General features: G+C 35.7%; 2 protein-coding genes across 3 annotated transcripts in view; both read right to left on the bottom strand.

Annotated features, from left to right (window-relative positions):
- The window catches only part of LOC126825388 (protein PIF), a 25010-nt gene extending 24855 nt beyond the window's left edge, over positions 1–155 (bottom strand). Inside the window, exon 1 of the mRNA XM_050555020.2 lies at positions 1–155. This exon is cut by the window's left edge and continues 11 nt beyond it. The gene's annotated coding sequence lies outside the window, so the exon portion shown is untranslated.
- Positions 156–23542: 23387 nt separating this feature from the next.
- LOC126825373 (mucin-2) lies at positions 23543–139585 on the bottom strand. 2 transcript variants are annotated; one of them, XM_050554970.2, is made up of 16 exons: positions 135646–139585; positions 130238–130422; positions 129101–129269; positions 116028–116239; positions 100425–100621; positions 91563–91708; positions 85324–85406; positions 84855–84936; positions 84553–84655; positions 83084–83123; positions 77547–77680; positions 76632–76670; positions 66091–66150; positions 52071–52102; positions 51288–51421; positions 23543–31149 (listed from the first exon to the last, which is right to left on the bottom strand). In XM_050554970.2, the coding sequence occupies exons 1-16, from the start codon at positions 139181–139183 to the stop codon at positions 30622–30624; spliced, it is 5682 nt and encodes a 1893-aa protein (XP_050410927.1). In that variant the 5' UTR covers positions 139184–139585; the 3' UTR covers positions 23543–30621. The 2 variants fall into 2 exon arrangements, with proteins under 2 accessions (XP_050410927.1, XP_050410928.1); XM_050554971.2 differs by lacking the exon at positions 76632–76670.
- Positions 139586–144179: the final 4594 nt, after the last annotated feature.

Here is a 144179-nt window from a genome sequence, read left to right as displayed (position 1 = left end):
GATGGTCTCTTCGGTGTATGCATTATGACACACTATCATTATTCACATGGTGGTTTTTATGGTTGTTAACGGTAAAAAAAAACAACAAACAAAACCTGTAAAGTAAGCCACTATGAAATATGAAATAAGTAATAGAAAATCAATACTATCAGAGATTAAACGTAAACGAAACTCTTAAAGAACACCCATTGAAAAACATTTGTTACTAAGACAGGTTAATAATCATGTGTACAAAGCCAGGTTAATAAAAGGAATTTTTTACACAATGCATTTCGTGTTTTAGCAACATCCGTTGTTGTAATGCTTTTCTCAAATCTTTATTAAAAAGCTCCCCGCTTAGATTCCTTAGACACGAAAACAAATTTAAAACTGGTAATATATTTATTTAAATTTGATGTGTTACTCTCTTTCTGAATATAATATAACAATCATTAGCACATATGTGGATGATATTACAGGTATGTCTTTTCTGTGATGTAATAGTTATTATAAGTGCAAACTTTTTATAATATTTATCTTAAATCCTAACTTTGTGTGATCTGTTTTCTACAATAGGAGAAATATTACAAGTAGTGGTCATTTGAATTCTAAACAGACTCTTGTAAAGTAATCACATACGGTGTTTGATTTCGTGTCTGGAATATAAATACAATTTAAATAGGATGATTTTCTTTCAGTAAATTTTCTATCAGCAGACAGTGAAACTACATAATGAATTTTGTTTTGAAATGGTGGAAAATACATTTCACCACTTTTCGATGATTTTCTAATTGTGTAATTGTTGCTAAAAAAAACCTGTCAGGACATAAACGTGCATATACATCTCTAAATTAAATAAACAAATGACTCTGGTAGCAATTGTGTTTCTATGAACTAGTGGTTTTTACTGTCACATTGTAATTTGGTCATATATTGTGGTCACCCAAGTCTGACAATCTCTACACATGATTACAATTATTTTCAATAATCTGTTGAGCCAAAAGGGGAGATAATTAAAGCTTTATTTTCATTCATCAAGTATCAGACTAGCAATTATTTGCTCATTGACGTCAATGTTAAATGGCTGTAACATCACAGGCGGTAGCTTTTTGCTCAATATTCCATTGGTTCCAATCTTTATAGGCACAATGGGGACCACATTTGGCAATCTCCACATCATAATTTTGAAGGGGGTTGACCGTTTAGATATTTTGCTACAGGGATTTGATGTCGACTGGGGTTAAGATCTCACTTCAGACACAATGATTGCTCTACAGAAAGACACTTTAAGCCCCCTATCCCTCTGCTTTAATTTCTTTAGTATTACCCAAAACTGCTATGAAATTGCAAACTTGATCCCTTTTCTCCAATTCTAGACCAAAAAATCAACCCAAAAATGCAGGTTAGAGTAGAAAAATTAAGGGGAAAATTGTCTATCAATAACTCGCACTACATGAAATAATTTAAATAAAATGAAATGGGGTTTAGCGTCCTACAGTTCTGCTTCGAACTGGGCTAATGAAGACGGTACATGAAATATTGGGAAATAATTACTAGTCTTAGTCCAACTGTGAATAAAATTACATTTCCGAGTCTCCAGACAAGACTAGTGTTATCCGAAACAAATTCAAACATGCATTCCGCTTATCCTGCTTCGATAATGTCTTTGCTTATTTCTAATGAATTGACCCCAACAAATATCAGATTTTGTGTGTTTTGTATAAATATTGGAGGACTTTTAATACTGAATAATGATATTTGATGAAGAATTTTTTATGGAAATTAGATAACATTTTACATATAACTTTTGACCTCGATAAAATGCTAACCCCTAGGGGATAGAGGTAGTGTCCTATTGGAGCTTATGTTAAAAATAGGAAAACTTCCATGAGCTGAGATTAGGGAAACACTAGAATGACTCTAGTGTTGGATTCACTTCACTTGAGTAATTAAAAGCCAAGATAATGTTACAAATTTGGTTGAGCTCAAAAATTAAGTTTTAACAAAATTATGGAAAATGACCAACAGTTTCAATTTTTGAATTTAATATATTTTCCAAAGTGTTACCTTTTTTCTAACCTGAACATCAAATAAAGTGGTTCAGGTTAACTCTTTTACTGACACAAATTCTGACACTAACGCTAACTTTCTGTTCTGACCTCACCCATTGTTCCAATAGTGTTCATTATAAACACAAATATAAATCTGCTTGTTGTGTAATACAAGTGTATTTTCTAAATAATTCAATGTGAATTAATAAATCAATGTGAATTAACAACCCAGTCTGAGTTTTGATGAGTACCAAAATCGAACACATTCAAGATCTGTTGATCCTTAACATATTTGTTAAGTTTCAATTGAATCCTTAACGCATGTTTTAAGTTTCATCTGAATCTGAAAAAATTGTTGACTCTGGAGTGTTCACGAACCTCGCACATATTTCACATTTTGCGTAAAAGGCCGATGAATACCAAAGTCAACTCATGAGCCAAGATCTTTTGACCCTTAACATATTTTAAGTGTCATCTAAATTGGACAAAAGCTGCGGCCTCTAGTGCCAAGCACCTTTCGTAGGATTGTGGCGGACTACACTGAAACGTTTGTCAAAATGCTATTTTTTCATAAGAAACATGTACCGGTAAATCTCTGATTATACACCCCTTGCCACATTACTAATCGGCTTTGTCAAATAAGTCAAACAATAATAAATGTAAATAATACGTCCAATTATATTAATTCTATTTGTTCATTTAATCAGAAATAAACATTTTTTTAAACCAATAACGAATAAGGATAATTTGAATAAAATAGTTGATCCAGTGTAATAAATACACAGTTTTGCCAAACTGACATCACTTTCCGTGACAGTGAAAGCGTTAAATTGTCTTGATATAATCTACCTTTAGAACCTTTATGTTACGTCTTTCAAATTTTTACTTTTAATCTAAATCAGCACTTTTTTGTCCCCCGCCTTTCGAAGAAAGCAGGGGACTATTAAAATGGGTTCGTCCGTCTGTCTGTCTGTCTGTCTGTCCGTCCGTCTGTCTGTCCGTCACACTTTTTGGGACACAATAACTCTCCTTCTAATTGACCTAGAATAATCAAACTTGGTGTAGGTATTGGGTCAATGCCTTGATAGAGTGCAAATATGAGCATTTTCTGCTTATGGTAAGTAGAGATAAGCAATTTGATTGGTTAATGCTTTGGGACACGATAACTTTAGTTCTAATTATAAATTAAGCGAGAGTGATGAAACTTGGTGTATAGTTTCATTACATCAATACCTTGACTAAGTTCGATGATGAGAATTGTCTGCTTAGGCTAAGGAGCAATAAGCATTTTGATTGGTCAAGACTTTGGACCATAACAACTCTGCTTCTAATTGAGGTAGAATGTTTCAACTTGATGTAGATGTTCGTCTTGACTGAGTTCAATGATTAACATATTGAGCTAAAGCTAAGCAGAGATAAGCAATTTCCTTAGTCGATGCTTTGGGACAAGATAACTTTGATTCTATCTGATAGAGAGTGATGAAACTTAGAGTATAGTTGATAATCAGTTTGATTGCTCTATACTTTTGAAAAAAAAAAGATGTGCGATTAATAATATGTGCCATCTATTTATTTGGGGATTTCGGCGGGGGACATCAGCCTCACTGTTGGCTTGTTTAAACCGATGAGTCTTAATACTTATTTTATAATTTGATATGAACTTGTTTCTGGGAATAAAATATGAAATAATAATGTAAATAATGATGACGTTTCATAGTAAAAGGTGAATTTGTTCTTCAAGGGGTCGCGATCAGATGCTAGTTTTTTAAATGGGGTCGCAACCAACAAATGGTTGGGAACCACATTTCTAGTGGGTCCACAACCTTGGTATTACATGCTTTTGCACTATTTGTGTAATAGGGAGCGGTCATTTTGATGGGAAGTTTCGGTCCAATTCAACCGTAATTATGATGTAACGGCAGTCAAGAAAATATTCAAATTCATACGTAATAAAAAAAATAGGTGCACCTCGTTAGTTTTCATATTTAATTCCTGTACGGTATTCAAATATATGTCAGTAATATTCCTACAAAATTACATGTTGTCGTAATACCATAGAATGAAAGCGTGCCAACAACTGTAGACCCATATACATTTGTTCAAATTATTCACCTCCAAAATTACCGTATTTTTCGGGGTATAAGTCGATACTTTTTTCAGCAGAAGTCCGGCATTCGTATTATACTCCGTTTTGAATTCTATACGGATGGAGGTAAAAATAAAAGACATCCCGAAAATTTTTTGGCAGTAGTGACTGTCGCTCCATGATACCGAGCCAGTGACATCATCTGCTAAATAATAGCACTCGCACGCGCTATCGTGTAAAACAATTAACTACTTACATGTACACTATTCCAATTGAAATATTTGTCGACATTTCTCAGCTTGTTTATTTCTTTTTTTTAAACATAAACGCCATTCAAAATATTATCATCAACCTGAGAATATGCCATCAAAATAGAATCTTTTAATATAACAGTGATATATTTGAAAGGTTTTCAAGAATCTAATAGGATTCTTCATCTCACTAATGTAAACAATGCGGGTAGACTAATCACCGGAATACATTTACAATTATCGGAATTCATTTACAATCACCGGAATTCAGTTCGAAAATCCCCGATTCCTCCCACAAAACTAATTTATTTTAAATGTATAATACATTATAATATAACGAGTGACTAGTTTAATCTCTCCACAGACCCGATGAAGGCACTGTAAGTGTATTTATTTGAAAGACTACCGGAATTCATTTCAAATATATGCATCATAATGATCATGATAACATAGGACACGTCGAATTACCCAGTAGGCCTAACTCAAAAATAACACAAAATAACAATTTGCGTCGAATTACCATATAACTTCAAAATAACACCCAATAACTACTAAAATGTTGAATATGTGGAAACACAAAATAACAATTTAGTTGAATTTAAGAAACCTCGCTGCTTTGTGCCCAAATCGGAGGTTCACGGAAGATAACTTGTGTATGTGATTTTTGTTGACAAGAAACTAATGTAGGCCTACACTTTTGTTGCAATTCGTTGTAATGTATTGTAATTAGAGATTGATTAATAGTTTATTAAAACAGTAATTATATGCATGAAACATATTTTGGTATATATATATAAACAATTTAATATTATAGCTATATTTATTTATTTATAATTGCAAATTGTGTCGATTGTCACTTTCAGTCATCTACATCTTAACTTGTTTTGAAATAATACTCTTCAAAAAAAGTAGGGGATATTCAGAAACACTACAAAACTGCGGAAATGCACTGCTGTTTTTATTAGAGGTAACCAGTGTATGTTAATAACAGGCCAATTGCCTACACATGAACATAAACAGTTCATATGGGTGGCTTATCTGACGGCCCCATTTCACCCGCAAAGAGATACACTGTCAAAAGTGAAAATGGACGTTTTTGATTTTTGTCTTAATAATGAGTATGCTCCACCAATCCTTAGACATTCAGCAATTCGTCGTGGCATGCTCCTAATCAACCGTCCAATCCAATCACGATTTGGGGCAATCTGACCTACTCCTCTTGCAGTGCCACGGCCAATTATTGCAGTGTTGTCAATTGACGTTGACATCGACGAACACGTCTCCCGATCAAATTAAACGTAACACACTAAAACAAAGATACTCCTTGAAGTGTCAAATTTGACAATGAACCCCTCTCAAGTGTATGGCGCTATTGCGTGTCGCACATGCAGCTCAGTGGTTCTGTTGGGGCGATAAGTTCTTCATCTGTGAACATACTCTCAAAGCATGTCAAGTGTCTATGACTATTTACTATAGACTTATACTATAGACAATAGTATAATGAGATAATCCATCTATAAACATTACATAATCAAGACCCAAAGTGTAGTCACCTTAGTAACTGAATGAATGGATGTCACTTAAATACTACCCCTTAACAGCTATAAAATATTATTAAGTTTAATATATACAGTAAAACTTGCTCCGGCGTGCACTCCTAATCAGCGAACACTTGCTTCAACGAGCACCAAAAAATCCCCCCGAGCGATTTTAAAGTAATTTAACCTCTACTAAACACGCACCTGTTCAACGCGTGCAACGGGCATCACGATTAATTCCCCCCGTAAAAACTCTACTGTTTCAACGGGCACTCATCTAACGCGGTCAGCGGTCACTATTTTACTAATAAATTCAACAAAACATCGCCCATTCAACGGCCATTGTTGAATGATAGCATCTTGTCGTTCTTTCTTTTTAACACTCCCGCTATAATCCCGTGAGTAGTAGTTAATTAACTGGACCCCCACTGATCAGAAATGTAAAAATAACAATCAACCCGGGATTATCTGTTTATTAATCTTTTGTTTTATTAAACGACTAACCTGGTCATTGTATTCACGCTTAACGACACATTATTTGATACTGATTGAATAAAATGAAAGTACCGAGTTTTGTCACTTTCATCTAGTATCTCTTTTCCATTGCCACTTTTTTTTTTATTAAACAGACCTTTTAGCGCCCCCTATAATATTACATACAGAGTTACATCCCCTGTAAATCAGTGATAAAATCAGCGATGTTTTTTTGTTCATGTGTTTTTTTTGATAAAATAAAATTAATTCATCGATTTTCTTCATAAAAATGGATAAATATTATCGAATGCATTACAATGGTAGACAGTAGTATCGAAGGTTGCTACAAAATGACAAGTTTACAGAAGTTATGTTCGAGATTTGAATAAAGAATTTTCGTTCGGCGCAAGATTCAGCGACGGTCAAATTTATTGATGCAAGTATTGGTGTTCGCTCCCAATGCACCCAAGCGTAATTAATTTATGTCAGCACAAAAAGCACCGAGATTTTATTAAGTGGTCGCGTAATCGCTAAAATAGTTGGGGTGGAAAATACTCAAATTCACGGCATTTTGGGGGCCAGAGATCCAGTATTACTAAACAAACATGTATACGCGACTACTTTGAATTCACAACTAGATGTATTGTTATTGTTATACTACATGAATAAAAATATATATGCAATCTATATATCTTTATTTTTTGTGGTAGGGGTTGGGGCAATATTAGATACCTCTAGTCAAAGAGCACTTCCATTAAGCAAGCATTTTTAAATTTCCCTTGGGTGCTTGCTTAATACAAGTTCTACTGTATATATATAATTACTATTTATTGTTTATTGTTACCAAGTAACGTCTAGTATATTAGAGGAAGATTGTAGAGAGAAGGCGAGTTGACCACAGGCAGGCAGCAGGACAGACTGAAGGACAGGTCTCTGATAAGTTATTTCTTAGATGCTGTTCCTTATTAAGTTATCGGAAATCATTGAAAATCACTGGGCTTCTTTGTCTCACGACCTTAAACACTGTGTATAAATCTGAAGTCAACCAGATATTAACTTTAGCCTCTAGAGCGTCCACAAGATATTTCAAAGTGATCAAGGGCCATAACTCTGGCAATAATTATCGGATATTGTTGAAAATCAACAGGCCTCTTTGTCCCATGACCTTAAACACTATGCATAAATTTAAAGTCAATTGGATATTAACTTTAGCCTCTAGAGCGTCCACAAGATTTTTCAAAGTGATCAAGGGCCATAAATCTGGCAGTAATTATCGGAAATCACTGAAAATCAATAGGCTTCGTCGTCTCATGACCTTAAACAGTATGTATAAATCGGATATTAACTTTAGCCTGTAGAGCATCCACAAGCAATTGTGGACGCTGGACCAACTGACGGACCGATGGACAGACCGTCGGACGGACAGGGGCGAGAACAATATATGACCACATTTCGATGTGGGCGTATAAAAAACGATTTTTTGTACAATCAGGGCCATAATCCAGAAAGTTACTGTCTGAAATGCGCAAATATCATTTAAGTTTCATCAAAATCGGGTCCATAACCTTTGTATTACATACTTATACACAATTTGCGTACAAAGAGCAGCCATTTTGTCGGGCACTTTCATTTCGATTTTCCCGAAATTCCAATTCAACCTTCATTATGGTGGAATGGTGATATATCTAAATGGTTTTTAAAATCGAAAAAATAATTGTGACCTCTTGAGAATCCACAAGCTAAAAATGCGATTTTTCGACCAATCAGGGGCCATAATCCAGGAAGTTATGTTCGGATATGTGTGATTATCAAAAGGAACCAAGATCTTTATGATAAAAACATATATTTAAAGTTTCATCCAAATCGGATAAAAACTGTGGCCTCTAGAGGGTCCACAACCTTGATATACCATATCTTTACTCTATTTGCATACAAGGGACGGCCTTATGTCTGTCAGTTTTTGTCCGATTTTCACGAAATTCGAACTCAACCATCATTAGGGTGTAACGGTGAAATACTAAAACATTTTGTTAAATCGGATAAAAAGTGTGACCTCTAGAGGAACCACAAGCTAAAAACGCGATTTTTGGTGCAATCAGGGGACATAATTCAGGAGGTTACGATCCGATATGCACAAGCTGAAAACATGATTTTTCGTACAATCATGGAGTCATAATCCACGAAGTTATGGTCCGATACATGCCAAGATCTTTGGGAGATAGATCTATATTTCAAGTTTCGTCAAAATCGAATAAAAATTGTGACCTGTAGAGTGTCCACTAACAAATTGTGGATGGACGGACGGACAGGGGCAACGACAATATATGTCCACATGAAAATGTGGGCATATAATAAGCAAGGTGTCACGGCAAAATTAATTTTATCATTCACAACAAAACACAACTAAATCTCTTTAATTCAATAACGACTTTTTGTAAGTCAAACATTTTCAAGTTAACTACAAATCTATCTACATGTATCTATATAAATAAAATCAAAGATGTCTGCGTGTATGTATGTATGTTCGCCCAGCATGCATTTTCACCGCTCATGACCAGCATAACCCTGTGAATGTTTTAGGCCATCCTCCCCCATTGTAAGGTATCTGTCCATTGAATCTGGGTCCTGGGGGAATTCGGGCCGTGGGCTAATTGGGTCCTGTGAGAATTTGTTCCGTGGGCGAAGCGGGGTATCAGTATACCAATAAACATCAAGTCGGTGTATTTATACATAATATATAAAGTCGCTATTAAAGAATGGAGAAGTAGTTATATCCATACATACTCTGTGTTGTGTCTTGTTTTGAATTTAAGAATTAGTGTAATCGTTATTTGAAAATATCAATATAATAATAGAGCTTTTCCATGTGGTATACTGATGTGTTTATCACACCAGCAGATACCAATAATTGTTCAAGAACAGGCCAATTTGACAGACGGGGTACTCTATTAACCATTAGGCTAATAAGGCCGGTAAAAAAATTTCAACCCCCAAATCTGGCTGAGGGTTGACTAAATTTTCTAAAGATACTGTAGAAGACACCAGCAAATCTTGGAATCTGACACAACTCCATCAACAGTGATATCACAATTAGTGCTTAAGATGCGTATTTATAATATTCGCAAAATCATATATTTGTGTTGCGTTTTTTCATTTTGTTTGCAAAATTAGGTCTTTCTTTAGTAAGCAGCCTTAGGCCTATGGTACCCTTAATCTGGCCCTGCCTATACTATCCAGACAAATTCAGCCTAAACAATCAAGTAATATACTCAGCCAAATTAAAAACTTGACACTCAGGATTTTGGGACTAGATTTTTAATATTTGGTTAAGGCAACTATTTTAGTGTTATGTTGTGCACAGACGACCTTGACATCAGCAGAAAGCAAGAATACGTCTCGCCGAAAGTCCTTGACATTGATAACGTTCGTGATGTCACAGTACCCCTCAAACTGAAATTCACAGACTTGGAGAACAATTGGAATAAAGTGTTTAGTAACGGTTGTGGCCTCCTCTAGCGTCTCGTACTGCCACACAACGTCTTCTCATGGATCTCAGAACATTAGTAAACACTACCCGAGGAAGACGTCGCCACTGCTCAGCAAGAGCAATTTGAAGGTCCTGCAACGTCAGTGGTGGATTCATTTGCTGACGACCCAGTTCGTCCCAGATGTGTTCAATAGGAATAAGGTCGGGGCTAAGCGACGGCCAATCCAGGACTTGGACACCAGCATTTCTTAAAAAATTCTGGGTAGCAATTGCTGTATGGGGTCGAGCATTGTCTTGTTGAAACGTTAGTCCAGGCCCATGTCTCTGCATAAACGGAAGAACAGGTTGCAAAATCTGATCTCTGTACTGGACAGCATTTAAGTTCCCTTGGACAACAAGAAGAGGAGAACGTCCATGTGCACAAAAAGAACCCCAAACCATGACGCTGCCACCACCAAATCGGTCAACTTTTCCGATGCATACTGACGCATACATCGGCAAATCTCAAAGTGAATCGAGATTCGTCACTAAAGACAACTGAATTCCACTGTCTTTCAGTAAATCTTATGTGTCTTGTGGCCCACACAAGTCGGTTACGGCGATGAAGAGGTGTCAATATTGGTCCATTATAGGACCTCCGAGCTCGAAGACCAGCAGCCTGCAAGCGATTTCGAACAGTTTGTGCAGTTACCCTTCCACCAAACATCTTTCTACTTGTGGAGGTTGCAGTGACAAATCTGTTTCTAAGATGACGTAATCGTATTGCTTGATCTTCCTGGAGTGACGTCACACGTGGCGCTCCTGCCCTTGGGCGGTCGGCAATAGTACCAGTTTGAAGCACTCTCATTCTAAGATTAATTATTGTCTGGTGTGATCAATTAAAGGCTCTTGCAACAGTGACCACAGACTGACCAGCATAGAGTCTACCTATAGCACGTAGACGTTCTACATTTGAAAGGCGCAGCATTTTCTACCAAAGATGAAAATAACAATTTTAATTTGTTTTTCCAGTTCAAGTTACGTGTGCGTGTTCAGTTTAAGCAAACTTGCATCGATTGACCTCACGAGTTTGTGTTTGCACGTGTTTTTCAGGTTTTTCATCTTTATATGCTCAAAAGTCACGTGAACCACATGACTTTACAATTTTATGAAATTAAAGGCTTCTTACTACTTACTATCGTTAGAAACACTTTAAAATTTATTTGAGATACCAGAAAAATTTTTTTGTTGAAATTCATCAGTGTCAAGTTTTTAATTTGGCTGAGTATATGTTCGTATGGAAAAGTTGAATATAGTTTAGATTAGAATAATATATATATATATCCAAAATTATTAGCACAACCGAAAAGCTGCACTACTTTGTTTCATGGTAAATGATGAAAAGATAAAAAAAAAAGGTATGCCGACACAAACTGATTTCAACACTGGTTTAATAACATTTTAAAGTACTTTTCGTCCGTCTTGGGACTATTCATAAATAATTTCATTGTATAAAGATGGACAGTATAGTATATTTATACATATTTACATAGAAACACTGTGGTTTTAATTGGCTATAGTTACCATTGTCTATGATTACATAGTATATCGTTAACTAATAGAAAACATGTACACACCTGTGTTAGTCTGTGGTATATGGGTTCAATTCATGAACAATGAGTGGAAGATAATCATGGGATAGATTTAAGAGAATTAATGAAGCTAATGGTCAATTGTTGAACCTATTTTTTAATAAAATGGTTTTCCATCAATTTCCTTTTCGTGGTGTCATCGACTTTTATTTTATAAAAAGGGAAAATTTGGAATTTTACTTGTAGGTGTTGTGCACATTGACAGATATGTCTATTTACAAATAAGGGCCCATTTTCAATATTACAATCCCGTCGATGGTTGCGTACTCTATCCCGTAGAGGCGTGGACGTCTCCCGTATGTAAAAATTTAGACACCCATTGCAAGTCAAGACATATATGAGATTTTTGTGTCACAATTCATATTGTCGTTGACAATAAATGTAGACATAGGAAAATAATATTTGTTATTTGGCGTAATATGGTCGCAACATTTACATCGAAGATCCAGGCATTTAGATACATAAAAGCCGATCCTTGTGATAGAATATGATAGATGAATTGAATTTGGCTTTGGTTAGGAGGCGTTTGAGATTAGGTGGCTGTCTTTGTGATTTAATGAATTGAACATTATCAAATTTCATTCTGAGGTTGTTGTTTGATGCCAGGATTGCCCTGCTCTCAGTACATTGTTTTAAAGTTGGGATGTTGAGGGTTATGAGTAGCGACAAAGGTAATGATATTATCCGAACTGTCTTTTGCTTTAGTAGCCCTCAGTGTTTGGATATCAATTGCCAAAGCCTTATTTATCCCAACTTCTATTACCTCGAAATGAAATGAAATGAAATGGGGTTTAGCGTCCTACTGTTCTGCTCCTATGCTGGGCTAATGAAGACAGGCATACACCATACAGTGTGCTATGAGGGAAATTTTGCCCGGGCTGCGGCACTATCGCCTACTCTTATATCGAATTCCAACTGCCAAGGGATCTTTTACGTGCATTCCAATGTATACACGGGACCTCGGTTTTTCGTCTCATCCGAAGGACTAGACAGCTGTCCTTGTCAGGCCCTCCGTCCTGCATCACTGACATGGGGGAACAATGCCGGAAAATCTATTACCTAATCTGACAACCCGGAGGTCTTCATCTATCACAATGGTGCATATTTTTCTAGCTAAAGAAAAAGGTATGGCGTGGGCGACATGATTTATATGAAAGACAGTTTTTGGTTTCTGTTGCTTTAGAATACATATCCATTACAAGGAGTTCTCCCCTTTGTTTCACCGGAACGTCTAAGAATGCGATTTGCAGATCGTTCGTTTCAATTGTGAATTTGATATTTAGATCTAAATCATTCATTATTTTTTGCCAATCTGCAATGTTGCCAATTTGTTCATTCCAAATACAGAATATATAGTCTAGGAATCGTTTCAACTGATTTTCTAAATATAATCTGTAATCCATGCCATGTTCAATTTCTACAATTGAGTATAGTTTTTCCTCAAGGAATCCCATTGTTAAATTACTTCATTGTGGTGCCGCCTTGGTACCCATCGCTATACCAAGAATCTGTTTGTAATTGGTTTCGCCAAATGTAAAAGTGTTGTTAGTCAGGATGATTCGTATAGCTTTGAGGATGAAGTTGTTTGAAATTCTCTCATGACTGCATTAAGGATGTTTATCCAACCAATATTCTATGGCCTGAAAGCATAGGTCATGGGAAATGTTGCCATACATATTACAAACATCCATGGTTACGAAATCTATTAACAAAATCTATGTCATCCCGAATAACAGATTTTACATTTGGCACGTTCGGCTTAGGTAAGATATCAATAAGATTTGGTAGTCTATTGGTAGGGCAGCACGAAACGGCACTTATTGGTCTGAATGGCAGATCACCTGGCTGAAAAAACACTGATGAATTCGGCATTTTGGTGTTTAATAGACTCCTTGATAATCTTGGATTTATGGATTTTTGATATATCGTTTCAGGCTCTGCTTTTGGGAGTTTCACTCCATAAAGACATGTTTTAAAGATATGTTGCTGAAATTCAACAGGCGTTTTTGTTTCACTAATTTAAATGATGCATATGAATTTCATACAGTTCGAATGATAACTTTTGGTGGTCGAGCATTTACAGGGTTCAACAAAGAGAAACAAGGACCATAACTCTAGATGTAATTAACGGAAATTGTGGAAATTCAATGGGATTCTTTGATTTACTAATATTAATAATGCATATAAATGCCATACAGATCGGGTGATCACTTTTGTCGTTAGAGCGTTCACAGGGTCCAACAAGAGAGACGGCAATATACGACCACATTTCTATGTGGGCGTAAAAAAAGTACGCTCTGTTTAATTTCTAGATAAGCCAAGTGTTTTGAAAAGATATCGCGGAATTTTTGATAGGTAGGTTATTCTGTGCAAATAGCTTTTAAGTTCAACAAGAAGTGGAGAGATATGGGTATAATTTCAAAGGACTGTATCACAGTTCAGTAGAATAAAAAATTCGCACATGCAAATTAAATATATTTCCAATGAGTTCAGACTCATATCAGATGCATAAAAATGACAGCGTGAAAATTTAATAGAAACTAAAGTAAATTTTAAACTGTAATAACTTACAATTAAAGATGCATTATGTAAGAGTTAAATCAGCATATTGCAGGTCTTTCTTTTGGCCTCAAATGTTATATAAACAAGTCAACAGGAGGCTGGTGTCCCCCGCCAAAATCCCAAAATAAATGCTGTAGAGGCTAAAGTTAACATCCAATTGACTTTAAATTTATATTCGCAGTCTTTGAGGTCATGAGACGAAGAAGCCTCTTGATTTTCAATGATTTTCGATAATTACTGCCAAAGTTATGGCCCATGATCACTTTAAAAAATCTTGTGACACTCTAAAGGCTTAAGTTGACTTTAGATTGATACACAGAGTTTAAGGAATTGAGACGAACAAGTATATTAATTTTCAATGAATTTGAAATCCAGCTAAATCCATATTAAATGTTTCGTACACTAAACGTTAGCATGGGGCAGAACTTTATAAAAGCCAAACAAATTCTAATGATTTTCGTATATTATAAATGTTTCATTACCGAAAAAAGTTAAAATATGCGACAACTCTTGTTGTCTGCCCGGACGATTTAGCTGCTGTTGGCGTATGTTTTGTTGCCTGGCAACCTATCTTTAACTATTATAGTGAGAACTACCAGCTCTTTATCTAACCTCCCATAATGTATTTTTAAGCTATTACAGTAAAAACATGACAATCTCATATCCGATGGAGCAATCGCGTTTATGCATTTTTTTCAAAATATCGGATAGTTTTTAGCTTACTTTTAGTTTACAGATCATTGTCAGGATAGTTCCAAAAGTTTCTGAAACATACATTGAGCAGTTTGAGCAGCTTGAAAGAAAAAAGAAGATTAGAAGAGCATTTTCAGTAATTTAGCGATTTTTCAACTTTTTTCAGAGATTGAGGCCATTTTTTGACCTTTTATATCATAATGAGACTTTTAAATTTGGATTCACACCTTAGACCACCGATCAGACTCTGAGTAACAGAAGTTTAAGAAAAGAAATAAGAGTAGTTTTCGAGATAAAAGCATCTGTATAGACTCCAAAAAGAAAATACTATATTTTGAGCGGCCCATAATCTATTGCCTAACCTTCGAATTTGTATCATTTGAATTTCATTACATCATCCATTTATTGGGCTATCCAATGACACTTTAGTTGTTTTGATTTGGTGAAATCTGCCGTAGTAATCACTTTTTTCGGAAAAGCACCATTTTTTTTACTTTTTAGTTTGTTTTTTTTCATAATATTGGATATTTTTTCGACTACTTCCGTTTTTTGTTTTTATCATTGTCGGGTCAGTTTTAGCAAGTTTTTTAGATATTTAACTTTTGGTACCAGAAGTTTCAGAAACATCCATTGAGCTATTTTCAAAGACAGAAAAAATAGAAGAGCATTTTCAGTAATTTAAAGATGGGTTTCTGCATACAAACTGGGTGATTTAATGGTATATATGGACTAAAAACATATTCAAACTAATTAATTTGTCATAATTTTGCTTCAAATCCTTCTCAAACATTGTAATTGCGAAGGAATGTCCTGCTATGAAAATTCGATCAGACCAGGTCATGTTTACGTCACGTGACTTAACTCTCTTGGAAGTCAGAGTAGAATTCATTGCATACATAAGACGATGTTGTCTTTAATCGCTTACTATTTATTACATTAATATCAAATCCTAATTAAATTCTCGGATTATCCACTACCCACGTCTGTTTCCATCATTTTTATCTCAGAAAGTGTTGTACGTCTAACTCTTCATAAAGTTTATCAACTTGTACATCAAGCACTCAATGTTCGCGTGTGACCTTTGACATCACGCATGCAGAAATTCCTAATCGTCGGGCTTTTGATTAGGGGAACCCCTACATTTTTGTCCTGTATGCGCTCCATGAGTGTTATTCGGGGAATCCAGTATTTTTCTAGTAAGATTGGATGTCTCTACTTTCCATATATACCCAAATCACCATACTTTTATTGGAAATAACCACCCGATAAATACTTTTCTGGGAACCCATCTTTAAAGATTTTATAAATTTTGAAGTTTGAGGCCCTTTATGGACGGACCACTTATGTCATTTCAATGTTTTTATTTTTGGATTCACACCCTAGACCACCGATAGGACTATGAGTAAGAAAAGTTTAAAAAAAATCGTATTTGTCATTTTCGAGAAAAGTGCATCTCAAAAGGCTCCAAAACGGAAAATACTAAATTTTCGGAGTACCATGATTTATTTCCTAACCATCGAAATCGTATTATTTAGATGCCATGTGAAAGTCCATTAATAGGACTATCCAATGAAAGTTTGGTTAATTTGGTCCGCTAATATCTGAAGGAGAAATCCAGTTTTTTGCATGAGCGCCAGTTTTTTAACATTTTTTTTTCAATTCTTTGATTACTTCCGGTATGGGGATCATTGTCGGGATAGTTTTAACAACCGATTTTTAGCACCTGAATCGTAACATGCCTCTATAATGATATATTACAATATCTGATCAGATAAAATCTCCCTGAGGTATCGTATGTTCAAAGGTACAAAATATCGAAAATTAAATTTTAATGACTCAATACATATTATACATCGATTGAATTGTAATTAGGTTAGCTATCTGAATATATAACCCTTTTTTGCAAATCTGTAAAAATAAACAAATAATAGCCCTTTTCAAAATTTAACTGTTTTCGATTTTCAGTCCCATTTTTGCCCAATTCCTGTGATATGGCCGTTTCAATTTTCGAACAATAAAAGTTATGGACAAATGTTCGAAATTGAAAAATGTGAGACAGCCATTGAAAATATGTAAAGAATTGACGAAACCACAGCCGATTCTTAATTTCTGGCCACCGTACAAAATTCAGCCACTTCCGGTCTCCGCAGAAATTTCAAATATAGTTTAAGGAGTAACCACCACATGGTTTCTCAACAGAACATTAGGTCCCAGATCGGTATCTATTACAGGCACTGATAACCAGCGGCTGCCAGGCAGGATATGCCTGCATTTTGCAAGAGATGGATAGAGAACAAGCTAAAAACAAATGTAATTTTTTGTACAATCAGGGGCAATAATCCAGAAAGTTATGGCCTGAAATGTGCAAATATCAAAAGGGACAGAGATCTTTGAGATATAAAGATATGTTTTAAGTTTCATCAAAATCGGATAAAAAATGTGACCTCTAGAGGGTCCACAACCATCGTATTACACACTTTTACACAATTTGCGTACGAAGAGCGGCCATTTTGTCAGGCAGCTTCATTTCGATTTTTCCGAAATACAAATTCAACCTTCACTATGGTGGAATGGTGATGTATTTAAAATGGTTTTTAAAATCGGAAAAAAATTGTCAAAAGGAACCAAGATCTTAGTGTGTAATGGTGATATATTCACACTTTTTTTTTAAATCGGATAAAAATTGTGACCTCTACAGGGACTACAAGCTAAAAACGTGATTTTGTGTTCAATAAAGGGCCATAATTCAAGAAGTTACAATCTGATATGCGCGAATATCAAAAGGAACCAATATCTTTTGGTTATAAACATGTATTTCAAGTTTTATCGAAATCGGATCAAAATGTAACGGTTTTCGATTTTCAAAAGGAACCAATATCTTTTGGTTATAAACATGTATTTCAAGTTTTATCGAAATCGGATCAAAATGTAACGGTTTTCGATTTTCCGTCCCATTTTTGCCCAATTTCTGTGATATGGCCGTTTCAATTTTCGAACGATGAAAGTTATGGACGAATGTTCGAAATTGAAAAATGTGAGACATCCATTGTCTCAGAAAAGATTTAGGGTTTCCAAAAAGGAACCAATATCTTTGGGTTATAAACATGTATTTCAAGTTTTATCGAAATCGGATCAAAATGTAACGGTTTTCGATTTTCCGTCCCATTTTTGCCCAATTTCTGTGATATGGCCGTTTCAATTTTCGAAAGATGAAAGTTATGGACGAATGTTCGAAATTGAAAAATGTGAGACATCCATTGTCTCAGAAAAGATTTAGGGTTTCCAAAAAGGAACCAATATCTTTGGGTTATAAACATGTATTTCAAGTTTTATCGAAATCGGATCAAAATGTAACGGTTTTCGATTTTCCGTCCCATTTTTGCCCAATTTCTGTGATATGGCTGTTTCAATTTTCGAATGATAAAAGTTATGGACGAATGTTCGAAATTGAAAAATGTGAGACATCCATTGTCTCAGAAAAGATTTAGGGTTTCCAAAGATGTTATTTGTTTGAAAATATGTAAAGAAATGACGAAACTACAGCCGATTCTTAATTTCTGGCCACCGTACAAAATTCAGCCACTTCCGGTCTCCGCAGAAATTTCAAATATAGTTTAAGGAGTAACCAAATGTAATTTTTGTACAATCAGGGCCAATAATCCAGAAAGTTATGGCCTGAAATGTGCAAATATCAAAAGGGACAGAGATCTTTGGGATATAAAGATATGTTTTAAGTCTCATCAAAATCGGATAAAAATTGTGATCTCTAGAGGGTCCACAACCATCGTATTAACACACTTTTACACAATTTGCGTACAAATAGCGGCCATTTTGTCAGGCAGTTTCATTTCGATTTGTCCGAAATTCGAATTCAACCTTCATTACGGTGGAATGGTGAAATATTTAAACGGTTTTTAAAATCGGAAAAAAAATTGTGACCTCTAGAGACTCCGCAAGCTAAAAATGCGATTTTTCGAACAATCAAGCTAAAAATGGTGATGTATTTAAAACGGTTTTTAAAATCGGAAAAAAATTGTGACCTCTAAAGAATCCGCAAGCTAAAAATGCGATTTTTTTGAACAATCAGGGGCCATAATCCAGAAAGTTAAGTTCAGGTATCCACGATTATCAAAAGGAACCAAGATCTTAGTGTGTAATGGTGATATATTCACACTTTTTTTTAAATCGGATAAAAATTGTGACCTCTACAGGGACTACAAGCTAAAAACGTGATTTTGTGTTCAATCAAGGGCCATAATTCAAGAAGTTACAATCTGATATGCGCGAATATCAAAAGGAACCAATATCTTTGGGTTATAAACATGTATTTCAAGTTTTATCGAAATCAGATCAAAATTGTGACATCTAGCGGGTCTAGAACATTGATTTACCAGATGTTTACACTATTTGCGTACGAGGGGCGGCCATTTTGTCCGGCAGTTTTGGCCTTAACAATTTTCAGACTTTATTTTCGAAGATTGAGGCCCCTTTATGGACCCTTTATATCATATTGAGGTATTTAAATTTGGATTCACACCCTCGACCACCAATAGGAGTAACAGAAGTTTAAGAAATGAATTAAGTGTAGTTTTCAAGATAAAAAGCGTCTGTATAGGCTCCCAAAAGGAAAATACCAGATTTTGAGCGTCCCATAATCTTGTCACCACGGTCTGTCAAGACCCTATAATTACCTTTCTATGGTTGAATTAATTATGGGTTATCTTAACATTGATATGACATCTTAGAGCATAGTCCTCTTAACTAGTAGTCTAATAAGAATGAGACTGAATGGAATAATGTGTCCTAATGGTAATATTTTAATACATGTATATAATTAATATTATAAGCCCTTTTTTCTATGTCTATAATCTTCTTTGTATTCTTTAATATTTTAGTCTGTGTCTAAATTGTTGTGTTATGGTAATAGTAATATAGGTATCTAGGGGTTACATCTTCATAGATATATAAATATGGAGATGGCCCCATGAAGAAGGCAAGTTAGGGAAGAGATACAGTTAACAGGCTACATTTAACAGGCTACAGTTGTGCATAATTCTGTATACCTATAATATAGTTCTGAATATTATCTGTTATAAATTGTTATTACTGTATCTACATAAAGTTCTACGACTACTGAATAAAGTGTTTATGATTTATGAATAAGAAGAGACCTCTAAGATGAATTGACAACAGTACTAAGAACCAAGCTGGTTACAATCTATTGCCTAACCATCGAATTGATATCATTTGGATGTCAATAGATCATCCATTATTCAGGCTATCCAATGACACTTTAGTTGTTTTGATTCGGTGAAATCTGACGCAGTAATCACTTTTTTACGTTTTTTTTTTCAAAATATCGGTTAATTTTTCAACTACTTCCGTTTTTTGGATCATTATCGGGATAATTTTAGCAAGTTGTTTGGATACTTAACTTTCTGTACCAGAAGTTTCAGAAACATCCATTGAGCTGTTTTAAAAAAAAAAAGAAAAATAGAAGAACAATTTTTCAACCATTTTCAAAGATTGAAGCCCTTTTTGGACCACTTATATTGTTTCAATGTTTTTATTTTTGAATTCACACTCTAGACCACCGATAGGACTGTGAGTAAGAAAAGTTTAAGAGAATTGTAGGTGTCGTTTTCGTGAAAAATGGGTTCCCAAAAGGCTCCAAAACGGACTACAATACGAATCAAGTTTGGGAACTTAACCCTTAACCCCCCACAAATTTATGATGAGGATATTACCAAATGTGGTCCCCATTGTGCTTATAAAGATTGGAACCAACGGAATGTTGAGCATAAAGCTAAAGCTTGTGATGTTACAGCCATTTAACATTGAAGTCAATGGGCAAATAATTACTAGTCTGGGTTCATTTGAAGACTAAAGGGAGATAATCAACCTTAAATATTTCAAATAACTTAATTACAAAATATCTCTAAACTTAATTAAAATATACGTAGGCCTACCCCAAACATCTGCAGGTTTTAAGTTGATTGATCCTATCGCTGAAGATGTATTTCCACCAATAATTATCCACCATATCTGTCGTTGTCTATTGGCTGCATGTGTTTATCACTGGCAGGAATTGTAGGTGTGATTTATACCAAATAGTTATATAATACCTTGTCTTGCCCAGTTAAAGGACAATATTGGTGTCAGTCATTATCACATATGTGATAGAACTGGTTAAACACGTTCCAAATATAATTTCAACACAGATATCATTGCTATGATAGATGCGTTATGAAGCTTTCAAGAACGGGAATTGACGAATGCAAAAGGAAAACACGAGTTATCCTTCTATATAACTGACTGAAGTGACGAGTGATAAGAGATGCACAGGCGAATTTCTGCTCACTAATAATTTCTTAGAAGACCAAAAGTTCAAAAACGTAATTGAATGTCACTAGATAAGGGAGAACGAGTAAAAAATAGAAATAGTCTGTACATTCCTCTGTTTTTATTCATTCTATACTTAATGGTAATGCTAATGCCCTAGCTATTGGTAAGCATGAAGATGTTAATCGCAGAGACGACACATGGCTTACAGGCAGTTTGTGCTGTGACACAATGGTACAGGGAATACCCTCCTGTTGTGTCCTGAAGATATGGAGATTGTTTCTGGACAGAAATCGACAGTATACTGGTTTTAATCCAAGAAGAATATTATGAAAAATAAATAAATTCTTACATTAAAACCTGGTTCTCTTTCTTGGCTATTTCTGAAGTTGGTTCAGGCTCGGTTTTGGCAATGGTCCCAGCAATCTTTCAGGGGTCAGTCTCACCCAGTGGTCTTTTCCTTCATGCTTTGCCCTTATTCTCCGGTCTGAAGGGCGGGGGGGTATGTTTAGTGCCTGTTTCCACCTTGGGTGATATTGCAGACAAGTGTTTCCTAAGAAACTTTCCAGAGAAGCCACATAGTAGGCTTAGTCCAGTATGGGTAGGAGGTGTGAGATCAATAATTAGTTGGCCTATTCGATTTCATTTCCTTAAATAAAGACACATTGTCTTTTGCAGGGTAGAGTCCAAGGTAAAATTTCATCCAAAGGAGTTGCTCTGGGTAATATGGCGAACAATACAGTCTGGTCCGCATTGCCATCGGTACCGTGATCTGCAGAGGCTAAGGTTTGTAGATTTGACTGGCATCTGGGCCCAGGGGCATTCAACATATATAGCAAGGATAACATGAAGTCATAATGCTTGGCCCCTTTCATTGGTGCAAAAGCCCAATTTGATGTTCTCCTAAGAGTATTTTCTGTGGCACCTGTAAAATTGAAACTGTGAAAGTGTTATTGTTTTTGGGGCTTAATTATTGTACGACATGCTTAACAGTCCTTAGAATAACAAGTAAAAGCCCTGTTTTTGGTTATTGCTGGGATCTTTGCAAACTGAAGTGAAAACAGCCTCATCCTGTCACAATTTACCGGTAGATGCAGGTTACTTATATAAACATTAGCTCAAATGATCTATTTAACTGACTAGATTAAAAGAAAGTCAACATTAACGGAATAAAAATTGAAAATTAAAAATTGCAAAGGCTGATTCAGAGACCATGGATAGAGGGTGCACACGGGCGACAAAGTGGGACGTTGCGAGCACGAAGATCAGGTAGCCTCACCCAGAACATTTTGAAAACTAAAATGCGTCCCCTGGATCCAGATAGGGTGTGTGTGCTTGGTGTGCCCCCCACTAGGTAAGCCCTTGAAATGCAATAGAATAGAAACAATGTTTTGCTTCTTTTATAAATACATTATAAACAATGTTTTTAAAAAATCATATGTTTTCCCTTTGCAAATTATAAGTTTATAAGAATAGGTTGAATTTGCTTTTCAGTGATAACATATTTTTTTTTTGCAAATTGCCTGTAGAAAACAGCTTTGCCTCGTTGCCAATTCTTCACGACTCTCTATTATTTGTTCAGCTTCTGCTTCAATTCTCCCCCCCTAATCTGCTCTGTTCCCAAATTCACATAATCTGAACTGTCTCCAATATCCTGCTTGCTTGCACTTCTTACCCGAATCAATAGGCATGATGATCTACTAATAATTACACGCATGACTTAAATATTACTATGACCCCGACTTGTCAATCCGATCGACAGAAAAAATCAATACTTGTCAATGTGGAACTCGAGCCTCCAGATGATTGACACCAGCGTGATATAGGTTATATATCTGTAAACAATACAACTAGATTATCCGCGGACGGACTGTCTAGAATGTCATTCACTAATCAACTTGAATTAAATGTGTGGTAATCTAAGTCATTTTAATACAGATCTATATTTCGTTTCGTTTTTTTTTACTTTCGATGGCCTCCATGAAGATCTGATCAGTTGTAGTGGGAGGTTGAGACAGGGCTCATACAAACGGCTTTTGACCCTATGACGGATACCCACAGTTCTGTGCATCGCATGCCAAGAACTCACTGCAACAGACTCTTTCATCAGCTAGCCCCTTACATCAACAAGAATGCGGATTATACAACAACTCTTCCAGATCCTAGTGTAGTAAAGACAAGTAAATACGGATCTTATAAGTAACACTTTTCCCTTGACTGATCAGGGACCATCTCACACCGGCAGAAGTAAGTATAGTAAACAACAGTTTCGGACATGTGCAAGTGCCCAGGAGCAAACACACACTGGGAGTCAATCCAAACTGTCACACCGGTAAATGCAAACTAGTGCAGTAGTGGCTATCACCCACAGGTCTCATTTTACACCAGTAAAAGAACATTTAAATGATCGGATCATGTCAGTTTTGAAACAACAGTTAACACTATCTCTTTCTCTGCTTAAGTAGTAAATGTATTTTATTACATATTAAGTAATAATAATTTAGTTATGAAAAATATATGTGTGGCATTAATAAGAAGCAATATCACATTCAAATATACATGATACAAATATTAACCTATAATAAGTATATATATTGTTTAAGTATACCTTAAGGGCAAGGTAAAGTGACAAATATTGTCACAACACCTGAAATGGGGGGTCCTCAAAATTCATTCACAAGACATTTAGTACCTTTCTGTGTCGAATTACCGCTCAAAGGAAGTGTTGCTCGCATCAATGAGTTCATGCATGACTTATTTTTTTAATATTATCAAATCCCGTAAATGACACTTCAATTGTATTTTGATATAAATTAATCGTATTCCGATGTTGTTTAGATTAAAAAATTAAAAATTTGTATTTAAAATTAACACTTTGCTCATTGATATTAGCATAAGGTCAGGTACATACCAGATATTCGGACACGAAATGCTACCTACGAAACATTGTTTACATTTATACAACGGCAAAATGTGTTATTACTAAAGGGAATACGACATAATTGTATGTATGGTGATGTAAATGAAACCTTTGCATAACTATACAATGTTCCGTTAAGCGTTGTCAGTTTAACGATTATTCGCATCACTCTAAAGATATGAAGGGTCATTTTCAAGATTGAAAAAGAAAATTGGCGAATTCCAAACTCGTGGTAGCAAGACGTGGAAATCTCACAGTACAAGAAAATAGATCAGAGTATAAATAGAAAGATAATAGCTGTCCCCAAGTTTTATCGTTTTGTCTGTAGGTGTAACCGCGATTGGGCAAGAAAGTGATAAAACTGAAATTTTTGTTTACGTGATAACATGCGAATGTACGAATTAAAGGGGTATTGACAGTGAAATAGTGTATTGTGAGTAATAGTAATAGAGTTCATTTTGGACGTTGGTATCTAAAGGCCACTATTCTGTGTTGGGAAATAATATTGTCAGCCTTGTTGGTGTTGAGACTACTACGCAACAAGATGGTGTCACTTTACCTTGCCCTTAAATATCTCATTTTTGATAATCTAGATAATTAATTTTTTTGATTTTTATTATTCAAAAATGGCAAATTTTTTTTAAGACAACACCGGATACCAATTATCAGAGTAAATCCATATTAGAAATATTGTAATGGTTTGTCATGTATTCTAGAATTAAATGGGATATTGAAATGGACATTGTAAGCCCATAGGCACTCTTACTGATATTTACAAACAAACAAAACCATATAAGATATAGACACTCTTATGTAATTGACATTTAATAACAAAACCATATATAGACACACTTATGTAATTGACATTTAATAACAAACCTAAATCAGATATACTGGTAGATATTCTTATTTAATTGACATTTAATACAAACCGATATCAGATATAGACACTCTTAGACATTGGAATTTAATAACAAATAAGGATTTAACAAGAAATAATTATTAGTTATACTTGTCCACTATATTAGTAATAGGGAGCCACGGTGGCTCGCTAACCTGGAGGTTGCAGGACGTGAAAGTTCATGATTTTTTGGCGTGGTTTCCCCTTGTCAGTGGTGCAGGACTGAGGGCCTGACAAGAACAGCTGTCTAGTCGTTTGGATGGGACCAAACCCCCCCCCCCAAAAAAAAACGAGGTCCCATGTACACAATGATGTACACGTAAAAGATCCCTTGGCAGTTGGAATTTGATATAGAGTAGGCCATAGCACCGTTGTCCGGGCAAAATTTCCCTCATAGCACACTGTATGGCGTATGCCCGTCTTCATTAGCCCAGTCATAGCAGAACAGTAGGACGTTAACCCCATTTCATTTCTATATTAGTAATAAAGATTTAATTTGGTATCATCACATTAACACTGTCTTAGTCATAGAAATTTATTAAATCAATATCAGACATTCTAGCAGTAATCATCAATAGTCTTCTTTGTCTCGTGACTTTAAACACTGCATTTAAATTTAGAGTCCATAATATCTTATAATGTGATCAAGGGCCATAACATTAGCTGAAATTATCAGAAAATGCAGGAAATTAATAGGCCTTTCTATCTCATGACCATAATTTTAGCAACTGGCTGAGTGTAAACAAGATTTTTCCAGTTGATCAAGGGTGATAACACAGTACTTATTGGAAATTGTTGAATATCTATGGACATACATGTATACAATGTGCATCAATTTAAAGTCATTCTGGTGATACCCAATCTGATTAAAATACAGATCTATATTTCGTTTTGTTTTTTTATACTATCGAAGGCCTACACTACATGTGTAGTGTGCTTCGCACGCCAAGAACTCGCCGAAGCAGATCGTTTCATTGGCTAATCCCTCACTTCAACCAGAGCGCCAGTAATATAACAACTCTTCCAGATCCTAGTGTAGTAAAACAAAATTTGGAACTATAAAAAATGAAACGAAATAGGATCTGGGTGATATACCTGTAGGCTCTAGAGCACCCACAATTCCGCACGAACGGGTGACGACAATATACAATTACATTTCGTAACAAAATTTAAGGCAACAAAAAATACATCCACAGTCGTCCAAGCAGTCCATAAGGCAAAATCTTTAGATCTTATAATATTGCTGAAATTCAATATTCTTTTTAAACCAGCGGCTGCCAGGCAGGATACGCCCACATTTTGCAAGAGATGGATACAGAACAAGCTAAAAAGAACCAGGATTTTTTGTACAATCAGGGGTCCACAACCTTCGTATTGCATACTTTTACACAATTTGTGTACAAAGAGCGGCCATTTTGTCGGGCAGTTTCATTTCGATTTGTCCGAAATTCGAATTCAACCTTCATTACGGTGGAATGGTGAAATATTTAAACGGTTTATAAAATCGGAAAAAAAATTGTGACCTCTAGAGACTCCGCAAGCTAAAAATGCGATTTTTCGAACAATCAAGCTAAAAACATAATTCTGAAAGTCACTATCCGATATGCACGAATAATGAAAGGAATAATGATCTTTGGGTTATAAACTTACATTTCAAGGTTCATCAAAATCAGAAGAAAATTGAGCCCTCTAGAGGGTCCACAACCTTGATATACCAAATTTTTACGCCATTTGCGAACGAGGGCCGGCCATGTTGTCTGTCAGGTTTGGTCCGATTTTCACGAAATTCAAACGCCATCATCCTTAGGGTGTAATGGTGATATACTAAAACGTTTTTTTAAATCGGATAAAGATAGGTTGCCAGGCAACGAAACATACGCCCACAGCAGCTAAATCGTCCGGGCAGTCAACAAGAGTTGTCGCATATTTTTACTTTTTTCGGTAATGAAACATTTATAATACACTAAAATCTGATTAAGAGCAACAACTCAGAAAACCATTAGAATTTGTTTGGTTTTTATAAAGTTCTGCCCAATGCTAACGTTTTGTATACAAAACTTTTAATACTGTATCATGGATTTAGCTGTTCCAAGTCATAAAAATTCATTGAAAATCAATATACTTGTTCGTCTCAAGATCTTAAACTCTGTGTATCAATCTGAAGTCAATCGGATATTAACTTTGGCCTCTAGAGCGTCCACAAGATTTTTCAAAGTGATCAAGGGCCATAACTTTGGCAGTAATTATCAGAAATCTTTGAAAATCAATAGGATTATTCGTCTCATGACCTTAAACACTGTGTATAAATTTATAGTCAATCAGATATTAACTTTGGCCTCTAGAGCGTCCACAAAATTTTTTGAAGTGAACAAGGGCCATAACTCTGGCAGTAATTATCGGAAATCGCCGAAAATCAATAGGCTTCTTCGTCTCATGACCTTAAACACTGTGGATAAATTTAAAGTCAATCGGATATTAACTTTGGCCTCTAGAGTGTCCACAAGATTTTTTGAAGTGATCAAGGGCCATAACTCTGGCAGTAATTATCGGAAATCGCCGAAAATCAATAGGCTTCTTCGTCTCATGACCTTAAACACTGTGCATAAATTTAAAGTCAATCGGATATTAACTTTGGCCTCTAGAGCGTCCACAAGATTTTTTGAAGTGATCAAGGGGCATAACTCTGGCAGTAATTATCGGAAATCGCTGAAAATCAATAGGCTTCTTCGTCTCATGGCCTTAAACACTGTATATAAATTTAAAGTCAATCGGATATTAACTTTAGCCTCTAGAGCTTGTGGACGCCGGACCGACGGACGGACGGGGGCGACGACAATATACGACCACATTTCAATGTGGGCGTATAAAAATTATGACCTCTACAGGGTCCATAAGCTAAAAACGTGATTTTTCGTACAATCAGGGGCCATAATTCAGAAAGTTATGGTCCGATATGCGCGAATATCGGAAGGAATCAAGATCTTTGGGTTATAAACTGACATTTCAAGTTTCATCAAAATCAGAAGAAAATTGTGGCCTCTAGAGGGTCCACAACCTTGATATACCATATTTTTACGGTATTTGAGAATGAAGGGCGGCCATTTTGTCTGTCAGTTTTAGGCCGATTTTCACTAAATTCTAACTCGGTCGTCCTTAGGGTGTAACGGTGATATAATAATACGTTTTTTTAAATCGGATAAAAATTATGATCTCTATAGGGTCCACAAGCTAAAAACGCAATTTTTTGTACAAACAGGGGCCATAATTCAGGAAGTTCGAACTCAGTCGTCCTTATGGGTGTAACGGTGATATAATAATACGATTTTTTAAATCGGATAAAAATTATGACCTCTATAGGGTCCACAAACTAAAAACGTGATTTTTCGTACCATCAGGGGCCATAATTCAGGAAGTTCGAACTCAGTTGTCCTTAGGGTGTAACGGTGATATAATAATACGATTTTTTAAATCGGATAAAAATTGTGACCTCTATTATAGGGTCCACAACCTTGATATACCCTATTTTTACGCTATTTGAGAACAAACGGCGGCCATTTTGTCTGTCAGTTTTGGGCCGATTTTCACGAAATTCGAACTCCGCCGTCCTTAGGGTTTATCGGTGATATAATAATACGTTTTTTAAATCGGATAAAAATTATGATCTCTATAGGGTCCACAAGTTAAAAATGCGATTTTTCGTACAATCAGGGGCCATAATTCATGAAATTTCAGTCCGATATGCGTGAATATCGAAAGGGACCGATATCTTTGGTTTATAAACTTACATTTCAAGTTTCAACAAAATCGGATAAAAATTGTGACCTCTATAGGGTCCACAACCTTGATATACCATATTTTTACGCTATTTGAGAATGAAGGGCAGCCATTTTGTCTGTCAGTTTTGGGCCGATTTTCACGAAATTCGAACTCAGTTGTCCTTAGGGTGTAATGGTGATATAATAATACAGTTTTTTAAATCAGATAAAAAATATTACCTCTATAGGGTCCACAAGCTAAAAACGCGATTTTTTGTACAATCAGGGGCCATAATTCAGGAAGTTACGTTCCGATATGCATGAATATCGAAAGGAACCAAGATCTTTGGGTTATAAGCATACATTTCAAGTTTAAACCAAATCATATAAAAATTGTGACCTGTACAGTGTTCACAAGCTAAAACGTGATTTTTAGTACAATCAGGGGCCATAATCCATGAAGTTACAGTCCGATACATACCAATATCGAAAGGAACCAAGATCTTTGGGTAATAAACCTATATTTCAAGTTTCATTGAAATCGGATAAAAATTGTGACCTGTAGACTGTTCACAAACAATTGTGGACAGACGTCCGGACAGGGGTGACGACAATATACGTCCACATGAAAATGTGGGCGTAAAAAAACCAATAGGATTCTTCATATCATGACCATAGCCCTATGTATACGTTTAAAGTCAATCAGATAATAACTTTAGCTTGTAGGATGTCCACAAGCAATTTATGACTACATTTATGACTACATTTATTAGCCAGAACAAGTCTGAACATTCTATCTGAATTAGAAGTATTATCCCAAAAAGTGAGACAGACAAACAGACAAACCCATTTTAACATTCAGTTTTTTTTTTTTTTTTGTATTTTAGAAGAGAGCCGAAAAAAGCTCCCCTTAATGAACAAATTGCTCCCCTAAAAAAGCTCTCCCAGTTTCGATAAGAAGAGTGATTTTGAAATTAAGGAGAGTGATATGATATTAAGGACAGTGATTATTTGTATGTATGGGAAATAGTTCTAAAGATCAATAACTGCGTGTAAGGGTTCATTCCCTTAAACATCGTCTGCTAAATAATAGTACTTGTGTGGTCAAGTCAAACCTTTGCTATTGTCTAAAACTACTTACGGTATTCCAATAGACTTACTTGTCGACATTTCTAAATATATATAGCTTGTATAAATTTTGTTTAAAAACATAACCCCTATTCAAAATAAAATCATAAACACTGGAAAATTCCATCAAAATATAATCTATTTCTTCCAGAATTATTCTCATTGGAAATTTTCATGTGCCATCTCTCTTAATTTCTTATGTCTCGCAAGAGTTCTACTTTACATTTCATAGGCGCCATCCATCAGAATTTTATTACCATGTGTGATCACATTATACACTAATCCAGTGATTCTCAACCAGTGTGCCACGAGATCTTCCTAAGCATGCCGCGAAATTTAAATGGCACACTAAAGAAATGCGAAAAATCACATAATTTAAATTGCGTATTCACTGGTGTTTTTCTTTATTTAGTTTTAGTCATTCTATGTGTCTATGACTAGTTTCTGTCTATGGTTGTATGCCGTCTGACTTACCATGTTTTTATTTTGTAAAATTCAAATTTTTTTCATGTATATTTATTTCATGTGTTCCAGGGTGTGCCGTTGGCAAAAAAAGGTTGAGAACCACTGCACTAATCAAATACACCAAAAGAAATGTTCACAATGACAGCATGGCGACGATCGAAATGTGAATCTTTCACTCTTTTAAAAAAAATACATATGTCCAAGATTTACAAATAAGGAGAGCGATTTTCAATTTTAAGGCAAGGGAGATAAACCTCTACTCATCAGGTTATCTTTCTGTATCGATTAATATAATAATTTTAAAGGGAACATTAACAAATGATAATAATTATAAACACTTTAGCATTGAAGTATACCATTATACATTTATATCACCGTTGGATACATTATTCCATTTTTTACTGTCTGTATGTTTTGATAAATGATTTAATTCATCTCGTATACTGTCTATTAACAGGCTTGGAGACACACCTGGCTGAATGCTCTTTTTAATAACATCCATTTCATCCTCCCCGTGCCATGCTTGATGTGGCCGGTGTTTAAATTTACCTGCATGTCCGTTACCATGGTTACTGGTTAACATTTCCATTTCAATATTATTTTCATCAGTAAAACTGTTCACATTTCCGTACGAAGTCAAGTGTGTTGTTGGAATATCTTCAAAGTTTTGTATTCCAGGATACGAATAACTTTCATTGGGCATGGCAGACCCTCTGTGAGAGATTCCATTTTGCTTAGTACCATTATTGTCTAAACCTTTTGTTTTGATGACAATAGGCTTGGCTGGTTCAGTTGTATAATAATTATCACGTAAACCAGTTTGTAAATTCTCACTAAAGGTAGATGTATTCAGTTTCTCCTGTCTTGGTGTCCTGTCCTTGATAACCTTTGATATAATTTCAAATGAAAAATAATTAAAATCAAATTCATTCTATTTATGCATTAGACAAGTGATTGTCATGCAAGATACACCCACATTTTGCAATTTTTTGTACAATTGGGCCATAATCCAGGATGTTAGGTCTGACATTTGTCAACAAGAGCATCGCTAACGCTGCAATATTCGTTCACATTCCTGCTTTCATTGAAAAGGTACTTTTTAAAATGATGAGAATGAAATATGAAATGGCAAAGAAGGCTAGGCATTTGTTTTGCCAAATTTCCCGACAAAATTTTAACAAAAAAGTGGGTTTGACACTGCACCAGGGGGTCGGGGCATGCAACAAAATAAATAGTTGCTGTCTTTACGGTATAAGGAATAAATATGCAAAGGTCCAAGATGATCAATTCAGAATTGCAGCCTGTAAACGATAAATACAACCAGCGGCTGCCAGGCAGGATACGGCCACATTTTTCAAGAGATGGATAGAGAACAAGCTAAACAAAAAGTGATTTTTCGTAACATCAAGGTTCCCAATTCAAGAAGGTACGATCAGATATGTGTGAATATCGACAGGAACCAAGATCTTTGCGTTATAAACAGGCATTTCAAGTTTCATTAAAATCGGATCAAAATTGTGACCTCTAGAGGGTACACAACCTTGATATACCAGATGTTTACACTATTTGCATTGAGGGGCGGCCATTTTGTCTCGCAATTTTCGTCCAATTTTCACGTAATTTGAACTCAACCATCATTGCAGTGTAACGGTGATATATTTAAACGTTTTTGTAAATCAGATAATAATTGTGACCTCTTGCGGGACCACATTTTGTCTGGCAGTTTTGGTTCGATATTCATGAAATTCGAACTCAACCAACCCCCCCCCCCCAAAAAAAAAATTTACATAGTAAACCCTAACTACTATTTATTTACAACAATTATTAGGATTAGTTAAGATTCTATCTGTATAAAACCTGTACATATCCCAATATGGTTTACATTGCTAAAATAAAATAAAACCAAGTACGAACAATCCAAACCATAAGACAGAATTCGAAGTCCTAAAAAACGTTATAGGCAAATTAGTGTATTCAAGCAAAATAGTGTAATCATCAAATGGACTGCTCCTCGTGTAGAAAATACACGACAAACAGTGGTAACAGGTGTCCGGAAGAGTAAGCTTACCCTGCCTGGCGCCACACCCGCCATAGCTGCATCCAAACTATTAGGCGAAATGTCGGTAAAATAGCGTGATTGGCCAATGAACTATCGGTATGCAAAATGCACGCGATGAACTGTGTTAACGATGTAGTAGACATTATCAGGGAGATAGTAATAGTATACGTGTCAATTAAATATATCTAGAATAATAGCCGAGAGAGACACGTTATATTTACCAATCAAATCAATATGACGGCCATAAAACTTTTTAAAGGTTTTAATAAGTTTAGTGCGCAAGTATCCTTGTAGTTGAAGCTTAGATGACAAATGCCTCGATCTACTTAAAAAATCAGAATAAAAGGAACAAGCTCTCGCGTAACGAATTAGCTGAGACACAAACACTCCATAAGCTGGTGATATTGGAATGTTACTACTAATAAATGGAAAGTTAACAATCAGAAAGTCAAAGTTATCACGTTTATCGTACAATTTAACACTCAGTTTATGGCAATTGTCAAAATCGAGACGCAGATCCAAGTAGGAAGCGTAATTGTCACTGTCAGTGATGCTTTTAATTTCGAGCTCATCAGGATATATGAATTTACAATTATTAAGTGATAAAACGTCATCGATATAACGATAAGTGAAATTAAAAAGTCTGACTGATCGTTTATTAGTTTTTACGAGCGTCTGTATGTAATCGGCTTCGTACAAATAGAGAAACAGATCAGCAAGCAAAGGTGCACAGTTGGTGCCCTTGGGGATGCCAACCACTTGCTGATATATTTCCCCTCCAAATTCAACAAAGATGTTATCAATTAAAAAATCCAACATCTGAATTATCTTGATGGACGTGAATTTGTTTTTGGAATCACTGTGATTCTTAACGAAATATGTGGAATTGTAATTTACAACGAAATATTGATATCTAGCAGTACCTGATTTAGACGAAAAGACACTGTGAATAATGTCTTTCAACCGGGCTTTTAATTTACTATGGGGAATTTTAGTGTACAAAGTAGAAAAGTCAAACGTTTGAATAGACGAGACTGAAGCAAGGGATCTAGATTGCAAACCATCAAGTAATTCTTTGGAATTTTTCAATATCCACATTTGATTTATACCACTACGAGAGTATATTTTTTCACAGTATTTTTGAATACCCTCTTTAACAGCCGTTAGTATAGATGTCAATACTTTTGAAAGTGGTTTTGTGGAACAACGGGATGAACCTGCCATAAAACGTTGCTTGTAGGGATTTTTATGTAGTTTAGGTATCCAATATAACAAGGGCAAATCTGTATAGGTATCTCCACACGGAGTACTAAATGAAGTCAGTACAGATTTGTGATTGGATATAATTTCATCCTTACTAAGAGTAGATCGTTTATATGTAGCACTGTCGATTGGTTTCCCGAAATTAAGTTCTTTGAACAGACAGTCAAAATAATGTCGTTTACATATAAACACTATGTTATTGGACGCCTTATCAGCCGGAACAATGACATACTTGTCATGCAAGGCATTGAGATTTTCAACAATGCTAACATCATTGAAAATAGACTTAGGCCTAGTGTCAACTGACAAACGTTGCATGTATATTCTTCGTTTAAGTAAACGACTGATAGACTTAGTCCAATCAGAGAGTGTATCCGAGATAACATCTTCCCTCTTGGCCCATTTTCTAGCGTAGTCCTCTACGGCATCCATAATAAGTTTGAAATTTTGATTCCATGAAAATGGTTGCGGTTCCCAGTATTTGGGTCCTTTGGACAAAATTTCACGAAGCTTATTATTCTGGACTATGTTCAAATCACCAGTGACCACATGTCCAGCTGGTGGGTAAAGGAAGGACGACGTAGAGCAAGAACATGGTAGAGGGTTATTATATAAGTCTTTTGCATTGATGTCAGATAATGCGTTTCTATAATTAAATATTTTGGATGCAATGGGTTTAGTATAAGTATAAGAAATCCTAGGAACAGTAACAGTTTTGAAGTAAGGAGGGATGTGTGCTGTGACTTGCTTATGGTGTAATATTTGGCTTAACCCGATAGCATCAATGCCTTTATTAGCAAATTTCAGTTTTAGAAATGAACTGTTGGTGGTGTGCGACGCATCAGGCTCAGTCGCAATGTCCAAACGATGGTGGGCAATGTCAAGAACAATGGATACAACCCTGTATTCAGTGGATGCAGGATCAGTACAATTTGAATCCAGACATTCAGATTTAAGTAATTTCAAAATAGTAAGTGGAATAGAATATAATTTAGTACGGATATGGTGTGGCCCTAATGGTTCTTGAATAATTTCCAAAAGGGCATCCAGTGATATAGTGCTGAGCTTCGGGGGTGTGTAGAGACGATGTCCATGACAGCGTTTTCGACGACGAAACTTTGGGAATAACGTCATGACATTAACATCGCTACACGCAGGGCTCGATAAATTCCCAATACTAGCTACATTGTCATTGCATCCATAAGGGGTGGCAGTACCTAATGTTCGTATCCAATATTCCTCTCGGTCTCTGCGAAAGGGAGTACTCAAAGTAGGGCTGTTAGTATGGTGGTAAATTTTCTCTAATATGGACAGAGAATCATCCTTGAAACATGACATGTGAAGTGAAAAGTTACTGTGTTCCATAAATTTGTGTCTAGTTAATTTTTTTCTGCCATTATCAGAGTGAATCGCATGTAGGTACCCAAAAACATTATCGCCTAAACCAAATATTTATCGCCCGCTCAGCCAGCCACGTAACCATAATACTTTGCATGCGGTATCTTGGTAGACAGCAAACGAGTTGTGTAGACAACATGGTCACATGGTGTTTGTTTATAATATTTTTTAGGGGTTTTAAAATAGGGTTAGGGTTAGGGGTTAGGATTGCGGACCCCCCCAATATATATTTCACGGCTACGCCTCTGGGTGTAACGGTGACATATTCAAATATTTTTTTTTTAAATCAAATAATAAGGCTGCGGTTAATTAATTGTCAGTTTCTCATGACCTGAGTTTGTGAAATATACACAATAATTGTGAAATTATTGAGATGAAATTTAATTGTTTTAGCTTAATGCTGTTTCTATTTCAGCAATAACTAATGTCAGTTACTTGGTCGTTGAAAAACCAATGGTAACCATGTGTCCGCGATTTATTCACATTTATTAAATATTTTTTTAGATTGAAATATCGATTGCACAATAGACGGGCATCGGAATACTTGATCATAATACATGTAATATGTCTAAATTATTAGTAATACGCTTCTAAGTTAACGGTTCGTTAATTCATTCATTCTTGGCATTTCATTTCTTTATCCGTCCTTACTTTGACAGGTTACAAAATGACCTGTACCAAACTGGTTGATGATTTGTTCTGACATAAATAATTAAAAACATACCCTTGGATTTTTAAATACAAAATAAGTTAGATTATTTAACATGGCAGTTAAAGAATTTACTACACGTGGTCGTTTCTCTAGCCGTGAAGGAAGATAGTACCAATGCTATAGCAATAGCCTGCGTGTTTACGCTTCAACTTTGAACCCATCATCGGCACATGGCATCATGATAATATAAATACTTTTATTATTTTGTCTATCTTAATCAAACTGTTTACATTTATTTGTATCTTTGTGTCCTCTTGAGACTGTTTATATAGTGTTGTTAATAAAATACGGTGAAAGGCGTGAAGCCATTTTGTCCGGCAGTTTTGGTCCAATTTTCACAAAATTCAAACTCAACCATCATTAGGGTGTAACGGTGGTATCATAAAAAGTTTTTTTAAATTGGATAAAAATTGTTAACTCTAGCGGGACCACAAGCTTAAAACCCAATTTTCATACGATCAAGGGCCATAATTCAGGAAGTTATGATCCGAATATCGAAAGGAACCAAGACCTTTGTGATATACGCATAAAATTTAAGGTTGCATCAAAATCAGAAAAAAATTGTGGCCTCTAGAGGGTCTACAACCTTGATATACCACATATTTACACCATTTGCGTTATACGAGGGGCTGCCATTTTTGTACGTCAGTTTTGGTTCGATTGTCACGAAATTTGAACTCAACCATCATTACGGTGTAACGATGATATATTCATACGTTTTTTTAAATCGGATAATAATTGTGACCTCTAGAGGGACCACAAGCTATATATGCGATTTTTCGTCCAGTCAAGGGCCACGATCCGATATGCGCAAATATCAAGATCTTTGGGTTATAAACATATATTTCAAGTTTCATAAAAATCGGATCAAAATTGTGAGCTCTAGAGGGTCCACAACCTTGATATACAATATTTTTACATTGTTTGAGTTCAAGGGGCGGCCATTTTGTCTGGTAGTTTTGGTCCGATTTTCACGAAATTCGAACTCGACCATCATTAAGGTGTAACGGTGATATATAAAAACGTTTTTTAAATCTGAATAAAATTGTGACCTCCATAGGGTCGTGCACCAACATCAATAGTTGCCGTCCTTCGGATATAAGTATACCAAGTTCCAAGATAATCCATACAGAATTGTGGCCTTTGGGTGCTACAGGCAAAAATTGGGTGTGGCTCTGCCCCTGGGGATCGGGGCATTCACTAAAATCAATAGTTGACGCCCTTAGACTATAAGTAGATCCATTCAGAATTGCGGCCTGTAAACGATAAACACAAAAATTGGGCGTGGCTCTTCCCCTGGGGGTCGGGACATGCAGTTGTCGTCTTTAGGGTATAAGGAATACATATTCCAAGTTCAATTACGACCCATTAAGAATCGTGGCCTGCAGGCATCACACAGAGACGCAAAGAAAAAATGGGTGTGGCTCTGCCCCTGGGGGTTGGGCAATCACTTAAAAACAATAGGGGTCATCCTTAGGGTATAAGGAATAGGTATGCAAAGTTTCAAAAGGATCTGTTAAGAATTACGGCCTGTAGGCGAAACACAAGACACACAAACATTGAGCATGGCCCTAGCCCAGAGGTTCGGGCATGCACCAAAATTAATAATAGAGGTCAGCCTTAGGGTATCAGGAGTAAGTATAAAAAAGTTTTCAAGAGGATCGATTAAGAATTGCGGGCTGTAAGTGACACACAGACACTCAAAAACAAAATGGGCGTGGTTCTGCCCCTGGGGGTTGGGCATTCACCGCAAACAAGTATGGAAGGTTTCAAGGTGATAGGTTAAGAAATGCAGTCTGTAGATGACACACAAATAAATACAAGAAATGGGCGTGGCTCTGCCACTGGGGGTCGGGCATGCACCAAAAACAATAGGGGTCATCTTTAGGGTATAAGGAATTCATATGAAAATTTTTCAAGACGACGATTAAGAATTGTGGCCTGTAGGCGACACACAAAAAGACCAGTGGCTGCCAGGCAGGATATGCCCACATTTTTGAGAGAAGGATAGAGAGCAAGCTAAAAAGAAAGTGATTTTTCCTATAATCAAGGGCCATAATTCAGGAAATTACAATTCGATATGCACAAATATCGAAACGAACCGAGATCTTTGGGTTATAAACTTACATTTCATGTTTCAAGAAAATCAGATAAAAATTGTGACCTCTATAAGGGTCCACAACCTTGATATACCATATTTTTTTGCTATTTGAGAACGAGGGGCGGCCATTTTGTCAGTCAGTTTTGGGACGATTTTCACAAAATTCGAACGCAGCTGTCCTTAGGGTGTAACGGTGATATACTAAAACGTTTTTTTAAATCGGATAAAAATTATGACCTCTATAAGGTCCACAAGCTAAAAATGCGATTTTTCCTACAATCAAGGGCCATAATTCAGGAAATTACAATTCGATATGCGCAAATATCGAAAGGATCCGAGATCTTTGGGTTATAAACTTACATTTCAAATTTCAACAAAATCGGATAAAAATTGTGACCTCTATAGGGTCCACAAGCTAAAAACGTGGTCTTTCGTACAAACAGGGGCCATAATCCACGAAGTTTCGATCCGATACATGCCAATATCGAAAGCAGCCGAAATCATTTGGAGATAAACCTATATTTCAAGTTTCGTCAAAATCGGATAAGAATTGTGACCTGTAGAGTGTCCACAAACAAATTGTGGACGGACGTCCGGAAGGACAGGGGCGACGACAATATACGTCCACATGAACGTAAGCATACAATGTTCATCATCGAACTCCTTCAAGGCATTCACCTAATGAAAGCTTGAAAGTTGGAACATTCTACATCAATTAGAGTTATTGTGTTCCAATGTCTCGACCAATCAAATTGCTCTGCTTAGCCTGAGAAGAAAATGCTCATTATTGAACTTAGTCAAGGTATTGATGTAATGAAACTATACACCAAGTTTCATCAATCTCACTTAATTAGAACTAAAGTTATCATGTTCCAAAGCATCAACCAATCAAATTGCTTATCTCTGCTTACCCTCAGTAGAAAATGCTCATCTACGAAATCCATCAAGGCATCGACCTAATAAACACCTACACCAAGTTTGAACATTCTAGCTCAATTAGAAGGAGAGTTATTGTGTTCCAAAGTCTCGGCCAATCAAATTGCTTATCGCTCCGCTTACCCCAAGCAAAAAATTCTCATTATTGAACTTAGTAAATGTATTGATGTAATGAAACTATACACCAAGTTTCATCACTCCTACTTAATTAGAACTAAAGTTATCGTGTCCCAAAGCATCAACCAATCAAATTGCTTATCTCTGCTTACCCTAAGCAGAAAATGCTCATGTTTGAACTCCATCAAGGCATTAGCCTAATAAACACCTACACCAAGTTTGAACATTCTAGCTCAATTAGAAGGAGAGTTATTGTGTTCCAAAGTCTCGGCCAATCAAATTGATTATAGCTCTGCTTACCCAGAGCAAAAAATGCTCATTATCAAACTTAGTCAAGATATTGATGTAATGAAACTATACACCGAGTTTCATCACTCTCACTTAATTAGAACTAAAGTTATCGTGTCCCAAAGCATCAACCAATCAAATTGCTTGTCTCTGCTTACCCTAAGCAGACAATGCTCATCTTCGAACTCCATCAAGGCATTGACCTAATAAACACCTACACCAAGTTTGAACAATCTAACTCAATTAGAAAGAGAGTTATTGTGTCCCAAAAAGTGTGACGGACAGACAGACGAACCCTTTTTAATAGTCCACGGCTAGAAGCTGGGGGACAAAAATGGGCATGGCTCTGCCCCTGGGGGTTGGGGATGCACCCCAATTGATATGGATGTTCCTTAGGGTACAAAGAATAAGTATGCAAAGTTTCGAGATGATGCGTTAAGAAATGTGGCCTGTAGACGACAAACAAGAATAAGTATGCAAAGTTTCGAGATGATGCGTTAAGAAATGTGGCCTGTAGACGACAAACAAACAAATACAAGAAATGGGCGTGGCTCGGCCCCTGGGGATCGGGCATGCACCAAAAACAATAGGGGTCATCCTTAGGGTATAAGGAATAAGTATGTAAAGATTCAAGATGATCACTTAAGAATTGTGGCCTGTAGGCGAACACAGACAAACAAAAAGAAAATGGGCGTGGCTCTGCCCCTGGGGGTTGGGTATGCACTCCGCCCCTGGGGATCGGGCATGCACCAAAAACAATAGCGATCATCCTTAGGGTATAAGGAATAAGTATGTAAAGATTCAAGATGATCACTTAAGAATTGTGGCCTGTAGGCGAACACAGACACAGAAAAAGAAAATGGGCTTGGCTCTGCCCCTGGGGGTTGGGTATGCACTCCAAACGATAGGGATGTTCCTTAGGGTACAAAGAATAAATATGCAAAGTTTCAAAATGATATGTTAAGAAATGCGGTCTGTAGACGACAAACAGACAAAAACAAAATTAGAAATGAGGTAATTTCACTTGTACGTCAAGCGAAAGATGATTTTAAATCAAAAATCACTAATAAAATAAATAATCACAAATTCACATCAAATCAGTGGTGGAAATTAGTAAAATCAGTTGTGAAAATGGAAAAAGTAAACAGTAATAATCAAACCCCAATTAACATCAATGGCAAAATTTATTATCATCCACTTGATAAGGCGACGGTATTAAATTCATACTTTACATCTGTTTCAAAATTAGATACCTCACATGAATTACCTCCCTTTGATGCACGCTCTGACATCACAATGAATGATTTTATCGTAACTGAACAAGACGTCAAAGATCAATTAAAAATACTCGACTCTTCAAAGCCACCAGGACCAGATGAAATCAGCCCAATAATTCTAAAAAACATATCTCCTGCCATAGTAATTCCATTAACTCGTCTATTTAACCTGTGCCTTATAACTAAACAACTTCCAGACATATGGAAAACTTCACATGTCATAGCCGCCTTTAAAGGGAAGGGTGATCCACAATTACCAGAAAATTATCGCCCCATTTCCTTAACGTGCACAATTTGTAAGATTTTTGAAAAAATTATCCTAAAACACATGTACAACTTTATTAAAAAATATGATTTATTATCTAAACATCAGTCAGGATTTCAAAAAAAATGATTCAACAATAAACCAACTTCTTGAGATATATAATATAATCATAAGTAATCTAGATAAAGGGAAAGAGCTTAGCTTTGTATTCTGTGATATTTCTAAAGCGTTTGACAAAGTCTGGCACATGGGAATTATATATAAGCTGCGACAGTATGGTGTTAATCTAAACCTATGTGATTGGATATACAATTATTTAACAAATCGTAAACAATGTGTTGTCCTTGAAGGTTTTCAATCACCTTATTTGTCAGTTGAATCCGGGGTTCCCCAGGGATCAATACTCGGTCCGTTTCTATTCTTAATATACATAAATGATATCTCAGACAATCTAGATAACAATGTACGATTATTTGCTGACGATACGTCCTTATTTGCAATTATTAATGGTAACCCTTTAGAATCTGCCAATTCAATCAATAGTGATCGGAGGCTAATATTAACGTGGGCAAATAAATGGCAAATAAAATTTAACCCAAATAAAACTAAAAACTTAATATTCACACGTAAAAAAACTAATCATCCTAATCTTATGTTTGAAAACAAAATTATTGATAAAGTTTCCTCACACTGCCACCTGGGACTAACATTTCATCTAAACGGAACATGGTCAGAACATATTTCTAAAATTCACAAAAAAGCTTGCAATAGACTCAACATAATACGCCAATTAAAATTTAAATTAAACAGATCTACGTTATGTACGATATTTACGTCATTTATACGTCCTCTTTTGGAGTATGGGGATTGTATATGGGATAATTGTAGTATTAAAGATTCGGAATTACTTGAGAATATCCAACTAGAAGCAGGGAGAATCATAACTGGTCTGCGCCGAAATTCCCACAGAAAACATGTATATGACGAATTAGGGTGGGAACCACTGTTCAAACGCCGTCAAAAGCATAAACTCGTCTATTTTTATAAAATCCTTAATTGCTATAGTCCCCAGTATCTATCCGATATTCTAATGGAAATACAACCCGAAACAAATTATTACAATCTTAGAAACCATAAATTGAAAATACCACAATGTAAAACGTCTTCTTATATAAAAAGTTTTTTCCCAAACACAATAAAACTATGGAATAGTCTTCCTACGCATGTGCAGTTATCACCGTCTCTCAATACTTTTAAGTCTAGTCTCCTGAGTCAGTATCCTATACATAAAAAACCTAGTTACTTTCATTATGGAAACCGTAAGGAAAATATCATTCACTGTCAGTTAAGAAATAAATCTAGTAATCTCAATAATCATCTTTTCCACCACTACCTATCTGAATCAAAAAAATGTCCAAAATGCAATTCTTCGGATGAAGATAATTTCCACTTTTTCTTCTCTTGTCCATCTTATTCAGGTATTCACAGAAACTATTAATCTAGATCTAATTTTAAATGGCTCTACAAATCTTTCGAACACCTCCAATATCTTGATTTTTGAAGCAGTCCATTATTTTATTAAAAGTACTCAAAGGTTTTGATTCGCTTTTACATAATATTGTTGTATAATATCAAAAAATTGCATCGTATATATCATTTCCACATGAAACTGTATATATGTTCGGTTTTACAATTTATTATATTTAATTTTATTTTTATGTATATGTCATATTTATCGTTTATTATTTTCTGTATCCCTGGGAAAGAACTTATATAGGCTTTGCCTGTTGTTCAATCCTTTTCAAACGAATAAAATATTGTTTAACCTAAACAAAAAATGGGTGTGGCTCTGCTCCAGGGGGCGGGAATGCACCAAAAACAATAGGGATCATCCTTAGGGTATAAGGAAATAGTATACTAAGTTTGAAGAAAATCGAGTAAGAATTGCGCACTGTAGGCGACCCACAGACACACACACAGACAGGGGCGACAGCATTATAAGGCCACATTATGAATGTGGACATATAAAAATACAGATTTTAATCATGTATACCTACAGAATGTCTCCAAAACATTGATATTAAATCAGTGTTCTAAACCGAACTAAATATATCGTAAAAGAGGATGCCTGAGCAGTGGATTCACATAAAAACTGCTCTTTCTCCTTTTTTTTTTCTTTTTTTTTTTATATATTGGCGAACTCGTTTTTCGATATTGGCGAACACGTTTTTCGATATTTGAACTTGAATCTCAAAAATACAGATTTTAATCACGTATATATACAGAATGTCTCCAAAACTACATTTGATTAATTCAGTTTTTATGTGAATCCACTGCTCAGGTATCTTTAGTTCATTTTACAAAACTGATTTAATCAAATGTGTTTTGGAGACATTCAGTAGATATACATGATTTGAGATTCAAGTTTGAATATCGAACAAGCCAACAGTGAGGCTGATGTCCCCCGCCAAAATACCAAAATAAATAGATGACACATTAATTTATCGCACATTTATTTTTTTTAAAGTATCAAGCAATCAAACTGATTATCAACTATACACTTAAGTTTCATCACTCTCTATCAAAGTTATCTTGTCCTAAAGCATCAACCAACAAGGCATTGACCTAATCAACACATACACCAAGTTTGAACATTCTAGCTCAATTAGGAAGAGAGTTATCGTGCCCCAAAGTATCAACCAATCAAATTGCTTATCTCTGCTTACCCTAAGCGGAAAATGCTCATCTAATCAAATTGCTTATCTCTGCTTACCCTAAGCGGAAAATGCTCATCTTCGAACTCCATCAAGGCATTGACCTAATCAACACATACACCAAGTTTGAACATTCTAGCTCAATTAGGAAGAGAGTTATCGTGCCCCAAAGTATCAACCAATCAAATTGCTTATCTCTGCTTACCCTAAGCGGAAAATGCTCATCTTCGAACTCCATCAAGGCATTGACCTAATAAACACATACACCAAGTTTGAACATTCTAGCTCAATTAAAAGTTATCGTGTCCCAAAGCATCAACCAATCAAATTGCTTATCTCTGCTTACCCTAAGCGGAAAATGCTCATCTTCGAACTCCATCAAGGCATTGACCTAATCAACACATACACCAAGTTTGAACATTCTAGCCCAATTAGGAAGAGAGTTATCGTGTCCCAAAGCATCAACCAATCAAATTGCTTATCTCTGCTTACCCTAAGCGGAAAATGCTCATCTTCGAACTCCATCAAGGCATTGACCTAATAAACACATACACCAAGTTTGAACATTCTAGCTCAATTAGGAAGAGAGTTATTGTGTCCCAAAAAGTGTGACGGACAGACAGACGGACAGACAGACAGACAGACAGACGGACAGACAGACAGACAGACGGACGAACCCATTTTAATAGTCCCCTGCTTTCTTCGAAAGGCGGGGGACAAAAACGAGATTCACCAATATCGAAAATTGAGCTAGTTGTTTTTTGTTATTCGCCAATATCGAAAAACGAAGATAGAGCTAACTTCACACTGCCAACTAAATCGTCTATAAAAAAAAATTGCCCAAGGCAGATTGCGGCGGATTTTTTTTCTTGAGGTACTATGTACATACTTTCTTACAAAAGAGCAAAAATCATTTGTTTCAGATTTTTTTCCCCCAGGTCGGATTGTCTCCTACCAGCCTACTACACATAACTTTTAAATTGTGTATTCAAAGACCATTAAACTGATATTAGCAGAGATATTTGGCTCTGAGTTTATATAATACAGTAAACTTCGCATAAGTCGGATCTAAATGGACTGACCAATTTTATCTGAGTTACGCGAAGATCCAAGTTAGCCAAAGACCTAGTTCAGCTCTGAACATAGGTCTCATTGTCACCCTGTACCATGGGTACCATGTCGGTCGTATATGCCGGTCAGGACCTAGGGCAATGGAAAATGACCATAACTAGAGCTGACCCAACGGTAATTTTGCATGCCGGAAAGAGAGCCTTTTTTTTTTTCAAAACTCAATTTTCAAACATGGCTACGATCGACCTCCACTATGTAACTATACAATTGTACGGCCAGTACAGAATAATCCACACGTATATAAGCCATACAATCTTGTGACTGGTGTTATAGAGTTGTATACAGTCGTCAACAGATTATACGGAGTATTGTGTTGATAATGATGAGTGTCTGGTAGTAGAACAATTAAAAGTTAATTGTTAAGTGGGAATCTAATCAATGGCGTGAAGCGGTCCATTGTTAATCATTCACATATTGTTCACGTGTCATAAGAATTTTCTACAACAAAGCTGTTTACTGCCATTACGGTCACACACGATGTAAACAAGGTTATTACAATCTTCGAACCAGCGGCTGCCAGGCAGGATACGCCCACATTTTCGAGAGATGGATAGAGAACAAGCTAAAAAGAAAGCGATTTTTTGTACAATCAGGGGCCTTAATTCACTAAGTTACGGTCCGATATGTGCGAATATACAAAGAAACCGAGATATTTGGGTTATAAACTTACATTTCAAGTTTCAACAAAATCGGATAAAAATTGTGACCTCTATAGGGTCCACAATCTTGATATATAGATCGAGCGCCTGCTTCAGTTAATCATACTAAGAGAGGGAAATGTTAAAATATGAATATACACTACAAAAATACAAATGACAGCAATTTTACACTAACCGGAAGTGTCGCCAGTGATGATTACTTAATAGGCCCCATTGAAGAAAATAAACTGTTCTTCTCTCCCACCATGTGAAAAGGTTCTACTACAGCATTTACTGAGGTCTCAGTACATCTCTATGCTCTGGATAAATGCACTTGAACTAGATCCGACAATGGGGCGATGTCCTACTAATTATGGTTGGAAGGACAACGGTAACGGTTACTTTATTCCACATTGGTTTGATGGTGAAAGTCTACCACAGAAGGTGAATACCGATGATGAGAAGATAGCTGAAACAGTAGACGAGGGTACAGAAATTAGAGAAGATGATGCTGAAAATTTCGCAGATCATGATGCAGTTAATTTTATTGAAGGAGAGTATGATGCAGACACCGATATTGAAGAAGATCTCAATGTTGATGATATCCTTTTTGAGGACGTGAACAATCCGACGATGCTTGGTCTGATGATTGTGAGAGCAAAGATGTTGGTGAAGATGATGATGAAGATGATATTTAAACGAGGTTTAAATTATGTATGACTGTGATCGTAACTATTGATGTCCATGTTACCAGGAAAAGATTGGTCGTACATGGAATATATAGAAGACCATGGTATATATAGAAGAGTAACACTTTGGTTTAGATAATATAGCTACCCTGCCATTTATGCCCTGCCATCGTAATTTTGCAGTAGGAGATGCTTTAACATTTTGTGAATTTATAGCCTTATCAGGTACCCAATTTCATGAGGATGGAGCCTATTACGTAATCATCACTGGCGACACTGCCGGTCAGTGTAAAATTGCTGTCATTTGTATTTTTGTAGTGTATATACATATTTTAACATTGTGTAAAAAATCAGCCTTCCCTCTCAATGTATGATTATATATGAGGGTGGGGCCTATTACGTAATCATCACTGGCGACACTTCCGGTCAGTGTAAAATTGCTGTCATTTGTATTTTTGTAGTGTATATACATACTTAAACATTGTGTAAAAAAATCAGCCATCCCTCTCAATGTATTATATCTGAGGATGGGGCCTATTACGTAATCATCACTGGCGACACTTCCAGTCAGTGTAAAATTGCTGTCATTTGTATTTTTGTAGTGTATATTCATATTTTAACATTGTGTAAAAAAATCAGCCATCCCTCTCAATGTATGATTATATCTGATGCCTCATACCTGATGCCATGTTGTGGTATTTAACTGTCACTGTCGCCACTTCCGGTCAGTGTGAAATTGCTGGCAATGATGTAGGAATGTTTGGAACCGTCGAATGAATCATATTCAAAAAGTTTTAGCCATCCCTCACTTAGTATGAATAAATGAATTTTGGACAGCACTTGACCTCTGCTGTCCAAGGTCACTGTCAACAAAAAGTTGCTGTCAATGGTGTTTTTCGACTCAGTATTATCTATATATTAAATATTATCAAAATTGTCCATCCCTACCAAAGTATGATTAAAAGTGAAAATGGGCTCCCTTTAGGCCCACACACCACCTAAATGGGCAGGTTAATTCCCGGCAGCAATCCAGATGTTTGACTAGTAGGCATTGACAAACAATTATGCCCTATCAGACAATTTCCCTCTCTTAGTATGATTAACTGAAGCAGGCGCCCGGTCTAATACCATATTTTTACGCTATTTGAGAACGAACGGCGGCCATTTTGTCTGTCAATTTTGGGCCGATTTTCACGAAATTCAAACTCAGCTGTCCTTAGGGTGTAACAGTGATATAATGCTACGTTTTTTTAAATCAGATAAAAAATTTTCGTACAATCAGGGGCCATAATTCAGGAAGTTATGGTCCGATATGCGCGAATATCGAAAGGATCCGAGATCTTTGGGTTTTAAACTTACATTTTAAGTTTCAACAAAATCGGATTAAAATTGTGACCTCTATAGGGTCCACAACCTTGATATACCATATTTTTACATTATTTGAGAACGAAGGGCGTCCATTTTGTCTGTCAGTTTTGGGCCGATTTTCATGAAATTCGTACTCAGGTGTCCTTAGGGTGTAACGGTGATATAATAATAGGTTTTTTTAAATTGAATAAAAATTATGACCTCTAAAGGGTCCACAAGCTAAAAACGTGATTTTTCGTACAATCAGGGGCCATAATTCAGGAAGTTACTGTCCGATGTCCGCAAATATAAAAAAAAACCCGAGATATTTGGGGTATACATAAATTTCAAGCTTCAACAAAATCGGATAAAAATTGTGACCTCTATAGGGTCCACAAGCTAAAAACGTGATTTTTCGTACAAACAGGGGCCATAATCCATGAAGTTTCGATCCGATACATGCCAATATCGAAAGCAGCCGAGATCTTTTGGGGATAAACCTATATTTCAAGTTTCGGCGAAATCGGATAAGAATTGTGACCTGTAGAGAGTCCACAAACAATTGTGGACGTCCGGACTGACAGGGGCGACGGCATAATACGTCCACATGAAAATGTGGGCGTATAAAAACGTAATTTTTCGTACAAACAGGGGCCATAATTCATGAAGTTTCAATCCGATACATGCCAATATCGAAAGCAGCCGAGATCTTTTGGAGATAAACCTATATTTCAAGTTTCATCAAAATCGGATAAGAATTGTGACTTGTAGAGTGTCCACAAACAAATTGTGGATGGACGGACGGACAGGGGCGACGGCATAATACGTCCACATGAAAATGTGGGCGTATAAAAATTGTGACCTCTCTAGGGTCCACAACCTTGATGTACCATATTTTTAAGCTATTTGAGAACGAACGGCGGCCATTTTGTCTGTCAATTTTGGGCCGATTTTCACGAAATTTGAACTCAACATTCCTTAGGGTGTAACGGTGAAATAATAATACGTTTTTTTCTAATCGGATAAAAATTATGACCTCTATAGGATCCACAAGCTAAAAACGCGATTTTTCGTACAATCAGGGGCCATAATTCAGGAAGTTACAGTCTGATATGCGCAAATATCGAAAGGAACCAAGATCTTTGGGTTATAAACTTACATTTCAAGTTTCAACAAAATCGGATAAAAATTGTGACCTCTATAGGGTCAACAACCTTGATATACCATATTTTTACGCTATTTGGGAACGAACGGCGGCCATTATGTCTGTCAATTTTGGGCCGATTTTCCCGAAATTCGAACTCAACCTTCCTTAGGGTGTAACGGTGAAATAATAATAAGTTTTTTTAAATCGGATAAAAATTATGACCTCTATAGGGTCCACAAGCTAAAAACGCGATTATTCGTACAATCAGAGGCCATAATTCAGGAAGTTACGGTCCGATATGCGCAAATATCGAAAGGAATCCAGATCTTTGGGTTATAAACTTACATTTCAATTTTCAACAAAATTGGATAACCAGCGGCTACCAGGCAGGATACGCCCACATTTTCGAGAGATTGATTGAGAAGAAGATAACAAGAAAGTGATTTTTCCTACTATCAAGGGCCATAATTCAGGAAATTAAAATTCAATATGCGCGAATATCGAAAGGAACTGAGATCTTTTTGTTATAAACTTACATTTCAAGTTTCAACAAAATCAGATAAAAATTGTGACCTCTATAGGTTCCACAACCTTGATATACCATATTTTTACGCTATTTGAGAACGAACGGCGGACATTTTGTCTGTCAATTTTGGGCTGATTTTCACGAAATTCGAAGTCAGTCGTCCTTAGGGTGTAACGGTGATATAATAATACGGTTTTTAAAATCAGATAAAAATTATGACTTCTATAGGGTCCACAAGCTAAAAACGTGATTTTTCGTACAATCAGGGGCCATAATTCAGGAAGTTATGGTCCGATATGCGTGAATATCGAAAGGAAATGAAATCTTTGGGTTAAAAACTTATATTTCAAGTTTCAACAAAATCGGATAAAAATTGTGACCTCTATAGGGTCCACAACCTTGATATACCATATTCTTACGCTATTTGAGAACGAATGGCGGCCATTTTGTCTGTCAATTTTGGGTCGATTTTCACGGAATTCAAATTCACTCGTCCTTAGGGTGTAACGGTGATATAATAATACGGGTTTTTAAATCGGATAAAAATTATGACTTCTATAGGGTCCACAAGCTAAAAACGTGATTTTTCGTACAATCAGGGGCCATAATTCAGGAAGTTATGGTCCGATATGCGCGAATATCGAAAGAAACCGAGATCTTTGGGTTATAAACTTACATTCCAAGTTTCAAAAAAATCGGCTAAAAATTGTGAACTCTATCGGGTCCACAAGCTAAAAACATGATTTTTCGTACAATCAGGGGCCATAATCCATGAAGTTTTGATCCGATACATGCCAATATCGAAAGCTGCCGAGATCTTTTGGGGATAAACTTATATTTCAGGTTTCGTCAAGTATAAAAATGAACTATTGTTATTCAATTGACCTTGATGGAAACACTGGGTCAATATAAATGACTTTGGAATGGCTGAATTGCTGTCAAAAAATGATGTGTCACTACGCCGTAATGTTCAGTAAAAGTGAAATCTACAGCAAAGAATTATATTTATCTATTTGTGCATGTAAGAAGGGATTGAGTGATAAATAAAATCTCCTACTCGTCTTTTTTGATATCAAAAAATATCAACACTCATTGATAAAGTAAAAAAAAACTCGGCAGAGAATGTTCTTTTGTTACTTTATCAACTTGTGTTGAGATTTTTTGATATCAAAAAAGACTGGTAGGAGATTCTCTATATGTATCTTCATTTCAAAGTTATTGTATTACAACTCAAAATTATCCAGGTCAGTGTGTTTTCTATAGAGCATGTGCCATGGTAATTACGTGTGAGCTACTGAAATGTTTTTTCTACTGGCAATTCAGCTATTTCCTTATTTAAGTAGCCAAAACGGAATATTTAATTAATAAATAATTATCATAAGCCTTACTAATAGTCCAATATAATACATTTTTTTGTGTACCCCATGCAGACAAAGTGGTATAGACACGTGAATTCACAATACCCTACCATGAATAAAAAACATGAAATATGAATTTATCGGGTTATCAAAAATGACCTGCAGTGAAAATTTTGAAGTGGTACCCTGCCCTGTATGTTCAGGAACCGTCCTATTGAATCCTTATCGAAATAAAATCGGTTCCCAGTCAATTTTATTGGGCAACTTTTTACTGTTAAACAGTCGTGCATCAGTCTCTGTAAACGTCTGAACAATGTAAAGGAACATTTTAGGGAGAAAATATGATCTTGCTTATCTCGCTAGAGTTGGTATGTGCAACACAACATGCTGTTAAAAATCTGTCCCCTTCTGCTAAACATTGTAGTCTAGATGTGGCTTGGCCATATAAGACGAAACGAAATTTAGGTAAGCTGGGGTGGGGAAAAATTAAAATCGTTGAAAAACTGAGAAACTTCAGTCAATTACAATCAAATTTTTTCAAAAATTCCAATTTCGTTTCGTCTTATATGGCCGAGTTGCGCAAATTTGTGCGCTGCCCTGTATATGGATTTCAATGGCTTCAGCTAGGCCGTATTTTTAACAGCATGTTGTGAACATACTGCCGATCTGACTTAGGTGAAGGAAGAAAGCCAGAATTAGATTAAATGCACCAAACATTTTGATCCGAGTTAAGCAAAGATCCTACTTAGGAAATCCGACTTAGGCACAGAAATTTAATAAGAAAACCATGCAGGATCAAAGGGTCCAAACGATTTTCCGAGTTGAGCGAAGATCCGACTTATGCGAGGTTTACTGTACATCATAACATTAATTTCAAGAAAAACTACTAAAACAAAACAACCAACCAAAACCAGCAAATTTTAGATACTGAAAAATTTGTAAAAATATTCATGTCATATCTGAAATAAGAGGCCTGTGACAATGTGTCTTGTTTAGCCAGAGATGGTCACATATACACAATGTACTTTACATTAGACTAACATTCAAAGTATACATACCTGTGACTGGGGAAGTGAAATACGGGTAATGTCATCACCAGCTCTATAAGGACTCCATGTCTCAATGCCATTATTTGGAAAATTTTCATAACTTGTAAAGGCATGATTCAAATACATAGGAGTATGTTTTTTCTCTGTTGAAAAAGAAAACAAAAACATATATTTTAGTCAAAAAATGAACCAAATTGATTAAACATCTTGTCAACAGAACAACTATAGGTCATTTTGGAAGTAACTGTTTTCGTAAATCTTTTTTTGATGATTTTGTAATGAGCATGTCTGCCAGGTTTGGCATGTGGGGCTGAAACCATAACCACTAGGGTGTTTCACTTTTCACTTTTTTTAGAATTTCTAAGGTTTCTACCTGTCACCGAAGTCCACTTGGGGTCAAACTTACATCGTAATATTTTCAGAATTTTCTTGCCAAAAATGGCTGCCGGCGGCCATTTTTGGCAAGAAAATTCTGAAAATATTACGGTGTAAGTTTGACCCCGAGTGGACTTTGGTGACGGGTAGAAACCTTAGAAATTCCAAAAAAAGTGAAAAGTGAAACACCCTAATAACCACATTGATGACAAAACAGAAGATCTGTAAAGTGCCTTTATTGAGTAATATTTAGTGCATGTGTAAAGTCTTTCTTTAGCTGACCAAACCTGCTTGGTGCCATTCTAATATATTATTATGTACCAGTTTTCAAAATTATATGAGATTTGTAAAACCATAAAAAGACTCATTAATATTGTATTTATTTGAAAGGACGAGAAAATCTCTCTATATACTTGCCTTCTACAACATTTTCTGGGATGGGCTTTTTACTGAAAATATCAACAATATCAATGTAAGATAGTCATGCGTAGAAATACGCCCACACAGCAGCTATGTCTCGAAAAAAACAATAGCCACAGACAGATGTTGAGTAAATTTGATAAAGATCGCCTTCCAAAAATTGAATCTCTATCGTGTTCACAAGCTTTTACAGAAGGTTGCAGAATACTGAATATTAAAAGGCTTAATTTTGAAAGAGATGGATGAGGAACTGGGAAAATCAACAGGGCTCATCCTGTCATTGTCCCAGTGCTTCACATCGAATTAGAAAAAACAGCGACTGCCAGGCAGGATACGCCCACATTTTGCAAGAGATGGATAGAGAACAAGCTAAAAACAAACAGGATTTTTTGTACAATCAGGGGCAATAATCCTGAAAGTTATGATCTGAAATGCACAAATATCAAAAGGGACTGAGATTTTTGGGATCTAAAGATATGTTTTAAGTTTCATCAAAATCGGGTCCACAACCTTCGCATTGCATACTTTTACACATTTTGTGTACAAAGAGCGGACATTTTGCAGGGCAGTTTCATTTCGATTATCCCAAAATTCGAATTCAACATTCATTTAAATCATTATGGTGGAATGGTGATATATTTAAACGTTTTTTAAAATCCGAAATCAATCAAAATTACGGTGAAACGGTGATATATTCAAACATTTTTTTAAATTGGATAATAATTGTGACCTCTAGAGGGATCACAAGCCAAAATCATGATTTTTCGTACAATCAGGGGCCATAATTCAGGAAGTTACGGTCCGATATGAGCGAATATCGAAAGGAACCAAGATCTTGGGGTTACAAACTTATATTTCAAGTTTTATCAAAATCAGAAGAACATTGTAACCTCTAGAGGATCCATAATATTCATATATAGTCTGGAGGCTCAGCGCGGGGGGTCCATCAAATGGGCACAAAACCAGACCCAACTTTTCTAGAGTAAAATTTTGCGTAGAATACGATGCCGAGTGGGGCGTTTTTGAGTTATTTGGGGTCAAAGGTCAAATGGGTTCATTTGCACTGAAAGTGAATGCGCGGTCATTCTTGTATCATGAAAATAAGCTGAAAATGATCGAAAGTAATCACACTTTCAATAAAAATGTAAACTTGCTAAAAAACAATTAAATAGTTCCATGGCTGGACTCCAGTCTGCAGGCCGCGTTACAAAGCCTGCCAAAATTTTCCCCGCAAACATTTACCAATACGACATATATATCCTGTGAACTACTATGTATTACGAAATTCGAATTCAACCATCCTTAGGGTGTAACTGTGATATATTCAAATGGTTTAGAAATCGGATAAAAATTATAACCTTTATTAGGGTCCACAAAATAAAAACGCGATTTTCCGTACAATCAGGAGCCATAATTCAGGAAGTTAGGGTCCGATATGTGTGAATATCGAAAAGAACCGAGATCTTTGGTTATAAACTTACATTTCAAGTTTCATCAAAATCAGAAGAAAATTGTGACCTCTAGAGAGTCCACAACCTTGATATATCATATTTTTACGCTATTTGAATACGAGGGGCGGCCATTTTGTCTGTCAGTTTTGGTTCGATTTTTACGAAATTCACAGTCAACCATCCTTAGGAGGTAACGGTGATATATTTGAACGTTTTTTTAAATCGGATAAAAATTATGACCTCTATATGGTCCACACGCTAAAAACACGATTTTTTCGTAAATCAGGGGCCATAATTCAGCAAGTTACAGTCTGATATGTGCGAATATCGAAAGGAACCTAGATCTTTGGCTTATAAACCTACATTTCAAGTTTCAACAAAATCGGATAAAAATTGTGACCTCTATAGGGTCCACAAGCTAAAAACGAGATTTTTAGTACATGCCAATATCGAAAGGAACCAAGATCTTAGGGAGATAAACCTATATTTTAAGTTTCATTGAAATCGGATATGAATAATGACCTCTAGAGTGTCCACAAACAATTGTGGACGGAGGGACAGGGGCGACGGCAATATATGTCCACATGAAAATGTGGGCGTATAAAAATCAGAGTTTTGATTCGCACCAAAATCGAACTCGTTCCAATTCTATTCATTCTTAACCAAAATACTGAAAGATAGGTTGCCAGGTAATTAAACATACACCCACAGCAGGTTAATCGTCCAGGCACTCAACAAAAGTTGTCGCATATTTTTACTTTTTTCGGTAATCAAACATTCATAAAACACTAAAGTCTGATTAAGAGTAACAACTCATTAAGTAATCATCAGATAATCATAAATTTAAAATCAATTGGATATTAACTTTAGCCTCTCGAGCGTCCACAAGCAATTGTGGATGCCGGACTTCATACATATTTCACATTTTACATAAAAAAGCAGGGACTGTAACTCTAGCATGAAAGGTCTAATGCGTACCAAATCCTAACTCATCCAAAAACTTTTGATCCTGAACACATATTTAAAGTTTCATCAGAATCAGACAAAAATACTCATCTCTGGAGGGTCCACAAATTTGGTACATATTTCACATTTTGCATAAAAGATCTTTTGATCTTTTATATATCATCCAAATCGGACAAAAATTGTGGCCTCTAGAGGGTCCACAACATGGGTTCCACGTTGGCCGTATATGCCAGTCGGTACCGTGGGCTATGGAAAATGACCATAACTTGGTCTGAACCATTGGTCATTTTGCATGCCGGAAAAATAGCCTTTTTTTTTCAAAACCCAATTTTCAAACATGGCCACGATCGACCTCCACTATTTCACTAAAATTGTACGGCCAGTACAGAATATAGAAGCCACATAATCTCATGATTGGTGTTATAGAGTTGTATATGTAGTCGTCAACAGATTATACTGAGTATTGTGTTGATAATTAATGATGAGTGTCTGGTAGTAGAACAATCAAAGTTAATTGATATGTAGGAATCTTATCAATGGCATGAAGCTGTCCATTCTTAGTCAATCACATTTTGTCCACGTGTCATAAGAATTTTCTAGAACAAAGCCGTTTATCCAGTGATGGGATTTCGCCTGTATATTCCGGACATGTCCGACGCTATTTTCCGAACGTCCAAAATTGTCTGACCAGGAATATGGCCAATTGGACATCAAGATATGGTGAATAATATTCAAAATTCTAAAATTAACATATTCTACTGAGTGTATAACTACCACTCAACCCGATTATCGTTCATAATAGGCTGGATTAAATGGGCTAAAATCAAATGTTAAAGTGCTGTCAATTAATGGTGCCAAGATTTTCAACATTGTCAAAAATCTACAGCGCATGGATCTCAGCATGTATGACAAAATTATCATTCAGGCTGGAGGGAATGACGTATCAGAGCTACGGTCCTTATCTGATATTACATATGACCTGAAAAGAACAGTGGACATTATTAGAAAGAAAAGGCCAAATGCACATATTTTCATCTGTGAGGCTACACCAAGACATGACCAGGCAGGACAAAATATCGATCATAACATTCAATTTTATAACAATGTCCTTCGTGAGTTTTGTGTTCAAAAGGCAGTAAATCTAATTCGAGTGTTTGATTCAATAAAATCTGACTACAGACATATTTGGAAAGACAATATTCACTTGTCTGACAGAGGTACATCTGCACTACTACATATTTATGAAGAATATGTAGACATTATCAAGGAAAGACTAGACATTAACAATAGTTTCATTAAACCCTGTTTCTTCTGTGGTATTTCGGGTCATACAAAAGACACGTGTAAAATTGGTACCAAGGTTACATGTTACCGGTGTAATATTGAGGGTCATAAAGCGAATTATTGTAAAGCATTTCATAGGCAATATTGTACAGATAGGTACTAGGATAAAGGCAATGTTTTTGAAGCCGGAAAATCTACGTATGATTCTGATTTAATTGATTATAATAATTTTATGCAATATATGACCAACACCACTAATATTTTTGATTATTCTATTGAACCATTGATTGATAACTTCCACTGTTTCACTAATGTAACTCTTTCAAGTAATAGCACAACTAATGATACTGAAACGTCCTTCGATAATCCTGTTGCTACTGATAATAATAGTCTGATTTTTGAAGATCATAAAAGTAATGATCCAACGATGCATAAAGGCGACCTCAGCAGTCAGTTTATTGACTCTGATGTAACCCTCGATTCATTACAATCCATCAATTATCCCTCTGTTTCCACTTTATTTTCAACCAAACGTAAAGGTTTTAAAATAGGTCATTTAAATATAAATAGACTTTTCGGTAAAATTGATGAAGTAAGGGATTTAATTTTGCAAGATAATGAAAATTTTAATGTCATGGGCTTTTCTGAAACGTTTTTACATTCTGAAATTGACGATAAATTTATTAATATCTTTGGTTATGATCTGATCAGAAAAGATCGACTGAGCAAAAGTGGCGGAGGCCTTATCTTATATGTAAATTCAGATCTAAAATATTCAAGAAAACTTGATTATGAACATCAAAATATCGAATCCATTTGGATTGAACTCCATCCAGAATATGAAAAATCATTTTTATTATGTCTTGTATATAGACCACCTTCTTCGTGTACAGGTTGGTTTGATGATTTTGAAACTAGTTTAAATTCCATAAATACTGGTCAATCTATTTATGTAATAGGAGATTTTAATATAGATTATTCAACTACTGTTCCAAAACGATGGGAAAACATAATCAATATGCAGGGATTACATCAATTAATTACTGCCCCTACACGCTGTTTTAAAAATTCTTCTACTGTCATTGACCATCTATATACAAACACACCGGATAATATTGTTGAAATTAAAGTTCCTCAATATGGTATTAGTGACCATTTTCCGATTATTTTTATCATTGGAAACTGCAAGAGAAAAATCACAAAACACAACCACTTGGAAATTCTATACAGAAATTACAAAAACTTTGATGATTCTAATTTTATTAATGATCTTGCTAAAATTCCATTTGAACTAGTCGAGTCAATTGATGACCCAAATTCTGCCCTTGATACTTGGTATAACCTTTTTATAGGTGTTTTAGACTGCCATGCTCCGCAAAAGCGAAAAAGAGTAAAAAGATACTATCAACCGAAGTGGTTTAATGAGGAAATAAATAAAGCCCGAAAGTTCAGGGACTTCTTTAAAGCCTCCAAGAGGTGTGACGACTATAGAATATGGAGAAATAAAACCAAAAATCTCATTAATAAAGCCAAAAAAAACTTTATCAAGGACTCTATCGAAAATGAAGAGCAATCTAAAAACATATGGAGATATTTTAGTGACATACAGAATAAACCCAATAATTGCCCTTATCCCAATAGTATTATATATGGAAAAACAACAGTTAATGATCTAAATGCTATTGCTAATGTGATGAATGATTACTTCACTAATTTAACTGATGACATTAAGCCCCCCTATACACCACTTTCTCAAGAGTGCAAACGAAAGATATCAGATTACGTAAATGATAAGATTCCCCCAAATAACAACTTTTCTATTAATTGTATTACTACCACAGAGGTATTAAAACATTTATTGAGTTTAAATAGTAACAAAGCCATTGGGTGTGATGGTATTGGACCCAAAATTTTAAAATTGTCTGCGTATACAATTTGTAGCAGTTTGACATATATCATTAATCTTTGTATTTCTCAAAACATGTTCCCCAGTGCCCTTAAACTGGCTAAAATTATTCCTATACATAAGAAGGGAGCTAAAGATGATCCGAACAATTATAGGCCAATCTCAATTCTCCCCACAATTTCAAAAATATTCGAAAGGCACTTGAGCACTCAAATTCAAACTTATTTGGAAACCTTCAATGTTCTTTATGCTTACCAATCTGGATTTAGATCAAATCATTCATGTGCTACTGCACTGATCCGAATGACAGATAATTGGCTTGATGCTATCAATAATGGTACGATGAGTGGTATAGTGTATCTTGATTTTAGCAAAGCATTTGATCTCATTGATCATAAGCTTATTATTGAAAAACTACATCTTTATCGATTTGATAATAATTCACAAATTTTGATTGAATCATATCTTGACTCACGGAAGCAAAAAGTATGTTTAGGATCAATTACCTCCTCAATTACTACAGTCAAATGCGGGGTTCCACAAGGTTCGATCCTGGGTCCTCTCCTATTCCTAATTTTTATAAATGATCTCCCACTCAATATTGAATCAAGTCAGATAGATTTGTTTGCTGATGACAGTACCCTGCATTGTTCACACAAAGATATTTTATCCATCGCCAAAAATCTCCAAAATGATCTCTATTTGGTTGCTAAATGGTGTGAAAACAATGGGATGGTAATCAATCCTTTGAAAACAAAATCAATGCTGATTTCAACAAAACACAAAAGAAATCAGAAAAACCTAACTTTATCACTCCATGGTGAGAAAATTGAGACAGTTACTACCGCAAAATTACTTGGAATTCAAATTGACCAAGACCTTAATTGGGAAGCACAGATAGCAGATATGTCTAAAAAACTTTCATCAAAAATATTTCTCCTAAATAAGATAAAAGATCATTTACCTTACGAGACAAGAATTTTGTTTTATAACAGTTACATACTACCAATATTTGATTATTGCTCTATTATTTGGGGAAATGCTACCAAAAGTAGATTAGACATTCTTTTAAAATTACAAAAGAGGGCAGCAAGAGCTATTCTTGATGCACCGATTGAAACTCCGTCCACCTCTTTATTTACTAAACTCGGTTGGCTTACCCTTACACAGAGGATTCTTTACAATAAAATTGTCTTATCATTCAAAATTATTACATTTAATACTCCACTTTATCTAAATTTCCATTTTATTGAAAAATCTCTTGTTTCCAAAACGGATATCTTGCTCCGTTCACAGACCAGTAAATCTCTTTTTCTTCAAAAATGCAAAACGGAATCCATGAAACGTACTTTTCATTATTCTGCATGTCTTTTATGGAACAATCTGCCTTTTGATATAAAGATGTGTAAAAATGTTGAAAATTTTAAGATTAAACTGAAAACTCATTTATTTTGCACACTGAAGGAACCATAATATTCAACTGATGACATACTTATTATTTTTAACTTGCAACTGCATTCTATTTTATTTTGTGTGTAATTATAGTGTTCTTCCTATATTCTACTTGTATAATGTATGTTTTGTAGTTTGGGAGTGACTTATCAAACTTCCCACTTTAAAATGCTATTGCATTTCTAATGATTTTAAATTTATCCTGATATTACATGTATATATGTCTTTGTAGTTTAGGAGGGACCTATGGAAGATTAGTTTTTTTTTTGCAAACTAAATACGTTGCCTCATTAAATAAAGTTTTTATTATTATTATTATTATTATTGATTAGGTAATAAAGTGATCAACGTATTTATCGTGTTATACCGTCTATACACCTACCAGATTATCGTTAATAATAGGCTGGATTGATTAGGTAATTAAAAGATCAACGTATTTATCGTGTTATACCGTCTATACACCTACCTTGATTAACTGCTTAATCTGCCATGAATGACTGACTTAATCTTTTATTGGACAATTTATCAATCTAATCTTACAGAAGTCATTGCTTTACCCTTGTCGGACTATTCATCAATACAATAAGAGTGATTATAATTTTAACCTACGTGTTTACCTCGTGGTTTCTACATTCACTTGTCGGAAATTTTAATCACAGCATGTACCAACCAAAAGCATGTATAAACTAGTCTTAGATGTCACATATCGTAAGAGTATATAACACCCCAAATCAATGGACACATGGATAGAGAATAAGCTAAAAACAAAAGCAATTTTTCGTACAATCAGTCGCCATTATCCAGAAAGTTATGGTCTGAAATACGCAAATATCGAGAGGGACAGAGATCTTTGGAATATAAAAATATATTTTAAGTTAAATCAAAATCGGAGAAAAATTGTGACCTCTAGAGAGAGAGAGAGAAACGGGGTTTAACGTCCACTCGACACAAACAAGGTCATTTCGGGACTAACATATGGTTTAATTTTATTTCAATAATTCCCTTGCGCGTAGGGGTCTTTAGCAGTGGGAGGAAACTGGAAGACCCGGAGAAAACCCACGAGGTTGGACAGGTGACCCTACTCCTTGTCACGTACAACCAGGGATTCGAAACCACGCCAGTTGACTCAATGACAGGTCGTATGATACAGCACGCACGTGCTAACCATTTGGCCATCCAACCCCCCCTGACCTCTAGAGGGTCCATAACCTTTGTATTACATACTTTTATACACAATTTGCGTACAAGGAGTGGCCATTTTGTAGGGCAGTTTCGTTTCGATTTTGCCAAAATTAACCTTCCTTATGGTGGAATGGTGATATATTTAAATGATTTTTAAAATCTAGAGAAACCATAAACTAAAAAACACGATTTTTCGTACAATCAAGGGCCGTAATCCAGGTAGTTATGGTCTGATATATGTGACCGGCCACATCTAAATGAGTCGGAATCCGCGAGAATCAATAATGAGATAAAGACAAAATAAGTGAAAATATTGATTTTGAACGGAATTGGGATTTTCACAAAAATGAGTCTATAAATATACTATCTATCGACACAGAAGATCAAAATAGCAATAAAACATTTTAAAACACCTGTATTTTAACGTTTTGTAAGAGTAGCGTATTCTTAAATCTGTCCTATTTCTTAAAATTCTCAACGAAATTAGTTATTTGTCTTCGCTGGCAGCCGGACGACCGGTCATTCCTCTTGCATAACAATTGGCATCGTTGTAAAGCGGAGCATCTCTAGTTTATAAATATGATCAAAATATTGTCGATGAATTGATTTTGAACGGATACAATCAAGTTTTAAAACCCTCCAATAATATAAATAAACACCGCCTGTTGCCATGCTATCCACACAACTCCTTTGTTTATTGGCCCAGACACCACGTGCAAGACATTATCCATAAATAGTTGGTTTTGGCGATAATGTTTTTGGGTACTTACATGCGATTCACTCTGGTAAGTGGCAGAAAAAAAAAATTCTGATCGTAGAGATTGCCGTTGAGTGTTAATCGAAACCACGTGGCTGATGATGTAAATTAATCGACAAGCGGGTGTGTCATTGAGTAATACTATTACTAATCAACTGTCACAGGTCAATGATAAAGCCGTCGACAACTCATTATTTACTCCGAATAATTAATCCAAGTGGTGATTATTTGATATCTCATAATATCATCTTTAAAAAAATAATCTATAGGCCTTAAATGGAAATAAACAAAATGGCCAATAATTTTTCTTTTCGAAGAGAATTTTATTGATAGCTGAATTCTGTTTACCGTCGCTTCTTCATACGGTATGCAAAGTAAGGAATGCATCTGGGATATTATTGTTTAAAATTTTCTTATCACAATGGGTCGAAAAAATGAGAACGACCAACAAGCCGAAATGCGACGATTCTCAGTCTGCCATTGAGTATCCTCTGAATAATGTTGATATTTACATCAAAGTCAAAATGCACGAAAGTGTACGTAAGCATTTCTTGACTATGAAATTGACATTTCTATAGGGACTCATATTTTGATAACGTCACGGTACCTGAAAATAATAATAGACCTATCGTACACGCAAAATCTTATTTTAATTCACGTGTTAAATGAACATGCGTACAGCTGTGGCGGCTTCTTTGATGATTATCCAATCAACAATCTTAATCTCCTGACCACTAGCTGGCACTAAGGAGTTAATCTCACTAAAGTTATATTATACACAAATGAGTATTAATGTATAGATTGTTCTTCAGTATAACACTATCATGTGAATATTATGCCGTATGTGTTGTGGATGTTTCGTTACGAAAGGAGTGCATTTATTACGATTTTCGTCGTCAGCACCCTTGAAATCCTAAATAAAAAACATAATAAACGACAAAATATAGCAAATAAATTGCGGAAATAGTCGGATCAAATTTTTACTACGATTTTCGGCTTCAGCACCCCTGAAAACCCATGGAAAGATATATTCAACGACAAAACAGCAGATAAATGGCCTGGTTGCTATGGGATTTTGTTTTGGAACATACCAAATCTTTGACTTGCTTTTTCTCAAAACTTACTTTTGTGAGTTGGGTAGCTTCTAATGGACACAGCTTCTAATGGACACAGCTCAGTCAATTTTTGCCCAATTCAAACAAACTATACATCAAATTGAAGGTACAGAGTTGGAGATTGTGAAAATAACAATAACTCAATTTTCAAAATTTCCTCATTTCCTCAGTATGCTGTGGGGGGGGGGGGGGGGGGGGTCACATATGCAAATAGGAAACGGAACCAAGATCTTTGGGACATAAACATATATACTTTCCCAGAAAAGTATTTATCAGGTTTTATTTCCAATAAAAGTATGGCAATTTTGGTATATATGGAAAGTAGAAACATCCAATCTTACTAGAACCAGCGGCTGCCAGGCAGATACGCCCACATTTTGCGAGAGATGGATAGAGAACAAGTTTTATAAAAGAGATTTTTCGTATAATCAAGGGACATAATTCAGGAAGTTACAATCTGATATGCGTGAATATCGACAGAAAACTTTGGATTATAAACATATATTTCAAGTTTCATCAAAATCGGATCAAAATTGTGGCCTCTAGAGTGCAACGCTACTGAAAAAATAGTATTGCGATATCTCATGAAATTGTTAAAATAAATTACCACGATATCATGGATTATCGCCTTGAGTAAATTATTGCGATAATTGTGCTTCAAAAATTTGTGATAATTATCATGTAAAATTGACATAACTTGTGATGTATAAACGGATTAATGTATCTAGTGTATCTGTTTGCTATTTAGTAATGTATCGGTATGTGAGTTGCATTGATACAGTGAGAAGTATATCATGTAGTCCAGGCATTTTAACTCAATTTCGCACCATTTTGGACAGTTTCTGCAATAGAAATACCGACCACATTTTATGGTCGGTCTAGACATATATTATCATCAAAAAAAAGTCCCAGTCCGAAATCCATGCCCAAATGAGTCAAATTGGCAAAAATCCAAAATGGCCGCCGGTTTTGACTGGAAAATGCCAGTTTTTATCCACTTACCATAATATGATTGAGTTTGGTATCAAAATAAATCCTTTTGAGGTAGCTAGATCCATTCCCATAGACATTTTGGTGATTAGTTATACCCCAGAGTCAATATTGGGAAATAATTCCAGATGGGGCGACAACAATATAAGTCCACATGAAAATGTGGGCGTATAAAAATTCTACAGGTTTTCTGGTGTGTTGTAGTGGTGATTTCTTTCATGGACATAGTTTTTTTTTTTTTTTTTTTTTAATCTTAAGACCTATAGGCCAGATATACACATTGAAATGCATCTAACATGTGTGATATGTGCTTCTGCTTTCATTTGCTTCAAATGTATAGAAAATAATTGCTATGTGAACAAATGAGAACATATTACGTATTGTTGTGGTCGTGATTTTGACATGTTCACTTTTGTGCGTTGGTCGTGGTTTTGACTTAATAGAAAGAAGTACAAAATTATCTTTCTTAGTTCATTACTTCCACAGTAAAATGAAAATGTTTTTTCCATCTTTATTATAATTTGTATATTTATGAATATAGAATAAATTAGCTGATGAATTCATAAGTATTTGAAATAGACTCAAAACACGAAAGAAAATATTAACCTTACACATGTTGGCTGTATTGTTTCCCGTAAACGACTTACAAAGCATTATCCACATCATTAATCTGTTGAACCCTGGAGGAAATTGTGCCCCTTTTATAAAACAAATTACTTTGTGTTGTTTAGCATAAATGCAAAATAGAAAGTGCTTACCATACTCATATTATATATTCAATAAATATCTTTAATAATCATCCCATTCCATTTCCAAAACTTATCAAAGAAACAAAAATAATGTCCAATGCCTTATCTGTAAACACACTAACGAATCAATGAAGGACATGTGTAACAACAGTTCTTATACATGATATTTAGTATGATTTGGTTGTTGAGGCGACGACTAGTCTGCAAATTGTAAATATGCACCTTTACATGCACCTTTTATTTGCCACAATTTTAACAACACAAAGATTATAATGTGTTACTGTATTTTAAAATTCACTCTTTCCAGTCACAAGTATGTAATCTATTACAATGTAAGACGAGAAAGGTCAGATCTTAAAAATGGTTTGAATTACAGTGATTTGTAGCTTACATGAAGGTGATTAGTATCAAACTAATTAATTTGTCATAATTTTGCTTCAAATCCTTCTCAAACATTGTAATTGCGAAGGAATGCCCTGCTATAAAAATTCGATCAAACCAGGTCATGTTTACGTCACGTGACTTACCTCTCTTGGAAGTCAGAGGAGAAATCATTGCATACATAAGACGATGTTGTCTTTAATCGCTTACTATTTATTACAAATATCGAATCCTAATTAAATTCTCGGATTATCCACTACCCGCATCTTTTTCCATCATTTTTATCTCAGAAACGCTTCATAAAGTTTATCAACTTGTACATCAAGCGCTGAATGTTCGCATGTGACCTTTGACATCACCAGTGCAGAAATTCCTAATCGTCAGGCTGTCGATTAGGGGAACCCTTACATTTTTGTCCTGTATACGCTCCATGGGTGTTTTTTGGGGAATCCAAAAACTGTGTGCCATGAAATTTCACGATGAGAAAATCCCTCGATATGCCGCATGCGCTGTTCAACTTATAATTTCTCGGCAGATACTTAACGTACCAAAATATAAATAACACCATTAAAAGGCTAATTCCATGCTGATTCATAATATATAAATCATTACAATTTTAAGTAGAGACATCTGTTTACAAATTAGTGTTTTGTAATGCGAGTCCTGATTTTTGACGCCATCGATGAAAATTAGCTATTATGACGTCACAGCATTCATAGCCCTAAATACTGGTGATTAGATCTCAAATGATGCCAAAGGTTTAACGTATTTCCCCCAGACATTCTAAGTTCGTTTGAACACACTATAAATGTTGCCACATCCTTGTCATGTGTGTTTTTCAAATCAAAGAGTAAAGGAAATATTATCCAGGTGACTTTTTTATGTACATAATCAATGTATTTTTTTCAACGGACTGGGTAATCAATGATAAACCACCACTTTGTTACTATGGCGATGTTTCTTGTTGCGTGCGGTTAACTGTATCATTCGCCGAGTTCGGAGCAAAACTGAAGGACGTTATAAATATTGTGGATGCTTTCTTCATGGTGGTGTATGGGAGCAGACTATATCAAGCCGTAGCCTACACGTGTATAATTATGATAAATACTAAATTATTATTCAGTGAACTATAGCCTACTTGGACACATGAGGCGGCCTAATGTCAGTCAGTGACAGTCAACCCAATGCGTCAAAAACTGACATCTGTTGTCGAAATTGGAAAAGATCTTGTTTGTATCTATTGGCACTTGTTGAAATCTGATTTTTCTCCATTTTTCGAGTATTTTGAACAGATTTTATGTGAATTATGATCTAAAATTTAAATATCAGGAATTTCGAACTCAGCCATCATTAGGGTGTAATGGTGATATATTCAAATGTTTTTTAAATCTGATAAAAATTGTGACCTCTAGAGTGTCCACAAGCTAAAAATGTGATTTTTCATACAATCAGGGGCCATAATCCAATATGGTCCAATACATACCAATATCAAAAGTGACCTGCTGTATACTGTCCACAAACAAACTGTGGACGGACTGACGGACAGGGGCGACGGAATAATACGCCCACTTGAAAATGTACTCGTATAAATATTGTGTCTAAAAACAAATGTGAACAGATGGACTGAGACAACGGCATATAAAAATATTATCAATTCTTTAAACTTTAGGTTCATAACAAGTGTTCTGCTTAATCTGAATATATCGCTCAAAGGTATTTATTCAAAACTAAGATAATAGTTAGGTCCTAGCCTACGTAATCTAAACATGAAATATGTACTCTACCTTCTAGGCCTGGTTTGTGGTTTAAAGTTTTTATCATCTTGGAGAGGGTTCACTTTATTTCTAAAGAAATAAATATACATTTTAACATGAATTACACGTAAGAAATAAACTTATTTGATAGAAATAACAAATTACATATACAAACAAAACAAATTTAACAAATCTTAATTACTACATGAGCTATAACAACCCAAAAATATCTCAATTAATAATTAGGAGATAAACACTTACTGTTTCGCATTTAGAGGGGTGTTATTGTCCAATCGACATGTCCTGAGATCATTAGGACCCAAGACGCGTTAGCGTCGCAGGTTTTAATGTAAAATCTCAGGACATGTCTATTGCACAATAACACCCCTCTAAATGCGAAACAGGAAGTGTTTATCGACATTGTAACATGCTATTTTAGGATTTTAAAAGAAATTACTAAAACAGAGGGTGTTATTATCTAATAGACAGTGTCTAATTGACCAATCAAAATGCAAGATTCACCCTTAAGCATGTTACCATTAACTAGAATATGTAACATATTAGCTTTTTTGTAAATTATCTTGAGAAATATTTTAAACATATTTTGCATTTTATAATACCCAATGCAGGAAACAGTAATAAATCATGAAACAATTAAAGTTAGTGATGCAAAACATAATAACTCTCTGTGTGTGCTTTTTCTTCAAATCATTTTACTGAAAACTGTGCTCTAATTATCCAGTCCAACAAGAAAACAAATTTAATGTTATGGACATGACAAAACCCCCGCAAACATTTGGAAACTACCATATAAATGCAAAAGTTTATTTTCTTTGATTAGAATCTCTTCTTTGCAGTGTCATTCAGTACATTGGACATGGATTTTTCGTCTTAATTTAACACCAACTAGTACCGTGACAACATAAGTGACAACTGAGCTTAAACATCCTGATGGTTCTTCACAGCTAACTCAGATGTGACAAAAGTTAAAGGCAAACTAAAATTTGCTAGCAAGACATAAAATTGTGTTATGAAAATTAATGTGGCTAGCTAGCACTTTCAGTCCCATCAGAACATTAAAAGGCCTTTAATACACTTTCTCCTTTAATTATTACGTATTATATACATTCAAAAAGAGAGAGATTCATTCGTTTTAAAACTCATTAATTTTAGTTTTGCATGCAATTGTTAAAATTAAACTGATATTACTTTTAAGTCATGCAAAGACATGTTACATTATAGAGCGGGAGCCCACGGGGTTAACCTAGCTGAAAAGTGTACCAATTTTCTCTATATGATATCAATGCATGTATATCAGGTATTATCAGAATGTAAGTCTGCCTAGTTTCTGGTGGTGGGTGTGGTATTCCATGCCCAAAATGCAATGCCCCCCAACTAGGCTAGATTAGCTCAAAAGTGTACCACATGAAAATCGTACAGCAGTGTACCGTACATCTTCAGGTATTACAAAAACACTGACAGACATTTCTAGTGGTGGGGTACCCCCGACAGAGCTATGTAATTGCCAGACATTTGTAGTGGTGGAGTATCCCTGACAAGAGTTATCTAATTTCCAGACCACAACTAGGCTAGATTAGCTGAAATTTGTACCACCTAAATGTTAAATACAAACTCAATTGTCTGATCGTACAATATATCTTTTTATTGGCGCCATGTTACAAACACAAAAGTATGCATGCTCAACTAGGCAAGTAATAAAAATAAGGATTGGAAACGTACAAAATAAAGAGTAACAAACGGTAAGTACACGAAACTAAAACAATAAACAAATACAATCATTAACATTAATTATACTTTCTCTTTTCTTTCTTTCTGTTTTAGGTAAGTAAAAGTTCTTATAAGTTATAGTTCAATAAACAGTTTTAAAGGTAAGTTTGTGGGTATTAGAAGATACTGGAAAATGGTACCAGATGAAGAAGATCCAAAAAAATAAATAAAAAATTATTAAACACTTGAGTGCCTTTTTTTTTTATTCTCTACACATCTCACTGCACTCTCACCATTAATTATAAATTAAACTTTAAACTAAACACTTCACATATTTTTAATTGGTTTTTTTTTTGTTTTTTTTAATTATGGAATTTGGTTTAGTGTTCCATGTCGCAAGACACTTAAAATATCACTGCCAGATGCCCCCTTTTTAGTCACATACAATTAGCTAACCGCAATTCACTAGGACACTATTTCACAGATTTTACTTGTTTTAATGATAAAGATTCCTTAATGGCACTAATATCTAATCGTAAACGTTTATCATCTACCATTTTGGTAGAACACACCGCCTCAACTACACTTTTATTGTCAACTACAGCCTCCACCGGAATATTTAACGGAAAGTCTGTTGATCCTAGCAATTCCTCAATAAGATGTTTAAGATAATCTGCATCTTCCAGAGCTTCTTGTAGATTCAATGTTTCTGCAGCTATAGTAGATCGTACGACTCGTTTTATTTTTTTTGCTTGCCAATTTAAGGGGCAACACTGATTAACAGAGACTAATCGAATCAAATGAGCTTCTACACTTCCTACACCACTGCAAATGTTATCTAAAGAAGCATCTGAAAACACTAGTGGTGTCCAGGTATGAGGATCACCAAGATTTGGATATTTTATAACAGAAGTTATTTCCTTTAATTTAAAAATACACTTATTTGCCCTCTTAAGGTCATCAATAGTACCATTACGTAACTTAGTACTCAACTCAATCATATCGAATGCCAAGTCTGGACGCGAACCCTGAACGGCCCAATTAATTTTACCCACTTGTGTACGAAGTAAAGTCAATTCTTCTTCGTTCAGATTCTTGTCTTTACCAGCATCTTTTGAAGTAGAAGTAGGCAATTTAACAGTGTTTAATTCGTCCATGTACGCTGTTTGATCTAACATTATATAGTTCGTTGTTTTTACCTGTTCCAAATTGAATCCTACGTAACTGAACGCAGTCTCTTCTAGTTTGCCGGCTAAAAACCTGTTTCGGAGAGGATTCATAATTAAATCATCAAATTTAATATTTCCTGCATGCAAGAAATCGTCCACATGGCATGCAATCAATCCAACTAGCTTGTTATGCTTTTTATAATAAAATAAAGCTGGATCTAAAGAAGATTGTTTACAACCTAGCTTTAATAATTCTTCACGTACACTTTGGTAAAATTGCCTTACAGCATCATTTAAGCCATATAAACAATGCTTTCCATAATTTTCCACAAGATAAACCCGCTTCACGAGGTGGAGATAAGAACACATCTCTTTCTAATGTCTTATCTTGCAAAAAGGCTGATTTAATGTCGGTTGTTCTAACCTTCCACTTTAAGCTAGCTGAAAGAGCTAAGAATGTTCACAGTGTACTTTTACCAATAGTAGGCAAGTCACTTTGAATATATTGCTACTCTTCAGGGGCGGATTGGGCAATCGGGCGACCGCCCAAAGGGCTGGTCGAACAAAAAATGAAAAAAATAATTTTGTCACATGATATTAGGGGGTATTGGACCGGCCATGGAGCGATAATGATCATGTTGTATCTGGCCGGTGGCTTTAACAGGCCGCTAGCCATCACTGGAGTCTGGAATGGGCTGGTATAATAGACTTTCCTGCAATGGGGATTCCGAATTTCATCCGAAAATTTAATCAGATTCACCCGACACTGTTGTGATGTCGTGGTAGCAACATTTTGCGTCCAAGATCAAATTTTATTTTTATTTTTATTTCCGTCCGCCGCTCCTGACAAAAATGTTGAGGTGAAAAGCAACTCTCATAATTAAATTTGTGTGGCCTTATACTCGAATATTCATTATCTGAACTAATGCTATGTTCATTACTCAATATGTAGTGTGTCAAATGTTCAAGTTCGGAGTCAAGGTAAAATAATTTACCTGGAACAACAAATCCAAAATTCAAAAAGCAGCTTTCTTGAATGTCACTTTCGTCACTCTGTACCAATGTGTCTCGTGGCCTTCCATCACAGGAGGAATCAACTAGTGCTCCCGGCAACAAAAATGGAAATTTTTCAATGAAAATATTCCTACTTATTCAATAGTCCTAACTGGGCCGCTCTGACACGGGAGTCCGGGCCGGTTCCCGGCCCAAATCCACCCCTGCTCCTCTTCGAACCCTCGAGACGTGCTTTAACCTTATCACTCTTTTTATTGACGACCCATCTAGTTGAAATTCTGTCTTGTCCAATGTCATTAACAATTTCATAAGTTTTAAAATGTTCCAACTTTTGTAATTCATCTAATTTCGCTTGCACACAATCATAATTTCCATGTTCACTTGAAGGTACAAATACAGCTAGTATTTCAACTTCTTGTCTTTTCCAGAAAATATTTTCTAAATCAACACTTTTTTTAATATCATTTGCAGACTGAACATTGTACCAATGTTTATAAGTACCAGTTGCTTTTCCAGCTTTACTTAAAATTGTGACTGTTTCCCAATCGTCTTGCTCAGATTCGCGAACTTGTATTTTATCATATTTCTTCAATTTGATTTCCTGATCAGCATTGCAAGATATATTTGGATCAGCAGAAACTGCATTTTCTGTTACGTAATCAGTTGGTTTTACTACTGGCAATCCAATGGTTTCATTTAACGGAATATTTTTCGTTACATCAAGGTGAGTATTTCTTATTTCAGATGAACCAGTGTCTGATTGACAATCTTTGATCAGACAATTGGTAGAAACCCTTACATACACGTCACCATGATGCACAAAAACAACCCTGCCGTCCTGAAATATAACTTTAGCAGGACCAAGCCATTTGTTGTGTCCTTCTCTTTTATAGAATACGATATCTCCCATCGAAAAACAGTCATCGGTGGCACGAATTTGGTGCCTTAATACTCGGCGAAGTCTTTCATCAGATTCACAACGGATAAATGCCTGCCTGGCTGAATGTAAAGCGTTTAAATGTTTTAAAAGAACATCACTCGAAATGGTACCTTCGATATATGGTATTTTGCCAGTCACAATATTCGTCAAATTAGGGTTTTGACCAAGAATGATTTGAAAGCTGCTAAAACCATTCCACATTTGTAGCAAATTTTTCGCCATTTTGGCCCAAGCCAATAATGTTTCCTTGTCAACTGTTGTTTTTTCATCACATAAAATTTCTAGCATTCTATCAGTCACTTGATGATTGCATTCGCAAACTCCATTAGACCATGGGCTTTCAGCAGGGGTTGTCAAAATCTGAACTCCTAAGATGCTTGCTAATTCACGCATGAGATCATTACTAAATTCCCCACCGTTATCAAACAAAACATTCTCCATAACACCCCAAACAGAAACCCAATGTTTCATCACTTGGTCAATAATAACTTTAGGCTGTTTAGTTTGAATAAACACTGATACGCTTAGTCTAGAAAACATGTCAATCATATGTAGTATATAATGGCCATTTCGCAGGACCTTTAAATCCATAGCCATACATTCGTTAAAACGTCTGGCTAAAGGCATACTCACAACTGGACGAGCAGGTGTCTTAGCAAACACTTTACATGTTGTACACTCATTATATATTTGATCTAAATCATTTAAATAACCTTTGTCCCAAACACCTGCATCAGTCAATAAGGCCACTAATCTATGTTTCGAAGGATGTGCAAATTGTTTATGTAATTTTAATAAAGCCTTATAACATTCATCCTGAGACAAAGTATTCGATTGGACGCTAAAAACCTCATCCAATCGAGTATCACTAGCTATAGGGACACTGTAATGTCCACTAGATGTGAAGTCTAATGCACATTTCTTTCCAGAAATCTCTGCTTGATCATATTCCAGATCCAATTTGACATTGGCACTCTTTAATGTCTTAAAGCTTAATAACAAAGGAATAGTAGAGTCCACAATGTCAATTTCAAGCATAAAATGATGCTCCACAATAACACATGGAACATGAACACGCTTCAGGGATTGAAGATCCACCTCCAAATTTAAAACATTTGGTACCAGGAAATTCTTTAATTTTACTAATTTTATTAGGTGGAAATGTGCTTAGAAATGTTTCATACCAAACTTTACCACACACAGTACAGTGCACTCTGTCACATCCAACAGGATCATTACAATATGTCGGATTACGCAGAATGTCGGAATACCCAGTTTTCTCAAAACCGGAAATATTGTAACTTTGAAAACCGGAAGTATTATTATAATGTAGCTTCAAACATAGAAGTTCGAATCACCAGAATGTTATTCCCTTTAAAAATGATAAACCTTTCTGTACATTCAAAATTTTATTACATTAATCTTTATTTCATTTAACATGCGTAGGCATTTTGAATAGGTCAAGTCTGTCATTAATTTATCTTCTTCGCCGTCTTCAGCTGATCGCACTCTTGTCTTTGCTATCACGTGTTCATTGATAATGGGGGTACTCGATTGAACGTTCCGGAATTGAATTCTCTCAATTCCAAAAATAGTGACAATCGAGTGAAAATGGGTACTTCGGGCTACAACGTATGTGTCGACTGGATATATAAATATCTCATCCAACCATGCAGCCGAAACCTGTTCGTCGTGTTTAATTATGTCACAATTCTACTCACACCACCTCCGTCGTTGGGACTGACAGAACTGTGGCAGGACTGAATTCCGCGTCACTCGAAGAGATCCGTAAGGTGACCAAACTTATAGGTTATTCAGGTTCATTCGGCATGCGCAACGAATGTTTCCAACAGGTGCTAGGAATATTTTCACGACTGAATTTGGGGGAAAATTCGTGGATATTCTTGAGTATTTGTCACAACTGTCGTACAAGAGATTAAAATTATCAAAGTAATCAACAAAGACCCACGGTAGCGAGTTTTAATCTCACAGATAATTGATTGGTGATTGCTTGTTAATCTTTTGTGGCTTCACACCCATCCAGTTTTAATTTCACGGATAATTGATCGGTAAGTGTTTGCTTCACACCCACCGATTGAAGGCCAAATTATAGCGTGTCGATTCAATGGAAATCGTATGACGGGACGGCTGATTGATGTCTTAATCCGGAACGTACAGAGTTCGAATTACCCAGAGATTTTTTGGCTGAAGTAATAAGGAAATAAATCGGGACATGAAAATGGTGTCAGATGTAATCGAAATTTTAAGAAATACTGCAACTTCATTGGATATATGCAAATTGATTTTACTGGTCAGCCAATCGAATTGCAGTATTTCTTAAAATTTTGATTTTATCTTAGTTTAAGTTTTCGTGAATAAGGGCCCAGAGATTGGGTGTGACAGAGTGCACTGTACTTGTACATGCTGTATCCAATACAGCACTGTGTTGCGATTCTTTGCCTAACCTGTTAATTTCAGCTTCATTATAACCTGTATACATGATAACATTTTCTGCACTTTCAGTCAACAACACATCACTTTTATCACCGGAATCTGTAGTGTTCACATTTTCCCAACTGTCAGGACAGTCTTTTAACAAATGACGAAAAGAACCACAAATGACAACGCATATATAGCACGTCCAGAAAATGACTTTGGGTTACTAAATTTATCCATACTAGCACCTCTACCTCTATAGCCAACATATTGAAAACCTCTCAAAGGGGGGCGACCTCGTCCACCGCGATAACCGGCACCACAATTAAATTTATAATAACCTGCTGCCGCAAGAACACTTTCTGAAGGTAAGAAGGTAAGGGTTCCAATTTAAAGTTACTATGTATTGGAGCAGAAGAGGTACCCGAGCCCTTAAACTTTCTTTTAGAGAAACTTTGGCTTGGTGGTACATGGTTGCTTTATTTTCATAGTTCATTCCTGTAAGGACTATCATACGGTCATCATCAGATATATTTGAACATTTTAAAAGTTTGAATGCCAGAATTTCCGGTAATAAAGTCATTCCTTTTTTCACTATTTTGGCATACTTTGAATCAAAATCTGAGATAAATTCACTGATTGACTGATCATCCTTTCGTTTATTATAGTCCTCAAATGTTTATCAAGAAATGTTAACAAACCATTGAAACCTTGATCTGTCTTCAACTCGTCGATACTCAGTTCATCGAACACTCTCTCACGTATACATACTATGATTTTCGTGTTCTGGAAGAGAAAATGCCACAGCAATTCCTTGCTTGGCCTTCTCTAAATTAGTTATTTCCCTCCATGCAATTAACTCTTGCTTGTAACGTTCATAATTTTTATCGTCAGAAAACACCGGAGGATTCAACTTCAAACTCATTTTCTGTTTCAACCGCTGTCGTTTGTTTACAATTTGTCCAACTCCCGGTAAATGGTCGCTCAATGGCTTTACGCTAACCTCACATTTTTATACTTCCGGTTTTTCGCCAATCGTATTTATTCACTGAATTTTCTTCTGACTTCACTGTCAATTCACATAAAAACTTATGTGAACGCGCTAGGTATAGTTTTCGCCACTATATTGAGCGCCTCAATAGGTGATAAACTGCGGTTGCAGGAACCATTTTGTTTTTCAAAAACGCATTTTTAGCCCCATAAATCAATTTTTCTTGCAACCGCAGTTTATCGCCTCTTCCATACGTGCTAGGTATTAGTATTCTACGCATCTTGGCTAAAATTTTAATTTTTTAAAACACAGGAACAGTGCCCACTAATCTAGCCTAGTTGGAGGCGTGGCATTTTTGGGCGTGTCTGTTAGGGGTTACCCACCGTACAAATTGTCTGGCAGAGGTCATTCATGATTCCCATCGTGGTACTGAACAACTCCAAAGCTGTTTTAGGTGGTACAGATTTCAGCTAATCTAGCCTAGCTGTGGTCTTGAAATTAGATAACTCTTGTCAGGGATACTCCACCACTACAAATGTCTTGCAATTACAAAGCTCTGTCAGGGGTAACCCACCACTAGAAATGTCTGTCAAGAGTGTTTTTGTAATATCTGAAGATGTACGGTACACTGCTGTACGATTTTCATGTGGTACACTTTTGAGTTAATCTAGCCTACTTAGGGGGCATTGCATTTTGGGCGTGGAATACAGGCCTTCACGTGAATAAATTCCTGGGGAGTCAAAAAAAGCTCCCCTGAAATTGGAAAAAGGGGAAATCGCTCTCCTGAGAAAGCTCTCCTGAATCTCTTGTGGAGAGCTTTGTTAGCATTTGTGATAAAGTCCAGAGATTTTAATCCATTTTGAAACCAACCAGCCAGAATTGGGTCAAATGAGGTCCCGGTAAGAAATAGGGTAATTTGAAGCTCCCGTTAACTTTAATATCTGATTCCAACAAGTTCAAGTCAGTAATATTCCTGTCTTCGTTTATTTGATGGATAAACGGATATCATCAGTCGATCGAAATTAGGATTTATCTACTACGGCAAAAATAAGCTGATACGACACCATGACATTTCTTCATATTTAAAACACAAATTAATGTTTTTGTCTATCATGTAATTTACAAAGTTTTTGTTTTTATTCATTCGTGGATGAAAGACAAGCGACACAATGATCATGTGACTCCCATAATTGAAATTGCTTTATATAAAATAAAATTCCATACAACTATGCCATGGCCTTAAATAAAAAGGGCAATATTTTTAAGAATAAGTCCCTGTCAGCATGTGTATAAAATAAAAATGAATATAACTAAAACACTATTTAAAACTAAATCTTGCAATGCTGGTTTATTGACCTAATTCCAACCAATGCATGTGTTATCGGGAATCTGAAAGCATTGAAGATCTTGAGGGAAAAATAATTTACTAATATCTGTTTCTGGGGATATCAGGTGTCCTATCAGGGATTATTCAATGAATATTTAAATTTAAAAAACAACGGGTCAGTGAAACCATAAAATGCATTATCCAATTATTATTTTCATATCTACCTAGAATTTGTATGGATCGAGAGTCGAGACGGGACGGGGCGCGAAGCACGAGATTCACAATCCATGCAGAGCGATATGTCTTCCTTCGCCATGTGATTTATTATTACAAAGGAAACTTACTGGACCTGTTATGAATAACCAGCAAACTTGGGTTTTTTTATGCCGAATTATAAAAATTACCGTTAAATGTGCTAATTACTCGGATTATGAACCGGATGGCCGAGTCTCACTAAGGTATGACTGTTATTGTAGCCGGCAGGCAAGTTGATTGTCAATATGATATTGACATTATTTTTCGTTACCAGTATATTTTTCCTGATTATTTTCTTTGAGGGGAGTCAAATTAGACATTGAGGAAAGCTATAAAAAGCGCACCTCGACTGACATCCAGGAGCGTCCAGGAGAGCGAGAGCGATCACGCTCCTTTTACATGAAAGCCTGGGAATACCACACCCACCACCAGAAAACCGGCAGACTTACATTCTGATGATACCAGATATACATGCATTGATAACATATAGGAGAAAATTGGTACACTTTTCAGCTAGGTTGACCCACTGGGCTCCTGGTCTATAATAGTTTAGTTTAAATAGCATGCTCATTACTTAAATGTAAACTAGGAAGGACACTATTCTATAACATGCTATTGAACAATGAATAATGATTGTGAATAATGATTTCATATAAAATAACTATATATTGATGAATCATGCGACTAGTTAATCAGGTTGTTATAATATACCTTGGTATTCTAGAATGGGATGATTTAGATGATAATGATCTAATAGAAAACAAAAAAATATAACAAGTTTTCTACAATCAAAATATAAATTATCCAAAATTTATCATAGATATGACATACAGATACACACAGATAGCAGAAAGTATCATGAACAGCAAATACACCCACTTGAATTGTAGAAAATCGCAGCAAGGACTAGTTTTAAAGGTTAGTTTTTCATGGTATAAATAACTACATGAATAGAGAGAGAAATGGGGTTTAACGTCCATTCGACACAAACCAGGTCATTTCAGGACTAACATATGGTTCAATTTTATTTCAATAATTCGCTTGCGCGTAGGGGTCTTTAGCAGTGGGAGAAAAACCCACAAGGTTTGACAGCCGACCCTACTCCTTGTCAGGTACAACTGGGGAAACGAAACCACGCCAGTTGACTCAATGACAGACCTTATGATACAGTGCGCACATGCTAACCAATCGGCCATCACATGATAACTCTGATAATTCTGACATTTAGATGAAATCATGTGTGATAACTGATCAATTTAAAATTAGAAATCATCAGCGATCCCATGAATATAAATTCACACAACAAACCAAGTTTCAATTCTTGCTGGATAGCTGGACGGACAGGAGTAACGACAATATTTACAAAGTGTAATAGTATAACTGTAAGATAGCATTTATAGAGCGCTAATACCAGTACAATTTGTAGCGTAATTATACAGATAGATGTCTTCAATAAATGTCTAAAATAATAAACACTTTCAAACAAAAAAAACAAAGGCATACAAGGCCTACATGTATGACACAGATTTATCAAAATAGTTAACCAGTATGCTATCAAATAATTAGCAAAATGTTAAACTTCAAAAATACTAATTACTTCTTTTATATATAAAAGAAAATATATACCCAACACTACTGGTACTAGAAGATAATAAAGAGAAAGCATCATCTAAAAGTTGATGCATTCGTTTTCTGGCTTCATGTAAAGATTCTGGTGCTTTCTCAACCTCTTCGTTTTCATCATCACTATAACCATCATTCTATAAATTATCAACAATATTATCAATTAAAATATATATCACCTTGGCAGCATAGATAAACAAGTTTAATTACATCCCACTTCTACCTCGTTGCCAGTGGCAACCTTTGATAAAACTGTCCTGTTTATTTCCAATACAGGCATAAAAGTATCCGTGTATCAGAAATGAACAGTACGCTTTCCAGAAAGAGTACTGTTCATTTCCGACAAACAAACACTAATCACCTAGAAAGTCATAAATTTTATCACAAATAAATTTCAACTGACGAACCATCCGCTGATGCACACTTCACCAGGATTGACCCACGTTGTGCAGTGTCCTTTACATAAAGTTTAATATTCTGAGCGCTATGGAAAACGCATCACTTAGTTTTTCGTATAACAAAATGATCCTGTAAACATATCTTATTTATTTTGCTTCTTATTGTGAACAATATTCAAATAGGAACACATCAATAACAACACATTTGTACACTTATGGATGTTTAATCTGTAATCAACGGTACAAAGTCAGAGGGGTCAAAACCAAAAGTACGACACAGATGTCAGTAACGCGTGTGTCCTCCACAGGCTCTTACACACGCTGTGCAGCGACGTCGCATGGAATTTACCAAGAAGGCCTAGGGCAAATTGTTCCATTCTTGGAAAAGAGCAGCTTCTAAAGCAGCAAGGGTGTGCATCTGTGGTCTCCGATACAGACGACGTCCAATCTCATCCCAGACATGTTCTATCGGTGCCATGTCCGGAGACATGGCTGGCCAGTCCAAGACATTGATGTTGTTAGCAGCCAGGTAGTCCATACTAAAACGGGCGGTATGCGGACGTGCATTATCCTGTTGGAAGTGCTGAAGTTGTGGGTGTGCTCGAAACATCTGAACAATTTGGCCCCTCGACCAAAACTGTCCTGATCTTCACCGATACACTGAGGAAAGTGTGCTTATAACTACTACTTACATATTTGTAATTTACGCAAAAAAGTCACTCTAAATAGACATCTTTGAGGAGTATAGGTCATTTAGAAGTTATTTTAAAATCAACGTGAAAGTCAACAATTTTGATGACAGCCATTAAAACTTCATCACCGCACAGATTTCAAGTGCCAATTAAAAATATAAGCCACCAAATACATAAGATGGACTTTAATGTATCTTACAGTAGGGTAATTAAAGTTTCATTCTCGAACTTTTTCAGAATTTTAACCTCTGTCCCACATGGGCAAAATTGAAGGTGAAAATGGGTGTATTTTGTACGTTTTCACTTTTCAGTGTGCACTGAATATCGAGACTGAATATTTGGAAAAGTATATATCCCATCGACTCAGAATCTTTTGTAAATTGATAAAAGACTATGCCAATTTTGGAGGTTGTGTATGCAATAGTGACTTTGCCAGTGGCTGTGTAAATCCTGAAAAAAAAGAGTGAATAGTTCATTTGTTCCACATTTTGCCAGCTGGTGGCACGAACTGTGTGAAACACACATTGCGTGTGATGCTAAATTCATAATCTACACCAAAAGTTGCCTTAGATTACAGAATTAGAGAGTTCTACTCCTATTAGAAATGTGAGTTTAAAGCACCCGAAAACCTGAAAAAAATTACTGAATTTATGATCCGTTTCAGTACCCTAATTTCAAATGGCCATATCTCAGCGAATTTTCTGCCTAAAGAGGTATAATTTTGGCTTTGTTAGCTTAAGTCCATGTACTGTAACATATATTTTTTATAATTTTTTTGGAGGAGGTCATGTTCCCAACTTTCTGAAATTTGGTCCACTGACAGAATCTCCATTGCCGAATTCCAATGACACGTGACATATTGGTTGGAATTATGACAATAAACCAGTTCTAAATAGCGTTTACCATTATGTTTTTTTATTTTATACACTACTGACAGAGGCTTGATTTTAAAGAAAATTATTGAAGGCTATATCATAGTCGTACAGAATTTTACTTAATAGCAATTTCAGTTAAGGTTGTTACGTGATCATTGTGCCGTTTGTCTATCATCGACAAATGAATAAAAACTTTTGCAAGTTACGTGATGGACAAAGGACTACAAATTGTGTTATGAAGAAATGCCATGGCGCCGTATCAACTTATTTTGGCTAAGGCATTTTCTGATACTGGCAATAAACAATAAACACAATTTTGTTTTTTAAGACAGTATTAATATTAAGATTCGAAAGATTTGCGCAGATTGCATATATGCGAATCCTCTTAGATTCTCGCAAAAATTGACGAATTTCTAGCCCTGCCACTTACTTATATGTGCCAAGATGGTGGTGAGACGTTACAGCCCTCACATTTGATTTTAGGCCGTCGTTTGTTATCCCAAACCAATGATTCAAGTAATGTGAACGATTTTAGTGTTAGAACGAATAAAAATTGTAGAAAACAAAATTCTTATCTGAATATAGTGTTAACCCATTTCCGAAATAGATGGCGGAAAGACTATTTAACAGATTTAAGAGATCACCATCAATCCAGAACCAAGAAAGGTCCTACTGTTCATGTTGTTGACATAGTCGTTGTCCAAGAAGATAAAATCCCAAGGTTAAACTGGAGTATAGCTTTTGTAGAGAAAACGTTTGAAGGTCAAGATGGCAATATTCATGCTGCGGAAATTCGTGTACATGATAAACTTGGTAGGCCAATCGCGATGAATCAGCCAATTCAAAAGTTGTTTCCTTTAGTTAGTTACAGATATTTGAATATTGAAATATAAATTCTTTGTTTTCAAACAGTAATTTTATAACTCCTAATGTCAAGTTTTAAGATAATAAAGTTTCAGTCTATTACGAGTGACAGTGTAAAGTATAGTGGGTAGAGTTAAGATCCTGATAATAGCTTTAAATTCCCTTCTATTATATTCTTGATTCTTGCTGGTGGTACTATTTTTCGTATTTATGTAAAATTTGTCGATGCCAAATTTTAGGGGGAAGTGTATTAAGAAAATAGTCTATCAGTAAGGCATAACCAGTGGCTGCCAGGCAGGATACGTCCACATTTTGCAAGAGATGGATAGAGAACAGGCTAAAAACAAATGGGATTTTTTGTACAATCCGGGGCAATAATCCAGAAAGTTATGGTCTGAAATGCGCAAATATCAAAAGTGACTGAGATCTTTGGAATATAAAGATATGTTTTAAGTTTCATCAAAATCGGATAAAAATTGTGACCTGTAGAGGGTCCACAACCTTCGTATTGCATACTTTTACACAATTGCGTACAAAGAGCGGCCATTTTGTCGGGCAGTTTCATTTCGATTTTCCCGAAATTCGAATTCAACCTTCATTATGGTGGAATGGTGGAATATTTAAACGTTTTTTAAAATTAGAAGAAAAAAAATTGCGACCTCTAGAGAATCTGCAAGCTAAAAATGCGATTTTTCGAACAATCAGGAGCCATAATTCAGGAAGTTAAGTTCGGATATACGCGATTATCAAAAGGAACCAAGATCTTAGTGTGTAATGGTGATATATTCACATGTATTTTTAAATCAGATAAAAATTGTGACCTCTACATGGACGGCAAGCTAAAAACGTGATTTTTTTTAAATTCAAGGGTCATAATTCAGGAAATTACGATTTGATGTGCGAGAATATCGAAAGGAAACAAGATATTTGGGTTATAAACATGCATTTCAACTCTCATCAAAATCAGATCAAAATTGTGACCTCTAGAAGGACCACAAGCTTGATATACCAGATGCTATACACTATTTGCGTACGAGGGGTGGCCATTTTGTCCGGCAGTTTAGCCCCGATTTTCACAAAATTCGAACTCAATAAACATTACGGTGCAACGGTGATATATTCAAACTGTTTTTTAAATCAGATAAATATTATGACTGCTATAGGGTCCACAAGCTAAAAACACAATTTTTTGTACAATCAGGGGCCATAATTCAGGAAGTTACTATCCCATATCTGCGAATATCGAAAGGAACCAGGATCTGTGGGTTATCAACTTACATTTCAAGTTTGATCAAAATCAGAAAAAAATTGTGACCTCTAGAGGACCTACAACATTCATATACCTTATTTTTACGCTATTTGAGTACGAGGGGTGGCCATTTATTCTGTCAGTTTTGGTCCGATTTTTACGAAATTTGAACTTAACCATTCTTAGGGTGTAACGGTGATATATTCAAACCCTTTTTTAAATCACACAAAAATTATGAACTATATAGGGCCCACAAGCTAAAATTGTGATTTTTGCGTACAATCAGGGGCCATAATTCAGGAAGTTACGATCCGATATGTGTGAATATAGAAAGGAACCAAGATCTTTGGGTTATAAACTTACATTTCAAGTTTCATCAAAATCAGAAGAAAATTGTGACCTCTAGAGAGTCCACAACCTTGATATATCATTTTTTACGCTATTTGAGTATGAGGGGCGGCCACTTTGTCTGTCAGTTTTGGGCCGATTTTCACGAAATTCGAACTCAACCATTCTTAGGATGTAACGGTGATATACTAAAATGTTTTTTTAAAACGGATAAAAATTATGACCTCTATAGGGTCCACAAGCTAAAAACTTGATTTTTCGTACAATCAGGGGCCATAATTCAGGAAGTTGCGATCTGATATGCGCAAATATCGAAAGGAACCAAGATCTTTGGGTTATAAACATGCATTTCAAGTTTCATCAATATCGGATCAAAATTGTGACCTCTAGAGTGTTCACAAGCTAAAAATGTGATTTTTCGTACAATCAGAGGCCATAATCCATGAAGTTATGGTCCGATACATGCCAATATCGAAAGGAACCGAGATCTTTGGGAGATAGATCTATATTTCAAGTTTCGTCAAAATCAGATAAAAATTGTGACCTTTAGAGTGTCCAAAAACAATTGTTGAGGTACGGACAGGGGTGAATACAATATGAACGCCTACACCAAGTTTGAATATTCTACCTCAATTCGAAGGAGAGTTTTTGTGTTCCAGAGTCTCGTCTAATCAAATTGCTTATCGTTCACTGCTTATCGCTCTGGGCATATAAAAAACGAAACGACATATAGATCTATCTGTATTTTAATCAGATTGGGGCAGAAAATGGTCATTATCGAAATAAGTCAAGGTATTGATGTAATGAAACTATACACGTTTCATCACTCTCACTTAAGTAGAACTAAAGTTATCGTGTCCCAAAGCATGAACCAATCAAATTGCTTATCTCTGCTTACCCTCAGCAGAAAGTGCACAGACAGAACAAACCCATTTTAAAAATCCCCTGCTTTCTTCGAAAGGCGGGGGACAACTATTATGAATTACATATGAGATTTAATGTCATAGAACTATCTTGAATTATATACTTCATTCATACGATTTAATGTTATATAATTATAACTATCATGAATTATTTACTTCATGAAACAAGAGAAATATCATGAATTACTTACTTTATTTGATATTGTTTTACTTCTTTTTGGTTTGCTTGGTCTATAAGAAAATTGTAATTGATATAAATAACAATAGACCATTCGATTTTTATTAATGTTTTTAGAAAAATCCCCACCACAAATGTCAGCCATCTTGAAAGTGTGATAAATAGGTGAACAAATGATAATTTTATACAGTTGTAAATGACTGAAATGAAACATGCACCCCCAGAAACATATATTGACACCAAACACCACTACTTAATCAAAAAATAAAAACATCGTCCCATTTTCCTGACACAAATGGCAGTTGTCTTTGAAATATGCTAAATAGGTTGTAAATGGCAGAAATGGAATCTGCGTTACTGAAAACATACATACTCTTCAAAAAAAGTAGGGGATATTGAAATGCAAATACCTATGCAGGTTGTGATATGATAAATAGTCATGAACACTTGACATGCTTTGAGAGTATGTTCACAGATGATGAACTGAACCACTGAGCTGCACATGTGACATGCAAATGCGCCATACACGTGGGAGGGGTTTATGTGCTGGTTTATCTATCCATGTTTGCTTTTCTATTGGTTCTTGCATAAGATTTACTGTTTAGCGTATCTTTGCTTTAGTGTGTTACGTTTAATTTGATCGGGAGACGTGTTCGTCGACGTCGACATCACCCAACAACACTGCAAGAATTGGCCGTGGCACTGCAAGAGGAGTGGGTCAGATTGCCCCAAATCATGATTGGACGGTTGATGAGGAGCATGCTACGACGAATTGCTGAATGTCTGAGGAATGGTGGAGCAATTACTCATTATTAAGACAAAAATCAAAAATGTCCATTTTCACTTTTGACGGTGTATCTCTTTGCAAGTGAAATGGGGCAGTCAGATAAGCCACCCATATAAACTGTTTATGTTCATGTTTAGGCAATTGGCCTGTTATTAACATACACTGCTTACACCTCTAATAAAAAAGGTAGTGCATTTCCGCAGTTTTGTATCCCTACTTTTTTTGAAGAGTATATATAGGAGCCACAGTGGGTAAGTGGGTAAGGTGCTGGCTCGCTAGCCTGGTGGTCGCGTATTCGATCCCTGCATTGGCCGACAAAGTTCATCGGGATTTTCTGATGTGGTTTCTCCTTGTCAGTGGTGCAGGACGGAGGGACGAAAAACCGAGGTCCTGTGTCTTCATTAACCCAGTCGGATCAAAACAGTAGGACGTTAAACCCCATTTCATTTCATTTTATATACATGCAACATGTTGTGTCATGGGAAATAACTCTTCAATAATCATGGCCTGTCTTCATTATCCCAGTCGGAGCAGAACAGAAGGACATTAAACCCCATTTCATTTTAATAATCAGGGAATTATCTACCTTTTAGCCTTCAAGGATAAGATTTAATCTTGTTTCAGATCTTCTTATATTTATCAACAACAGTTGTTTTCATAAAGAAATTAAGAATTCTTAAGAATAATATATTTACCTTTTTCTTGGTTTTTGTACAAATACATCAGGTAAGTGTTTTTCATTTGGTACATCATCTGATTCTTCTATATCCTTATTACTGGGTCTATTACTGCTTTGGCCTTCAATAGTAAACATGATAACATACAAGACAGACCAATTAGTAAACCAGACTAGAACAATAACTGGCCCTGGTCCAATAGAATTTTGATTATTCATTGATCATGTGTCAAGGTCCTGGCTGAAAATGGGAATTTTGCAACTAAATTTTTTGGACTGATAAACATGACCAAATTTATAAATATTAAATATAAATCTTACCATCTGTTTTGCGTAGTTCCCTCAATCGTTGTTTATTTCTTCTTCTTTCTATTTCCGCTTTCTGCAATAACTCTTCATCCAACTATAAGTATATAACAAGCCAACAGTTAGTTTAAACTGCTGAACCCTGCATATCCTAAGCAGATAATGCTCATTATCAAACTTAGTCAAGGTATTGATGTTCTGAAACTATCATTGTGTTATAAAGTCTTCGACAATCACATTGCTTATCTCTACGGACCAACCCATTTTAATAGTCCTCTGCTTTCTGTGAAATTCGGAGTACAATTAACCAATAAGGATCAAAATTTTACATATGAATTCCGAGGAGATAATAATACACATGATAGACAATACAACATTTTGAATTTGATATATCATCACACATAACCAAATAAGTCATCTTGTGATTTAAATCTAATAGAAAAGGATGATTAATATATTTTTTATATTATTTAACATAATTTACCAATTCATGTTGTGTTGGTTGCATTTGATATCTAGCTTCCATACCCTCTAATTCTGTCATACTCTCTTCACCAGTGTAATTATCTACATGCAATAAATAAACATTGTAGCAAACACCATATTATTATTCAGGCCATAATAATTAGTTCTCATACAGCTGTGCCTCTAAAAATGGATGCATGATCCATTTTTATTTTGAAACATAAACAAGCGGTTGCCATGCAAGATACGCCTACATTTTGCAAGAGATGGGCAGTTAACAGCTAAAATACGGGGCCATAATCCATGATGTTACGGTTCGACATGCGTCAATATCAAGAGGAACTGAGATCTTTAGGATATAAACATATATTTTAAGTTTAATCAAAATCTGCAAAAAATTGTGATCTCTCGTTTCATGTCTCTTAGTTGATGTCTAATGGTTGAATAAATGTGGCACGGATATTAAGAGTTATTATCATTTATCAATGGTAGCGGAGCGTGGTTGGTGAAAAAACAATTATAGGACATTTGTACAGTTATGCCGATTTTCTTAAGTGGCGACATTTTGGCGACAGTAAATAGTAGTGCGTAAAACGCAAGAGATACTGATAATGGAAGTAGTTGTCTGCAAAAAAAGGCGCGCGTGAAAACTGATAGCTTAAGTGAATGAAGATAAAAGCCCAACAGCGATAAATATGAGTATGAAATTGAATCCTCCTGAATTTACTGATGATAAATTTAATGATGGTAAAGATTGGCTCATTAATTTCCTCAGTACCTCTCAGTTACAAAACATAAAGGAATTTCTAAATTTGGTGGAGGTGAATGTTTGCGATCATTTAAAGGTATTCACTTACCTTGTATCCTTGATGGTCGAAGTGTGACAATTGAAACTGATGTGGTGGACTCTAAAAATGCTGAAACTGGCCAACTTACGACTTGATTTGGAACATGATGAGGCAGAAATATTTGGTAACAAATGCACTCTTGATTTCACTTTAAGTGGACATTATTGCATTCCAATAGTTGGTGACACACGTGTTGAAGAAGTTTATTAAACTCCACTGTCAATTTGCTCATCCATTTAAGCAGCGTTTAAATGCTTTACTTACAGATGCGGGTGTTTGGCGTACAGATTTTTCTTCTGATTTAGATAATCTTTATGATATTTGTCGAACATGTAAATTATATGCAAAAACACCTGCACGTCCCGTTGTTAGTATGCCACTGTCTCAAAACTTCAATGAACGTTTAGCAATGGACCTAAAGATATTAACCACTGGGAAGTTGATACTACACATGGTAGATATGTTTTCCAGACTGACTGTGTCTGTTTTTGTCTCAAGTAAACAAGCCAAAGTAATTGTAGAGAAAGTGCTAAAGAACTGGGTTTCTGTTTTGGGTTTATGGATAGCCTTTTATTTGACAATGTGGCGAGTTCAGTAATGACCTTATGCAGGAGGTAGCCAATATTTTAGGTGTGAAAATTTGTACAACTCACACTGAGAGTCTTTGGTCAAATGGCGTGAATGTAATCATCATGTGACTGAGAGAATGTTGGACATACTTTGTGGAGAGAACCAAAACACAAGTTTGGAAACCCTTTTAGCAAGGGCGAACATGGCTAGAAATCCATTATAAATGTGGAATGGCTTTAGTAGTTTCCAAGGTTTCCAAGGTTGCACCTCAAGTGAAACCCTGCTCAAGCATTTAAATGCACTTGCATATTCCAGACATGCCTTCATAAAGTGTGAGTCTAATGAACGAATTAGACATCCCTTGCGTCACTGAATACGCGCCACTGAAGAACATTTTGATCCAGGACAGATTGTTTTTTACAAACGAGAAGGTCATGAAAAATGGTTAGGCCCAGCCAAGGTTATTTTTCAAGACGGTCAGTTAGTATTTGTTCGTCATGGAGGGGTCTATGTAAGAGTCTCCACAAATCGCCTCATCAAAGATAACAATGAGCTTCACTTCAATAAACCCCATGAAACGATAGGGTCAACAAGTGACACTATCAACACTGTGCCAGATGAAATGCACCATGTTCCCTCTGTTTCAAATGATGTTGAAGGTACCGGTAGTTTAAATAACAGTGTTCCCTTATCGCTAAATTCTTTGAAGAAAAATGACAAAATAAAATATTGAAAATCAGACTGTTGTATTAGCGAAAGCAGAAAAGTCTACCAGTACTTATAAGTATTGGTACAACGTTCAGTTACCCCAGAGAAAATGATACTGAAATTTCAGTGAGATTTCATGAAATAAACAAAAATTTTGGTCTTCTGGAACTTCACTGAAATATTTATATTGAAAATTTCATTGAAATTTCAAAGAAATTACAAAACATGAAAAATGTCATTTTTTCATTGCAAATATTTTAATAACTGCATATAAAGATTTGTAATTTGTGAAAGAGAGCACTTCGAAATTATGGCCTAATAGTGTCAGAAGACGAAATGTTTTTAATTTCCATTAATTGATCACGTTATTTCCTGAAGTAGACAATTTCATTGACGTTTATTTTATTTGTTCATCGCAGTGCGTAATCCATGAACACGTGATAAATAATTAATATTAACTACTTTTTAAAATAATGTCTAAACTTGTGAATGACTCAACATCAAAATTTTTTCTGATCATTGTATTATGATAGAATGGCTATTTTCTCAAACGTAACACACGTGTTTCAATAGCCATATTTGGAAACAAGGTCATCAATTACGGCACCCATTAAGTTCATTTACGGTAAATATTTTTACTATCAATTAATATAATCATGTTTTGAAAATCAACCTCTTTTATTGTGAAAAGAGAGAATAAATCTAAATCATCTTAAATTCAAATTTTGAGGTCATTGCCGATTAGTGTAAACAATGTCAATGACAGAGTTTCCATGAGTGTCGGGTTACAGGCGAGCGGCACTGTTTTTAAAAATTTTGGAATGGAAAACAATGGTTGTAAATTATATGAAACTCTCATGCAAACAAAAGGACCTCGCGCATGCATGTTTCATTACTAAATTGATAAACTGGTGCTGCTATTTAAACAGATTAACAGGCTAATTAACCTAAGTTCTTTTCACCGTTTCGCGAAAGGCTTCGACATTTTTAATCAAATGTTGAAATTCCTGGAAAAATGGCGCGTATTTGGGATAATAGAGTTGTGTTTGTGCACGTTATTTTCTGGATTATATGACCCCCAAAACACCTATCACAGAATGGTTTGGATAAATTTCGATGTAGTTAATTACCAGTGGCTGCCAGGCAGGATACACCCACATTTTCGAGAAATGGATAGAGAACAAGCTAAAAAGGAAGTGATTTTTCCTACAATCAAGGGCCATAATTCAAAAAATTACAATTCGATATGCGCAAATACCGAAAGCAACCAAGATCTTTGGGTTATAAACTTACATTTCAAGTTTTAACAACATCGGATAAAAATTGTAACCTTTATAGGGTCCACACAACCTTGATATACCATATTTTTACGCTATTCGAGAACAACTGCCGGCCATTTTGTCTGTCAGTTTTGGGCCGATTTTCATGAAATTCGAACTCAGCTGTCCTTAGGGCGTAACGGTGATAAAATAATTTGTTTTTTTAAATCGGATAAAAATTATGACCTCTATAGGGTCGACAAGCAAAAAACGTGATTTTTCGTACAATCAGGAAGTTACGGTCTGATATGCGCGAATATCGACAGGAACCAAGATCTTTGGGTTATAAACTTACATTTCAAGCTTCAACAAAATCGGATAAAAATTGTGACCTCTATAGGTTTCACAAGCTAAAAACGTGATTTTTTGTACAAACAGGGGCCATAATCCATGAAGTTTCGATCCGATACACGCCAATATCGAAAGCAGCCGAGATCTTTTGGAGATAAACCTATATTTCAAGTTTCGTCAAAATCGGATAAGAATAAAATTGTGACCTATAGAGGGTCTACAACCTTGATATACCATATTTTTAAACTATTTGAGTACGAGGGGCGGCCATTTTGTCTGTCAGTTTTGGTCCGATTTTTAAGAAATTGAACTCAACCATCCTTAGGTTGTAACGGTGATATATTCAAGCGCTTTTTTAAATCGGATAATAATTATGACCTCTATGGGGTCCACAAGCTAAAAACGTGATTTTTCGAACAATCAGGGCCATAATTCAGGAAGTTACAGTCTGATATGTGCGAATATCAAAATATCGAAAGATATGGGTTATAAAGTTACATTTAATCAATCTTGATAAGTCTTGCTGTAAAACAAGAAAGGGTTTGAGATGATTTAATGATCTCTCAAAGATTGTTACGCAGTTTAGGCGCTTTCACTGAGCACGATCCGTATCCAAATGAATATATTAATTTTCACCATGAGCAACAAAACTTATGAATGTGTGTTCGGCCGGAGGTTACTCGGGGGAACTTGTATGTGCATAAAGTTAGATAATTATATTTGAGCTAAGCCATTCACTGTGAATGATTCACATACTGATAAGTCTAAGACAGACTTTTGAAGATGATTGGCAGCCCATAGATTGATTTCAGAACAGGAGTAATATGAGAGTGTTTTGATGATCTGGTAAGAATTCGAGCTGCGATATTTTCTACAAGTTGATTTTTTTTAATACTGGCACCAGATGTTTCTACTAACAAGCTGTTACAGTGATCAATCCTTGGGAATTCCAAAGAACATATAAGTGTAGCAGCTGCTTCCTGGCTAATAAAATTCCTGGACCAAAGATAACAGTTTCGACAAATTTCACTAGTATGACTGTCCATGCTCAAATTGGACCCCAAGAGGACACCTAACCTCTTCACAGTGTCTCATGATAAAAATATTGCATCTCGTACAACCACGTCATTTGAACTTGTATTTTTCAGATGTGTATTTTGACCACATAAAATACATTCTGATTTACTTAATTCAATTAAATTTAATTTCAACATATTTCTTGTCATCCTATCTTTAATGTCATGTGTACACAATTTGATGTCAGAATAATTAGGGAATGAAACAGTTTTTGAAAGGGAATAACTTGCGATCAGCTGTGTATCATCTGCATAAGAATGTCGTCCTAGAAACCATGATTATTGATTAGTTGTCCCAAATTCTTAGTATACATTACAGAAAGGACAGGTCCATGGACTGATCCTTGTGGAACTCCCGAATCATCTGTACCGGCCCTACACAGAGTTGCTGGAAGGCGGTTGCATGGGGCATTATCAGGCCTAATAATCCAGACAATGAATGATTTTATTGGAAAAATGATGTCAAAAATGAAGTCATTTTCTTCAAGTTCGACCATCAAACTTAATATGAAAGAAATTCGTGCCAGTCATTTTGTCAAAACCAAATATTAATATTAATAGTCCTCAACTTCCATTATTAATAGAATTGTCCTCGGCCCGCGGTGGGTGAGATATAGCATCATGAAATTTATATGTTTTAGCATATAGCAAAAACTACGTCTCAAAATAAATTCCTCATAGCCTCAAATGGTTTCGGAAAAATTTAATAGTCATTTATATTGAAGTAGTACACATAATCATTCATAAAAAAATCATTAAAAAAAAAAAAAAAATCAATAGACAATGTATGGGAAATATTTTAACTCTAAAATGGCCATAGCTGGTTCTCCGTAACTACAAAGTTGGTGACCCTCATATTTCATGTGGGGTATAACGGGTACCCAATGACCAAATCTGCAAAGTTTGGTTAAAATCGCCGGACACCGCTTGTGCCGGGTTTTTTAAATTTTGAATGATTCTCTAACGAACTCATTCTTAAACACTGTGTATAAATTTAAAGTCAATCAGATATTAACTTAAGACAAAGAATTTGAATGAGAAAAGGGATGGATCCTACAATATTTTTAAGTTATATTTTTAAAATTTATTAAAATAAAGCCTTAAAATAGATGGTATCTATAAACAGTCCTACCTTGTTAAAGAATAATACTATTAATCCTATAATTCACTATTGCCAGTTGAGAAATTGGCAAAAATATCATTTTCATCTTCAAATTCAAACGTTTGAAGATAGCTACTCCATGGTGAAGAATAGAAAACAAGGGAAGTAATTGGGAGGTAATTGTGTAATTATTTCCGCTGTAAATGTGCTGTAAGTGTGAGAATGACACCTATGAGCGTATAACAGTGAGTTGACAACCTATTGAGCAAAAGACATAGAAATAATTATGTTTTGACTTTCTTAGAAAATATGAAATTGTAACTTTAAGATAAAGATGTATTTACCTGTGGTTCTTGTAGCATCTTTAATGTGTTTAGATTTTCTAGTTTTCGGTTTAGGTTTGGAACTAGTGGTAAGATCTCCTTCAGATACATAGGTTGCAGTATCTCCGCCTTCAGTTAACACATAAATATCATCTTTTGATATGGAACTACATAAATAAAATAGTCATTATTATTTTACATATAAATTGAGCTAATTTGCAAAACACAGACAAACCAAACCAAACCAAATCTAACTTCTATTAAAAGGATACAGCTGTGTTTAACAATGTGATTTTACACATGAAAAACCTAATAGTAGCAATTTAAAGTATGGTAGTTGCATGTTTTTCATACTTAATCCAGTGAAGTCCATTCTTAAGCATCAATTGATGTAAATGCAGTGTCTGGATAATAAAGGCAGTTATACAAGCTTTATATTAATATGGTTGGTCTATGACGAATGTAATTATAACAACACTCATAATTCATTTATTTTAAAACATAATAGATATAAAGTTTACACTAATCCATTCTTTTGCCAATAACTTTTAAAAGAGCAAATATTTTATAACAAAATTACATGGTAAGATATATTTATATAATACTATTTTCATTGTATAGAGCCTGCGATGAATAGTAAAATATCTCCAGGTCCCTAAATTCAGCCATTCCCCTTTTGTCTAATAAATATGTGTAGCCAGTGCAGGGTAAGTTTCTGCAAGAGAAACATTCATTGTGCATCATCTAGACCTGATCCAGAGATGTGGTACACATGGCAATGCTTAAACTTTATTTAACAATCATTACATATAGGACTAAGACTAGTAATTATTTCCCCTTATTTCATGATGGACGAATGTAGTGAGAGTTATAAATAGACAATTTTTCCCTTAATTTTTTTCTCCCCTCTTCCTGCATTTTTTGGTTGACTTTTTGGTCTAGAATTGGAGAAAAAGGGATCAAATTTGCAATTTCATAGCAGTTTTGGGTAATGCTAATGATATTGCAGTGGAGGGATAGGGGGTGTAAAGTGTCTTTCTGTAGAGCAATCACTGTGTCGGAACTGAGATTTTCACCCCAGTCAACATCAGTTGCTGAAGAAATTTCTATTCCACTATGTTCTATTTTTAATCTCTCACTCAATACCTGATCTTTCCCAAAACTTGGAAACATGTAAACGTTTTGGCTCTCCACAAAAAAGGCAATAAATCAGATTACAATTAGATGCTTTACGCACAATATGTGGCACTGTGAAGGGAACTAGTCATGATTTACTATATAAAGAAGTCGGTATTTTGCCAGGCAGGATACGCCCACATTTTCAAGAGATGGATAAAGAACAAGCTAAAACGAAAGTGATTTTTCCTACAATCAAGGGTCATAATTCAGGAAATTACAATTCGATATGCGCGAATATAGAAAAGAACCAAGATCTTTGGGTTATAAACTTACATTGCAAGTTTCAACAAAATCGGATAAAAATTGTGACCTCTATAGGGTCCACAATCTTCATATACCATAATTTTACGCTATTTGAGAACGAAGGGCGGCCATTTTGTCTGTCAGTTTTGGGCCGATTTTCACAAGTTGTCCTTAGGGTGTAACGGTGACATAATAATACGTTTTTTTAAATCGGATAAAAATTATGACCTCTATAGGGTCCACAAGCTAAAAACGTGATTTTTCGTTCAATCAGGGGCCATAATTCAGGAAGTTAGGTTCCGATATTAACGAATACCGAAAGGAACCGAGATCTTTGAGCATACATTTCAAGTTTAAACCAAATCGGATAAAAATTGTGACCTCTCCAGTGTTCACTAGCTAAAACCGTGATTTTTCGTACAATCAGGGGCCATAATCCATGAAGTTACAGTCCGATACATGCCAATATCGAAAGGAACCAAGATCCTAGGGTGATAAACCTATATTTCAAGTTTCATTGAAATCGGATAAAGATTGTGACCTGTAGACTGTTCACAAACAATTGTTGACGGACGGACGTACGGACGGACAGGGGCGACGACAATATATGTCCACATGAAAATGAGGGCGTATAAAAACCTACTATACTATTTTTGTAAAACTAATCTATTTTATAATTCTTTCTTTCCTTCAACTACACGACTTTGGAACACTCTAGATCTTTCTATACTTAATTCAGATATGTTATTCATTTTTAAACAAAAACTCTCAAAACATGATCACTTGGTACCTTCTTATTACAATATTGGAAAAAGAAAAATTCAAATCATCCATTCAAGACTTCATTTATCAAACAGTGATCTAAATGGACATGCATTTTTAAGACACATATCCGACTCTCCAACCTGCCGATGTGGACACAATTTTGAAGATCCTTATCACTTTCTGCTGATATGTCCCTTATATTCAGATGCACGAAATACAACCATAAAAACATTACCAACAGAATACACCAACAAAAAATGTTTATTGTATGGCTCTATTGTTCAGTTGAACAAAATAAATCAATATTTACTGAGGTGCAAAACTTTTTAGAATCAAGTACAGTGGACTGTGTGACATCCGACCTCTGTATACTCTGGCACTCTGTGAAATCCGACAACATTTTCATGTCCCGATTTATTTCCTTATTATTTCAACCAAAAAATCTTTGAGTAATCCGTACTCTGAATATTCCGAAATACGACATCAATCAGCCGTCCCGTCACATGATTTCCATTGAATCAACACTGTATAATCCGGCCTTCAATCGGTGAGTGTGAAGCCACAAAAGATTAACGAGCAATCACCAATCAATTATCGGCGAGATTAAAACTCGCTCGCGAAGGTTTTTGTTAATTACTTTGATAATTTTATAATCTCTTGTAAGACAGTTGTGACAAATACTCAAGAATACCCACGAATTTTCCCACGAATAATTCAGTCGCAAAAATATTCCTAGCACCTGTTGGAAACATTCGTTGCGCATGCCGATTGAACCTGAATACCTAAATTTGGTCACCCTACGGATCTATCCGATCTTTGTGACGTCAACCTGGACATAGAACGATAGATTATCAATGAACGCGTGACACCAAAGACAAGTGTGCAATCAACTGAAGACGACGAAGAAGATAAATTAACGACAGACTTGACCTATTCAAAATGCCCACACATGTTAAATGAAATAAAATCTTGAATGTACAGAAAGGTTTATCATTTTTAAAGGGAATAAGGTTCTGGGGATTTGAAGCTACATTATAATAATACTTCCAGTTTTGAGAAAACTGAGTATTCCGACAGTCTGCGTAATCCGACATATTGTTACGATCTCGTACGATGTCGGATTTGACAAAGTCCACTGTAATAGATTTTAAGTACTGTAATCGTCATTTATCATTACCATCACTAGATTCTGTTTACATATTTGTACACTTTCAGGCCTTAAACCAAATTTAGTCATTATGTTATATCAAATAACCTTTTTATTTGAAAAAAAAATATTATTGTATACTTTCAGAATTTTAATAATTACTAACACAATATGAACAGTTTCAACTATATACATGTATTAAAATAAGTTAACTAATTGTAATTATATTGTTTTGTTGAAGGGAGAGGGGTGATATAGGCCTAGCCTGTTCCCCAATCCTATTCTTATTGAATAAAATATAGTTTTAAAAAAAAAAAATTCCTGAAGCAAAAAATCTCAACGGTCAACCCCCCTACAAAATTATAATAAGGAGATTGCCAAATGTTGTCCCCATTGTACCTATTAAGATTGGAACCAACAAAATGTTGAGCAAAAAGCTACGGCCTGTGATGTTACAGCCATTTAACATTGAAGTCAATGTGCAAATAATTGCTAGTCCATAAAGTAGCATTATGATCAAAAAAAGTTGCTTAAATCAGTGAACAGTAATTTGATGAAACAATCCAGCAGTGAGGATGAAGTCCCCTGCCGTGATATAAATATATATATAATTAATTGCACATTCATCTCTTTGTAAAGCATTGAGCAAGCAAACTGCTTATCTATCTATACTTAGCCTTGACAGACAATGCCCATGATATTACATACTTTTACACAATTTGTGTACAAAGAGCGGCTATTTTGTCAGGCAGTTTCATTTCGATTTACCCGAAATTTGAATTCAACCTTCATCATGGTGGAATGGTGATATATTTAAACAGTTTTTAAAATCGGAAAACAAATTGTGACCTCTAGAGAATCCACAAGCTAACCAGCAGCTGCCAGGCAGGATATGCCCACATTTTGCCAGAGATGGATAGAGAACAAGCTAAAAACAAACGTGATCTTTTGTACAACCGGGGGCAATAATCAAGAAAGTTATGGTCTGAAATGCACAAATATCAAAAGGGACTGAGATCTTTGGAATACAAAGATATGTTTTAAGTTCCATCAAAATCGGATAAAAATTGTGACCTCCAGAGGGTCCACAACCTTCGTATTACATACTTTTACACAATTTCCGTACAAAGAGCGGCCATTTTGTTGGGCAGTTTCATTTCAATTTTCCCGAAATTCGAATTCAACCTTCATTATGGTGGAATGGTGATATTTTTAATGGTTTTTAAAATCGGAAAACAAATTGTGACCTCTAGAGAATCCACAAGCTAACCAGCGGCTGCCAGAAAGGATACGCCCACATTTTGCAGGAGATGGATAGAGAACAAGCTAAAAACAAACAGGATTTTTTGTACAATCAGGGGCAATAATCCAGAAAGTTATGGTCTGCAATGCGCAAATATCAATTATCAAAAAGGACTGAGATCTTTGGGATATAAAGATATGTTTTAAGTTTCATCAAAATCGGATAAAAATTGTGACCTCTAGAGGGTGCACAACCTTCGTATTACATACTTTTACACAATTTCCGTACAGTTACATTGTACGGGCAGTTTCATTTCAATTTTGCCAAAAACAAATTAACCGTCATTATGGTGGAATGATGATACATTTAAATGGTTTTTAAAATCAGAAAAAATATTGTGACCTTGGAGAATCTGCAACATAAAAATGCGATTTTTCGAACAATCAGGGGCCATAATCCAGGAAGTTACATTCAGATATGTGTGTAACAATGATATATTGACACTAAGGCTGTGCAAAAATATCGATATAATCGATAATCGGTAGAAGTTATTTAGCGATACGATAATCGATATTGAAATTCAAATATCGATTATCGGTATATTTACCTTCTGACGGCAAGTTACGGTCACTTTCACATGACTGAACTTGCCGTAGTCTGGCATTAGCAGACGAATGAATGAATACACAACGTCAATGCAACTATTTCCCCCCTCTGCTTACAAACTGCCACATTTTAAATATATATTATTGTAAAAAACTAAACTTTAAGATTAAATACATTATTTTAATATTTTCGATGTTTTTGTTCTTATTACTAGTTGAAACTAAAATAGGTCACGCACTTTGTGAACAATGACAATCGCACGTGATATATAGTAAAATTAGAATTATCTCCCTTCTTTGTTCTTGGTTGATTTGTAGAGAAATCGTCTGCTTTCACGAAAAAACTAATTGTATTATTAATGATCAACTCCGCTTTTATTACTAAATCATGTCAGATACAGCCCAGGGAAAATATCTATATCTCTCGTAATTTCGTGGAAGAATTCTACTTTGGTTTTCATCTAAATTAACCAATCATAAAAATTCTACTTTGAAAGCCCGTAATTATTTTTTTATTGTCCAATCAATAGACGCCTTCTATTTTATTTTATTCTATTAGTAGTAACACTGTGTGATTGCCAGTCACTTGCAAAGAGAAACCATGTATTGTCTTTGTATTTATCGGAGATAAAAAAAGGATCAAATGAATCAAGAACAGAACTTAGAATAATACTCAAGTTAGTCCTACATTTAGCAACTAATTATTTTACATTAATTGATTTTTTTACGTACATCGGCACAGTATTAGACTAGGATAATAACACTACTGTAACTCGATCAACATAAATAACAGGTCGGTAAAGTTCAGATTTTTCCGAAAAAAGATAATCGATTATTAACAATAATCGCTGACAAATTCTTGCCGATAATCGATATTGAAATTTCATATTGATTCCCAGCCTTAATTGACACATGGTTCTTTTTTTAAATCGGATCAAAATTGTGACATCTAAAGTTTGTACAATCAAGGGCCATAATTCAGGAAGTTACAATCCCATATGCACAAATATCTGTGGGTTATAAACATGTACATCAAGTTTTATCAAAATCGGATCAAAATTGTGACCTCTAGAGGGTCCACAACCTTGATATACCAGATGTTTACACTATTTACGTAGAAGAGGCGGCCATTTTATCCGACAGTTTTGGTCCGATTTTCACGAAATTCGTACTCAACGGTGATATATTCGAACGGATTTTTAAATCAGATAATAATTGTGACCTCTAGAGAGACCACAAGATAAAAACACGATTTTTCATACAATCAGGGGCCATAATTCAGGAAGTTACAAACCGATATAAGCAAATATCGAAAGCAACCAAGATCTTTGGATAATAAACATGCATTTCAAGTTTCGGATCAAAATCGGATCAACATTGTTACTTCTAGAGGGTCCACAACCTTGATATCCCAGATGTTTACACTATTTGCGTAGAGGGGCGGCCACTTTGTCTGGCGGTTTTCATCCGATTTTAACGAAGTTCGTACTCAACCAACAATACGGTTTAACGGTGATATATTCGAACGGATTTTTAAATCAGATAATAATTGTGACCTGTAGTTAGTGTAGAGGGACCACAAGCTAAAAATGCGATTTTTCGTACAATCAGGTGGCATAATTCAGGAAGTTACGGTCCGATATGCGTAAATATTGAAAGGAACCAAGATCTTTAGGTTATAAACATGTATTTCAAGTTTCATCAAAATCGGATCAAAATTGTGAGCTCTAGTGGGTCCACAACCTTCATATACCATATTTTTATACTGTTTGCATACAAGGCGGCCATTTGGTCAGATTTTCATGAAATTCGAACTCAACCGTCATTAAGGTGTAACAGTGATATATTCAAACGTTTTTTTTAAAATCGGAATAAAATTGTGACCTCCATAGGGTCCTCAAGCTAAAAATGTGATTTTTTGTACAATCAGGTGCCATAATTCAGGAAGTTAGGGTCTGATATACGTGAATATCGTAAGACGCTAAACTTACATTTCAAATTTCAACAAAATCAGATAAAAATTGTGACCTCTATAGAGTCCACAAGCTAAAAACGCGATTTTTTGTACAATCAGGGGCCATAATCCATGAAGTTACAGTCTAATAAATGCCAATATCGAAAGGAACCGAGATCTTAGGGAGATAAACCTATGTTTCAATTTTCGTTGAAATCGGTTAAAAATTGTGACCTGTAGAGTGTCCACAAATAATTGTGGACGGATGGACAAACTGGATGGGCAGACGGATGGGAGCGACGACAATATACGTCCACATGAAAACTTGAGCATATAAAAATTATGACCTCTAATTGGACCACAAGCTAAAAACATCGAAAGGAACCAAGATCGTTGGATTATAAAGATGTATTTCAAGTTTCACCAAAATTGGATCACCAGCGGCTGCCTGTCAGGATACGCCCACATTTTCGACAGATAGATAGAGAACAAGCTAAAAAGAAAGTAATATTTCCTAAAATCAAGGGCCATAGTTCATGAAGTTACAATTCGATATGCGCAAATATCACAAGCCAAAAAAGCGATTTTTCGTACAATCAGGGGCCATAATTCAGGAAGTTACAATCCGATATGCGCGAATATAGAAAGGAACCATTATCTTTGGGTTATAAACATGCATTTTAAGTTTCATCAAAATCAGATCAAAATTGTGACCTCTAGAGTGTCCACAAGCTAAAAACGCAATTTTCGTACAATCAGGGGCCATAACCCATGAAGTTACAGTCCGATACATGCCAATATCGAAAGGAACCGAGATCTGAGGGAGATAAACCCATATTTCAAGTTTCGTTGAAATTGAATAAAAATTATCAAAAGGAACTGAGATCTGAGGGAGATAAACCTATATTTCAAGTTTTGTTGAAATCGAATAAAAAAGTGTCCACAAACAAATTGTGGCCGGATGTCCGGATGGATAGACGGACAAAAAGGGGCGACGACAATATACGTCCACATGAAAATGTCGGCGTATAAAAATTGTGACCTCTAGGGGGTCCACAACCTTTATATACCAGTTGTTTACACTATTTGCATATAAGGGGTGGCCATTTTGTCTGGCAGTTTTGGTCTGATTTCTTACGAAATTCAAACTCAACCAACATTACAGTGTAACGGTGATATATTTGAACGTTTTTTAAATCGGATAATAATAGTGACCTCTAGAGGGAGCACAAGCTAAAAACGTGATAGTTCATACAATCAAGTGCCATAATTTAGAGAGTTAAGATTCTACATGCGCGAATATCGAAAGGAGCCAAGATCTTTGGGTTATAAACATGCATTTCAAGTTTAATCAAAATCGAACCAAAATTGTGACATCTAGAGGGGGTCCACAACCTTGATATACCAGATATTTACACTATTTGCATACGAGGGGCGGCCATTTTGTCCGGCAGTTTTGGTCTGATTTTCACAAAATTCGAAATCATCCAACATTACGGTGTAATGGTGATATATTTGTACGTTTTTTTTTAAATCGGATAATAGTTGTGAGCTCTATCTCTTTGGGAGATAGACTATATTTCAAGTTTCGTCAAAATCGGATAAAAATTGTGACATGTAGCTATAGTGTCCACAAACAAATTGTGGACGGACAGACGGCAGTGACGGCATAATACGTCCACATGAAAATGTAAGCGTATAAAAATGATATGCACATCAACATAAACAATAAAAGACATAGACGTACCCTTTTTTGATAGGAATTTTTTTTCTAGGTGAAGGTTTATAATCTGTTTGTGGTACATTTTGATTAGGATTAGGATTAACTTTATATAAACCTCGTTTAGTATTAGATAATATAGCTGGACCAGAATTCTTTTCTACAGGTTCCTCAACATACTCCGCTTGATTATGTATTACTTGGATGTCTAACTCTTCTCTCTCCTATTTTATATTAAATTAAAATACAGGGTTTGGTGAATACTTCTTCAATAGACAAAAGTATCAATAGCTGTGCAAAAGGAATTGTTCAAGCAAAAGATAAACAGTATTCAAATTAACATTTCATAGTTCACTACGATAATGGTAAATGAAATGATGTCTGCATGATTTCAAAATAGTCTTTAGAATTAGAATCCAGGAAAAAAATAATTATCTAAAGGATGATACTTTTTTATTTTTTTTTTTTAAATACAAGCGTCTGTAAGGCAGTATAAGCCCACATTTTGCAAGAGATGGATGGAGAAAAAACAAAACAAAATGTGATTTTTCATACAATCAAGGGTCATAATTCAGGAAGTTATGATCCGATATGGGCGAATTTTGAGAGGAACCAAGAACTTTGGGTCATAAACATATATTTCAGAATTATGACCTCTAGGGGGTCCACAACCTTGATATACCATATTTTTTACACCATTTGAGTACGTGGGGCAGCCATTTTGTTCGGCAGTTTTAGTCTGATTTTCACGAAATTCGATCTCAAGCGTCATTACTGTGTAACTGAGATATATTCAAATGTTTTTTTTTTAAATCAGATAATAATTGAGACCTATAGAGTGTCCACAAGCCAAAAACTTGATTTTTCGTAAATCAGGGGCCATAATCCATGAAGTTATGGTCCGATATATGCCAATATCGAAAAGAACCGAGATCTTTTTGATATAGCACATATTTTAGGTTTCATCAAAATTGAATAAAAAATGTGACCTGTAGAGTGTCCATAAACAAATTGTGGACGGACGGATGGACAGGGGCAATGACGATATAGATCCACATGAGGGGCAGCCATTTTGTCCGGCAGTTTTGTTCCGATTTTCATGAAATTCCAACTCAACAATCATTAAGGTGCAACGGTGATATCTTCAAACGTTTTTTTAAATTGGATAAAAATTGTTACCTCTAGAGGGACCACAAGCTTTCTGTAAGATTCAGGCAAGACACTGAAGTGAACACCTTCAAATTCTCTAACTTTTCAACATATTGTACCTACATTATGTCTCTAAAATACCAAAACATTCATGGGACAGTAAAGGCTTTTGTATATATTTCAATTCAAAAATAATTTTTGTGTCCATTTTATTTTTAACACCCTTTGTAGCCTCATAATGGCTGATGCCCCGGCTTTATATAAACCAGCGGTTGACAGGCAGGATACGCCCACATTTTGCAAGAGATGGATAGAGAACAAGCTAAAAACAAACACGATTTTTTGTACAATCAGGGGCAATAATCCAGAAAATTATGGCCTGAAATGTATCAAAAGGGACTGAGATCTTTGGGATATAAATAATGTTTTAAGTTTCATCAAAATCGGATACAAATTGTGACCTCTAGAGGGTCCACAACCTTCGTATTACACACTTCTACACAATTTGCGTACAAAGAACGACTGTTTTGTCGGGCAGTTTCATTTCGATTTTCCAGAAATCCAAATTCAACCTTCATTACGCTGAAATGGTGATGTATTTAAATGGTTTTTAAAATCGGAAAAAAATTCTGACCTCTAGAAAATCTGCAAGCTAAAAATGCGATTTTTTTAACAATCAGGGTATCCGCGATTAGCAAAAGGAACCAAGATCTTAAGTGGGTAATGGTGATATATTCACATGTTTTTTTTTAAATCAGATAAAAACTGTGACCTCTACAGGGACCACAAGCTAAAAACGTGAGTTTTTGTTCAATCACAGGCCATAATTCAGGAAGTTATGATCGAAAGGAACCAAGATCTTTGGGTTATAAACATACATTTCAAGTTTAAACCAAATCGGATAAAAATTGTGGCCTCTTTTCACAAGCTAAAAACGTCATTTTTCGTACAATCAGGGGCCATTATACATGCCAATATCGAAAGAAACCAAGATCTTAGGGTGATAAACCTATATTTCAAGTTTCATTGAAATCAGATAATAAACCAGCGGCTGCCAGGCAGGATACGCCCACATTTTCGAGAGATGGATAGAGAACAAGCTAAAAAGTGATTTTTTCCGACAATCAAGGGCATATAAAAATTGTGACCTATAGAGTGTTCACAAACAATTGTGGACAGACGGACAGGGGCGATGACAATATATGTCCACATGAAAATATGGGCGATTAAAAATTGTGACCTATAGAGTGTTCACAAACAATTGTGGACAGACGGACAGGGGCGACGACAATATACGTCCACATGAAAATGTAGGTGTATAAAAAAAACCCACTAAAATTAAACCTAAACCATAAAACTATTATTTTTTAAGGAGAAACCTATGGGATATTGACCTACTCCATAAAAAACTAATCTTTTGTAACATATTTTTTACAAAAAAACTTAAGTTTCATCTTGAACTTGACCCTGTGACTAGTGCTAATATCAAGTTAAATTTTACGCATCGATGCATCGGACGCAAACATCGATTCTCGCATCGATGCATATGGAATTTTTTGCCGCCATATTGTTCATCAAAAATTACAGAAATAATATTAGTATTTCTGATAGAAACATAAATTTCCCTAACATTATCATTAGGCCTATTATAGAAATGTTGATTTATTTCAATAAATTTATTTCCACAATATTCTTCCGATTCACTTCAATTGACACTCGTTAGCCATTTGTTCAAATTTGTTGTGAAGGCGTGAGGGGTGTGCGTGAGGTGATTACAAGAGACAGTTTGCATTATTTATATGGATCATATCAAAGCCTGTCTATAGGGATTTATGAAGTACATTCTCTATTGCCCGTGTCAGAAAATAAGACTAAATCGTTTTAAAACTAGCATTAAAAACCGGCCGGGAAATATTATCCTCCTGACTTAGTTCGTTTGGCCATTATTTACACGGATCGTATACGTATCAAAGCCTGTCTATAGAGATTTATGAAGTACAGTAGAATCTGCATTAAGCAGCCACCCAAGGAAATTTTAACGACTGACCGCTTAACGGGAGTGGCCTCTTAATAAAATCTCGGTGCTTTTTGTGCTGACATAAATTAAATATTACGCTTGGATGCATTGGAAGCGAACATCAATACTTGCATCGGTAAATTTGACCGTCGCTGAATTTTGCGCCGATCGAAAATTCTTTACTTAAGTCTCGCACATAACTTCTCTAAACTTGTCATTTTGTACCAACCTTCGATACTACTGTTTACCATTGTGATGCATTCGATAATATTTATCCATTTTTGTGAATAAAATCAATGAATTAATTTTATTTTATCAAAAAAGCACATGAACAAAAAAACATCGCTGATTTTATCACCTAATTACAGGGGGTGTAACTCTGTATGTAATATTATAGGAGGCGCTAATACGTCTGTTTAACAACCAAGTGGCAATGGAAAAGAGATACTAGATGATCGTGACAAAACTCGGTACTTTTATCTTATTTAATCAGTATCAAATAATGTGTCGTTACGCGTGAAAACAATGATTAGATTAGTCGTTTATTATAACAAAAGATTATTTAACAGATAATCCCGGGTTGATTGTTATTTTTACATTTCTTTTTACCCGATTTAGTGGGGGGCCAGTTAATTAACTACTACTCACGGGATTAGTGGGGGTGTTACAAAGAACGACAAGATGGTATCATTCAACAATGGCCGTTGAATGGGCGATGTTTTGTTGAATTTATTAGTAAAATAGTGACGGCTGGTTGCGTTAGAGGAGTGACCGTTGAATAAAGAGATGAAACAATAGAATTTTTACGGGGGGAATTTATCGTGACCGCTTACAAGGAGATGTCGCTGAATAGGAGTGGCTGCTCATACAGATTCTACTGTACATTCTCTATTGCCCGTGACAGAAAATAAGACTAAATCGTTTTAAAACTAGCATTAAAAAACGGCCGTGAAATATTATCCTCCTGAATAGTTCGTTTGGCCATTTAAATGAACCGTGAAATTGACCTTGGGGTTAAAGGACATGATAGCCAGGGGACATAACCAGCAAACCCAGTCTTTGTAGTCACTGGAAAATGGAGACAAACATAACGGAAGCCTAGGGTAACAGGTCAAGCCTAATAGTACACCGTGTGGGATTATTCCATTGATATCAGCACTCCGTGACCCATGTGACCTTTGAGATGACCTTATTAAAAATATAGCCCTACAGTGTCCTACACAATATCAAAAATTGAAGGTATAATTTTAATTATTTGTCTATAAAATCAAGGTCATTTCAGCAGGAGAAACTTACTTGAATATTCACCATCTTATTTAATAATTAATCTCTTATTATAACATGTTTTTTTTTAATAAAACAACAAGCATGTCAAAGCTACCCATATGTCAAAGTCACCCCATTTTACCTTATAGTAAATGCAGGAGGACCACACCACACAAACAGAAATCCACAAAACAAACCAACAGACATTGCAAGCAATAAATAACAAAAGTATTATATCAAATTAACTGAGTGGATCTGTAGACAAGATAGACTTACAAGGGTCCACTGCTATTTTTAAACTTAAAAAAAACATGTTATAAGGCAACACAAATAAAATAAGTTGTCTCTCGGGCACCGTGCGCACGCAAAATTGGTTGCGCATGCGGCCTATTTATTAGTCTTCATGAAAAATAAAAAATATGTAACGCCCGCCCGAACATCGATAAGCAAGTCATAAAAAGAATATGCCGCATGTATCTACATGCGCCCATACGTGAATATCCATTCAAATGTATTAAACTGATTCAGATGTAAACGCTCATTTACGGGTCTTTTTTATTGATATCGAAAGAACCTCCATTTTTGTATCACGTGATTTTAATTACCTCCCCTTGTGAACTAGAATTTGATTCATGTTAAACGCCGAAAGTCATTGACAACAATGCAATGTATTTCAATCATTCGATCTTAATCGGCTCATTATTGCCGGCTTCAGTCGGTCCATGTTTGAAAAAATCCTACTTATAAAACAATGAATCGTAGAACAGGTTAATTATTATAACTTGTTTCTACGAATACGATACGATGATAGTCAACATACCTTAGTCAGAATCTGGGTCATTAGCACATTTAACGGTAGTTTTGATAATCCGGAAAATAATAATTGGATTACACATTTGATGGTTTTACTGACCAGTTGTTAGTTAAATTTAAATAGTCATTCGATATAAACCCCAGATAGAACACTGAATATCCTGAGAAACACACCGAATATCCTGAGAAACAGTCATTTCCCGAATCCCGATGACACGTGACATGCATTGGTTGGAATTAGGTCAATCATTCTAAACCAGCGATACTAGATTTAGATCTAAGTGTTGTTTACCGTGATGATTATTTTTGATACACATGCTGACAGAGGCTTACTCTTTAAAATATTGTCGTTATTATGGACGGCTATTATTAGTCGTACGGAATTTTATTTTAAACCAATTTCAATTATGGTTGTCACCAGTGGTTGTCACCATTACCATTAGTAAGCTACATTACGTGAATTAAATATGGAAAATTATTTTCCTTTCAGTCAGTGTTCAGTGTTTGAGTAGACTTGATTTTTGGGTTTATGTTCTAAGTATGTATAATATATAACTGAAAGCAAAACCGTAGACAAGTAATGACTTTCTCATTAAAAAAAATTTAAAAAATACAAGGCCGCCCTCCCGCCCCAACAATAGCCAAATTTTATTTTGCACCATCCTCTAGCCAGAAATGAGGTAAAAAATAAAAAATAAACCGCCCTGCCCACCTACAGTTTCAGCTGTCAGTTGCCCGAGAAACAAGACATTTATTTTGTGTAGCCTAATAAAAGATTAATTATTAAATAAGTTGGTCAATATTCAAGTAAGTTTCTCCTACTGAAATGACCTTGATTTTACAGACAAATAATTAAAATTATACCTTCAATTTTTTATATTGTGTAGGACACGTGTAGGGCAAAATTTTTAATAAAAGGTCATCTCAAGGTCACATGGGTCACAGGGTTAAGTTCAAAGTCAAAATTAAGTTTTTTTGTAAAAGAAATATGTTACAAAAGTCAAAAGATTAGATTTTTAAAGGAGTAGGTCAATATCCCATAGGTTTCTCCTTAAAAAATAATAGTTTTATGGTTTAGGTTTAATTATAGAGGTTTTTTTTTATAAACCCTGGGCATCAGTCATTATGGGGGTACAAAGAGTGTTAAAATGGACACAAAAATTATTTTTGAATTGAAATATATACAAAAGCCTTTACTGTCCGATGAATGTTTTTGTATTTTAGAGACATTATGTAGGTAGTCTTGCAATATCACAAAAGAAATTTATTAGATACCCAAGGCTTTTGGAGAAAATGACCATTTGAAAAAGCTTGAAAATTCATTTTCGCGCACTTTTGAGCCTCAACACTAAGCCAAAGGTATCCCACAGCTTTTTCACTATTTTTCATCTCTACTCATAGCAGTTAACAAGAACCCACCAAATAACCAATGGGTAAGCATGTACTTTGTTGTAATTTTTTAGTTAAAGTTCTCCAAAAGCTTTTTTTTGAAAATTTGGGTCAACTTTCAAGTTCCCATATCTCGGCAACCGACAAAACAGCGATTTTTTTTTTTAGAATTGTGATTTTAGTACTAAATGGTACAATGTTGAAAAATTAGAGAATTTGAAGGTGGTCAATTAAGAAAGTCTTGATTTTTGCCTGAATCTTACAGAAAGTGGCTCTTAAAACGAAATTTTTCATACATTAAGGGCCGTAATTCAGGAAGTTACAATCCAATAAGGGCGAATATCGAAAGGAACCAAGATCTTTGGGTTATAAACACATATTTCAAGTTTCATCAAAATCAGATGAAAATTGTGACCTCTTGAGTGTCCACAAGCTAAAAACGTGATTTTTCGTACAATCAGGGGCAATAATCTGTTAAGTTTCGAGCCAATACATGCCAATATTGAAAGCATCCGAGATCTTTTGGAGATAAACCTATATTTCACGTTTCGGCAAAATCGAATAAGAATTGTGACCTGTAGAGTGTCGTCCATAAACAATTGTGGACGGACACTGTCGGGCAGATGTCCAGATGGACAGGGGTGATGACAATATACCTGTGGGCGTATAAAAACTTTGATGACCTTAAAGACCACATAAGATTAAAAATCTTAATTGAATGTACTTATAGCCAATGGTTACTATATCCATTTTACAGCAAGTTCAAACCAATCTGATTAAAATTAATTGTAGTAGTAGTAGTATCCTGGTGTTTTACGTCTGCTTCCACATAAGTGATATCGCAGACAAGAAATAGGAGAGCCGAAGCTGCTTCCTGTTTTTAGAATATGATTTTGCAATCTTTCCATTTTCGGCCTTAGGCCATGGATTGGGTTTTGTGGGAAGTTCTTCCCTTTATTTAGTAAAAAACATATCGTTTGGTAGATGTTTTCTTCTGCTTCTGGATTGGTAGATGTCTTCGTAGTGGGATTAGTGTTTAGATGCTAGACCCGTCTTATCGTGACCTCCCCTTACTCCACAATCCCACTCGATGGGTTTGGTATCTGTTTCTTTTGCGGAATAGTGTTTAGGTCCCAATCCGTCTGACCGTAACTCCCCTTACTCCACTATCCTGCTAGTTTTGTAGATGTCATCTTTGTGGGATTTGTGTTTAGGTGCCAGGCCCGTCTTATCCTGACCTCCCCTTACTCCCCTATCCCACTCTGTAGGTTTGATGTCTATTTTTTGCCAGAATAGTGTTTAGATGCCGAGTCCGTCTGATCGTGACTCTCCCTTACTCCACTATCCTGCCAGTTTGGTATAAATCCCCTATGTAGTTTAGTGTTTAGATACCAAGCCCGTCTAACCGTGGCCCCCTCTTACTTCACTATTCTACTTAGTCCAACTGTGTCCATTAGGGCGTGGATTTGTTCGAAGATTTACAGTTTCAGATCAGGTCTCGGGAAGAGTAAGTTCTTAGTGTTGAATGGTATGTTGTTAGTCTCCATCATTCTCACTAGTTCCCTTCTCTCCTCCTTGTATACCTCACAGTCTACCAGGACGTGGTTGGTGGTACATTCTTCTCTGCACTCACAGACGATGACTTGGTGTTTGTAGTCTCGCAGCCGCTCTTTCACCCTTAGTTTTGATTTAAGTCTGCATATATCTCTTCTAGGGTGATTGATCGCTGTCTTCGTGTAAATTTTGTCATCCAGTCGGAATCTGTATGTGTCAAGTTCAACGAGTTTTAATTCCCAGAATGAATTGACATGTCCTTTAACCATACTGTAGATTTCCATGGTGCTGTAGTCTATGGTGCGGAGTGGTGCTGTGTCCTTGAGACCTTCGTTGGCGAGTCGATCTGCCTCCTCGTTTCCTCTAATGTTGACATGTGATGGAATCCACACAAGCTCTAATTTGCTTCCCTTCTCTAGGACCCTCTGGTACAGCTGCCTGATTTCCAAAATGACTTCTGGTCTTGAGTCAGAGTTGTCATTTTGGATTGAAATCAGACTGCTCAGAGAGTCGCTTGGAATGACGAACTTACTAGTCTTTTGATGGGATATCCATGATATAGCGTCACGAATGGCCACAAGCTCTGCAGTGTACACCGAACAGTTATTGGGCCGTTTCCTGCTTATTCCCTGTTCCCCGTTTGGCAGATATATTCCAAACGAGCTTGTTACCGTTTCAGGGTTGCGTAAGCCATCCGTGTACACATGGTCCCAGTCATCAGACGGCCAGTTGTCTTCCAGGTGTTCTAGAGAGAAAGCACGTGCAGCAGTGGGGTTGTTTTTCTTGTCGGTTTTCTGTAGTAGATCTAGATTGACCGGCGGTATAGGGAGCGTCCAAGGAGCGATTCCTGGGGGGGGGGGAGGGCGTGTTCATTTATCACGAGCTCCCCCGGTAGCAGTTCCTTGATCGTTTCCATGATACCCTGGCCGAAGCTTTTCTTTCTAGGATCTCTCACATATTTTGTCTTTTGTAGACTGACAAAAGTAGGGGACCTTTCGCCCAGTTGCGAGATCTTGGCCCAATACCTTGTTGCTAGTTCTTTTCTTCTTAGGGATAGGGGCAACTCCCCGGCTTCCTGTAGTAATGCCTCTCTCCTAGTCCCTATGGCGGTATATTAGATTCAAAATTCTAACATGCTATCGTCTAATTTCTTATTTCCATTCATGTAATTTCTAACTTCCATTCATGTAATTTCTAACTTCCATTCATGTAATTTCTAACTTCCATTCATGTAATTTCTAACTTCCATTCATGTAATTTCTAACTTTCATTCATGTAATTTATAAATTAAGACAATGTATAATCCAACTTCTTTATTTGTTCAATGTAAATTTTAATTCTGTTTCATTTTATTTCTATTATTAAGACGAAAAATGTCTACTTCATTGTCGCTTTACATGTTAGAATTTAGATGCTTCTACCTAGCAACCGTCATTATGACGTCGTTTGGTGTCGCCACCTGATCGGGACCATTCTGTTGATACAATCGACTCGCTCTTCGTCAGGTTGAATGGTTTGGCGGAGTGTTAAAATTGAATACATCGAGGGAAATGAAATGGGGTTTAACGTCCTACTGTTCTGCTCCTATGCTGGGCTAATGAAGACGGGCATACGCCATATACAGTGTGCTATGAGGGAAATTTTACCCGTGCAGCGGCACTATCGCCTATCTTATATCGAATTCCAACTGCCAAGGGATCTTGTACGTGCATTCCAATGTATACATGGGACCTCGGCTTTTCGTCTCATCCAAAGAACTAGACAGCTGTCCTTGTCAGGCCCTCCGTCCTGCATCCTTGTCAGGCCGGAAAATCTGGATGAACTTTCTCTGCCAATGCAGGGATCCATAACCCGACCTCCTGGCTAGCGAGCCAGCTTCTTAGCCACGTGATTCCCATACATGTGATTCCCATACATCTCTCTCTAGAGAGAGAGAGATATGGTGTTTAACGTCCACGTGACACATGCTAAGTCATTTCGGGACTAACATATGGCTCAATTTTATTTCAATAATTTGCTTACGCGTAGGGTCTTTAGCAGTGGGAGGAACCTGGAGAACTCGGAGAAAACCCATGAGGTTGGACAGGCGAACATACTCCTTGGCACGGATAACCGGGAAATCGAAACCACACCAGTTGACTTGATAACAGACCTTATGATACAGCGCGCACGTGCAAACCATTTGGCCATCCAACCCCCCAAACAACATCGCACGTGATATGGTTTACAAATACTATTTCAAATATAAGCTAAACAGCATTTGCTAATTTTTATTTAAAGCAAGTGCAGGATTTGGAGAATTTTATTTTTTTTTTTTTTTTTTTTACAATTGAGCCAGGGTACAATTTTATGGATACACAATTACTAAGTTTAATACTAAGAGAAGTTTGGACGAGGATACACTCGTCTTTATCAAGCCCCTCTCTCTCTCTCTCTCTCTCTCTCTCTCTCTCTCTGCAATTTTCAACACTCTGTCCAACCTTCAACCCAACGAAGGACGAGTCGTTTATATCAACATAATGGTCCCAACCAGGTGCGCAATCACCAAATGAGCACGCAGTGGCAACACCAAACGACTTCATAATGATGGTTGCTAGGTAGAATGTAAAAATTATAAATTCGTTGATGTTGATGCTAAACGTGTAAAGCATCAATGAAGAAAACGTTTTTCGTCTAAATAATAGAAATAAGATGAAATAGAATTAAAATTTACACTGAACATATAAAGAAGTTGGATTATACATTGTCTTAATTTAAAAGTTACATGAATAGAAGTTAGAAATTACATGAACAGAAGTTTAAAAATACATGAACAGAAATTAGAAGTTAGACGAAAGCGTTTTAGAATTTTGAATCTAATATACCGCCATAAGTCCCAAGCCCTACGCCAGTCGCAATACACAGAGCTTTGTATTGGATGGTGTCAAGCTTACTTAAGAGTTTTGGCGTGCAGTTCATGAAGGCCAAAGAGCCGTAGTCTAATACAGAGCGTATTAGAGCACGATACACCATCATTAATGTCACTCTATTGGCACCCCATGTGCTACCCGTTATTTTTCTCATTAAGTTTAGGATTTTGGAGCATCTATCTACAGTCAAGTCGATGTGCGGTTTCTAGGTCAGCCTTCGGTCAAAGATTACGCCAAGGAACTTGGTTTGGTCTTTAAACTCGATGGTTTTCCCGTTCATACACAGAGTCATTCTGCTTATCCCACTATCCCTGCTCACGAGCATACCGACTGTTTTCTTCTCTGAGACTTTAAATCCCAAGTCGTTTGCCCATGTCGTGAATTTGTCTAAGGCCTTTTGCATGTTCTTTTGCATGTCATCAGCAAATTTAGCCAAGTCAGTTCTGGCATCGAGGTAGGACGATTTCTGTATGTCATTGATCATGATATTGAAAAAGGTGGGACTGATGACCGTAAAATTAATTCAGCTATTGAGGTTTAAGTATCCGAAAGCCAAAAATGGTTTTCAAATTTTCAATTACAACCTTAATCTGGTTGATTGGTTGGTGACGTTACAGGCACTACACATACTATATACATTATCTATACAATACACACCACAGTTGACACTGTGTACATGTCAGTCCAATTAACATGTGAATTTAAAATGCTGTATCATGCCGTAGATCCATTTAAGGTGCCATTGTTTAAATAGGTCCTGTGACAACTGAAGACGACCTAAGCAATTAGCGAATTTAACGGTAATTTGGATAACCCCGTAATACTTGATATCCCAAACTATTCTCTATAAGTACAGAAATACAAATGGTGCCAGTCAATTGTCGATATATTCATTATTAGCTATATATAATAATAATAACCATTTCTATACACAAAGAACAACTTTTATCGTAACCCTATTTGAAATTCACAGCGATTATGGAATTTTCCGATGACCATGCATAGATCCTCCTCATTTCTCAGCCAATCAACGCTGGGAATTTTATTGCCATGTATGGTTCCATAAACTACGGGCGTATTAACTAAGGTTAAACTTTGGCACGAAAATTGCATGGGATTCATGGACATGAATATAAAATACACTTGATCATACGCAGAGTTCCTGATGCCGTTCGGTGAGTGATTAAATTGTCAATGCAATTGTGAAATACTTTTATTATAAAGACGATAACCTAATCATATCACAAAAGTTTATCCCTCGAATAATTCATATTCAGATTTCATATCAAGTCAACAAATAATATGTGGCTACCTGATTACAAAAACACCGGTCAGCAATAATTATTGGGTAAATAATAATTATAAACTACTGATGAGTAAAATTTAATTATTTTATACAATTAATATGTGTGTGTTTACGATTCTACCATTAGTTCATTCATTGGTACTACGCACACGTTCCACCTAGAGTGATCGTCTTTGATCTGGCCGGGGGGGTTGGATGGCTGAATGGTTAGCGTGCACGCACTGTATCATATAAAGTCTGTCATTGAGTCGACTGGCGTGGTTTCGAATCCCCGGTTGTACGTGACAAGGAGTAGGGTCGCCTGTCCAACCTCGTGGGTTTTCTCCGGGTCCTCCGGTTTCCTCCCACAGCTAAAGACCCCTAAGCGCAAGCGAATTATGTAAATAAAATTAAACCATATGTTAGTCCCGAAATGACCTAGTTTGTGTCGAGTGGACGTTAAACCCCATTTCTCTCTCTCTCTTGATCTGGCCAGCGTACAAAAGATAATTACCTAATCAGCATTCTTAATCCCACTTACAATCACTGCTAACACCGAGATGTAAATTAATTTATGACCCCAAGTCTGTATAACTTTAGTCGGATTGATTAATTAATGACAGATATTAATGACACTACTTGCCATATTACTATCAATACACAAAGATAGTTAGATGACCCTTCTCAATCTGTCTGTTATTCCATTTAGATGGTTACCTAAAAATTTATTTGTACTGTTAATTCTAACATATATTGAGATATTTTTTCGTATTTCATTTTTACGGTATATTTCAGATTAAACCACAGCTATGATGTCATCCTTTGTTCTTTTAAGCCATTATAATGAGGAATGGATTGTTGTCTAAACAAACAGTCCATTATTAATGAAAACAATCCATTATTAATGGAAATAGTCCATTATTTTTAGACATTGTCATTATTAGTGAAAAATACATTAATAATAAAGTGTAGTCATTATATAATTATTAAGCAACTGAAAATAAATCAAACAACCTGTCCATTTATTACTAATTTCCCTTTCACCATTTACAACATTTTAAATAAATTGAAATTTCCGAAGAATAGATGTTAATTTCCCTGGAATCACTGGACACTTTTGAATTATTTTGTTTTGGACTTGACGGTTGACACAATTTTGGACACTTTTCAGCTACACAAATGTTACGTAAGTCCGATAGTTGATTGTCGCGTGTCCGTTTATATGCATTTGAACGATGTCCAGTTTTTTCCACAATGAGCTGTTCATCTACTCCTGCAGCAAACAAACGTGTAGCTGCGATAGCTCTCAATGAGTGGTTCGTATAGTTCCCTTTGAATCCAGCCACCTGGCAGATGCGTTTTATTGTCTGCTGTAATAAATGAATTCCCATAGGCGAGTCACCATACCATACATTAGAATCTGGTAGCTTCCTAGGTCTCAGATAAAAAGCATCAGTCGGTGTGAAAACTAGAAATAATCTGGTTTTTAACACGATTTTCTAAATCATCACCAGTCTAATTGAAAGAATGGTTGTTTTGTTTCTGTGGATTATTAACAAACAATACAATCTGGTCAATTTATTTTACGAAAAGTTGATTTTACGACCCATTTAATCAAAAGCCAATCAAAATGCTTCTGAATTTAGAATAATTGTAATGTGTACATATTCATCAAATGATTCTAGACTGGGTAATAAAGAGCGAAATAAACAACCATATAGTAGTAGCCTACCTTAAACTCGCGTATTTTTTTTTATAAAGACGTATTGTAGATTTTGCAATTTTTGATTCGCTCTAGTGACCTTAGGTTGTATTCTGCGGTGGTTCAAGCCACCACGATCGGTTTTTGACACATCTTCACAATATTGTATGTATTTCCTCCCCTCACTCTCAGTGTTAATTGAGAGTTGAGAATATTGGCCAACAGTACGTAAGCTCCTATGCTCCTGTCCACTCTTTTCTGCTTGGGCACATAATCCATCGTTAACTAACTTTTGTAGCTCCAAGTGTTGCAACGGTTCACCAAATCTGGAATTACTGCGATTATTATGGGCTTTGTATTCCACTTTAGAGTCAAGGTTTGTATCCACACCCGATATATCAGAATAAATATATATTAAAATTTGGATGGTCAATCCTTGGATTTGCATTCTCCCCCATATCCAATATGTCACTCCATACATTGTCATTGTCATAACTAGGAACTGGGTAATAAATATATCCTCTCCACTGGAAGACATGACTGTATTGATATCCTTGTTTCGTTTGTATTAATTGTTAAAAAATCACCCAGTGGCAGTCACATGACTGCGGTGTTGGTTTAAGTAACTGTCCATTATTTCTGAGGTGTTACAAGACACTATTGTTTTAAGATGTCTATTATTTTAGACAAAGAGTGGCTATGGTTTAAGTTAGATAATAGCCTCAGACTGTCCATTATGTAAATACAAAGAAAAACTTCGGGGCTAACGCCCCTCAGTTGTTCTTTCTATTTACATAATGGACAGTCTTCGGCCATTATCCATTACGTAATGAAGTCAAATCTGCCGTACGATGATAACGGATCGTCATTTACAAATCGCTTTTCAATCATGTTTGACTTTTATAATACATTTTGCATGACCACATCTTTTTACTCCTGTACTCTTTTACTCTGGAAAATTAGAACCACAATACTCTTTTGACGAAAATGTATCTCGAATCGATTGGACTGCACACGATGTTAGAGGGTATTAAAATTGCTGTCGTGAGAAACGAAAACGACTGTACATTATGAAACAAATTCTAAATTGGATCTTAAATTAAAATGAATTACAAAACAAATTATTCCGTAGTCAATTGTTTTATTTAATTAGGGGGATTAAGGCTGTATATAGGTAATTAAGGAATAAACATTCCGAATATGCATTCGGTCACTGTGACATCACTGGCGTCTGAGGGGATTGAGAGAGTTTTCGGTAATTGGCAAAGTCGTTTTTACGGGAGGTCTATTTTTACGACTTTGAGTGACAATAATTGAATTAATTTCAATCAGATTGGTGTGAACTTGCCGTAAAGTTGATATAGTAACCATTGGCTACACGTATCGAAAAGTTCCCAAGCCCATCTTATGTGCACTTTAACATGTCATTTTAACTCCATGCAATATCTAGATGCGGTTGTTTTGCTGCATTTTCCAAGCATTTATAAGTGTTTAATCATAAATAAACTAAGTTATTAAATTTAATACATGTTAATTTTGTACTTACACCCTGGCCATCAGCTCTTTTCACCATGACTAAATGTGGTTCACTAAAATTTTGCTGTTTATTCTCCTCATGTGCTGGTTTCTTACAGCATCGGAACACACAGCACAATACAATCCAGATTAGAAAAATAAAAGCTATAGGACCTAATACTGCTCCAATAATCCACAACTTTTTATCTTCTGTAACTGGTGATACAACTGGTGCATTATAAGCTGTAATATGAATTAATAAATATTACATTTACAGATAAAACTTGATTAGCCATCTGTCAACAGTTATCTAATTATTATACAATATTGCTTAATTCGTCATTAGTGCTGAACATTATAAAATATATAGCTTATCATGGTATTTATATCATGATAATTCACTAAAAATATCCAACATTAATTTTATTTCAATACATTCACTTGTGCTCATTTTTATTTAGCAGTGGCAGAAACCTGGAGGACCCGGAGAAAACCCACGATGTTGGACAGGCGACCCTACTCCTTGTCACGTATAACCGGGGAATCGAAACCACACCAGTTGACTGAATGACAGACCTTATGATACAGTGTGCACGCACTAACCATTAGGTCAATAAACCCCCCAAGTAAAACAAGTTATCTGATTTCATTCATAGGACAAAAAGCTACATGAATGTCTGTGTTAGGTAAATTTGGTGCAATGCGTGCACGTGAAACCACAAGGTCTGTCATTATCATTGAGTCAAGTGATGTGGTTTAGATTCCCCGCTTGTATGTGACAAGGAGTAGGTTCGCCTGTCCAACCTCATGGGTTTTCTCCAGGTCCTCCGGTTTCCTCCCACTGCTAAAAACCTTTGGATTAACTTGGCATTTGGATTTAAAATTAGTCCGTATCACCGTATTGTTATTGTTTTGTGTCTGTATTTGGTTGTGCAGATGTCTTTCATTGTCTAATAGAAAACAAGAATATCTAACACTAAATCATTATCAATTTCATATACAAACATTTTTTGCTTTTTTTAAACCAGCGGTTGCAAGACAGGATACGCCAGCATTTTGCAAGAGATAGATAGAGATCAAGCTAAAACAAAAAGCGATTTTTCGTGCAATCAAGGGCCATAATTCAGGAAGTTACGATCCGATATACGCGACTATCGATAGGAACAAAGATTTTTGGGTTATAAAGATATATTTAAAGTTTCATCAAAATCGGATCAAAATTGTGACTTCAAGAGGGTCCACAACCTTGATATACCATATTTTTATACTATTCGCCTACTAGCGGCGGCCTTTTTGTCCGGCAGTTTTGGTCCAATTTTCACGAAAATTTGAACTCAACCTTTATTATGGTGTTACGGTGATATATACAGGCGATTTTTCGTATTATCAGGGGCCATAATTCAGGAAGTTACGATCCAATATGCAACAATATCGAAAGGAACCAAGATATTTAGGTTATAAACAAGCATTTTAAGTTTCATCAAAATTGAATTAAAATTGTGATCTCTACAGGGTCCATAACCTTGATATACCATATTTTTACACTATTCACGTACAAACTGCGGCCATTTTGGTCCGATTTTCACGAGATTCAAACTCATCCTTCCTTACTGTGTAACGGTGATAAAATCAAACAGTTTTTTAAATCGGATAATAATTGTGACCTCCAGAGGGACCACAAGCTAAAAAAGGCGATTTTTCGGACAATCAGGGGCCATAAATCAGGAGGTTACGTTCCGATGGGCGCAAATATCGAAAGGAACCAAGATCTTTGGATTATAAACATCCATGTCAATTTTTATCAAAATTGTGACCTCTATACGATATGGTCCACGAGCTAAAAATGTGATTTTTCGTACAATCAGGGGCCATGAAGTTTCGATCCGATACATGCCAATATCGAAAGCAGCCGCGATCTTTTGGGGATAAACCTATATTTCAAGTTTTTGTCAAAATTGGATAAGAATTCTGACCTGTAGAGTCCACAAACAATTGTGGATGGACGGACGGACGGACGTCCGGACCTCCAGATATACGGACGGACAGGGGCGACGCCAATATACGTCCACATGAAAATGTGGGCGTATAAAAATTGTGACATTTAGAGTGTTCACAAACAACTGTGGACAGACGGACAGGGGCGACGACAATATATGTCAACATGAAAATGTAGGCGTATAAAAAAAACCCACTAAAATTAAACCTAAACCATAAAACTATTACTTTTTAAGGAGAAACCATATATACACTATTTGCGTACAAAGGGTGGCCATTGTGTTTGGCAGTTTTGGTCCGATTTTCATGAAATTCAAACTCAATCATCATTAGGGTGTAACGGTGATATATTCAAACAGTTTTTTAAATCGGATAAAAATTGTTACCTCTAGAGTGACCACAAGCTAAAAACGTGATTTTTCGTACAATCAAGGGTCATAATTCAGGAAGTTATAATCTGATATACATGAATTTTGAAAGGAACCGAGATCTTTGTGATATAAACATGTATTTCAAGTTAAAAAAACTCATCAAAATCGAATCAAAATTATGACCTCTAGATAGAGGGTCCACAACCTTGATATACCATATTTTTACACTAATTGCATACGAGGGGCGGCCATTTTGTCCGGCAATTTTGGTCTGATTTTTACGAAAATTCGAACTCAAGCGTCATTACAGTGTAACAGTGATATACAGTGGAATCTGCATTAAGCAGCCATAGGAGTACGGGCTCGATGACGGTTAGGGGGGCAGAACCCGAAATGCCCGAAAAAATTTCGGGTTTACAGACAGCGGCGCCGGTCTTCCTCGAGAGGCGAAGAAGTAGAGCTTACCTTGTATGGACCCCCCCCCCCCAAGAAAATTTTGGAATATTTGACGGCTGCAAACACGTTCTCCTGCAATTTCAGCCCGTGAACAATTCCAATCAAAAGATCAATCGTTTACAGTCCACGAAGACAGAACTTCAATTTGGTCCAATATAGCCCACCTGTCTGACCCGAATTCCAAACAACCAATCAATCGTCGCGGGGTATGGGGGCCTCACCCTCACGGGAACATTTTGAAAATTTAACCACCGCATATGCATTTTCTGCTATTCTAGCGCGTGTAACCAACTCCAAATGTATCCAATGGTTTTGTAACCGAAATCCCATTCTGAATTCCAACCATCCAATCAGACTGTTGCAGCTGCATTCACAAATAATAATCGATGCCGGAAAAATGTCGCACAAAGTAGAGTGGCTCCAGACAAAATGTTTTAATCCATAGTCAACTCAGTACAAATTTGTGGTATTCAATTAAAAGCTAAGTAAAATTAGTGTTTTATTAAGGCTCGATGACAGTTAGGGAAGCAAAACTAGAAATGCCCTAAAAGATTTCAGGTTTACAGACAGCGGCGCCGGTTTTCTTCGAGAGGCAAAGAAGCGGAGCTGACCTTGTAAGGACCCCCCCAAGAAAAATTTTGGAATATCTGACGGCCACAAACGTGTTTAACTGCTATTCCAGCCCGTAAAATTAGTGTTTTATTAGATTTCGGGCACTTTATTTTGCCAAGTAGATGAAATATTTTTTTTTTCACTTTACCTTTCTGCCCGAAAAGTCAGCTTGCCCGAAAGTTAGGGGGGCAGCTGCCCCCCCTGCCCCCCTGGCTCGTACGCCTATGTAAGCAGCCACCCAAGGGAATTTTCGTGACTGAACGCTTAACGGGAGTGGCCTCTTAATAAAATCTCGGTGCTTTTTGTGCTGACACCAATTAAATATTACGCTTGGATGCATTGGAAGCAAACATCAATACTTGCATCGGTAAATTTGACCGTCGCTGAATCTTGCGCTGAACGAAAATTCTTTACTCAAATCTCGGACATAACTTCTGTAAACTTGTCATTTTGTACCAACCTTCGATACTACTGTCTACCATTGTGATGCATTCGATAATATTTATCCATTTTTGTGAAGAAAATCGATGAATTAATTTTATTTTATCAAAAAAGCACGTGAACAAAAAACCATCGCTGATTTTATCACCGATTTACAGAGGGTGTAACTCTGTATGTAATATTATAGGAGGCGCTAAAACGTCTGTTTAACAACAAAGTGGCAATGGAAAAGAGATACCAGATGATTGTGACAAAACTGGCCTTCGTTGGTACTTTTATTTTATTCAATCAGATATGAAATAATGTTTCGTTACGCATGAAAACAATGATCAGGTTAGTCGTTAAATAAAACAAAAGATTAATTAACAGATAATCCCGGGTTTATAGTTATTTTCACAGTTCTTTTTACCTGATCAGCGGAGATCCAGTTAATTAACTATTAATCACGGGATTAACAAGGTGTTACGAAGAACGACAAGATGGTATCATTCAACAATGGCCGTTAAATGGGCGATGTTTTATTAAATTTATTACTAAAATAGTGACCGCTGGCCGCGTTAGAGGAGTGACCGTTGAATAAAGAGATGAAACAATAGAATTTGTACGGGAGGAATTTATCGTGACCGCTTACAAGGAGATGTCGCTGAATGAGAGTGGCTGCTCATACAGATTCTACTGTATTCAAACGTTTTTTTAAATCGGATAATAATAGTGACCTCTAGAGGGACCATAAGCTAAAAACGTGATTTTTCGTACAATCAGGGGCCATAATTCAGTAAGTTCCGATCCGATATGCACAAATATCAAAATGTATCAAGATCTGTAGGTTATAAACATGCATTTCAAGTTTCATCAAAATCAGATGAAAATTGTGACCTCTAGAGTGTCCACATGCTAAAAAGTGATCTTTCGTACAATTAAAGGCCATAATCCATGAAGTTATGGTCCGATATATGCCAATATCGAAAGGAACCAAGATCTTTAAGAGATAGACCTATCTTTTAAGTTTTGTCAAAATCGAATAAAAGTTGTGACCTGTAGGGTGTCCACAAACAAATTTTGGATGGACGGACGGACAGGGGCTACGACAATATACATCCTCATGAAAATGTGGGCGTATAAAAAATGACAAATGACAGTATGGCATTGATGAAATTACAGATCTTGTTCCGTATTCAAAGGATTTCTTAAAACTAAGTGAAAATACCTAATTTTTCTACTTAACCAAATAATCCATATAGTATTGTAAATGCGTCAGCTTTTAAAGTTGAAATCCTGGAATAAGCTTTATTTTGAAGGTTTCAACGTTTAATAACAAAAACATATGCCCACAGCAGCTAAGTCATCCGGGCAGTCAACAAGGGCCTGTCACATTTGTCAGCAATGAAAACATTTACAACACACTAAAATCTGATTATGAGTAACAACCATTAAGGCTGAACTCCGATTACAAAACTACAGAAATAATCAAATAAAAAAAAGTTAACGCCCTATACAACCACCATACGTGTTTTCAATTTGTAGAACAAACATTGCGATTGCCTAGGGGTAACAAAAACACAGGCAGACCAAGCCCACATCCAGTATATGCCGTGTCAAGCAAAGTGTCCACTTTCGGTTAGCTAGTCAACTACCAATTACCTCCTGGCTGATTGAAGTTTTTTCAATATCAGCTTACCGGGTACTTAAAATATTATTGATACGCAATTATTGTCTGATCAGATACATATTATTTTACTAATTAGACAAAACAAGCCAACAGTAAGTCTGATGTGGCCCGCCGAAATCCCAAAATAAATAGATGACACATAATCGCACATTTATTTTTTTTAAAAGTATCAAGCAATCAAACTGATTATATCAACTATACACTAAGTTTCATCACTCTCTATCAGATAGAATCAAATTTATCTTCTCCCAAAGCATTGACCAATGAAATTGATTAGCTCTGCTTAACTTTAGCTCGAAATGTTAATCATTGAACTCAGTCAAGACATCCACCTAATGAACATCTACATCAAGTTTAAACGTTCTACCTCAATTAGGAGAGTTATTGTGTTCCAAAGTATCGACCAATCAAATTGCTTATCGCTCAGCTTACCCTAAGCAGAAAATTCTCATCATCGAACTTAGTCAAGGTAATGATATAATGAATCTATACTCGGGAGTTTCATCACTCTCACTTAATTAAAACCAAAGTTATCGTTCACCAAAGCATCATCCAATCAGATTGCTTATCTCTGCTTACGGTAAGCAGACAATGTTTATCATCAAACTCCATCAAGGCATTCACCTAATGAACGACTACACCAAGTTTGAACATTCTACCTCAATTAAAAGGAAAGTTATTGTGTTCCAAAGTATCGACCAATCAAATTGCTTATCGCTAATCTTACCCTGAGCAGAAAATGCTCATTATCAAACTTAGTCAAGGTATTGATGTCATAAAACTATACACCAAGTTTCCTCAATCTCATTTAATTAGAACTAATGTTATCGTGTCCTAAAGCATCAACCAATCAAATTGCTTATCTCTGCTTACGCTAGGCAGAAAATTCTCATCTTCGAACTCCATCAGGGCATTCACCTAATAAACACCTACGCCATGTGTGAACATTCTACCTCAATTAGAATGAGAGTTATTGTGTTCCAAAGTCTCGGCCAATCAAATTGCTTATTGCTCTGCTTACCCTGAGCAGAAAATGCTTATTATCAAACTTAGTCAAGATATTGATGTCATAAAACTATACACCAAATTTCATCACTCTCACTTGTCGTGTCCCAAAGCATAAACCAATCAAATTGCTTATTTCTGCTTACCCTAAGCTGAAAATGCTCATCTTCGAACTCCATCAAGGCATTGACCTAATAATCACCTATACCAAGTTTGAACTTTAGCTCAATTAGATGGAGAGTTATGGTGTTCCAAAGTCTTGGCCAATCAAATTGCTTATCGCTCTGCTTACCCTGAGCAGAAAATGCTCATTATCGAACTTAGTCTAGGTATTGATGTAATGAAACTATACACCAAGTTTCATCACTCTCACTTAATTAGAACTAAAGTTATTGTGTCCCAAAGCATCAACCAATCAAATTGCTTATCTCTTCTTACCCTAAGCAGAAAATATTTATTTTCGAACTTGGGGGGGGGGGGGGGGGGTTGGATGGACGAATGGTTAGCACATGCGTGGTTTCAAATCCCCGGTTGTACGTGACAAGGAGTAGGGTCGACTGTCCAACCTCGTGGGTTTTTTCCAGGTCCTCAGGTTTCCTCCCACTGCTAAAGAGCCCTACGCGTAAGCGAATTATTGAAATAAAATTAAAAAAACATGCTAGTTCCGAAATGATCTAGTTTGTGTCGAGTGGACGTTAAACCTCATTTCTCTCTCTCTCTCTCTTATTTTCGAATTCCATCAAGGCATTGACCTAATAAACACCCACACTAAGTTTGACTAAGTTTGAACATTATAGCTCAATTAGAAAGAGAGATATTGCGTCCCAAAAAGTTAACGTGTCTCAAAAGCATCAACTAATAAAATTGCTTATCTGTGCTTACCCTAAGCAGAAAATACTCATCTTTGAACTCCATCGAGACATTCACCATATCAACACCTACACCAAGTTTGAACATTCTAGCTCAATTAGAAGGAGAGTTAATATTGTGTCCCAAAAAGGGTGATGGACTGACAGATGGACCCCTGCTTTCTTCGAAAGGCGGGGGACAATAAGTCAACTATGATGTACTGCCTTACCCGAAACAATAACAAATCCACCAACGAACACACAAAAACATTCAAGCAGACGAAACATCTCTCACTTGCAAGCTGTCAATCAAACCACATGATGTAAACAATTAGTGAATGAATTTTACATTTACAATACAAGAACACTAAATTTTAAACTTTGAAACGTCTGTGTTGTCTAAAAAAGTGTTCATTAACAAATCAGATAGAAATTTATCGGATCACGAACCGCCATGACACTCTCGACATAGTTGGCATTATTTATATTTTGGCTTTATTAAAAAATTAATTTCAATAAAAAAATCAACGATTCCTTTGTAAAAACAAAGCATCGGTATACACAATTCGTCAAAATACATGTATAGAAAACTGAACAGGAGCAGAGACGATTACAGTACCGGTCGGGTGAAAAAAGTGAGCAAGAAGTTACGTAGTATAAACAAAGCTCTAAAGGTGTTTGCTAACTGCATGGCATAACACTCAGGAGTTTGTAACATTATTTATTGTTATTTATTCATTATTAAACAATAAAATAAGGTAAATAATATGAAAAGAAAAACATTTTTTCAATATTTGTGCTAAATATCATCCAAAAAAATCAAAAATGCGATATATCCAGGGGTCGAAATAACGCTTGTCTACATGTCGAATCCAAGTAACATTTTCAAATGACAAGTAGAAATAAAATCTACTTGCCGCCGGGGACAACTAGAATAATATCTAAAAATTCTGGCTAACAATGTCTGTCTAATTTATCGATTCCAATAAAATAGCATGGTGGCGAATTTGTTCCTGATTAACATGACTGAAACTCATATTAAGTTTAGTTCTGTGCGCCTGGAAAAGGTTTTTTTGCATTAAAATAGTAGCACTACTGATTCTGTGAAAGCAGTAATGTCCAGGGTCGTAACTAGCTCAGAGCAACCAGGGGGGGCAGAAAGTGTTCTCAGGGGTGCTGTAAAATTGACGGACAATGTATATCTATTGTTTTTATGGTCGACACTTTTTTCACAGAAGAGGGCGAAACTTTTTGCAGGGGGGGAGTGAGAAAACGGTCTGTCATTTATTTCATTACCTCCGCCAAAATGTGTTAATAAAGTGAACACTCAGTCTGTACATGTAGTAAGCATCTCTTACATATGAAATTGAAATAGAAATTAAAAACAAAAATCAATGGTGACAACTTGAAATGACCAAGTGACAAGTAAGAAATATTTCTACTTGTTACCTGAGATAAATAAAATTTTACGAACATTTCAATCCCTGGATACATCGCCGCATGTACAGTTTTTCGATATTTTTCTGAAGACCTTATTTTGATGTTTTTTATTTCTCCGACGGTTTTATATCAAAACTAGCGGCTGCCAGGCAGGATATGCCCACATTTTGCAAGAGATGGATAGAGAACAAGCTAAAAACAAAAACGATTTTTTATACAATCAGGGACCATAATCCAGAAAGTTATGGTCTGAAATGCGCAAACATCAAAAGGGACTCAGATTTTTGGAATATAAAGTTTCATCAAAATTGGATAAAAATTGTGACTTCTAGAGGGTCCATAACCTTTGTATTACATGCTTATACATAATTTCAGTACAAAGAACGACCATTTTGTCGTGCACTTTCATTTCGATTTTCCGGAAATTCCAATTCAACCTTCATTATGGTGGTTTTTAAAATTGGAAAAAAAGCTGTGACCTCTACAGAATCCACAAGCTAAAAATGCGATTTTTCGACCAATCAGGGGCCATAATCCAGGAAGTTATGTTCATATACGTCTGATTATCAAAATAAACCAAGATCTTTATGATAAAAACATATATTTAAAGTTTCATCCAAATCAGATAAAAACTCTGGTCTCTAGAGGGTTCACAACCTTGATATACCATATTTTTACACTATTTGCGTACAAGGGGTGGCCAATATGTCCATCAGTTTTTGTCCGATGGGATATAAACATGCATTTAAAGGTTCATAAAAATCGGATCAAAATTGTGACCTCTAGGAGGTCCACAACCTTAATACACCAGATGTTTACTCTATTTGCGTACAAGGGACGGCCATTATGTCTGCCAGTTTTTGTCCGATTTTCACGAAATTCAAACTCAACCATCATTAGGGTGTAGCGGTGATATACTAAAACGTTTCTTTTTTTAAATTGGATAAAAACTGACCTCTAGAGGAACCACAAGCTAAAAGCATGATTTTTCGTACAATCAGGGGTGATAATTCTGGAAGTTACGATCCGTTATGCGCAAATATCAAAAGGAGCCAAGATCAGATCAAAAGTGTGACCACTAGTGTCCCCAAGCCATAATCCATGAAGTTATGCCAATATCGAAAGGAACTAATATTTCAAGTTCCGACAAAATCGGATCAAAATTGTGACCTGTAGAGTGTCCACAAACAAATTGTGGACGGACGGACGGACAGAGGTGACGACAATATACGTTCACATGAAAATGTGGGCGTATAAAAACGAAATATCTCCCAGCTCTATGGGATGCCATTATTTGAAGGGTAGCTATTTTGCGATACTGGTAATATTCCAACTTATTTTTTATTCATAATGTTATTGACATAAAGTGTGATTTGGCACTGTATTAATATAGGCAGGGCAGCAGGCTTGACTATATTTCAGATATTTTTCCATCACATTACGAAGATATTTCCAAGATGGTGGCCATTTTTGGTGGAAAATGGGACGATACACAGATTTTGATTTAAAAAAGTAGGGGATATTCAGCAACAATTCAAAACTGAGAAATGCACTGCTGTTTTTATTAAAGGTAACCAGTGTATGTTTATAACAGGCCAATTGCCTACACATAACATAAACAGTTCATATGAGCGGTTTATCTGACAGCCCCATTTCACTCGCAAAGAGATACACAGTCAAAAGTGAAAATGGACATTTTTGATTTTTGTCTTAATAATGAGTAATTGCTCCACCAATCCTCAGACATTCAGCAATTCGTCGTGGCATGCTCCTAATCAACCATCCAATCACGAATTGGGGCAATTTGTTCCCCTATTTATCATACTTTCAAGATGGCTGACATTTGTGGTGGGGATTTTTCTAAAAACATTAATGAAAATCGAATGGTCTATTGTTATTTATTACTATTATTATTTTCATTATTATCATTTATCTGTTGTTATTTGTATTTTTATGAATCCAGTTCTGCATGCATTAGCTTGTAGCATGATCCTAGAAGCCACTTTCGGTTGTACCCATGTTGAAATTTTCTCATCCTAGTCGAGTGCTGAGTTGATATCTATTTCCTGTTGTTGTGGTTGGGCTGCGGACTGATTTTACGGCTTGGTGGCACGAATAAGACTCTTGGTTTCATTATAAGCCCTTTACCTCGTGTGAAAATGAATTTCTTCAAATTGTGTTGGCTCTGTTCAGTAATAGATCCCAAACTGGCAATTGTGATAAATCCGAGACGTACACATTTGGAAAGGGCAAATAACTAATTAATATGTAGAACTGGACTTAAAGGAGCTAAGTCTCTAACTCAATATCATCCAAAATCTTCAACATTGAAAACACGATTTATTTGTCGGTTTAAATCAAGATTGATGTTGTGATCTTACCAGGAAAAGATGGGCTTCTGATATCCAATATTTAAGACAAAATAAACATTTTACAATTGGTACACGAATTGTGTACCATAATGCGTTTCAGCACTATTTCTAATAAGGGACTCGAAAAACTAGGCTAGGCATATTCCACAGGTCATGTCAAACGGTGATGCTATATTTTTATCTGGAGAGCATGCCCAATAAATACTATCGGCGTAGACTTGAATAACCAGAAGCTAGATATTGAAATTTGATTGAGAATATCCGAACCTAACTGATTAGAAATTACAGTAAAAAAGAAACGATTGAATGTAAATCAATTTATATACATTCATATTACATTATTGTATGCGTTGCGACCCATTTGAGTCAATTTCTAGGTCCCAAATATTAGCGACTTAGCTCCTTTAATATTACAAATATTAAATACGCCCACATTTCGCAAAAGATGAAGAGAGAACGAACTAAATAAACCAGCCGTTGCCAGGCAAGATACGCCCACATTTTGCAAGAGATGGATAGAGAACAAGCTAAAAAGTAAAAGTGATTTTTAATACAATCAGGGGCTGTAATCCAGGAAATTATGGTCTAAAATGTGTGAATATCGAAATGGACTGAGATATTTGGGATATAAAGATATGTTTTAAGTTTCATCAAAATCGGGTGAAAATTGTGACTTCTAGCTATAGAGAGTCCACAACCTTGGTATTACATACTTTTACACTATTTCTGTACAAGGGGTTTAGCATCCACTCAATACAAACTACCGTCATTTCGGGACTAGCATATGGTTCAATTTTATTTCAATAATTCGCTTGCACGTAGGGGTCTTTAGCAGGGGGAGGAAACCGAAGGACCCAGAGAAAACCCACGAGGTTGGACAGGGGACCCTACTCCTTGTCACGTACAACCAGGGATTCGAAAACACACCAGTTGACTCAATGACTGGCCGTATGATACAGCACGCACATGCTAACCATTCGGCCACCCAACCCCCCGGCTTATTGCAAGAATGGCAAAGGATTCCCAAGGACGTCATAAGAAGGCATCTATGAGGAGACATATTTTGGCATGTAGCATTGCCCACAACGGCGACACACGCTATTAATGTTGTGTCTTGTCAAATGATTAGAGTGCATAAGGACTTATTCAGGGCTTCTCCTTGACTCATGTGTGTGTAATTATTTATCTAGACCCCATTGATCTCTTTAATCCTGACTTGTGGCCAGTACACTATTGTTAATGTTTTGATTTTTGCTCTAGACATCAGAAACTATTCAATGTTTAAATCAAAACTGTCTTTGTCTTTATTTTTTAACATGGACACGGAGTGTCAACTTTTTTTTGCCTGGTAGTTTAGTTAAGGTAACTTAACGTTAAGAGGAAAATTTGATACTTGACATTGCCTTTGAATACCACTTACCTTTAACTTACAGAAAGTTAAGTATAAGTGATATCTAGTAGTTAAGTGACTAACTTAAGACTTAAGATTTTCTTTGGATATGGGCTCAGATTAGGAGTGAAATCATTTTGGTCTGAAGATTGAAGGGAGATAATTTCAACCCTTCAACAGTTATCTCCTTTTAGTCTTCAAGACTCCCAATAAACAAATTCAATTTTCCATGATCAGATAACTTTTTTACATCAATAAAATTTTTGAAATATAATTGCAATAGTTACAAAACTATATTAACAAAGTCTGTCAAGGAGTCTTGGATATTCTACAGCCTTAAAATATGACCCCCACCCCCCCCAAAAAAACCGATTACATTTATTCCAGATTTTCAAAGTGTCTGAATTATAATTTCATGAGCAATTATCTTTTCTATGTTGAGACTAAAAATCAAGCAACAATTATCTGAAATTAAATAAGGACATAATAAGATTGTTTAACTTACGCTTGGCAATTTGACTAACCACATGTCCTAGTCGTAAAGCCAGTTCTTGTTCACTGAATAAATTAAGTCTATCTGATGCCACACTTGCAGGAACATATTCTCCATTATGTTGTAAGATGTAAACTACATCTATGTCACTGTTGTCAGGAATTCGAGAAATGTTCAATATCTGAAGAAAAAAAAATCGTTACATAAGGTTATACATTTTATCTACATACAGGTATTTAAAGGAGCTAAATCGCTAATATTTGGGACCTAGAAATTGACCCTAATGAGTCCCAACGCATATAATAATGTAATCTGATTGTACATGTATATAAACAGATTTACATTCAATTGTTTTCGTTTTGACTCTAATTCTAAATCAGTTATGTCCAGCGAATACGTCAGCCGAATGACAATTTCTAGCATCTGGTTATTCCAGTCTATTGTGCAAGCTCTCCAGATAAAATATGGCATCACCATTTGACAGGAGTTGTGGAATATGTCTAGCCTCTTTCTTTCTGGTCACTTGTTACAAATGACGCTGAAATGCACTATGGTACACGATTCATGTACCAATGGTAAAATGTTTATTGTTAAATGTTAAATATTGGATATCAGAAGTCTACCTTTTCCTGGTAAGATCACAACATCAATGTTGATTTGAATTGACAAATAATTTGTGTTTTCAACATGTAAGACTTTGGAGGATATTGAGTTAGAGACTTAGCTACTTTAAATAGTAAAAATTACATATGCCATCACCAACTGAATTCCAGCTATCAAGGGTCCTATCATGTGACACTTTTCTATGCCTAGCCCTCCATCCTGCACCACACTGGCAAGGAACTTTCTCTGCCAATTGTCACTTATTTAATATGCTATTGTGCAGTAATTAAAGCAATACTGTTTTGTTACTTCTGTAAATGCACACCAAACCATATTTACTATATAGTGGAAGTTTACACTGCCATATATTAAAACTGATAGTCTTCAATTCAGTAAAGACTACTGAACTACTCTGAATAAACATATACCTTAACTCAAAATACAAGTTAGGATGAATTAACACAATAATTATTTGTTGCAATGTTCTCACTAATCACAGGTAAAAGTCACATGCTTGCAAATTATATCTGCATAAATATCACTAACTTGAAGTTTTAGATCACCAGTGTCCGATGTTGCCATGCGTTTCTTTCTTAATAGTGGCTCATAAACACCATTATCTATTTCTTCTTGTCTTTTATATGCTTCAATGTAGGCATTTAAAAGATTGATTTCCATATCATCTTTAAACTCATCTGTACTAATATTTACACTACTTCTAATCTTTAAAACTATAATAGATATAATAATATAATTACATACATGTAGTAAGATCTTAATATGTAATAATTAATACTTGAAATCATTTAAATTGTATTTTAGCAAACTCACAATATTTCATTTGAATCTTTTATACAAATTATAACTTATTTTTCTGGAAAGTAACAGTCTATTTTGGTACAACACATGTATATCGATAAGGTTCTATCTCTCGCAACCCAAATGCTTAAAGACCACGTAAGATCAAAAATCTAAATTGCATGTATGTATAGCCCATGCTTACTATATCAACTTTACGGCAAGTTCACACCAATCTGATTAAAATTAAGTCCGCTGTTAACGTTTAAGTATCCGACACGCCAAAACGCTTTTCGATTTTTCAATTACGACCTTAATCCGGTTGATTGGCTGGTGACGTCACAGGCACTACACATAGGATATACATTATCTATACAATATCTCACTGTCTGTACAATATAGCACTATCAATACACACGGCATTTGGACAAACGGCAATTGGACAAGCGTCTATTGACGGTCCAATTACCACGTCACTGGCCTCATCATAATCACCGAATTATCGTCTTTCATTGGTATAGATTAGACATTTGTGATTGGAATATTTTAGAGTTTATTTAAAATGTCGTATCATGCCGTAAATCAATTTAAGCTGCCTTTGTTTAAATAGGTCACGTGTCAAATGAAGATGACTCAAGAAATCAGTGCATTTACCGGTAATTTGGATAACCCCGTAATATTTGATATCCCAAACTTAAGTACAGAAATACAAATGGTGCCAGTCATTTGTCGATATATTCATTATTAGCTATATATAATAATAACAAGCCAACAGTGAGGCTGATGTCCCCCGCCGAAATAGGAAAATAATTAGAGGACACATATAAAAATCAAATTGCGTATCGCTCTGCTTACCCTGAGCAGAAAATGCTCATTATCAAACTTAGTCAAGGTATTACTGTAATGAAACTATACACCAAGTTTCATCAATCTCACTTAATTAGAACTAAAGTTATCAGGTCCCAAAGCATCAACCAATCAAATTGCTTATCTCTGCTTACCCTAAGCGGAAAATGCTCATCTTCGAACTCCATCAAGGCATTGACCTAATCAACACATACACCAAGTTTGAACATTCTAGCTCAATTAGGAAGAGAGTTATCGTGCCCCATAGTATCAACCAATCAAATTGCTTATTTCTGCTTACCCTAAGCGGAAAATGCTCATTTTCGAACTCCATCAAGGCATTGACCTAATAAACACATACACCAAGTTTGAACATTCTAGCTCAATTAAAAGTTATCGTGTCCCAAAGCATCAACCAATCAAATTGCTTATCTCTGCTTACCCTAAGCGGAAAATGCTCATCTTCGAACTCCATCAAGGCATTGACCTAATCAACACATACACCAAGTTTGAACATTCTAGTCCAATTAGGAAGAGAGTTATCGTGTCCCAAAGCATCAACCAATCAAATTGCTTATCTCTGCTTACCCTTAGCGGAAAATGCTCATCTTCGAACTCCATCAAGGCATTGACCTAATAAACACATACACCAAGTTTGAACATTCTAGCTCAATTAGGAAGAGAGTTATTGTGTCCCAAAAAGTGTGACGGACAGACAGACGGGACAGACAGACGGACAGACAGACGGACAGACAGACAGACAGACGGACGAACCCATTTTAATAGTCCCCTGCTTTCTTCGAAAGGCGGGGGACAATAACCATTTCTATACATAAAGAACAACTACAGGGAATATGGAATTTTCCGATGACTATATGTACAATAGATCGCACTCATTTCTCTGCCAATCAACGCTTGGTATCTTATTATCATGTACCGTTCCATGTACTACGGGTGTAGTAAATGAGGTTAAACTTCGCCGCGAAATTGCAGGGGATCATTCGTGGAGTTCCTGGTGCCGTTTGGTGAGTGATTAAACTGTCAATGCAATTGTAAAATACTTTTATTATAAAGAAGATAACCGATGTTAGACATTATAACCTAATCGTATCAAAAACGTTAATCCATCCATCAATTAAATGTTGTTTAAACGCCAATCAACAAATAATACGAGGCTACTTGATTACAAAAACACTGGTGAGCAATAATTATTGGGTATATAGTAATTTGAAACAACTTATTAGTAAAACTTAATTATTTTATACAATTAATGTGTGTGTGTATGATTCTACCATTAGTTCGTTCGTGAGGTATTATTACGCACACGTTCCACTTAGAGTGATGTCTTTGATCTGGCCGGCGTAAAAAAAGATAATTACCTAATCAACATTCTTAATCCCACTAACACTCACTGCTAACACCAACGTGTAAATTAATTTATGACCCATGCCTGTATAACTTTTATAGTCGGATTTGATTAATTAATGACGGATATTAACAACACTACACTTTATGTGGAAAAGCGAAGTGCTAGCAGTAAAAACCACATAGCTGGACCCGTATATTATTTACATATTAAAAGTGTTCGTCCAAGTTGTAGGCACTCTAAATTGGATCTTAAATTAAAATGAATTACAAAACAAATTATTCTGTAGTCAATTGTTTTATTTAATTAGGGGGATTAAGGAATCCTTCAGGTGTTAAAGAATACACACGCCGGCTGTATATAGGCAATTAAGGAATAAACATTCCGAATATGCATTCGATCACTGTGACGTCACTGGCGTCTGAGGGGATTAAGAGTGTTTTCGATAATTGGCAAAGTCGTTTTTACGGAAGGTCTATTTTTACGACTTTGAGTGAAGATAACTGAATTAATTTCAACCAGATTGGCGTGAACTTGCCGTAAAGTGGATATAGTAACCATTGGCTACATGTATCTCAAAGTTTCCAGGCCCATCTTATGTGCACTTTAAGACCAAATTTGAAAGAAATCTGTTAACAAGCGGTTGCCATGCAAGATACGCCCATATTTTGCAAGAGAATGAGATGGACAGAGAATAAGCTAAAAAAAAAAGGGGGATTTTTCATACAATCAGGGACCATATTCCATGAAGTTATGGGCTGATATGCGCAAGTATAGAAAGGAACCGAGATCTTTGGGATATAAACATATATTTTAAGTTTCATCAAAATCTAGAGTATCCACAACATATTTCAAAGTGATCAAAGGCCACAACTCTGGCAGTAATTAAATCAGTAATTAAATCAAATTAAAATCAATAGGCTTCTTCGTCTAAGCCCTTAAACACTATGTGTAAATCTAAAGTCGATCGGATATTAAAGATACATTATGGGAGATTTTTATAAGGAGTTAGCCATTCTTGCTATAACAGTTCAAAAATAGATGATGAAAGAAGAATATATTGAAAATTTCAGTCAAATTACTTTATTCTGAACATAGTTATCACCAGTGTAATTTTTGACTAGAAATGGGATTGAATTCCATCTTCACCAATTCTTAGTATGGCCGATCTTTTGATTGACAGGCGTTAACTCCACCTACATAATCTCTGCTGTCTTTTGTCTGCTGTCATTATATCCAAATTTGTGTTTTACCTTTTTGGATTTTTATAACAATTGGATAAAATGAGTGAGAGGGTAAATTTTCATTCTTACTTGTATTTTGGGCATGCATTAAATCAATTGAATATAGGACATAATATTATAATACAATTATGATAAATATATACACCAGTGGCGTCGTGCCTATTGGGGAAATAAAATTATTTTTATTGATATTATTAAGACAGAAGACCTGTCCGTCTGTATTAGTCATCACACGGTCTCCAGAAATTGTATAATTTGTCATTATCTGTGTTTAGTTTATTGCACTTTAAATAGTTTAGATGTCATTTGTTAAGGCATCGCTCAACAGCGGTCTCGCTTCGTACACTCCATCATTTAGCCTCGATCCGGGAATATGTCGTCAACGTAACGGTTAATCTCCACTCACGACGCCATTTAAAATTAAATCAGTCAACTAAATCCTGTTTAAATCCAAGCCATCCGTGGGTCTACAGAGTTGGTTTTGTGCTTGTTGTGTAAATAAAGATCTAATTTATAATTTCTATGACATCCGAAGCCTAAATAAGGACTTGTAATAATCAGATTTAGCTCTTGCATAATGTATGTTTAACTTTAGCCTTCAGAGTGTCCACAAGCAATTGTGGATGCCGTACGGGCCGACACAGACGAGGGCGACGACAATACACGACCACATTTCAATGTGGACGTATAAAAATGGAAGTCTCTTTTCCAGTAACAAGGTCTTTTGAGAAGGGGCTAAATCTGGAACTGACGGTCGCCGAGCACTAAATATCAATAGGGTCCATCCTCTCATAACCCTTATGCTTTATATTAATTTGAATGAAATACATTAAAAACTTTAGCCTCCTACTGCATTAACAAAGAAGAGGGAAAAGGGGGGTCGCGGATAGTCAAATAGCGATAAGGTTCAGCCTACCACTACGCCAATTCTTTCCACCAAATTTTGAAAAACCCTGTAGCCTCTAGTGTCTTAAATGTTTTTTCTTCAAAGGGGAGGTAAATCCAGGACGAAAGGTTGTGGAGCGCAATAAATCAATAGCGTTCATCCTCTCATGACAACTAATTATGTTCCACACCAAATTTGAAAAAAACTATTAACTTTAGCCTCTAGAGCGTTCACTAGAATTTTTGAAGTGATCAAGGGCCATAACTCTGGCAGTAATTATCAGAAATTGCTGAAAATCATTAGGCTTCTTTGTCTCATGACCTTAGACACTGTGTATAAATTTAAAGTCAATCGGATATTAACTTTAGTCTCTAGAGCGTCCACAAGATTTTTTGAAGTGATCAATGGCCATAACTCTGGCAGTAATTATCAGAAATCGCTGAAAAACAATAGGATTCTTCGTCTCATGACCTTAAACACTGTGTATAATTTTTAAAGTCAATCAGATATTAACTTTGGCCTCTAGAGAGTCGACAAGATTTTTTTGAAGTGATCAAGGGCCATAACTCTGGCAGTAATTATCAGAAATCGCTGAAAATCAAAAGGCTTCTTCGTCGCATGACCTTAAATACTGTGTATAAATTTAAAGTCAATCGGATTGGGGCGACGACAATATACGACCACATTTCAATGTGGGCGTATAAAAATGAGTCGAACTCCATCTACAAAAGACTTTCTGCCAAAGCCCTTTCATTTTAGGTGTTTAGCTTTATTTACAATTGGGGATTGAGTATACCACAGTCTTTGTTTTTACCTGTTCTGATCCAATATGATGTTAGTGCAGTACTGGTGTTGAGACCCTCTGTATTATTGTGCAGACTTTCTGTGGATGTTGGTAGTGGTATGGTAGATGAAATTATGACCTCTGATGTGGATGGGTGTAGAGAAGTAACAGAATAAAAGTTATCTGTTGTGGACAACTGTACAGTGGTTGTAGAATCAAATACATCTGTCAGTGTTTCTATAAAAAGAGAACTAGACTGGATGAAATCAGAACTTAAACCGATCAAACTACTAGATGATTCTACTGGACTGTTCATGTTTACTGATGATATGTTTACTGGTAGCAAGTTGGTTGTTAAACCTACTGGTGATTCTGTCAATAATTCAATTGATGATTGTGATTCGGTTCCTGAAGGCATCACAGGTAATGGTACTGTTGATATTACTGAAGATACTACTACTATTGTTGATACTACATGTGATACTGATGTTGATACTACATGTGATACTGGTCTTGAAATTACTGTTGGTTGTATTGGTGATGCTGTTGATAAGGTTGACAGTAAATCTTCCATCGTAGAACTAGTTGCAACAATGTCCAATGATGAAACAATTGATACTACAGATGGTACTGTTGATAAGGTGGGTATTGACGCTTCCAATGATAACTTAATTGATGCATCATCTGCAGATGATGAAATTAATGGAAAAACGGCTATTGTTGAGTCTTGTGATAATGATGGTGTCATCTCTATTGATATGAAATCTTGTGTTACTGTTTCTATTTTAGTTGTGGGTGAATCAACTGATGATGTAGTTACTATCAATATTGCTGTGGACTTCTCATTTGATAGAGTAATCGAGTCCGATGAAGTCAATATCATTTTGGATGACATTAATACCATATCTGATGTTGGTACTGGTACTGATAATGATGATGTTGAATCCACTGACGTTGATCTTGATTCATAAAGTGATGACTGCAGAAATCGATAGGTTGTTTCTGTATTAGTTGATACTGTCAAATCTAAAAAACTAGTCCCTGATGATGAAGGTGAAAATGAAGATAACGTTTGTGATATTATCAGTTCAGAACCAGTCTGTACTGATGGTGAATCTGGATAGCTGCTTAATGCTGCTGTTACAACACTTATGTGGGTGCTGCTAAAATTTAGTGATAACTCACTACTAAGTAATTCACTGTGAGTAGGTAATAATGATTCACTGGAGAAAGTGTCACTAACTGTAGCTGTATGTACATGAAAATCACTAGAATTTGAAAGGTGTTCACTAAGTGTATGTGTAACTAATTCACTAACAGTTGGAGTATTTAACTGACTGAAATTAGTAGTACTAATTATATCACTAGATGGGTATATATTACTAGTAATGTCAAAATTTGTAAGTAATTCACTTGAATAGGGTTGAACACTTAATATGGATGGATTCATTTCACTAATCATGCTTGGCACCGACGTTGTAATAACACTTGGTAAAAAAAGTATTCTTGTTGAGTTATCAAAGTCACTGGTGGATGATGCGACCACTTCACTGTAAGTTGTTAGCAATGTTACCATATCACTAGTTGTTTCACTGTAAGTTGTTTGTAATATTACCATATCACTATTTGTTTTACTGAAAGTTATTGGTAATGTTACCATATCACTCATTGTTTGTAATGTTACCATATCACTATTTGTTTTACTGAAAGTTGCTGGCAATGTTACCATATCACTAATTGTTTCACTGTAAGTTGTTTGTAATGTTACCATATCACTATTTGTTTCAATGAAAGTTGTTGGTAATATTGTGAGATCACTAGTTGTTTCACTGTAAGTTGTTTGTAATGTTACCATATAACTATTTATTTCACTGAAAGTTGTTGGTAATGTTACCATATAACTATTTATTTCACTGAAAGTTGTTGGTAATGTTACCATATCACTCATTGTTTGTAATATTACCATATCACTATTTGTTTCACTGGAAGTTGTTGGTAATGTTACCATATCACTAATTATATCACTGAAAGTTGCTGCTAATGTTACCATATCACTAGATGTTTCAATGTAAGTTGGTAATGTCAATGATAAAATATTTGATACTGCTGGCATTGTATCCAATTCATTGTAACTTTCTGAAGCCAAAGATAAACTGAGTTTTGTTGAAGTAAATAATTCACTGTAAGTTGCTCTAGGCATTGTTACTAATTCAGTGTATGCTGTTGAAGTGCTTGGTAAAAAGCTACTGGGTAAGAAGTCTGTATTGGAAAAAGTGGCCATCTGAAAACTGGTAAATAAGTTGTTATGTGTTGGAGCAGGAGTCTGATCAACATTAGTCTGGATCACACTTGCTAATCCACTATCATTTTCCCCATCACTTGTTGACTGTAATGTCATGTATATGGACATTAGAATATTAAAAGTCTTACTGAGTTGGTTACTAGTAGTAAAGGTTGATGATGTTTTTATTTCATAATCTGAATCAGTCAAAGAAGGGGTACTTAAAACATATGTACTTGATTGAAAGTTTCCATTTGTTAGAATTGCTGCATTATCTGATGATGATGATATGGTCATAGTTAAAACATTGCCATTGCTTGATGGACTAATACTCTGTGCTGTTACTTCTCTGATTGAAGATACTGAAGTGACAATCATATTAGAATCCAGAGAATTGGACAATGTAACAAAGTATCTTGCAGACCATGAAGGCAAATACATGCTTGGAGACTTTGCCGTTGAGATAAAGTTACTGTTGCTGAGATCATTCGATACTAAGATATCTGAGATCTGCATTGTTGATTGATATGTTTCCTGGGTTGTGGAATATTCCAAATATATCACAGAGTTATAAGCAGTTAATTTTGAAGTACTGCTGACATCATGTATAAAGTTGGTAGTAGCCTTGCCTGACAGTGTGGAAGTAGAAGTATCAATCTGATAAGATGTAAACTCAACAACAAATGTTCCACTTAAAGAATGTACTATGATGGATGCCATGCTTGGTAAAATACTCTCAGAAACCATAACGCTGCTAAATATTGTATTAGTTGACATTGTAGAAACAGATGTAACTAAATTTGCTATGGTTCTACTGATAATAATCCTTGACCTTTCAATTTCATACATTGATACAAACTCACTTGCATATTCATTTGAAGATTTGGTAGGTACAATTAATTGATCCGATTGGTTGAAGGCTGCTCTAGACTGAATGTTTGTGCTGGCAGTTTCTGGGTGAGTTGGTTGAGTTGTCACCAGTAAAGATGTGTAAAAGGATTGTGGAATGAAAGATAAGTCAGACATTTGACTAGAAGATGTTTGCTGGATATTTACATTGGCTGGAATTAATTGAGATCTAAGGACGGTAGATGAGGTAATCCTATCTGTGGTGGATAAAACTGTTGTTGGGTTAACATCGATAAAAGACTTTGTTGAAGATGCTGATTGATCACGGTTAGGGATAAACATTGTAAGGCTGGGTTCATCTGATTTATCATGTTGTGATGAGTATGTTGAAATAGGTATAAATTGTGACACTTCAGATAATTGGGAATTTTGTGACATTTGGGAGCTATTTAAAATCAGGAAGCTGCTGGCCAATAATGTACTTGATGTAAAATCACTATTTGAAGTAGAAAAACTTGGGACCGGATTCAAAGAATGTTTTGAAAAAGTAGATTCTATATTTGTATAACTTGAATAAATATTTACACCTGATTGAATTAACTCACTCTTGTAAGTTTTTGATATGACTTGAGTTAAATCCTGGAATAAGTTTGTAGAATCACTGGAAATTGATTGTTGATGCACTGAACCAGTTAATTCTTCTCCTTGATATGAAGTAGTTGGCACAATATCATTAAAACTTCTGTCATAGGAATTTGGTATCAAAATTTGAGATTCTGACGATGCACTATTTTCTGTACTAAACGTTAAAATACTTACAAGTAATTTATTATCAATGGTTGTGCTAGGGGCAGATGTTAAAATAGAAGTTCGAAAATCATTTACAATACTTAAAGAATCACTAACAGATTTATAGTTAATAAAACTATCAGATAACAAAATATGACTGGTGCTAAAATATCCAAAATTTGAACTTGAAGTCACAACATTTAAAATATCATGGGTAATATCAAAATAATAAAAGCCACTTCTTGAAGTTATAATCGACTTTGATCGCATAAAATTATTAGGTAAAACGGCTGTGCTTGTTATCATTCTATCTGTTAAGAAAGATGGGTGTAAGAACGAATCATCTGAGGCACTAAACAATGACATCTGCTTATGAGAAAAAATAATAGTATCATGTGACGATATTTTGTCTGCTACTGATGACTCTAGTGCTAATGATGATAAGCTGTTCATGATTACTTCAACATCAACTGTAATGAAAAGAAAAGAATATGTTAAATAAAATAACATCTAAACGATTGAGATCTACTTATAATTAACACTACTACATCTAGATTGTATGTCTTTAAAAACATCACAATTATATTGAATATGTCCCATTCATGGCAGTGGTTATTTTCAATACCAGCAGGTACCACATGTTCTAGAAAACACACTGACCTTCGTAATTACAATATATACAATAACTTATCAACAGAGATCAATATATAATTATCCACAACATATTTCTTACACTAATTGTTTTAAACCACCTATTGTGGCAATACTGAATCGTGAATGACAAATAACAGACTTAAGACTAATTATATTGTGGATTGATGTACTGTTATGTATATTTTACTGAAGCTACTTATAATTGTCCGGATTTACCCTGACATCCAAGATACAAACATATCACCGTTACACCTTAATTACAGTTGGGTTCAAATTTCAAGAACAACGGACAGAAACTGCCTGACAAAATGGCCGCTCTACAGTACGCAAATAGTGTACCAGCGGCTGCCAGGCAAGATACGACCACATTTTGCAAGAGATGGATAGAGAAAAAGCTAAAAACAAAGGTGATTTTTGTACAATGAGGGGCCATAATCCAGAAAGTTATGGTCTGAAATGCGCAAATATAAAAAGAGACTGACATCTTTGGGATATAAAGATATGTTTTAAATTTCATCAAAATCGGATAAAAATTGAATGTTGATATATTTAAACGGTTTTTAAGTGTGTAACGGTGCTATATTCACACGTTTATTTTTTAAAGCGTATAAAATTGTGACCTTTTTCGTACAATCAAGGGCCATAATTCAGGAAGTTATAATCTGATATGCATGAATTTTGAAAGGAACCCAGATCTTTGGGTTATAAACATGTATTTTAAGTTTCATAAAAATCGGGTAAACATTGTGATCTCTAGTGTGTCCACAAGATAAAAACGTGACTTTTCATACAATCAGGGGCCATAATCCATGAAGTTATGGTCCGATACATGCCAATATCGAAAGGAACCAAGTTCTGTGGTAGATAGACATATATTTCATGTTTCGTCAAAATCGAATAAAAATTCTGAACTGTTGAATGTCCACAAACAAATTGTGGATGGATAGGGGCGATAGCATAGTACGTCCACATGAAAATGTGGGTGTATAAAAAGTATGCAGTACCAAGGTTGTGGAATGATTGAACACCATATAGGGGATATATACTGAGAACCATGGAAAACACATCACTTTTTTTTCCCAAATATTTTATTACTAGGTGGTTTTGTATGTATAATATTATGCAATACTATGAACTATTGTTTCACACAATGCTCCCAAACGCAAAAAATATCGGCCCGTGTGCAAAAAAAAAAATTGCACAAAATGCACATGAAAAACCTCTTATTCACGTCCAGCATTGTGTGTGAGCCCCTTAAAAGCATGTTTTCAACTTAATGTGCAGTACATGAACTGTGAAACCTCAATCTGTCGTAATTTGTTGTTGGACGTGTGAAGGAATCGAGCTAGAGATGCCGAGACTTACTGAAAATCAGGAAGTTACAGTTCGATATGCGCGAATATCGAAAAGAACCGAGATCTTTCGGTTATAAACTTAAATTTCAAGTTTAAACAAAATCAGATAAAAATTGTGACCTCTATAGGGTCCACAACCTTGATATATCATATTTTTCCGCTATTTGAGAACGAACGGCGGCCATTTTGTCTGTCAGTTTTGGGTCGATTTTCACGAAATTCGAACTCAGCCGTCCTTAGGGTGTAACGTTGATATAATAATACGTTTTTTTAAATCGGAATAAAATTATGACCTCTATAGGGTCAACAAGCTAAAAACGCGATTTTTCGTACAATCAGGGGCCATAATTCAGGAAGTTACAGTCTGATATGCGCGAATATCGAAAGGAGCCAAGATCTTTGGGTTATAAACTTACATTTCAAGTTTAAACAAAATCGGATAAAAATTGTGACCTCTATAGGGTCCACAACCTTGATATACCATATTTTTACGCTATTTGAGAACGAACGGCGGCCATTTTGTCTGTCAGTTTTGGGTCGATTTTCACGAAATTCAATCTCAGCCGTCCTTAGGGTGTAAAGGTGATATAATTATACGTTTCTTTAAATCGGAATAAAATTATGACCTCTATAGGGTCAACAAGCTAAAAACGCGATTTTTCGTACAATCAGGGGCCATAATTCAGGAAGTTACAGTCCGATATGCGCGAATATCGAAAGGAGCCGAGATCTTTGGGTTATAAACTTACATTTCAAGTTTAAACAAAATCGGATAAAAATTGTGACCTCTATAGGGTCCACAACCTTGATATACCATATTTTTATGCTATTTGAGAACGAACGGCGGCCATTTTGTCTGTCAATTTTGGGCCGATTTTCACGAAATTCGAACTCAGCCATCCTTAGGGTGTAACGGTGATATAATAATACGTTTTTTTAAATCGGATAAAAATTATGACCTCTATAGGGTCCACAAGCTAAAAACACGATTTTTCGTACAATCAGGGGCCATAATTCAGGAAGTTATGGTCTGATATGCGCAAATATCGATAGTAACCGAGATCTTTGGATTATCAACTTAGATTTTAAGTTTCAACAAAATCGGATAAAAATTGTGACCTCTATAGTGTCCACAAGCTAAAAACGTGATTTTTCGTACAAACAGGGGCCATAATCCATGAAGTTTCGATCCAATACATGCCAAAATCGAAAGGAACCGAGATCTTTTGGAGATAAACCTATATTTCAAGTTTTGTCAAAATCGGATAAGTATTGTGACCTGTAGAGTGTCCACAAACAATTGTTAAAAACTACAGCCTAAATCTTGTTCACAAGGTATGGAAGGCCTCTGAACACTAATATTTATAGTGTTCATCCTCTCATGACCACGAACTTTCAAACAAGCGGTTGCCATGCAAGATACACCCATATTTTGCAAGAGATGGACAGAGAACAAGCTAAAAAAAAAGAAGTGATTTTTCGTACAATCAAGGGCCATAATTCAGGAAGTTACTATCCGATATGCACGAATATTGACAGTAACTGAGATCTTTGGGTTATAAACTTACATTTCAAGTTCCATCAAAATCAGAAGAAAATTGTGATCTCTCTCTAGAAGGTCCAAAACCTTGATATACCATATATTTACAATGTTTGCGTACAAGGGGCAGCCATTTTGTCCAGCAGTTTTGGTCAGATTTGTACGAAATTCAGACTCAACCATCATAAGGGTGTAACTGTTATACATTAAAACGTTTTTTTTAAATCGGATAAAAATTATGACCTCTATAGGGTCCACAATTTAAAAACGTGATTTTTCTTACAATCAGGGGCCATAATTCAGGAAGTTACGGTCCTATATGCGCGAATATCGAAAGGAACTGAGATCTTTGGGTTATAAACTTACATTTCAAGTTTTAACAAAATCAGATAAAAATTGTGACCTCTACAGTGTTTACAAGCTAAAAACGTGATTTTTCGTACAATCAAGGGCCATGAAGTTACAGTCTGATACATGCCAATATCGAAAGGAACCGAGATCTTAGGGTGATAAACCTATATTTCAAGTTTCGTTGAAATCGAATAAAAATTGTGACCTCTAGAGTGTTCACAAACAATTGCGACGACAATATACGTCCACATGAAAATGTGGGCGTATAAAAATTTGAAAAAGATTTGTCGAAAAGTGCAGCCTTTAGTGCGTTCAGAAGCCAATTGTTGACTGATGGATGGTTGGTACAGCAACTATACTTAGTTCTGCTATTAATTAAAGAATCAAAAGAAAGACTATGTGATCAGTTTTTAAGATAAAGGGGGTGGGCAAACAATCCCACTGGGCCAACCATCCCTACTCTCCCCTACATCTAGGAAGGATGTGGCATGGCAGCTTATTAACAAACAAAATCCATTAAAGCTTAGGTTGGTCTGACTTAATATTATATTGTTCAAGATAATGTCAGATAAACCATTTAATAAATTACTTTTTAAAGAAACCAACAACATGGATTTAGTGATTGTGGGTTTCAAAGACTAAAACAGATGTGCCCTTTATGCAGATTTAAGCAACAATTACATGTACATGTAATCAAAGATTACATAGACATATATTTTGAAAAACAGTTTTCATATTTAACCTT

This window comes from Patella vulgata, chromosome 6 (genome assembly GCF_932274485.2).
Source record: "Patella vulgata chromosome 6, xgPatVulg1.2, whole genome shotgun sequence".
In the NCBI taxonomy this organism is placed as follows: domain Eukaryota; kingdom Metazoa; phylum Mollusca; class Gastropoda; family Patellidae; genus Patella; species Patella vulgata.
Note: the sequence above shows the minus strand (reverse complement) of the source record. Positions and strands in the feature narration are given on the sequence as shown.

Bases quoted from the DNA above. Each gene is read 5' to 3' on its own strand.
- LOC126825373 (XM_050554970.2), bottom strand. From the start codon at position 139,183: ATGTCACAAAATTCCCAATTATCTGAAGTGTCACAATTTATACCTATT. The intron at 130,423-135,645 runs GTAAAAACAAAG...TATCTATTATAG, and splicing joins ATCATATTGGATCAGAACAG to TTTTAAAGATTAGAAGTAGT. The intron at 66,151-76,631 runs GTATATTATAAC...TTATTTCTTTAG, and splicing joins TCCCATTCTAGAATACCAAG to AAATAAAGTGAACCCTCTCC.